Here is a 144,179-nt window from a genome sequence, read left to right as displayed (position 1 = left end):
GGTGCCCAGAGCTCCTCCAGTGTGCTCCAGACCTCTGCCATCTTGGAAACAGAGGTGCTGCTGGCACACTGGACTGCTCTGAGTGGCCAGGGCCAGCAGGTGACGTCAGAGACTCCTTCTGATAGGCTCCTTCAGGTGTTGCTAGCCTATCCTCTCTCCTAAGTAGCCAAACCCTCTTTTCTGGCTATTTAGGGTCTCTGCTTTGGGGATTTCCTTAGATAAGGAATGCAAGAGCTCATCAGAGTTCCTCTGCATCTCTCTCTTCACCTTCTGCCAAGGAATCGACCGCTGACCGCGCTGGAAGCCTGCAAAACTGCAACAAAGTAGCAAAGACGACTACTGCGACACTGTAACGCTGATCCAGCCGCCTTCTCTACTGTTTTCCTGGTGGTGCATGCTGTGGGGGTAGTCTGCCTCCTCTCTGCACTAGAAGCTCCGAAGAAATCTCCCGTGGGTCGACGGAATCTTCCCCCTGCTACCGCAGGCACCAAAGAACTGCATCACCGGTCCTCTGGGTCTCCTCTCAGCACGACGAGCGAGGTCCCTTGAATCCAGCAACTCTGTCCAAGTGACTCCCACAGTCCAGTGACTCTTCAGTCCAAGTTTGGTGGAGGTAAGTCCTTGCCTCCCCACGCCAGACTGCATTGCTGGGAACCGCGTCTTTTGCAGCTACTCCGGCTCCTGTGCACTTTTCCAGGATTTCCTTTGTGTACAGCCAAGCCTGGGTCCACGGCACTCTAACCTGCATTGCACGACCTCCTGAGTTGTCCTCCGGCGGCGTGGGACTCTCTTGTGCAACTTCGGGTGAGCACTGTTTCACTCCTCTTCGTAGTGCCTGTTACGGCACTTCTGCGGGTGCTGCCTGCTTCTGAGAGGGCTCCTTCTCTTGCTGGGTGCCCCCTCTGTCCCCTGACGCAATTGGTGACATCCTGGTCCCTCCTGGGCCACAGCAGCATCCAAAAGCCCTAAACCGCGAGCTTGCAGCTAGCAAGGCTTGTTTGCGGTCTTTCGGCGGGAAAACACTTCTGCACGACTCTTCACGACGTGGGACATCCATCCTCCAAAGGGGAAGTTTCTAGCCCTTGTCGTTCCTGCAGAATCCTCAGCTTCTACTGCCTAGTAGCAGCTTCTTTGCACCCACAGCTGGCATTTCCTGGGCATCTGCCCACTCTCGACTTGATCGTGACTTTTGGACTTGGTCCCCTTGTTCCACAGGTACTCTAGTCTGGAAATCCATTGTTGTTGCATTGCTGGTGTTGGTCTTTCCTGCAGAATTCCCCTATCACGACTTCTGTGCTCTTTGGGGAACTTTAGTGCACTTTGCACTCACTTTTCAGGGTCTTGGGGTGGGCTATTTTTCTAACCCTCACTGTTTTCTTACAGTCCCAGTGACCCTCTACAAGGTCACATAGGTTTGGGGTCCATTCGTGGTTCGCATTCCACTTTTGGAGTATATGGTTTGTGTTGCCCCTATCCCTATGTGCCCCCATTGCATCCTATTGTAACTATACATTGTTTGCACTGTTTTCTAAGACTATACTGCAGATTTTTGGTATTGTGTATATATATCTTGTGTATATTTCCTATCCTCTCACTGAGGGTACACTCTAAGATACTTTGGCATATTGTCATAAAAATAAAGTACCTTTATTTTTAGTATAACTGTGTATTGTGTTTTCTTATGATATTGTGCATATGACACTAAGTGGTACTGTAGTAGCTTCACACGTCTCCTAGTTCAGCCTAAGCTGCTCTGCTAAGCTACCATTATCTATCAGCCTAAGCTGCTAGACACCCTATACACTAATAAGGGATAACTGGGCCTGGTGCAAGGTGCAAGTACCCCTTGGTACTCACTACAAGCCAGTCCAGCCTCCTACATTGGTTGTGCAGTGGTGGGATAAGTGCTTGAGACTACTTACCACTCTTGTCATTTTACTTTTCATAAGAGAAAAATATACAAAACAAGGTCAGTGTATATACACATAGCCAAAAAGTTTTGCATTTCCTCTTTTCACTCTTTTCTAAGTGCTGAAAAGTACTTCTAAACTTTCAAAAAGTTCTTAAAAGTTTAAAAAGTTTTTTTCTGTCTTTCCAAAAAGTTCTGAAAACTTTTTTTTTTCTTTTTCTATCACTTTAACTCTCTCTAAAAAATGTCTGGCACAGGAAAAAATGTTGAACTGTCCAAACTTGCATATGATCACCTTAGCTGGAAAGGAGCAAGGAGTCTCTGCATAGAGAGAGGTTTGAGTGTAGGGAAGAATCCTTCCTTAGAACTGTTAATTAATATGCTTAGAGTACAGGATAAGGCCATGAGTGCCAAATCTGGTGAAAAAGTAGCTAATGGTTCTCAATCTGATCCAGGGACTCCCCCAGGAAAAGGTTCAGGAAAGAAACTTCTCAGCCTGCCCATTACTAGACAGTCTAGCATAGTTGGTACAGAGGTTGAATCACACCATACTGATGGTGTGCTCTCACATTATACTGGTAGCCAAGCTGTTAGGGTGCCCTCTGTAAGGGACAGGTCTCCTTCTGTTCATTCCCATCATACCTCTGTATCTAGAAATGTCCCTCCCACCCACCCTGATGACAGATTGTTAGAAAGGGAGCTCAATAGATTGAGAGTGGAACAAACCAGACTGAAGCTCAAGAAGCAACAGCTGGATTTGGATAGACAGTTTTTAGAGATAGAGAGGGAAAGACAGAAGTTGGGTTTAGATACCCATGGTGGCAGCAGCAGTATTCCCCATAGTCATCCTGCAAAAGAGCATGATTCCAGGAATCTGCACAAGATAGTTCCCCCTTATAAGGAGGGGGATGACATTAACAAGTGGTTTGCTGCACTTGAGAGGGCCTGTGCTGTACAGGATGTCCCTCAAAAGCAGTGGGCTGCTATCCTATGGCTATCATTTAGTGGAAAAGGTAGGGATAGGCTCCTTACTGTGAAAGAAAATGATGCCAATAATTTTACAGTTCTTAAGAATGCACTCCTGGATGGTTATGGCTTAACCACTGAACAGTACAGGATAAAGTTCAGAGAGACCAAAAAGGAGTCTTCACAAGACTGGGTTGATTTCATTGACCAGGCAGTGAAGGCCTTGGAGGGGTGGTTACATGGCAGTAAAGTTACTGATTATGAAAGCCTGTATAACACAATCCTGAGAGAGCATATACTTAATAATTGTGTGTCTGATTTGTTGCACCAGTACCTGGTAGACTCTGATCTGACCTCTCCCCAAGAATTGGGAAAGAAGGCAGACAAATGGGTCAGAACAAGGGTGAACAGAAAAGTTCATACAGGGGGTGACAAAGATGGCAATAAGAAGAAAGATGGTGAAAAATCTCAAGATAAGCATGGGGATAAGGGTAAAACCAAAGATCCCACTTCAAATCTTAAACACTCTTCAGAGGGTGGGGATAAAACAAATTCTTCCTCTTCTTCCCAACCTGCACACATTAAAAAGCCTTGGTGCTTTGTGTGTAAAAACAGAGGCCATAGGCCAGGGGATAAGTCCTGTCCAGGTAAACCCCCTGAGCCTACCACCACTAATACATCAAGCTCTAGTGCCCCTAGCAGTAGTGGTACTAGTGGTGGGACTGCTGGCAACAGTCAAGCAAAGGGTGTAGTTGGGTTCACTTATGGGTCCATAGTGGAAACTGATGTAATCAGTCCCAAAACAGTTTCTGTCACACCTAGTGGCACTGGCCTTGCCACACTGGCTGCTTGTCCCCTTACAATGGATAAGTACAGGCAGACAGTTTCAATAAATGGTGTTGAGGCCTTGGCCTACAGGGACACAGGTGCCAGTTTCACTTTGGTGACTGAAAACCTAGTGCCTCCTGAACAACACATCATTGGACAACAGTATAAGATTATTGATGTCCATAACTCCACTAAGTTTCTTCCCTTAGCTATAATTCAGTTTAGTTGGGGTGGAGTTACTGGCCCTAAGCAGGTGGTGGTATCACCTAGCTTACCTGTAGACTGTCTCTTAGGTAATGACCTAGAGGCCTCAGGTTGGGCTGATGTAGAGTTTTATGCCCATGCAGCCATGCTGGGCATCCCTGAGGAATTGTTCCCTCTCATTTCAAGTGAAATGAAAAAGCAAAGGAGAGAAGGCCTGAAAACTCAGGATCCCTCTCCATCAACAGGTAAAAAGGGTATCACAGTATCCCCTAACCACCCTACCATTCAGGATACTATTCCTGTGGTGGGAGAAACCTCTCCTGGGGTGGCACCTGTTCCAAGGGAATCATCAGCTGGCAAAGCTGGACTCCCTGAGGTAGAAGTACCTCTCTGTGGGATAACTAACATTGGTGAGAAAAAGAGCACCATTTTAGTTAACATGGAGCATCCCTCCAACCCTCCCAGAGAAACTTTAGTGCAGAAACTCTGCACTGCCTCACAACACTTAGGACAGCATCCCTGCCCTAGTGTGGAGCTGATAGGACAGCATCCCTGCCCTGCTCCAACTCAAGAGAAACAGCATCCCTGTTCTCTCTTCCAGCCAGATGGACAAAGTTTTTGCCCAGCTATGGCTTTTCTGAGACAGCATCCCTGTCTGGCATTTCCATCACTACAAATAGGTTCAGTGGACAATTCCCACTGCTCTAAACTAAAACTTACTGATAGAAACTCTGAAAATACATCTTCACATTGTTGCTTAGCTAAAAAACTTCAAACAGGGTGGTTTACATCCCCACAGGGAAGTAACCATATAGTGGATGATAAAGGGAGTAACCAGTCTATTGCAGAGCTACTCTCTACTTATCACCACTTAGACAATAAAGTCTCAACTGGCCAAGGTTAGCCTTATTGTCCTTCGTTTGGGGGGGGGTTGTGTGAGAAGGTAGCCTCTTTCTAGCCTTGTTACCCCCACTTTTGGCCTGTTTGTGAGTGTATGTCAGGGTGTTTGTCACTGTTTTCACTGTCTCACTGGGATCCTGATAGCCAGGCCTCAGTGCTCATAGTGAAAACACTATGTTTTCAGTATGTTTGTTATGTGTCACTGGGATCCTGCTGGTCAGGACCCCAGTGCTCATAGGTTTGTGGCCTATATGTATGTGTCACTGGGACCCTGTCACACAGGGCCCCAGTGCTCATAGGTGTGCATGTATATGTTCCCTGTGTGGTGCCTAACTGTCTCACTGAGGCTCTGCTAACCAGAACCTCAGTGGTTATGCTCTCTCATTACTTTCAAATTGTCACTAACAGGCTAGTGACCAATTTTACCAATTTACATTGGCTTACTGGAACACCCTTATAATTCCCTAGTATATGGTACTGAGGTACCCAGGGTATTGGGGTTCCAGGAGATCCCTATGGGCTGCAGCATTTCTTTTGCCACCCATAGGGAGCTCTGACAATTCTTACACAGGCCTGCCACTGCAGCCTGAGTGAAATAACGTCCACGTTATTTCACAGCCATTTTACACTGCACTTAAGTAACTTATAAGTCACCTATATGTCTAACCTTTACCTGGTAAAGGTTAGGTGCAAAGTTACTTAGTGTGAGGGCACCCTGGCACTAGCCAAGGTGCCCCCACATTGTTCAGAGCCAATTCCCTGAACTTTGTGAGTGCGGGGACACCATTACACGCGTGCACTACATATAGGTCACTACCTATATGTAGCTTCACCATGGTAACTCCGAATATGGCCATGTAACTTGTCTATGATCATGGAATTGCCCCCTCTATGCCATCCTGGCATTGTTGGTACAATTCCATGATCCCAGTGGTCTGTAGCACAGACCCTGGTACTGCCAGACTGCCCTTCCTGGGGTTTCACTGCAGCTGCTGCTGCTGCCAACCCCTCAGACAGGCAGCTGCCCTCCTGGGGTCCAGCCAGGCCTGGCCCAGGATGGCAGAACAAAGAACTTCCTCTGAGAGAAGGTGTGACACCCTCTCCCTTTGGAAAATGGTGTGAAGGCAGGGGAGGAGTAGCCTCCCCCAGCCTCTGGAAATGCTTTCTTGGGCACAGATGTGCCCAATTCTGCATAAGCCAGTCTACACCGGTTCAGGGACCCCTTAGCCCCTGCTCTGGCGCGAAACTGGACAAAGGAAAGGGGAGTGACCACTCCCCTGACCTGCACCTCCCCTGGGAGGTGTCCAGAGCTCATCCAGTGTGCTCCAGACCTCTGCCATCTTGGAAACAGAGGTGCTGCTGGCACACTGGACTGCTCTGAGTGGCCAGTGACACCAGGTGACGTCAGAGACTCCTGCTGATAGGCTCCTTCAGGTGTTAGTAGCCTATCCTCTCTCCTAGGTAGCCAAACCCTCTTTTCTGGCTATTTAGGGTCTCTGTCTCTGGGGAAACTTCAGATAACGAATGCATGAGCTCAGCCGAGTTCCTCTGCATCTCCCTCTTCACCTTCTGATAAGGAATCGACCGCTGACCGCGCTGGAAGCCTGCAAACCTGCAACATAGTAGCAAAGACGACTACTGCAACTCTGTAACGCTGATCCTGCCGCCTTCTCGACTGTTTTCCTGCTTGTGCATGCTGTGGGGGTAGTCTGCCTCCTCTCTGCACCAGAAGCTCCGAAGAAATCTCCCGTGGGTCGACGGAATCTTCCCCCTGCAACCGCAGGCACCAAAAAGCTGCATTACCGGTCCCTTGGGTCTCCTCTCAGCACGACGAGCGAGGTCCCTCGAATCCAGCGACACCGTCCAAGTGACCCCCACAGTCCAGTGACTCTTCAGCCCAAGTTTGGTGGAGGTAAGTCCTTGCCTCACCTCGCTGGGCTGCATTGCTGGGAACCACGACTTTGCAAGCTACTCCGGCCCCTGTGCACTTCCGGCGGAAATCCTTCGTGCACAGCCAAGCCTGGGTCCACGGCACTCTAACCTGCATTGCACGACTTTCTAAGTTGGTCTCCGGCGACGTGGGACTCCTTTGTGCAACTTCGGCGAGCACCGTTTCACGCATCCTCGTAGTGCCTGTTTCTGGCACTTCTCCGGGTGCTACCTGCTTCAGTGAGGGCTCTTTGTCTTGCTCGACGTCCCCTCTCTCTGCAGGTCCAATTTGCGACCTCCTGGTCCCTCCTGGGCCCCAGCAGCGTCCAAAAACGCCAAACGCACGATTTGCGTGTAGCAAGGCTTGTTGGCGTCCATCCGGCGGGAAAACACTTCTGCACGACTTTCCAAGGCGTGGGGGATCCATCCTCCAACGGGGAAGTCTCTAGCCCTTGTCGTTCCTGCAGTATTCACAGTTCTTCAGCCTAGTAAGAGCTTCTTTGCACCAACCGCTGGCATTTCTTGGGCATCTGCCCATCTCCGAGTTGCTTGTGACTTTTGGACTTGGTCCCCTTGTTCCACAGGTACCCTCAGTCAGGAATCCATCGTTGTTGCATTGCTGATTTGTGTTTTCCTTGCATTTTCCCTCTAACACGACTATTTTGTCCTTAGGGGAACTTTAGTGCACTTTGCACTCACTTTCCAGGGTCTTGGGGAGGGTTATTTTGCTAACTCTCACTATTTTCTAATAGTCCCAGCGACCCTCTACAAGGTCACATAGGTTTGGGGTCCATTCGTGGTTCACATTCCACTTTTGGAGAATATGGTTTGTGTTGCCCCTAACCCTATGTTTCCCCATTGCATCCTATTGTAACTATACATTGTTTGCACTGTTTTCTAAGACTATACTGCAGATTTTTGCTATTGTGTATATATATCTTGTGTATATTTCCTATCCTCTCACTGAGGGTACACTCTAAGATACTTTGGCATATTGTCATAAAAATAAAGTACCTTTATTTTTAGTATAACTGTGTATTGTGTTTTCTTATGATATTGTGCATATGACACTAAGTGGTACTGTAGTAGCTTCACACGTCTCCTAGTTCAGCCTAAGCTGCTCTGCTAAGCTACCATTATCTATCAGCCTAAGCTGCTAGACACCCTATACACTAATAAGGGATAACTGGGCCTGGTGCAAGGTGCAAGTACCCCTTGGTACTCACTACAAGCCAGTCCAGCCTCCTACAGGCTGCAGTGGCAGGCCTGTGTAAGAATTGTCAGAGCTCCCTATGGGTGGCAAAAGAAATGCTGCAGCCCATAGGGATCTCCTGGAACCCCAATACCCTGGGTACCTCAGTACCATATACTAGGGAATTATAAGGGTGTTCCAGTAAGCCAATGTAAATTGGTAAAAATGGTCACTAGCCTGTCAGTGACAATTTGGAAAGAAATGAGAGAGCATAACCACTGAGGTTCTGGTTAGCAGAGCCTCAGTGAGACAGTTAGGCACCACACAGGGAACACATACATGCACACCTATGAGCACTGGGGCCCTGTGTGACAGGGTCCCAGTGACACATACATATAGGCCACAACCTTATGAGCACTGGGGTCCTGACCAGCAGGGTCCCAGTGACACATAACAACCATACTGAAAACATAGTGTTTTCACTATGAGCACTGAGGCCTGGCTATCAGGATCCCAGTGAGACAGTGAAAACAGTGACAAATACCCTGACATACACTCACAAACAGGCCAAAAGTGGGGGTAACAAGGCTAGAAAGAGGCTACCTTCTCACACAACCCCCCCCCAAACGAAGGACAATAAGGCTAACCTTGGCCAGTTGAGACTTTATTGTCTAAGTGGTGATAAGTAGAGAGTAGCTCTGCAATAGACTGGTTACTCCCTTTATCATCCACTATATGGTTACTTCCCTGTGGGGATGTAAACCACCCTGTTTGAAGTTTTTTAGCTAAGCAACAATGTGAAGATGTATTTTCAGAGTTTCTATCAGTAAGTTTTAGTTTAGAGCAGTGGGAATTGTCCACTGAACCTATTTGTAGTGATGGAAATGCCAGAAAGGGATGCTGTCTCAGAAAAGCCATAGCTGGGCAAAAACTTTGTCCATATGGCTGGAAGAGAGAACAGGGATGCTGTTTCTCTTGGGTTGGAGCAGGGCAGGGATGCTGTCCTATCAGCTCCACACTAGGGCAGGGATGCTGTCCTAAGTGTTGTGAGGCAGTGCAGAGTTTCTGCACTAAAGTTTCTCTGGGAGGGTTGGAGGGATGCTCCATGTTAACTAAAATGGTGCTCTTTTTCTCACCAATGTTAGTTATCCCACAGAGAGGTACTTCCACCTCAGGGAGTCCAGCTTTGCCAGCTGATGATTCCCTTGGAACAGGTGCCACCCCAGGAGAGGTTTCTCCCACCACAGGAATAGTATCCTGAATGGTAGGGTGTTTAGGGGATACTGTGATACCCTTTTTACCTGTTGATGGAGAGGGATCCTGAGTTTTCAGGCCTTCTCTCCTTTGCTTTTTCATTTCACTTGAAATGAGAGGGAACAATTCCTCAGGGATGCCCAGCATGGCTGCATGGGCATAAAACTCTACATCAGCCCAACCAGAGGTCTCTAGGTCATTACCTAAGAGACAGTCTACAGGTAAGCTAGGTGATACCACCACCTGCTTAGGGCCAGTAACTCCACCCCAACTAAACTGAATTATAGCTAAGGGAAGAAACTTAGTGGAGTTATGGACATCAATAATCTTATACTGTTGTCCAATGATGTGTTGTTCAGGAGCCACAAGGTTTTCAGTCACCAAAGTGAAACTGGCACCTGTGTCCCTGTAGGCCAAGGCCTCAACACCATTTATTGAAACTGTCTGCCTGTACTTATCCATTGTAAGGGGACAAGCAGCCAGTGTGGCAAGGCCAGTGCCACTAGGTGTGACAGAAACTGTCTTGGGACTGACTACCCCAGTTTCTACTATGGACCCATAAGTGAACCCAACTACACCCTTTGCTTGACTGTTGCCAGCAGTCCCACCACTAGTACCACTACTGCTAGGGGCACTAGAGCTTGATGTATTAGTGGTGGTAGGCTCAGGGGGTTTACCTGGACAGGACTTATCCCCTGGCCTATGGCCTCTGTTTTTACACACAAAGCACCAAGGCTTTTTAATGTGTGCAGGTTGGGAAGAAGAGGAAGAATTTGTTTTATCCCCAACCTCTGAAGAGTGTTTAAGATTTGAAGTGGGATCTTTGGTTTTACCCTTATCCCCATGCTTATCTTGAGATTTTTCACCATCTTTCTTCTTATTGCCATCTTTGTCACCCCCTGTATGAACTTTTCTGTTCACCCTTGTTCTGACCCATTTGTCTGCCTTCTTTCCCAATTCTTGGGGAGAGGTCAGATCAGAGTCTACCAGGTACTGGTGCAACAAATCAGACACACAATTATTAAGTATATGCTCTCTCAGGATTGTGTTATACAGGCTTTCATAATCAGTAACTTTACTGCCATGTAACCACCCCTCCAAGGCCTTCACTGAATGGTCAATGAAATCAACCCAGTCTTGTGAAGACTCCTTTTTGGTCTCTCTGAACTTTATCCTGTACTGTTCAGTGGTTAAGCCATAACCATCCAGGAGTGCATTCTTAAGAACTGTAAGATTATTGGCATCATTTTCTTTCACAGTAAGGAGCCTATCCCTACCTTTTCCACTAAATGATAGCCATAGGATAGCAGCCCACTGCCTTTGAGGGACATCCTGTACAACACAGGCCCTCTCAAGTGCAGCAAACCACTTGTTAATGTCATCCCCCTCCTTATAAGGGGGAACTATTTTGTGCAGATTCCTGGAATCATGCTCTTTTGCAGGATGACTATGGGGAATACTGCTGCTGCCACCATGGGTATCTAAACCCAACTTCTGTCTTTCCTTCTCTAATTCAAAAGACTGTCTATCCAAATCCAGCTGTTGCTTTTTAAGCTTCAGTCTGGTTTGTTCCACCCTCAACTTATTGAGTTCCCTCTCTAACATTCTGTCATCAGGGTTGGTGGGAGGGACATTTCTAGAAACAGAGCTATGATGGGAATGAACAGAAGGAGACCTGTCCCTTACAGAAGCCAACTTAACAGCTTGGTTTACAGAAACATTACTACCAGTATGGTGAGAATAAATGCTTTTGCTATGATGTGAGACAACACTATTTATTTGGTGTGGCTCATCATCATTACCATCTATGCTAGATTGTCTAGTAATGGGCAGGCTAGGAAGTTTCTTTCCTGAATCTTTTCCTGGGGGAGTCCCTGAATCATATTGAGAACTATTAGGTACTTTTTCAACAGATGGGGCACCTATGGCCTTATCCTGTTCTCTAAGCATGTTAAGTAACAGTTCCAAGGAAGGATTCTTCCCTACACTCAAACCTCTCTCTATACAGAGACTCCTTGCTCTTTTCCAGCTAAGGTTGTCATATGCAAGTTTGGACAGATCAACACTTTGGCCTGTGCCAGACATTTTTTAGAGAGAGTTAAAGTGATAGAAAAAGAGAAAAAAGTTTTCAGAACTTTTTGGAAAGACAGAAAAAAACTTTTTAAACTTTTAAGAACTTTTTGAAAGTTTAGGAGTACTTTTCAGCACTTAGAAAAGAGTGAAAAAGAGGAAATGCAAAACTTTTTGGCTATGTGTATATACACTGACCTTGTTTTGTATATTTTTCTCTTATGAAAAGTACAATGACAAGAGTGGTAAGTAGTCTCAAGCACTTATCCCACCACTGCACAACCAATGTAGGAGGCTGGACTGGCTTGTAGTGAGTACCAAGGGGTACTTGCACCTTGCACCAGGCCCAGTTATCCCTTATTAGTGTATAGGGTGTCTAGCAGCTTAGGCTGATAGATAATGGTAGCTTAGCAGAGCAGCTTAGGCTGAACTAGGAGACGTGTGAAGCTACTACAGTACCACTTAGTGTCATATGCACAATATCATAAGAAAACACAATACACAGTTATACTAAAAATAAAGGTACTTTATTTTTATGACAATATGCCAAAGTATCTTAGAGTGTACCCTCAGTGAGAGGATAGGAAATATACACAAGATATATATACACAATAGCAAAAATCTGCAGTATAGTCTTAGAAAACAGTGCAAACAATGTATAGTTACAATAGGATGCAATGGGGAAACATAGGGTTAGGGGCAACACAAACCATATACTCCAAAAGTGGAATGTGAACCACGAATGGACCCCAAACCTATGTGACCTTGTAGAGGGTCGCTGGGACTATTAGAAAATAGTGAGAGTTAGCAAAATAACCCTCCCCAAGACCCTGGAAAGTGAGTGCAAAGTGCACTAAAGTTCCCCTAAGGACAAAATAGTCGTGTTAGAGGGAAAATGCAAGGAAAACACAAATCAGCAATGCAACAACGATGGATTCCTGACTGAGGGTACCTGTGGAACAAGGGGACCAAGTCCAAAAGTCACAAGCAAGTCGGAGATGGGCAGATGCCCAGGAAATGCCAGCTGCGGGTGCAAAGAAGCTTCGACTGGACAGAAGAAGCTGAGGTTTCTGCAGGAACGAAAAGGGCTAGAGACTTCCCCTTTGGTGGACGGATCCCTCTCGCCTTGGAGAGTCGTGCAGAAGTGTTTTCCCGCCGGAAGGACGCCAACAAGCCTTGCTAGTCGCAAATCTTGCGTTTGGCGTTTTTGGACGCTGCCGGGGCCCAGGAGGGACCAGGAGGTCGCAAATTGGACCTGAAGAGAGAGGGGACGTCGAGCAAGACAAAAAGCCATCACTGAAGCAGGTAGCACCCGGAGAAGTGCCAGAAACAGGCACTACGAGGATGCGTGAAACGGTGCTCGCCGAAGTTGCACAAAGGAGTCCCACGTCGCCGGAGACCAACTTAGAAAGTCGTGCAATGCAGGTTAGAGTGCAGTGGACCCAGGCTTGGCTGTGCACAAAGGATTTCCACCGGAAGTGCACAGGGGCCGGAGTAGCTGCAAAGTCACGGTTCCCAGCAATGCAGCCCAGCGAGGTGAGGCAAGGACTTACCTCCACCAAACTTGGGCTGAAGAGTCACTGGACTGTGGGGGTCACTTGGACAGAGTCGCTGGATTCGAGGGACCTCGCTTGTCATGCTGAGAGGAGACCCAAGGGACCGGTGATGCAGCTTTTTGGTGCCTGCGGTTGCAGGGGGAAGATTCCGTCGACCCACGGGAGATTTCTTCGGAGCTTCTGGTGCAGAGAGGAGGCAGGCTACCCCCACAGCATGCACAAGCAGGAAAACAGTCGAGAAGGCGGGAGGATCAGCGTTACAGAGTTGCAGTAGTCGTCTTTGCTACTATGTTGCAGGTTTGCAGGCTTCCAGCGCGGTCAGTGGTCATTTCCTTATCAGAAGGTGAAGAGGGAGATGCAGAGGAACTCGGATGAGCTCTTGCATTCGTTATCTAAAGTTTCCCCAGAGACAGAGACCCTAAATAGCCAGAAAAGAGGGTTTGGCTACCTAGGAGAGAGGATAGGCTACTAACACCTGAAGGAGCCTATCAGCAGGAGTCTCTGACGTCACCTGGTGGCACTGGCCACTCAGAGCAGTCCAGTGTGCCAGCAGCACCTCCGTTTCCAAGATGGCAGAGGTCTGGAGCACACTGGAGGAGCTCTGGACACCTCCCAGGGGAGGTGCAGGTCAGGGGAGTGGTCACTCCCCTTTCCTTTGTCCAGTTTCGTGCCAGAGCAGGGGCTAAGGGGTCCCTGAACCGGTGTAGACTGGCTTATGCAGAATTGGGCACCTCTGTGCCCAACAAAGCATTTCCAGAGGCTGGGGGAGGCTACTCCTCCCCTGCCTTCACACCATTTTCCAAAGGGAGAGGGTGTCACACCCTCTCTCAGAGGAAGTTCTTTGTTCTGCCATCCTGGGCCAGGCCTGGCTGGACCCCAGGAGGGCAGATGCCTGTCTGAGGGGTTGGCAGCAGCAGCAGCTGCAGTGAAACCCCAGGAAGGGCAGTTTGGCAGTACCAGGGTCTGTGCTACAGACCACTGGGATCATGGAATTGTACCAACAATGCCAGGATGGCATAGAGGGGGCAATTCCATGATCATAGACATGTTACATGGCCATATTCGGAGTTACCATGGTGAAGCTACATATAGGTAGTGACCTATATGTAGTGCACGTGTGTGATGGTGTCCCCGCACTCACAAAGTTCAGGGAATTGGCTCTGAACAATGTGGGGGCACCTTGGCTAGTGCCAGGGTGCCCTCACACTAAGTAACTTTGCACCTAACCTTTACCAGGTAAAGGTTAGACATATAGGTGACTTATAAGTTACTTAAGTGTAGTGTAAAATGGCTGTGAAATAACGTGGACGTTATTTCACTCAGGCTGCAGTGGCAGGCCTGTGTAAGAATTGTCAGAGCTCCCTATGGGTGGCAAAAGAAATGCTGCAGCCCATAGGGATCTCCTGGAACCCCAATACCCTGGGTACCTCAGTACCATATACTAGGGAATTATAAGGGTGTTCCAGTAAGCCAATGTAAATTGGTAAAAATGGTCACTAGCCTGTTAGTGACAATTTGGAAAGAAATGAGAGAGCATAACCACTGAGGTTCTGATTAGCAGAGCCTCAGTGAGACAGTTAGTCACTACACAGGTAACACATTCAGGCACACTTATGAGCACTGGGGCCCTGGGTTACCAGGGTCCCAGTGACACATACAACTAAAACAACATATATACAGTGAAAAATGGGGGTAACATGCCAGGCAAGATGGTACTTTCCTACACAACCCCCCCCCAAACGAAGGACAATAAGACTAGCCATGACCTGATGAGTCTTCATTGTCTAAGTGGAAATATCTGGAGAGTCCATCTGCATTGGAGTGGCTACTCCCAGGTCTATGTTCCACTGTATAGTCCATTCCCTATAGGGATATGGACCACCTCAACAATTTTGGATTTTCACCTTTCATTTGTTTTAGCCAAAGTAGAGGTTTGTGGTCTGTCTGAACAATGAAGTGAGTGCCAAACAGGTATGGCCTCAACTTCTTCAGAGCCCAGACCACAGCAAAGGCCTCCCTCTCAATGGCAGACCAACGCTTTTCTCTAGGGGTCAACCTTCTACTAATAAAAGCAACAGGTTGATCCTGGCCCTCAGAATTAAGTTGTGATAGGACTGCCCCTACTCCTAATTCAGATGCATCAGTTTGGACATAGAATTTTTTAGAGTAACAAGGGCTTTTCAGGACAGGTGCAGAGCACATGGCCTGCTTCAGCTCCTCAAAAGCTTTCTAACAGTTTGCTGTCCATAATACCTTTTTAGGCATTTTCTTGGATGTGAGGTCATTAAGAGGGGCTGCAATGGAGCCATAGTTCTTAATGAACCTCCTGTAATACCCAGTGAGGCCTAGGAAGGCTCTCACCTGAGTCTGTGTGGTAGGGGGAACCCAATCAATAATAGTTTGGATTTTCCTCTGAAGTGGTGCAATCTGTTCCCCACCAACAAGGTGTCCCAGATAAACCACCTTACCCTGCCCTATCTGGCACTTTGAAGCCTTGATAGTGAGGCCTGCCTTTTGCAGATCCTCCAAAACTTTCCATAGGTGGACCAGGTGATCATCCCAGCTGGAGCTAAAGACAGCTATATCGTCCAAATATGCTGCACTGAAAGCTTCCAGCCCTTGCAGGACTGTGTTCACCAACCTCTGAAAAGTGGCAGGTGCATTTTTCAAACCAAAAGGCATTACAGTAAACTGGTAATGTCCTCCAATGGTAGAAAATGCAGTCTTAGGTTTAGCATCTTCTGACAATTTGATCTGCCAATACCCTGCAGTCAAATCAAAAGTGCTTAGATACTTGGCAGATGCCAGTGTATCTATAAGCTCATCTGCCCTGGGTATAGGGTGAGCATCAGTTTTGGTTACCAAGTTGAGACCTCTATAGTCTACACAAAACCTAATTTCCTTCTTTCCATCTTTAGAATTGGGTTTTGGTACCAGTACCACAAGAGAAGCCCATGGACTGTCAGAGTGCTCAACCACTCCTAGTTCCAACATTTTCTGAACTTCTTGCTTTATGCAGTCCCTGACATGGTCAGGCTGCCTATAGATCTTACTTTTGACAGGTAAACTGTCTCCAGTATCTATAGTGTGCTCACACCAAGAAGTGGTGCCTGGCACAGTAGAGAAGAGTTCTGAAAATTGTCCTAGGAGATTTATGCAATTATCTTTCTGCTCAGCAGTAAGACAATCAGCCAAAACTACACCTTTCACAAGAGCATCTTGTTCTGTGGAAGAGAAGAGATCAGGTAGAGGATCACTGTCTTCTTCCTGTCCCTCATCAGTTGCCATGAGCAGGGTGAGATCAGCCCTGTCATAGTAGGGTTTCAGGCGGTTGACATGGAGCACCCTAAGGGGACTCCTGGCAGTGCCTAAGTCAACTAAATAGGTGACTTCTCCCTTCTTTTCAACAATTGTGTGGGGACCACTCCATTTATCTTGGAGTGCTCTTGGGGCCACAGGCTCCAAGACCCACACTTTCTGCCCTGGTTGGTACTGAACAAAAACAGCCTTCTGATCATGCCATTGCTTCTGGAGCTCTTGGCTGGCCTGAAGGTTTTTACTGGCCTTTTTCATGTACTCAGCCATCCTTGATCTGAGGCCAAGTACATAGTCCACAATATCCTGCTTAGGAGCTTTTAAAGGTTGTTCCCAACCCTCCTTTACAAGTGTGAGTGGACCCCTAACAGGGTGTCCAAAAAGAAGTTCAAAGGGGCTGAAGCCCACTCCTTTCTGGGGTACCTCCCTGTAGGCAAAAAGGAGGCATGGTAGAAGGATATCCCATCTCCTGCGGAGTTTTTCAGGGAGACCCATAATCATGCCTTTGAGAGTTTTATTAAATCTCTCTACCAGTCCATTTGTTTGTGGATGATAGGGTGTTGTGAACTTGTACGTTACACCACACTCCTTCCACATGGCCTTTAAGTATGCAGACATGAAATTGCTTCCTCTGTCTGATACTACTTCCTTTGGGAAGCCCACCCTGGAAAATATTCCCAGGAGGGCCTTTGCCACTGCAGGAGCTGTAGTGGTCCTTAAAGGAATAGCTTCAGGATATCTTGTGGCATGGTCCACTACCACCAAGATAAACCTATTGCCTGAAGCAGTAGGAGGGTCAAGGGGGCCAACTATGTCAACCCCTACCCTTTCAAAGGGAACCCCAACCACAGGCAGTGGGATAAGGGGTGCCTTTGGGGTGCCACCTGTCTTGCCACTGGCTTGACAGGTTTCACAGGACTTACAAAATTCCTTTGTGTCCTCAGACATCCTAGGCCAATGAAACAGGGGAACAAGCCTGTCCCAAGTTTTCATTTGTCCTAGATGCCCAGCTAAGGGAATGTCATGTGCCAGTGTTAGGAGGAACTTTCTGTACTCCTGAGGAATCACTAATCTCCTGGCAGCTCCAGGTTTAGGATCCCTATGCTCAGTGTACAAGAGGTTGTCCTCCCAGTAAACTCTGAGAGAGTCACTGACATCCCCATTAGCCTGTTTGACAGCTTGCTGTCTGAGACCCTCTAATGTGGGACAGGTTTGCTGTGCCACACTCAGCTCCTCTCTGGCAGGCCCCCCTTCACCCAAAAGCTCAGCAGTGTCTGCTTCCAGCTCCTCTGGTGTAGGTTCTGCACAGGGAGGGAATTCTTCTTCCTCAGAAGTTGAATCCACTGTAGAGGGAGGGATAGTAGGAAGTGGTTTGCTTCTACTAGCCCTAGCTTTAGGGAGCACTTGGTCCATTGTTCCAGGATCCAAGCTTCCCTGTCCTTTTTGCTTTTTGGCCTGAGCCCTTGTCAAAGCAAAAATATGCCCTGGGATGCCCAGCATTGCTGCATGGGCCTCCAACTCCACATCTGACCAAGCTGATGTCTCCAAATCATTCCCTAATAGACAGTCTACAGGTAAATCTGAAGCTACCACAACTTTCTTTGGACCAGTTACCCCCCCCCCAGTTGAGATTTACAACAGCCATGGGGTGGCTTTGTGTTATGTTGTGAGCATCGGTTACTTGGTACTGGTGTCCAAGTATGTGTTGTTCAGGGTGCACCAGTTTCTCAATCACCATTGTGACACTGGCACCTGTGTCCCTGTAGGCCTGGACCTCAACACCATTTATTAGGGTTAGTTGCTTGTACTTCTCCAAGTTATGGGGACAAGCAACCAAAGTGGCTAAATCAATAGCCCCTTCAGAGACTAAAGTAGCCTCTGTGGTCTCCCTAATCAGACCAACCCCAACTAAGTTACCAAAAGTGAGCCCAGCTACTCCCTTGGATTGGCTATTAGTAGGTTTGCTCCCACCACCACTGCTATTAGTAGGGACACTAGGTGTAGCAGTAGGGGTTGTAGTGGTAGGAGCTGTGGTGCCTTTCTTTGGACAACTGGGATCTGTTGTCCAATGGCCTTTTATGTTACATAAATAGCACCATGGTTTCTTTTCCTTGTTCTGATTAAAGGAGGATTTGGACCCACCACCCCCACCAGAGTGTTTTTGTGGGCCTGATGAAGACTCATTTTTAGATTTGTCCCCACCCTTGTCAGAAGACTTACCCTCCTTCTTTTTTTTGCCATCTTTGTCACCCCCTGTATGAACTTTTCTGTTCACTCTTGTTCTGACCCATTTGTCTGCCTTCTTTCCCAATTCTTGGGGAGAGGTCAGATCAGAGTCCACCAAGTACTGGTGCAACAAATCAGACACACAATTATTAAGAATATGCTCTCTCAGGATCAAGTTATACAGGCTGTCATAATCAGTAACTTTACTGCCATGTAACCACCCCTCCAAGGCCTTCACTGAATGGTCAATAAAATCAACCCAGTCTTGTGAAGACTCCTTTTTGGTCTCTCTGAACTTTATCCTGTACTGTTCAGTGGTTAAGCCATAACCATCCAGGAGTGCATTCTTAAGAACTTGGAAATTATTAGCATCATTTTCTTTCACAGTAAGGAGCCTATCCCTACCTTTTCCACTAAATGATAGCCATAGGATAGCAGCCCACTGCCTTTGAGGGACATCCTGTACAACACAGGCCCTCTCAAGTGCAGCAAACCACTTGTTAATGTCATCCCCCTCCTTATAAGGGGGAACTATCTTGTGCAGATTCCTGGAATCATGCTCTTTTGCAGGATGACTATGGGGAATACTGCTGCTGCCACCATGGGTATCTAAACCCAACTTCTGTCTTTCCTTCTCTAATTCAAAAGACTGTCTATCCAAATCCAGCTGTTGCTTTTTAAGCTTCAGTCTGGTTTGTTCCACCCTCAACTTATTGAGTTCCCTCTCTAACATTCTGTCATCAGGGTTGGTGGGAGGGACATTTCTAGAAACAGAGCTATGATGGGAATGAACAGAAGGAGACCTGTCCCTTACAGAAGCCAACTTAACAGCTTGGTTTACAGAAACATTACTACCAGTATGGTGAGAATAAATGTTTTTGCTATGATGTGAGACAACACTATTTGGTGTGGCTCATCATCATTACCATCTATGCTAGATTGTCTAGTAATGGGCAGGCTAGGAAGTTTCTTTCCTGAATCTTTTCCTGGGGGAGTCCCTGAATCAGATTGGGAACTATTAGGTACTTTTTCAACAGATGGGGCACCTATGGCCTTATCCTGTTCTCTAAGCATGTTTAGTAACAGTTCCAAGGAAGGATTCTTCCCTACACTCAAACCTCTCTCTATACAGAGACTCCTTGCTCTTTTCCAGCTAAGGTTGTCATATGCAAGTTTGGACAGATCAACACTTTGGCCTGTGCCAGACATTTTTTAGAGAGAGTTAAAGTGATAGAGAAAGAGAAAAAAGTTTTCAGAACTTTTTGGAAAGACAGAAAAAAACTTTTTAAACTTTTAAGAACTTTTTGAAAGTTTAGGAGTACTTTTCAGCACTTAGAAAAGAGTGAAAAGAGGAAATGCAAAACTTTTTGGCTATGTGTATATACACTGACCTTGTTTTGTATATTTTTCTCTTATGAAAAGTACAATGACAAGAGTGGTAAGTAGTCTCAAGCACTTATCCCACCACTGCACAACCAATGTAGGAGGCTGGACTGGCTTGTAGTGAGTACCAAGGGGTACTTGCACCTTGCACCAGGCCCAGTTATCCCTTATTAGTGTATAGGGTGTCTAGCAGCTTAGGCTGATAGATAATGGTAGCTTAGCAGAGCAGCTTAGGCTGAACTAGGAGACGTGTGAAGCTACTACAGTACCACTTAGTGTCATATGCACAATATCATAAGAAAACACAATACACAGTTATACTAAAAATAAAGGTACTTTATTTTTATGACAATATGCCAAAGTATCTTAGAGTGTACCCTCAGTGAGAGGATAGGAAATATACACAAGATATATATACACAATAGCAAAAATATGCAGTATAGTCTTAGAAAACAGTGCAAACAATGTATAGTTACAATAGGATGCAATGGGGAAACATAGGGATAGGGGCAACACAAACCATATACTCCAAAAGTGGAATGCGAACCACGAATGGACCCCAAACCTATGTGACCTTGTAGAGGGTCGCTGGGACTATTAGAAAATAGTGAGAGTTAGAAAAATAACCCTCCCCAAGACCCTGAAAAGTGAGTGCAAGGTGCACTAAAGTTCCCCTAAGGACAAAGTAGTTGTGTTAGAGGAATAATGCAGGAAAGACACAAACCAGCAATGCAACAACTGTGGATTTCCAATCTAGGGTACCTGTGGAACAAGGGGACCAAGTCCAAAAGTCACAAGCAAGTCGGAGATGGGCAGATGCCCAGGAAATGCCAGCTGCGGGTGCAAAGAAGCTTCGACTGGACAGAAGAAGCTGAGGTTTCTGCAGGAACGAAAAGGGCTAGAGACTTCCCCTTTGGTGGACGGATCCCTCTCGCCTTGTAGAGTCGTGCAGAAGTGTTATCCCGCCGGAAGGACGCCAACAAGCCTTGCTAGTCGCAAATCGTGCGTTTTGCGTTTTTGGATGCTGCGGGGCCCATGAGGGACCAGGAGGTCGCAAATTGGACCTGAAGAGAGAGGGGACGTCGAGCAAGACAAAGAGCCCTCACTGAAGCAGGTAGCACCCGGAGAAGTGCCAGAAACAGGCACTACGAGGATGCGTGAAACGGTGCTCGCCGAAGTTGCACAAAGGAGTCCCACGTCGCCGGAGACCAACTTAGAAAGTCGTGCAATGCAGGTTAGAGTGCCGTGGACCCAGGCTTGGCTGTGCACAAAGGATTTCCGCCGGAAGTGCACAGGGGCCGGAGTAGCTGCAAAGTCGCGGTTCCCATCAATGCAGCCCAGCGAGGTGAGGCAAGGACTTACCTCCACCAAACTTGGGCTGAAGAGTCACTGGACTGTGGGGGTCACTTGGACAGAGTCGCTGGATTCGAGGGACCTCGCTCGTCGTGCTGAGAGGAGACCCAAGGGACCGGTGATGCAGCTTTTTGGTGCCTGCGGTTGCAGGGGGAAGATTCCGTCGACCCACGGGAGATTTCTTCGGAGCTTCTGGTGCAGAGAGGAGGCAGGCTACCCCCACAGCATGCACAAGCAGGAAAACAGTCGAGAAGGCGGCAGGATCAGCGTTACAGAGTTGCAGTAGTCGTCTTTGCTACTATGTTGCAGGTTTGCAGGCTTCCAGCGCGGTCAGCGGTCGTTTCCTTATCAGAAGGTGAAGAGGGAGATGCAGAGGAACTCGGATGAGCTCTTGCATTCGTTATCTAAAGTTTCCCCAGAGACAGAGACCCTAAATAGCCAGAAAAGAGGGTTTGGCTACCTAGGAGAGAGGATAGGCTACTAACACCTGAAGGAGCCTATCAGCAGGAGTCTCTGACGTCACCTGGTGGCACTGGCCACTCAGAGCAGTCCAGTGTGCCAGCAGCACCTCTGTTTCCAAGATGGCAGAGGTCTGGAGCACACTGGAGGAGCTCTGGACACCTCCCAGGGGAGGTGCAGGTCAGGGGAGTGGTCACTCCCCTTTCCTTTGTCCAGTTTCGCGCCAGAGCAGGGGCTAAGGGGTCCCTGAACCGGTGTAGACTGGCTTATGCAGAATTGGGCACCTCTGTGCCCAACAAAGCATTTCCAGAGGCTGGGGGAGGCTACTCCTCCCCTGCCTTCACACCATTTTCCAAAGGGAGAGGGTGTCACACCCTCTCTCAGAGGAAGTTCTTTGTTCTGCCATCCTGGGCCAGGCCTGGCTGGACCCCAGGAGGGCAGATGCCTGTCTGAGGGGTTGGCAGCAGCAGCAGCTGCAGTGAAACCCCAGGAAGGGCAGTTTGGCAGTACCAGGGTCTGTGCTACAGACCACTGGGATCATGGAATTGTACCAACAATGCCAGGATGGCATAGAGGGGGCAATTCCATGATCATAGACATGTTACATGGCCATATTCGGAGTTACCATGGTGAAGCTACATATAGGTAGTGACCTATATGTAGTGCACGCGTGTAATGGTGTCCCCGCACTCACAAAGTTCAGGGAATTGGCTCTGAACAATGTGGGGGCACCTTGGCTAGTGCCAGGGTGCCCTCACACTAAGTAACTTTGCACCTAACCTTTACCAGGTAAAGGTTAGACATATAGGTGACTTATAAGTTACTTAAGTGCAGTGTAAAATGGCTGTGAAATAACGTGGACGTTATTTCACTCAGGCTGCAGTGGCAGGCCTGTGTAAGAATTGTCAGAGCTCCCTATGGGTGGCAAAAGAAATGCTGCAGCCCATAGGGATCTCCTGGAACCCCAATACCCTGGGTACCTCAGTACCATATACTAGGGAATTATAAGGGTGTTCCAGTAAGCCAATGTAAATTGGTAAAAATGGTCACTAGCCTGTTAGTGACAATTTGGAAAGAAATGAGATAGCATAACCACTGAGGTTCTGATTAGCAGAGCCTCAGTGAGACAGTTAGTCACTACACAGGTAACACATTCAGGCACACTTATGAGCACTGGGGCCCTGGGTTACCAGGGTCCCAGTGACACATACAACTAAAACAACATATATACAGTGAAAAATGGGGGTAACATGCCAGGCAAGATGGTACTTTCCTACAGTAGGCCTCACTATCAAGGCTTCAAAGTGCCAGATAGGGCAGGGAAAGGTGGTTTATCTGGGACACCTGGTAGGTGGAGAACAGATTGCACAACTACAGGGGAAAATCCAGACAATCATGGATTGGGTTCCCCCTACAACTCCGACCCAGGTGAGAGCCTTCTTAGGCCTCACTGGGTATTACAGGAGATTCATGAAAAACTATGGCTCCATAGCAGCCCCTCTTAATGATCTCACTAGAAAGAAGATGCCTAAAAAGGTATTGTTGACAGCTACCTGTCAAAAAGCTTTTGAGGAGCTCAAACAGGCCATGTGCTCTGCACCTTTCCTAAAAAGTCCATGTTACTCCAAGAAATTCATTGTTCAAACTGATGCATCTGAATTAGGGGTAGGGGCAGTCTTATCACAACTGAATTCTGAGGGCCAGGATCAACCAGTTGCTTTTATCAGCAGAAGGTTGACCCGTAGAGAAAAGTGTTGGTCTGCCATTGAGAGGGAGGCCTTTGCTGTGGTCTGGGCACTGAAAAAGTTGAGGCCATACCTGTTTGGTACTCACTTTATTGTTCAGACAGACCACAAACCTCTACTTTGGCTAAAACAAATAAAAGGTGAAAACCCTAAATTGTTGCGGTGGTCCATATCTCTACAGGGAATGGACTACACAGTGGAACATAGACCTGGGAGTACCCACACCAATGCAGATGGACTCTCCAGATATTTCCACTTAGACAATGAAGACTCATCAGGTCATGGCTAGTCTTATTGTCCTTCGTTTGGGGGGGGGGTTGTGTAGGAAAGTACCATCTTCCCTGGCACGTTACCCTCATATTTCACTGTATATATGTTGTTTTAGTCTGTGTCACTGGGACCCTGCCAGGCAGGGCCCCAGTGCTCATAAGTATGTGCCCTGTATGTGTTCCCTGTGTGATGCCTAACTGTCTCACTGAGGCTCTGCTAACCAGAACCTCAGTGGTTATGCTCTCTCTGCTTGCCAAATTGTTCACTAACAGGCTAGTGACTAAATTTACCAATTCACATTGGCATAGTGGTACACCCATATAATTCCCTAGTATATAGTACTGAGGTACCCAGGTTATTGGGGTTCCAGGAGATCCCTATGGGCTGCAGCATTTCTTTTGCCACCCATAGGGAGCTCTGACAATTCTTACAAAGGCCTGCCACTGCAGCCTGTGTGAAAAAACTTCCACAATATTTCAGCCATTTACCACTGCACTTAAGTAACTTATAAGTCACGTATATGTCTAACCTTCACCTGGTGAAGGTTGGGTGCAAAGTTACTTAGTGTGTGGGCACCCTGGCACTAGCAAAGGTGCCCCCACATCGTTCAGGGTAAATTCCCTGGACTTTGTGAGTGCGGGGACACCATTACAGGCGTGCACTGTACATACGTCACTACCTATGTACAGCATCACAATGGTAACTCCGAACATGGCCATGTAACATGTCTAAGATCATGGAATTGTCTCCCCAATGGGGGGACAATTCCATGATCCCCCGGGTCTCTAGCACAGAACCCGGGTACTGGCAAACTGGCCTTTCCGGGGGCTCCACTGCAGCTGCTGCTGCTGCCAACCCCTTAGACAAGTTTCTGCCCTCCTGGGGTCCAGGCAGCCCTGGCTGAGGAAGGCAGAACAAAGGACTTCCTCTGAGAGAGGGTGTAACACCCTCTCCCTTTGGAAATAGATGTGAAGGCTGGGGAGGAGTATCCTCCCCCAGCCTCTGGAAATGCTTTGATGAGCACAGATGGTGCCCATCTCTGCATAAGCCAGTCTACACCAGTTCAGGGATCCCCCAGCCCTGTTCTGGCGTGAAACTGGACAAAGGAAAGGGGAGTGTCCACTCCCCTGCCCTGCACCTCCCAAGGGAGGTGCCCAGAGCTCCTCCAGTGTGTCCCAGACCTCTGCCATCTTGGAAATAGAGGTGTCTGTGGCACACTGGACTGCTCTGAGTGGCCAGTGCCAGTAGGTGACGTCAGAGGCTCCTTCTGATAGGCTCTTACCTCTCTTTGTAGCCAATCCTCCTTCCTAGGTAGCCAAACCTCCTTTTCTGGCTATTTAGGGTCTCTGCTTTGGGGATCTCACAGATAACGAATGCAAGAGCTCACCAGAGTTCCTCTGCATCTCCCTCTTCACCTTCTGCCAAAGGATCGACCGCTGACTGCTCAGGACGCATGCAAAACCGCAACAAAGTAGCCAAACGACTACTAGCAACCTTCTATCGCTTCATCCTGCCGGCTTTCTCGACTGTTTTCCAGGTGGTGCATGCTCTGGTGGTAGCCTGCCTCCTCTCTGCACCAGGAGCTCTGAAGAAATCTCCCGTAGGTCGATGGAATCTCCCCCCTGCAACCGCTGGCACCAAAAGACTGCATCACTGGTCCTATGGGTCCCCTCTCAGCACGACGAGCGTGGTCCCTGGAACTCAGCAACTCTGTCCAAGTGACTCCCACAGCCCAGTGTCTCTTCAGTCCAAGTTTGGTGGAGGTAAGTCCTTGCCTCCCCACGCTAGACTGCATTGCTGGGTACCGCGTGATTTGCAGCTGCTCCGGCTCCTGTGCACTCTTCCAGGATTTCCTTCGTGCACAGCCAGGCCTGGGTCCCTGCCACTCCTTCCTGCAGTGCACAATCTTCTGAGTTGTCCTCCGACGTCGTAGGACTCCCTTTTGTGACTTCGCATGGACTCTGGTTCACTTTCCTTCCAAGTGCCTGTTCAGGTTCTTCTGCGGGTGCTGCCTGCTTCTGTGAGGGCTCTCTGAGTTGCTGGGCGCCCCCTCTGTCTCCTCCTCCAAGTGGCGACATCCTGGTCCCTCCTGGGCCACAGCAGCACCCAAAGACCTCTACCGCAACCCTTGCAGCTAGCAAGGCCTGTTTGCGGTCTTTCTGTGTGAGAACACCTCTGCAAGCTTCATCGTGACGTGGGACTTCCATCCTCCAAAGGAGAAGTTCCTAGTCCTCTTCTTTCTTGCAGAACTCCAAGCTTCTTCCAAAAGGTGGCAGCTTCCTTGCACCCTCAGCTGGCATTTCCTGGGCTCCTGCCCACTCTCGACACTGTTGCGACTCTTGGACTTGGTCCCCTTGTCTTACAGGTACTCAGGTCTGGAAATCCACTGTTGTTGCATTGCTGGTGTTTGTTCTTCCTGCAGAATACCCCTATCACGACTTCTGTGCTCTCTGGGGGTAGTAGGTGCACTTTACACCTACCTTTCAGGGTCTTGGGGTGGGCTATTTTTCTAACCCTCACTGTTTTCTTTCAGTCCCAGCGACCCTCTACAAGCTCACATAGGTTTGGGGTCCGTTCGTGGTTCGCATTCCACTTTTGGAGTATATGGTTTGTGTTGCTCCTGTACCTATGTGCTCCTATTGCAATCTACCGTAATTCTACACTGCTTGCATTACTTTTCTTGCTATTACCTGCATAATTTTGGTTTGTGTACATATATCTTGTGTATATTTCGAATCCTCATACTGAGGGTACTCACTGAGATACTTTTGGCATATTGTCATAAAAATAAAGTACCTTTATTTTTGTACTTCTGTGTATTGTGTTTTCTTATGATATTGTGCATATGACACCAGTGGTATAGTAGGAGCTTTACATGTCTCCTAGTTCAGCCTTAGCTGCTTTGCCATAGCTACCTTCTATCAGCCTAAGCTGCTAATAACACCTCTTCTACACTAATAAGGGATAACTGGACCTGGCACAAGGTGTAAGTACCTCTGGTACCCACTACAAGCCAGGCCAGCCTCCTAAACGTGGTGTCCTTGGCAACTCTTCAATGCCCGCCAAGCATAGGTGGGCTGGGGGCTCCTGACTTCGAGCTTTATTTCATTGCTGCTCAACTTCAGTGACTGGAGGGCACCCACCAAGAGGAGCTTGGCCGAATCGGGCTGGGGCCCAACCCAGGGACACTCCTGGCCAGGTTGCTTAAGCCAGGCATGAAGACCCCGAGACTGGGTACCCTGCTTGCTGCTCCACTGCATTGTTGGAGCTGCTGTGACTGCAGAACTGGGATGAAACCACTATATCCCCTATCGCTGCCACCTATCGGCTTCCCACACTGCAAACCATCATCTCACTGTACAGCGTCACAGATCAGTGAATAGTCTACAATTGGGCTGCTGACAGTGGAAAACTGCTTTCATATGGGTGTCATGATGTCTTTGGAGAAGCTGACAGTGCAGCATGCGCTGCCTCAGGATCAGTTCCTGATATAAAAGCCCTAGAATGGGCATTTTGGGATCTAGGAGATAGAGGGAATGATGAACCTCCAACTCATGCGGTGCTCCAACTGGCCCTTCATCTGGCTCCACAGGGCACTGAATGGGATGGTGATTTAACCACTGGGCATGCTTAAGGTAAAATAGTAAACAGTGGTGAGAATCCACGGAGTCGGAGTGGAATAGAATGCTAGAATATCCCCATAAGGTGGGAGTATGATGCCACCACATGGGCAAGGGCGGGGGAGAGGGCATACCTGAGGGAAAAGGCAAGAGGTGTAAATATGCGATCCATAGCCAGCCTGTGGGCAGAGGTGCTGGATGGCTGGGAGTGCCCCCACAATGATAAGGAGCCAGTAGTTGATGTACCTATTGACCCAGACATGATGGGTGGAATCCTTGGCTAGGGGTTGATAGGTAGGTATTTGGCAGAGTGACTCAGGGGAATGCACATACCCTTGCCGGGGGCCTCTGCTCCACCCCCCTTCACCAGATAGCCCCTGAGCTAGCAGCCCCTACTCAAGGGACTGTTCACTTGACTGCCACTAGCCACGGTTATTGAATGCCTTGGGTTACCTCTCCCACATACACCAATCTATGGCTGCGTGTTGCGATTCCCTATTGGGATGGACTGGTTTGCATAATTTAATCCTGCCCTGCACTACGTGAGGTACACAGCTTACACCCTCTGCGGAAGCAGGGAGACAGGAGTTCCAGGTGAAGCTAAACCCAGAGGTCCCACCTGATAACATTGTAGCGGGCTTTATTGCATCAAACCAATCTCTATACACAAAAGGATATAGTACACACACTCAACCCCTAATTAATGCTTATTTGAATGTATTCTGTGGAATATCTTTTGTTACTAATGTTAGACCTGACAGCCTTATGGTAGCCATCCCCCAACTTTTTGCCTGCCTCCCTCCACTTTGCTGACACTGCTTTTGCTGGTTTTAGGACTTTGCGCACTTTGCTACTGCTAACCAGTGCTAAAGTGCCTATGGTTCATTCCCAATTGGCATATTTGATTTACTTGTAAGTCCCTTGTAAAGTGCACTATATGTGCTCAGGGCCTGTAGATTGAATGCTACTAGTGGGCCTGCAGCACTAGTTCTGCCACCCACATAAGTAGCCACTTAACCATGACTCAGGCCTGCCATTGCAAGGCCTGTATGTGCAGTTTCACTGCCACTTCGACTTGCCATTTTAAAGTACTTGTCAAGCCTTAAACTCCCCTTTTTCTACATATAAGTCACCCCTAAAGTAGGCCCTAGGTAACCCATAGGGCAGGGTGCTATGTAGGTAAAAGGCAGGACATGTACATGTGTGTTTTATATGTCTTGGTAGTGGAAAACTCCTAAATTCGTTTTCCACTACTGTGAGGCCTGCTCCATTCATAGGATGGCATTAGGACTACCCTTATATAGTGTTTTAGTGGTAGATTCTGATCAGAAAGGGGTAACCAGGTCATATTTAGTATGGCCAGAATAGAACACACATAGAAGTACCAAATCGTCATTTTTGAAAGATTGTTTCTGTGCAGGAAGGGATTCCTTCCTGCACATAAACAATCATTAATGGCCTTTTGCTCTTTCTATGAGGGCTGCAGAATGCAGCACACATGGAAAAAGCAAATAACGAGGAGGAATAAAAGTATTTCTCCTCGTTGTGCATGCTAACGCCACCCTTGGGTGGCATTAGTTTCTGGCGCTGACACAGATTTTTGCCTTCTTGTAAATCTGGGGCAGTGTCAAAAGCAATAAGTGTTGCAGTGGAACACCCACTGCAACACCCATTGCACGTCCCTCTGATTTAGAAAACTGCATAAGAAGGGTCCATATTTACAAGAAGGCATAAAGCCATTAAAAGTGTTGTTATACCTCCTTGTAACTATGGAGAAGTCGTTAGCGTCACCGGAGCATCATAAAAAGTGACCCTCAGGTGGCGTTGGGTCCTTGCAAATCTGGCCCCATGTTTCATAACCTCTATGTTAAGGCAGCTTGATGACATTGGTGTCATAGGCACAGTTTATAACTGGTTTTTTTTCATTGTTGGCCAAATGCATGCGGGCAGAGAGTTTGGTAATATTTTTGGTCTCCATTTAGATCTATTAAAACAGGGGTTCCACATGGTTCAGCCTTAGCCCTACATTATGCAATTTTTCAGTTTTTCCCCTGGGTGGATCTCATTAAATCTTTTGGGCTATGGTTCTTTGCATATGCTAGCAACACCCATATCACCCTCAGATTAGATGATTGTATGGGATCATTACAGAAACAATTTAAAACTTACATTGGTAAAGGTTTCAACTGGATGAAAGCCAATAATTTGAAGCTTGATTTAGATATTGGCAGATGAGTAACTCTGTCACAACTTTGACGGATATCCTGTCCGCTGAAATCTAAATACAATGGGATATAATGGAATTTAGATTTCGGCAGATGGGAAATCCATCACCGTTGTGATGGAGAAACTCATCCGCCCATATCTAAATCCGGCCCTTTATTTTGAATGCTGACAAGAAGGAGGTCCTAATAGTTCGGAATCCCTCATTGTGGACTTGCAAATGGTGGCCTGATTTTTACAGTCATCTTCCCATGTCTAATTAACAATCTTGAAATTTGGACATGATTATTGACAACCCGGTATTTGTGAAGCCCACATTAACAATCTGGCTTGTACCTGTTTTCGCATGCTGAACAGCATTAGAAAGATCATGCCCAATTCCTCTAGGAGAATGGTGGTGCACAATCTAATAACTTATATACTATGGACAAGATGTATGAAGCTTGCATTTTGTGATTCCCTATCTGCAAAAAATTGTGATAAGCAATTAGAGAATCGCAAAATGGGATGCATCATGGCCGGGCCCCTCAATTTTGCAAATTGTAATTCGTTTGCAAGGTTTGTGACTAGTGGCCACATGTACGAAGCTAAAAAATTGCTAGTCGGAAATAGCAACTGTAGGAAAGTACCATCTTGCCTGGCATGTTACCCCCATTTTTCACTGTATATATGTTGTTTTAGTTGTATGTGTCTCTGGGACCCTGCCAGCCAGGGCCCCAGTGCTCATAAGTGTGCCTGAATGTGTTACCTGTGTTATGACTAACTGTCTCACTGAGGCTCTGCTATCCAGAACCTCAGTGGTTATGCTCTCTCATTTCTTTCCAAATTGTCACTAACAGGCTAGTGACCAATTTCACCAATTCACATTGGCATACTGGAACACCCTTATAATTCCCTAGTATATGGTACTGAGGTACCCAGGGTATTGGGGTTCCAGGAGATCCCTATGGGCTGCAGCATTTCTTTTGCCACCCATAGGGAGCTCTGACAAATACTACACAGGCCTGCCACTGCAGCCTGAGTGAAATAACGTCCACGTTATTTCACAGCCATTTACCACTGCACTTAAGTAACTTATAAGTTACCTATATGTCTAACCTTTACCTGGTAAAGGTTAGGTGCAAAGTTACTTAGTGTGAGGGCACCCTGGCACTAGCCAAGGTGCCCCCACATTGTTCAGGGCAAATTCCCCGGACTTTGTGAGTGCGGGGACACCATTACACGCGTGCACTACACATAGGTCACTACCTATGTGTAGCTTCACAATGGTAACTCCAAATATGGCCATGTAACATGTCTATGATCATGGAATTGCCCCCTCTATGCCATCCTGACATAGTTGGCACAATCCCATGATCCCAGTGGTCTGTAGCACAGACCCTGGTACTGCCAAACTGCCTTTTCAGGGGTTTCACTGCAGCTGCTGCTGCTGCCAACCCCTCAGACAGGTTTCTGCCCTCCTGGGGTCCAGCCAAGCCTGGCCCAGGATGGCAGAACAAAGGACTTCCTCAGAGAGAGGGTGTTACACCCTCTCCCTTTGGAAAATGGTGTGAAGGCAGGGGAGGAGTAGCCTCCCCCAGCCTCTGGAAATGCTTTCATGGGCACAGATGGTGCCCATTTCTGCATAAGCCAGTCTACACCGGTTCAGGGACCCCTCAGCCCTGCTCTGGCGCAAAACTGGACAAAGGAAAGGGGAGTGACCACTCCCCTGACCTGCACCTCCCCTGGGAGGTGCCCAGAGCTCCTCCAGTGTGCTCCAGACCTCTGCCATCTTGGAAACAGAGGTGCTGCTGGCACACTGGACTGCTCTGAGTGGCCAGGGCCAGCAGGTGACGTCAGAGACTCCTTCTGATAGGCTCCTTCAGGTGTTGTTAGCCTATCCTCTCTCCTAAGTAGCCAAACCCTCTTTTCTGGCTATTTAGGGTCTCTGCTTTGGGGATTTCCTTAGATAACGAATGCAAGAGCTCATCGAGTTCCTCTGCATCTCTCTCTTCACCTTCTGCCAAGGAATCGACTGCTGACCGCGCTGGAAGCCTGCAAAACTGCAACAAAGTAGCAAAGACGACTACTGCAACTCTGTAACGCTGATCCTGCCGGCTTCTCAACTGTTTTCCTGGTGGTGCATGCTGTGGGGGTAGACTGCCTCCTCTCTGCACTAGAAGCTCCAAAGAAATCTCCCGTAGGTCGACGGAATCGTCCCCCTGCAACCGCAGGCACCAAAGAACTGCATCACCGGTCCCCTGGGTCTCCTCTCAGCACGACGAGCGAGGTCCCTTGAATCCAGCAACTGTGACCAAGTGACTCCCACAGTCCAGTGACTCTTCAGTCCAAGTTTGGTGGAGGTAAGTCCTTGCCTCCCCACGCCAGACTGCATTGCTGGGAACCGTGACTTTTGCAGCTACTCCGGCCTCTGTGCACTTCCAGCAGAAATCCTTTGTGCACAGCCAAGCCTGGGTCCACGGCACTCTAACCTGCATTTCACGACTTTCTAAGTTGTCCTCCGGCGGCGTGGGACTCCTTTGTGCAACTTCGGGTGAGCACCGTTTCACTCTTCTTCGTAGTGCCTGTTCCGGCACTTCTGCAGGTGCTGCCTGCGTCTGAGAGGGCTCCTTGTCTTGCTCGACGCCCCCTCTGTCCCCAGACGCAATTGGCGACATCCTGGTCCCTCCTGGGCCACAGCAGCATCCAAAAACCCTAACCGCACGATTTGCAGCTAGCAAGGCTTGTTGGCGGTCTTTCGGCGGGAAAGCACTTCTGCATGACTTTCCACGGCATGTGGGATCCATCCTCCAAAGGGTAAGTCTCTAGCCCTTGTCGTTCCTGCAGAATCCTCAGCTTCTACTGTCCAGTAGCAGCTTCTTTGCACCCATAGCTGGCATTTCCTGGGCATCTGCCCATCTCCGACTTGCTTGTGACTTTTGGACTTGGTCCCCTTGTTCCACAGGTACCCTCGACTGGAAATCCATCGTTGTTGCATTGCTGGTTTGTGTCTTTCCTGCAGAATTTCCTATCACGACTTCTTTGTCCTTTGGGGAACTTTAGTGCACTTTGCACTCACTTTTCAGGGTCTCGGGTGGGCTATTTTTCTAACCCTTACTATTTTCTAATAGTCCCAGCGACCCTCTACAAGGTCACATAGGTTTGGGGTCCATTCGTGTTTCGCATTCCACTTTTGGAGTATATGGTTTGTGTTGCCCCTATCCCTATGTGTCCCCATTGCATCCTATTGTAACTATACATTGTTTGCACTTTTTTCTAAGACTATACTGCATATTTGTGGTATTGTGTACATATATCTTGTGTATATTGGCTATCCTCATACTGAGGGTACACTCTGAGATACTTTGGCATATTGTCATAAAAATAAAGTACCTTTATTTTTAGTATATCTGTGTATTGTGTTTTCTTATGATATTGTGCAAGTGACACTAGTGGTACTGTAGGAGCTTCACTCATCTCCTAGTTCAGCCTAAGCTGCTCTGCTAAGCTACCATTATCTATCAGCCTAAGCTGCTAGACACCCTATACACTAATAAGGGATACCTGGGCCTGGTGCAAGGTGTAAGTACCCCTTGGTACTCACTACAAGCCAGTCCAGCCTCCTACATTGGTTGTGCAGCGGTGGGATAAGTGCTTTGAGACTACTTACCACTCTTGTCATTGTACTTTTCATTAGAGAAAAATATACAAAACAAGGTCAGTGTATGTACACCTAACCAAAAAGTTTTGCATTTCCTCTTTTCACTCTTTTCTAAGTGCTGAAAAGTACCTCTAAACTTTCTAAAAGTTCTTAAAAAGTTTTAAAAGTTTTTTTTCTGTCTTTCTAAAAGTTCTGAAAAACTTTTTTCTCTCTTTTTCTGTCACTTAAACTCTTTCTAAAATGTCTGGCACAGGCCAAACTGTTGATCTGTCCAAACTTGCATATGATCACCTTAGCTGGAAAGGAGCAAGGAGTCTCTGCATAGAGAGAGGTTTGAGTGTAGGGAAGAATCCTTCTTTGGAATTATTGCTTAACATGCTTAAAGAACAAGATAAGGCCAGAAGGGCCCCATCTGTTGAAAAAGTAGCTAATGGTTCCCAATCTGATCCAGGGACTCCCCTAGAAAAAGATTTAGGAAAGAATCTTCCTAGCCTGCCCATTACTAGACAGGCTAGCATAGTTGGTACTGATGTAGAGTCACACCATACAGATAGTGTTGTCTCACATCATAGCAAGAGTATTCCTTCTCACCACAGTAGAAGTGATGTTTCTGTTAACCAAGCTGTTAGGATGCCTTCTATAAGGGATAGGTCTCCTTCTGTTAATTCTCACCATACCTCTGTTTCAAGGCATGTCCCTCCCACCCACCCTGATGACAGATTGTTAGAAAGGGAGCTCAATAGATTGAGAGTGGAACAAAGCAGACTGAAGCTCAAGAAGCAACAGCTGGATTTGGATAGACAGTGCTTAGAAGTGGAGAGAGAAAGACATAAATTGGGTTTAGAAACCCATGGTGGCAGCAGCAGTATTCCCAATAGTCATCCTGCAAAAGAGCATGATTCTAGGAATCTGCACAAGATAGTTCCCACTTATAAGGAGGGGGATGACATTAACAAGTGGTTTGCTGCACTTGAGAGGGCCTGTGTTGTACAGGATGTTCCTCAAAGGCAGTGGGCTGCTATCCTATGGCTATCATTTAGTGGAAAGGGTAGGGATAGGCTCCTTACTGTGAATGAAAGTGATGCCAATAATTTTACAGTTCTTAAGAATGCATTCTTGGATGGTTATGGCTTAACCACTGAACAGTACAGGATGAAGTTCAGAGAGACCAACAAGGAGTCTTCACAAGACTGGGTTGATTTTGTTGACCATTCAGTGAAGGCCTTGGAGGGGTGGTTACATGGCAGTAAAGTTACTGATTATGAAAGCCTGTATAACTTGATCCTGGGAGAGCATATTCTTAATAATTGTGTGTCTGATTTGTTGCACCAGTACTTGGTGGACTCTGATCTGACCTCTCCCCAAGAATTGGGAAAGAAGGCAGACAAATGGGTCAGAACAAGGGTGAACAGAAAATTTCATACAGGGGGTGACAAAGATGGCAATAAGAAGAAGGATGGTAAGTCTTCTGACAAGGGTGGGGACAAATCTAAAAATTAGTCTTCATTAGGTCCACAAAAACACTCTCCAAATCCTCTTCCAATCAAAACAAAGAAAAGAAACCATGGTGCTATTTATGTAAAATAAAAGGCCATTGGACAACAGATCCCAGTTGTCCAAAGAAAAGCACCAAGCCTCCTACCACTACAACCCCTACTGCTACACCTAGTGTCCCTACTAATAGCACTGGTGGAGGGAGCAAACCTACTAATAGCCAATCTAAGGGAGTAGCTGGGCTCACCTTTGGTAACTTAGTTGGGGTTGGTCTGATTAGGGAGACCACAGAGGCTGTGTTAGTCTCTGAGGGGGCTATTGATTTAGCCACCTTGGTTGCTTGTCCCCTTAACATGGATAAGTACAAGCAACTACCCCTAATAAATGGTGTTGAGGTTCAGGCCTACAGGGACACAGGTGCCAGTGTCACAATGGTGATAGAGAAACTGGTCCACCCTGAACAACACCTACTTGGTCACCAGTACCAAGTAACCGATGCTCACAACAACACACTTAGCCACCCCATGGCTGTTGTAAATCTCAACTGGGGGGGGTTACTGGCCCAAAGAAAGTTGTGGTTGCCTCAGATTTACCTGTAGACTGTCTATTAGGGAATGATTTAGAGACATCAGCTTGGGCAGAAGTGGAGTTGGAGGCTCATGCAGCAATGCTGGACATTCCAGGGCATATTTTTGCTTTAACCAGGGCTCAGGCCAAAAAGCAAAAAGGACAGGGTGACTTGGATCCTGGAACAATGGACCAAGTGCTCCCTAAAGCTAGGGCTAGTAGAAGTAAAGCACTACCTACTATCCCTCCCTCTACAGTGGATTCTTGTTCTGAGGAAGAAGAATTTCCACCCTGTGCAGAACCTACACCAGAGGAGCTGGAAGCAGACACTGCTGAGCTTTTGGGTGAAGGGGGGCCTGCCAGGGAGGAGCTGAGTGTGGCACAGCAGACCTGTCCCACACTAGAGGGTCTAAGGCAGCAAGCTGTCAAACAAGCAGATGGGGATGTCAGTGACTCTCACAGAGTTTACTGGGAGGACAACCTCTTGTACACTGAAGCAAGGGATCCAAAACCTGGAGCTGCCAGGAGATTGGTGATTCCTCAGGAGTACAGAAAGTTCCTCCTAACTCTTGCTCACAACATTCCCCTTACTGGACATTTGGGGCAAATGAAAACTTGGGACAGGCTTGTTCCCTTGTTTCATTGGCCTAAAATGTCTGAGGACACAAAAGATTTTTGTAAGTCCTGTGAAACCTGTCAAGCCAGTGGCAAAACAGGTGGCACCCCAAAGGTACCCCTTATTCCACTGCCTGTGGTTGGGGTTCCCTTTGAAAGGGTAGGGGTTGACATAGTTGGCCCCCTTGACCCTCCTACTGCTTCAGGCAATAGGTTTATCTTTGTGGTAGTGGACCATGCCACCAGATATCCTGAAGCAATTCCTCTAAGGACCACTACAGCTCCTGTAGTGGCAAAGGCCCTCCTGGAAATCTCTTCCAGGGTGGGCTTCCCAAAAGAGGTAGTTTCAGACAGAGGAAGCAATTTCATGTCTGCTTACTTGAAGGCCATGTGGAAGGAGTGTGGGGTGACATACAAGTTCACCACACCCTAGCATCCACAAACAAATGGACTGGTGGAGAGATTTAACAAAACTCTCAAAGGCATGATTATGGGTCTCCCTGAAAAACTCTGCAGGAGATAGGATATCCTTTTACCATGCCTCCTTTTTGCCTACAGGGAGGTACCCCAGAAAGGAGTGGGCTTCAGCCCCTTTGACCTCCTCTTTGGACACCCTGTTAGGGGTCCACTAACACTTGTCAAGGAGGGTTGGGAACAACCTTTAAAAGCTCCAAAACAAGATATAGTGGATTATGTACTTGGCCTCAGATCAAGGGTGGCTGAGTACATGAAAAAGGCCAGTAAAAACCTTCAGGCCAGCCAAGAGCTCCAGAAGCAATGGCATGACCAGAAGGCTGTTTTGGTTCAGTACCAACCAGGGCAGCAAGTGTGGGTCTTGGAGCCTGTGGCCCCAAGAGCACTCCAAGATAAATGGAGTGGACTCCACACAATTGTTGAGAAAAAGGGTGAAGTCACCTACTTAGTTGACTTAGGCACTGCCAGGAGTCCCCTTAGGGTGCTCCATGTCAATCGCCTTAAACCCTACTATGACAGGGCTGATCTCACCCTGCTCATGGCAACTGATGAGGAACAGGAAGAAGACACTGATCCTCTTACTGATCTCTTCTCTTCCACAGAACAAGATGCTCTGGTGGAAGGTGTTGTACTGGCAGATTGTCTTACTGCTGAGCAGAAAGACCACTGCATAAATCTCCTGGGTCAGTTTTCTGAACTCTTCTCTACTGTGTCAGGTACCACTTCTTGGTGTGAGCACACTATAGATACTGGAGACAGCTTGCCTGTCATAAGTAAGATCTATAGGCAGCCTGACCATGTCAGAGACTGCATAAAGCAAGAGGTGCAGAAAATGTTAGAACTAGGAGTGGTTGAGCACTCTGAAAGTCCATGGGCTTCTCCTGTGGTACTTGTACCAAAACCTCATTCCAAAGATGGAAAGAAGGAAATGCGGTTTTATGTAGATTACAGAGGTCTCAACCAGGTAACCAAAACTGACGCTCACCCTATACCCAGGGCAGATGAGCTCATAGATACATTGGCATCTGCCAAGTATCTAAGCACTTTTGATTTGACTGCAGGGTATTGGCAGATCAAATTATCAGAAGATGCTAAAGCTAAAACTGCATTTTCAACCATTGGAGGACATTACCAATTCACAGTAATGCCTTTTGGATTGAAAAATGCACCTGCCACTTTTCAGAGGTTGGTGAACACAGTCCTGCAAGGGCTGGAAGCTCTGAGATACTTTGGCACAGCGACTCAATGCGAATTGCTCTTTCCGACTCGCAAAACAGGATGTAAGAAAATAACACAATTCCATTTTGTGATTCAGTGCCGAGTCGCATCATCCTAAATTGCACATGGGTGTGTCACAGAGTCGCAAATTGCAACTTTGTCGCAATTAATGAACCGGTTGCAATAGAAAAGAGAAAACACAACCAGGAAGTACCCCCCATGGAAGTGGGAGGAGTCTAGCCAGCACATACAGCAGAGGCACACCCAGCTGAGAGGAATAACTGCATCCATGGAATCTCAAACTAAGGAGGCAACCACTGCAGGGAGGAAGAGAAAGCTGAAATTCCCTGATAAAGAGTTGGAGGTCCTGATTGAGGGGTGCTGCCTGCACCATGAGGTCCTGTTTGGCAAGGCAGCAATGAATGTCCCTGACACACAAAAAAAGAAGATTTGGCTGGACATACAGAGCAAGATTAATGCCATAGGAGTCAGCCATTGCACCACCGAGGAGGTTCGCAAAAGATGGTACGACCTCAGGTCCAGAACCAAGGAAAGGGTGGCAGAGCGGTTGAGGGAGACACACAGAACAGGTGGAGGACCATCCACAGTACCACTTCCTACAGCTATGGAGAGCATCAGGCTGTCGTAGGGATTAGGGACCTGGACAGTTCAGCACCTGGAACCTCCAAAAGTAAGTAGCAAATCTCACATATTTACACCATTCAAAGCACCATGCACACAACCCCAGTCCACAAAAGCATGCATCATCCAAATTTGTTCCATGCCAATATGCCAACCTCAAGGACAGTGCATTATGGGCAATGTAGTACAGTAGTCCAACTGTTTAGGAATATTTATTTTGATATGCCACACATCAGAGAGGCACTGACTGTGTATCCCCTGTGTCCCACAGGTCTCCCGCAAGTATCCACCGATGACCCTAGTTTGGAGGTAGATGACGATGCCACAATGACAGTAAACAAGGCATTGATGAACCAGAACCTGCACAGAATGCAACAGACCCTCACACAGAGATTTGCCAATGTTGAATCTCAATTTCCCAACATGAACACTAACATGGTAAACCTCACCACCTCCATCAATGACCTGTGTAGGGAAATGGTTGCGGATCGGGTCTATGCAAGGTGCAGAGAGAGCAACACAGCTGACATTTGGACCAGCTCAGTCTCTCCATTGGCCGCCTAGCCACCACAACTACCTGCCTGTCAAGGCGCACTGTCACGCTACAAGTGGAACTAGGCCATTTTGCCAGAGATGTGGCAAGGGGACTATGGTGCATTACTGCTGCAGTTGACCTCATACATACCTCCCAGGCAGCAAGAGGTATTGGTGACACCCCTCAGGACAGTGAGGACATATTAAGCGTAAGCAGCGTTTCTGCCTCAGATGCCCGCATCCTGCGTAGTAGCAGTGCCCGCCAGACATCAGGGGACCAACCAGGCACAGGTCATGGTGGACATAGCCGTAGGAGGGTGTGATGTCTCCCTGGGTTTAGCCTGAGGCACATGATATTAATGTGTCTGACTTTATTACATAATAATTCTTTACTGCTAGCTAAACGCCAACATTTCAATAATACACTCCTGACATTAAAGGAAAGGTTTTTTTTTTCACAACCTGGCTATGTGTGTCTTACATTTGTGAGTGCTGTAACGGTTGCCATGTACCTGCCAAAGTAGTGAGTTGCAATGTGGTCCTGTCTCAGTCTGCCCGCCATTGTGATGCTACCATCCTCAGGCTGTCGTTGTGGTGACTCTTGCTCCTCATCCTCTGAATCTGTGTCATCTAGGATGAGATGTAGTCCACGTCTGGTTGCTATGTTGTGTAGGATGGCACATGTCACCACAATCTTGCATGCAGTCTCTGGGGCATACTGGAGTGTACCTCCACTTTTGTGCAGGCATCGAAAACGTGACCTTAACATGCCAAAGGTCCTCTCAATGGCGGTTCTGGTTCGGCGATGTCCAATGTTGTAGCGCCTCTCATTCTGATTGCTAGATGTTAGATATGGGGTGAGTATCCATGGCCTCAGAGCATATGCACTGTCACCTGTGGAACAAAACAGCAGATATGGGCATGGCCTCACATGGTTATTCAGTGACACATATTTATGACATTGGTGTGTACTATACAGTACCTAAAAAATATCCTTCATCAAACTCCCCACGTTCTAGGTGTTGGTGTATCCCACTGTGCCTGAATATGTACTCATCATGTGTGCTCCCTGGAAATGTTGCCGCTATATCAGTTATGACATTATGGGCATTACATACCACCTGGATGTTGAGTGAGTGAGTACATTTCCTATTGCGGAACACATATTCCAGATTTGCAGGTATATATGCCCCATCCACACACCCTATTACATGGGGAAAGTTTGCAGTTCTGTAAAAATCCAATTTGGTTTTGTGTATTTTCTCCTCATTCCTGGGTAGGTATATGTATCCGGACATGTGTGTGAGTATGGCATCTAAGAACCGTCTAAAAAATTGTGCCAGGGCACTTTGGGACACCCCACCAGCTACCCGAGGCCAAGAGGTGCAGTGAGCAGAGCACTTGCACATGTGTGGGGAATGGAGCAGCTGCGCAAGGTCTGGCGTTCTAGCTGAGGTTTCAGCAGTTCAATAATTGCTATGATAACTGTGCTTGCTGCTCAGTCTGTATTTGGCATATATTTCCTCCTCAGTTTGTTGAAATATGGTCTGCCTGGTTCTGTATATCCTCTCCTGTCTCTGCCTCCTCCTCCTCTGCTGGGCAGCCTGGACTCGCCTCCTCCATGCAATCACGTAGAGTGCAGCCATTTTGAAAAACCCTGATGCCTTCAGGGTCTGCTTTTATACTTTGGTTCTGGTTACCACCTGTTTGGAATCAGTGCTAATATGGGTGTACAAAATTGACTTTTTGCGACTATTTGCAATTTGCGACTGCCTTGTACATTCGGTTTGCGGCTCGCAAATTGCAATTTGTTTATTGCGAGTCGCAATCTTGAGTTGCAATTTATTGCGATTCGGTAGTCGCATTGCTATTTGGGACTCCGAAATGGCATTGGGACGTACCATTTTGCTTTTTGGAAAGTCGCAAATAGCGCTGCGACCGATTTGCGAGTCACAAAACATACGTACATGTAGCCCTAGGTTTCTTACATACTGTAAGGTCCGTTTTGGAGTCGCCAACCCATTTGTGACCAATTTGCAAGTCGCAAATCGGTCATACATCTGGCTTTAGGTTATTGCAAATCTCGGTTTGTTGGCCTCCCCTCATTACTGACTCAAAGACTACCGTGCAGAATGCTTCCGCTCATTTGGTGCTGCGTCTTAACAAACATTCTTAAATTATTGTCGTTTGATTCAGTTTTATTGGCTGCCAGTTTCCGAACATTGAGCATTCAAAGTGATGTGTCTCTGCCACAAAGCCATAAATGATCTCCCTACTAGTAACTACGTCATCTCTTTTTTCTCTGTATATCGTGCATCTCTTACGTTTCAGCTCTATTTATTTTGTCTAATTTCCGGCGTTTAGAGAAGAAAGGCTGTGCGGTCTTTCTTTGGCCATTGTCACAGCTAAGGCTTGGATTGCCCTGCCCTCCAAACTTCAAGCAGAAACTAGATTTAATTAGCTCTTAAACACACGCTTCTTCCTGCTAATGACCGTACAGTGTTCCAAATTCCAGGGGTTTGGGGAAATCGAGCGCTTTATAACATTTATAATCAATAATTGGTTTTGTCGATCGGTGCCTCTGATCACTGGTCTGCGTTGCTGTATATTCTTGAGGGCTGAGCTGAGCTCAGTGACCAAGCGTTTTCACTACAATTTTATGTGGAAGTTTAAAACTTTTTTCAACTCACATAGCCTATTATGGCACAGCCACTACTATACCCTGCATGGATTGCACTCTGTAAAACTCAGGCCCAGATATAATAGGGCCTAGCACCAATTTAGCCCCGCCTTAGCATCATTTTTTTTACGCTAAGACGGCGCTAAGGTAGCCTTTCCCCTGCACCATATTTACAAAGTGGTGCAATGCATGCATTGCGCCACTTTGTAACTCTTTGCGCTACATTGTGCCTGTGACAGGCATAGTGTATGAAAAGGGAGCGTTCACAGGTTAGTGAGGCCAAAAAATGGCACAAAGAAATCTAAGAGTTTTCTCTGCGTCATTTTTTTCTGGCACTTTCAAAACCTGCTCAGCGAAGTCATTAAATGGGGGCACACCATTGTTAACTATGGGCCCCCATGTACTGTTCAGGGTTAGCGCCAAAATTTTGTCCCTAACAGTACATCAATAGCGTCAAAACTTTTGATGCTATTGCCCCCTACCCTGCGCCATAGGGTGCCGTATCTTAGATCCGGCGTGCCCATGGCAGCGGTAGGGGGGCGCTAAGGGGTGCAAGGAAAGTGACGCTGCATTGGGTGCAGTGCCACTTTCCTTAAATCTGCCCCTCAGTATTATGTTCTCTTTGGTCTGACAATGGTTTCGAGAATAAGAAGGGTGAATATTTTCAAATAGTACAGGCAGATTAAATGCCATAACATAAACTCATATTTAACATTAATGCATTCAAGCATCGAATGTTCACTTTTATAGTTTTTATATGATTAGTTGGATACTGCATTCAAGTCTGTGAAATCAAAACCTAGAACAGCATACCCAGTCATAAAATGGAATATTTGTCTAGAATCTTTACAGCTTCGGTCTAGAATTATACCTGGTGAAAAGTCTTGATCCGGCATGGCATGTTTAGCACAAGTGTATTCCTTTGGTTCATCTTGGGTTAACTATGCTTGTTTCACTCTCAAATAACACCTGAAGTAACCTCGAAATTTTCAATAGGGAGAAGGAGGTTCAGGGAAGCAAGATACGTTACTGATCTAGAAGAAAAACAACAATGCCAGGAATGAACGCAAAGAGGGCAGAGTCTTCATTCTTCCAAGGGCTACTCCCTAGCACAACAGGTACTGCCTGTTTCTTCTGCCTGCACATGTTTGAGCCACTTGCTCAATAACATCGTACGTTATGTATTTGTTCAAATAGAGATATTTCTCCTCATTACACCTCGCCTGGGAAGGTGTATGGTTTTGACGCATTAGTAAGTTGCAGAGCCTTGTAAATCTGGAAATGCACCAAAACCCATTGGTGTTGGGTGGGAAAACCCACAGCAACACCAATAGAATGCCCCCCGGATGCACAGTAGGGCAACACAGCTACTTGCACTGCGTTGCCTTACTCCATATCTGCGAGGCCATGAAAAACCACGCAAAGTGGCTTTGCGTAGCCTCGTAGATATGGGTGTGCACTCTGCACCCCAGGAGCATCAAAAAGGTCCCACGGACGTTATAGTTAGGCTCAGATTTTACAAACACAAAACCATAGAAATTCAGCAGTTATAGTTATCTGAGCTAACTATAACTTATACCCCTGCAATACACCACGTATGACCTCATATATTACACCACTCATGACATATTCAATGACGTCACATATGACATCACTGATGACATCATCCATTGAGTGTAAGTATTTTGTAAAGGTTTCTGAGACTTAAAGATATATGCTAAGCTACTGCATACGTTAAATTACTATTCCGTATGTTCTTTTATTGAGTGATAATATTTGTACCATATGTCATCTGATGTATAATAATGTTTTTAAAGCATTTGGACTATTTATCAGTGAAATAGCCTCTACACTGACACATGTCTCCTGATGATGTATGTGTATGGTAGTGATTTGCGACAGTTTAAGCTGGTCAATAAGACTTCACTTCACAGTGATGTCTGAGTATTGTTCTGTTTCATGACATACTGACCAGTTTCCTTAGACCTCTCTCCTTTGTGGTGAATGAATGTACTGGTAGATTGCAATACATGCATCTGTTCACTAAGACCTTTCTCTAGGGTGATGGCTCAGTATAGTAGACATTTACAGCAGACTGACCTCTCTGCTCACACCTCTCTCCAGGATGAAGAATAATTTTACTAGTGGTTTGTGACATAGTGATCTGTCTGCTAAGACATCTCTACAGGTCATATGTTGTAGTGGTTTGTGTAAATCTGACATTTGAGCTAAAACCTTATTTCAGGTTCCAGGGGCGGCTCCTCCATTAGGGCGGAGGAGCGTTGCCCCTCAGTCAGAAGCGGCAGCTGCTAAATCTTTACCAGAAAATGATAATAAACTGAGTTTCTTATCGTTTTCTGGTAAAGGGGTGGGGCAACAGGGGTAACAAGCAGCAAGGGGGAGTGCTCAGCACTCCCCCTCACTGCGCATGTATGTTTGGCTGGCCGTCTCAGGCCGGCCAAACACACATGCTCATTAGGGTCTTTCCAGCCCAGCAACCCAGTTTCAGAGCTGGAGAAAGCCTGCACAGGCTCCCAGTCTGCCTGGGGTTGCCCTGGATAGGCGCTCCCAGCCAATCTTGACGCTGCTCTGTGCAGCATCAGGATTGGTCGCAGGGCAGGCTGGGAGCCTGTGCCCGCTTGCAATGACAGAGGAGAAGGGCAGTGTGGTGGCGAGGGAAGGTAAGTGGTTTTCTTTTTTTATTTAATTTAAATTAATGTTTACTCCCTCCTCCCCCCTCCTTTGCCACCCTGCCCCTTCCGAACTGCAAGCCGCTACTGGCAGGTTCAGAAATGGTGTTGTTGTGGTTTGCAATCGATGAGCCTACATGGCTAGACATTTTACTTTGCTCATTAGTGTTTAGAATGGCGGATCAAAAGAGACAGAACTATCCACTGAGAACTGTCTCTTAGGTGATACGTTAGTGTAGTGGTTATTAAGCTTACAGTGAGTTCTGTGCTGTACTTCTCTCACCTACGTCTTATTTTTAAAATATTTAAATAGTATTTTACGAACTATATTGAAGTTTACTTTGCTGGATGATGTCATCAGTGATGTCATTTGCGATGTCATTCACCATTTCATAAGTGATGTAACGTGAGGTCATAAGCAGTGAATTGGGGGAGTAAGATGTAGCTAGCTCAGATAACTTTAACTGATGAATTTCTATGGTTTTGTGTTTGAAAAATATGAGTCTAACTACAACATCCCTGTAGCCTTTGTTCCTTTCAGTGTATTTCTAAGGTTGTTTTTTTATTCTATTTTCTAACTATAACATCCCTGTAACCTTGTTTTTTGCACTGAATTTCTAAGACTTTTTCAAATTATTTCCCCCAACTATAACAGCCCTGTAACCTTTGGTTTTTTTAAGTGAATTTCTATTGTTTTAAAAAAAGTTCTGTTCCCTATCTATAATGTCCCTGTAACCTCTGGTTATTTCAATGCATTTCTAAGGTTTTTTTAAATTCTTTTTCCTAACTATAACGTTGCTATTACCTTTGTTTTTTTAACATAAAATGCACTACAATTTCACCCATATATTCAATTCAGTAATATATATTTTCGCAACTTTATGAAATATTTTATTAACACACTTGTTCTTATTAAATATTTTAAAAGTAACAATTAACAAAACAACATAATGTAACTTATGTAAACTTTATATAAATACAATACAGCAAGTCTTTATCTTTTTTGTAATGATTTTATGGATCCATGGCTCCGCTGCGATGCCACCACAAATCTACCTCAATTCCTGGAACACACCCAAACATCAACTTCTCATTGAATACACTAAGGGCCGGATTACGAGTTTGGCATTAAGGTCACCACAGCGGAAACGGTGTGGTTATTCCTGACTACCAAGTCGGTGGTTCACCCGCCCGATTACGAGTTAAGCGGGTGCATATATGAAAGACAGCCGCAGCACCGCTGTCACTGCCATGAAACTCAGTCCGTGGTGGTCGAGGTAAATGCATATGTTTGAGGGCGGACCACCAGTTCCACTGTCACTCCAATCACGATGCACCTTCCTGTCTAGGTGAAAAGGAAGAAAAGGCGGGATAAAAGGCAGAAACTCACCTCCACTCACCTGCACACTTCATCTGCCATCATGGAGCTGATCGTACATGCTATGCTGCTGCTTGATAACCACCAAAACCTACACTGTCGTGGATGCAACCAATGGTAACCCCTCATCTCACCTGTTTCTGTTACTTTTCGATTAACAGATACACAAACAGGTGCAGTATAAGCTTCAGGGGGCCCTGAGACAAAACTATTTTGTGGGTCCTTGTCCAGAACAGCTAATAATGTTTCCCAAGTCACCCCTCTGATGCCCTCTTTGGCCAGTCCACAGACACTGCACAGTGATACTTTTTCAAAATTTAAATGGGTGCCCCAAAAATTGACAGGGATAGTGAAGTGTGTCCACAATACAGTAATACAACAGCAGGTCTACTCGAACATCACAGCAAATAATCACAATGACACCCTCCAACGTTTCACAGGCTAGGTCCAGTATTGATAGTCATGATACTTAATTAGGGAATTTGCACGAAACTGAAACACACCTTCTATGCTACATTACTGAAATATACACTCACACTTTAGTCAATGAAACAATCCCATTTGTAAAATGCTGTTCTGAACAATACACCTAAGAAGTAATGCAAGCCCACCATGGAAAACCCCTCTGCAGAACAAGTGTCATCTCAGTCAGGGGGGCCCCTGAAAATCTAGGTCCCTGAGCCACAGTCTACTTTGCTCATGCCCGAAAATATCTCTTTGCCCAGGCCAGTTATCAAAAAAAGGATGGTGGCACAATCTACCATAGACTTTGTTGCCTATATTACGTCAAAAACCCTCAAATCTCAGATTGGGGATTGACAGGAATGCATCCCACTTGTAGGTGGTACAAATTTGGAACTTGGACGAAGTCCTGTGCTTCCCTCGTCCACGTCATTAATAATGGGACGTTCCAGGAAAATGACTTTCAATCTGATCTTCCGCAGAAATTCTACTATTTCCACTTTCAATTGAAAAATGTCAAATTAAGGGGTAGAGTCAAAACCCAGGCCTTTATTAAGTGCTGATGCTTCCACTTCGTCAAGTTTCCGTGTGCTGAGATTAATTACAATGTCTTTTGGGGTGTTTAGGCTCTGTTGGTGCTTGGTGATGGTTCTCTTTCTAAAGTTGTTTTGTGTTGGGTGTCTCTGTTCTGCCAGATGACCCCCTTCTTTTTTCCTCATCCCCATCTATGGCCCCTGTCTGAAAAGGAGTTATTTGGGTGGAACCATGGTGGTGTTTGTGGGGGGAAGAAGGCTGCTGGTCTGAACTGTCGGGGTATATCAAAATGTGCTGTCCATCCCCAAGTCTGCTCATTTTGGGGGAAAAGGTCCAACTGTCGGTGGTGGATTCTGATGCCTCTGTTGATACCTCCCTCCCTCCTCTGACGAGGCCCTGAGCAGGAGACATTTTGCAAACAAAGGCTGAGCTACTTTCAGAAGAAATATCTGAGGACAAATTTGGTTTTGGAACATAGTCCTCTTTAGAATACAGGTACACTTTTTCATGTGAGAATCTTTTCAGGTCTTTCTGAAATTTGGGTAATTTTTTTGTGTGTTAAATATTCCTTGAAATCTGCTTTGATCTTGTTTGATTCCTCTATTTTTTTCTTAAAAGCAGTTGTGGACAGTACTGATTTTAGAATGTTTTCACTCATCTTTATCCGTACCACAAGGGATTCTGATAGCCTCTTAGATGTTTTAATAATAAGGACCAGCCAGTCCTGCATGAACTTCCACGCAATGAGAGGCCAGTCCTTCCTAAACTCCTTATCCTAGTGCGTGGAAAATGCATGTTTCATTTGTTACAACAAAGTAATTCCCTCACAAATATTTATTCATAACTACCCTGTGGAGTATTGTCTTGATCTCACCTCTTTTCAGTTCCACTAAGGTGTCCCAGTTGCCAAGTTGTGACATAGTTTGGGCTAGTGTGGTATCACCTAGAAAAGAGGGTGCAAATAAGATTGCTGACACTTCCTCATTGCCAAATGATATGCCTTCTGCCATAGTGATGGGGCAAACCCAACCCGAAGTGGGAACAATCAAAAAGACCTATTATTCTAACAGAATAGGAATGTGTTTATTCCAGTCTCTCACAGCAAATCAGCTGTACATAAATCTCTTAACCCAAAAAGGAGAGGTTCCCAGCCACCGGGTGTCCTCCCAATTTCCAAATCAATTATCACAAAAAGAATAGTGGCACAATGTGCCATAGAGCTTGTTGCTTATATTAGGTCAATAACCCTCAAGTCCCAGATTAGGGATTGGCAGGTATTATCGTTGCTGCATACAGGAAGATATTTCTTATGGAAGAGGAGGTCTCACACAATCTATTGTGTCATGCTTCATCATTGGCCTCCTCTCCCTACCCTGGTAGGAGCATGCCACCAAGGCAGACTCGACCTCTTGGTAATACTAAACAAGAGGGAGTTCTTAGATAAAAGACTACTGACAGTAGATGTGATCCAGATATGTTAAAAATACCTTGAGGACTACCGAAAATTTTACCTTTATTGATTGTGTCTACAGATATGGCTAAAAACATAAAGACGGTGCTACTGAGAGTAATGTCTCTGAGCGTCTTACAATGCTGACATATTTCTGCCCTTACAATGAGCCTATCCTTGTCTGGGGCATTCCTCAGGGCTGCTGATCCCTAATTAGTGTGGTGTACTAACACTGTAAATTAGCTCTAACAAAATACAACACCTTAGTCCTGCCTGAGTAAAGGAGTTGTAGTCAAAGCCTATTTGGAGAAAGATTGAACATTTTTTTATAAATATAAATATGATTAGAATAAAGAGAGAGCATATTTATAACCCTCTTCCCTAATTAATAATTATTAGGTCCATTAAAGGCTAAGGCTAGATACATCACAGTGTTAATTGACCCAATACTAAGAAATCCCTTGCCCTAAGATATAGAGGATACATGCTCCTGGCAAGGACGATGCCCTTAGTAGTTGCACACTAAGAATCAATGAGAAACAAAAAGGATCAGAGATTACCGTTCCAGAAATTCATACTAAGATGCAACAAAAACATGCCTAGAAGTAATTTTTTAATTGGCAAATAATCAAGCAGTGAATTGCTAAGACCTGATGGTGATGTAATAAATCACAAGACCTCAAAGTCAACATGAGAGCCAAAATTCCATGTACCTGTTTCAGGCAGGCACTTTTGAGAAGGTGGCAGTAGTTCAAAGATTTTGCTTGTGTCTTTTTTCAAAGGTACCATGAGTCCCACTCCACATCTCAATCAACACAATGCATCGTAATAGTGGCATTAATTCCCCGTATGCGTGCTGCTCCTCAAGCCATGTGTGTAAAATCGCAATAGCCCAAAAAATCGAGGGACACATAAAATTTATCTAATTTTTTGAAGGATTAGTAGTGGCTAAATATTAGTAGTTTTTACTCAAACCCCCATAATAACAATATCACCAAGCATGCCCATTATTATTCTGCCCAATATTTGACTGGAACAGGTCAACAGTAAAGTAAAACAGGAAGAACGGGGAAGGAAGCTCATGCCAACGATACTCATGTCATCAAAAGGTACATCGTACTAAGGCACCTACTGAATCCTGCCTGCAGCTGTTCACACGATCGCAATGAAACTACAAGGCACCCACAATGTCGGAGAACTAACAACGCTGACGCAGCATCATGGTGCTCATAGCGCGCCATCTGCTATGTCATCCACTGAGCACAGGCCTCCTGTCATAAAGTATAGCATGGACAACTAATACCATCACCAAGTGCCATGCATATGTGTCCAATGTGAAAGTGCAAAATCGTTGACCAAACACATCAGTGACTGCATTCTTCACATACAACTAAAGTAGGTGTAAGCTACACAGAAAACTATGGTCAGGTCACAAAAAAGAAGACAAAAAGCCATGTCAACCAACCACTCTCCAGGTGTGAATAAAAAAATACTAACTTGCACACAATCAACTCATACCCAACATCCGTCATGGGGAGAAGTGTAAGACAAATGAGGTTGACAATGCACAAGACTAGCGGAATGCCTTACCTTTTGAAATCCCACACAAAACAATGTTGGGCACAATTTGGAGACATCTTACATATACATATACATACATACAAGCCCCTAACACATGTAATTCCTGTACTGGCCACAAAATGAAAATATGCACACCTAGTCACATTGGCCAACATTAAGGGGGTCATTCTGACCCTGGCGGCCGGTGGCCACCGACCACGGGAGCACCGCCAACAGGCTGGCGGTGCTCCCACGAGCATTCTGACCGCGCTGGTTCAGCCGCGGTCAGAAGCGGAGACCGCCGACTTTCCGCTGCTCGGGGGAATCCTCCATGGCGGCGGAGCGCGCTCTGCCACCATGGGGATTCAGACACCCCCTACCGCCATCCTGTTCATGGCGGGAAACCCGCCATGAACAGGATGGCGGTAGGGGGTGCCGTGGGGCCCCCGTAAGAGGGCCCCGCAAAGTATTTCAGTGTCTGCCTTGCAGACACTGAAATACGCGACGGGTGCAACTGCACCCGTCGCACCCCTGCAACTACGCCGGCTCAATTCTGAGCCGGCGTCCTCGTTGCAGGGGCATTTCCTCTGGGCCGGCGGGCGCTCTTTTGGAGAGCGCCCGCCGGCCCAGAGGAAATGTCTGAATGGCCGCCGCGGTCTTCTGACCGCGGTGCGGTCATTTGGCGGCTCCCTCCAGGCGGGCGGCTCCCGCCGCCCGCCGGGCTCAGAATGAGCCCCTAAGTGTGAAAAAACACACCTGCAGTCCCACATCCCAATGTTACAAGGCACAGAAATTAAGTAGGTCACATGCTCAGCACCATGATGAATGGCTACCCATAAAAGCCTATCACCAACACATACCAGTACAATCTGTGCATGTCCATAACAAAGTACACCATAAAAATAAGTGGAGTACAACCTGCCATAATGTGTAGACACAATGGCATTGTGTCACAATCAAACATTGGTATGTTCCTAAATGTTGCTAGGGAAAATTAAAACAAGGGCACATGTGTTCCAGATTTTTTTTTTTTTTTTTATATTTTAACAAGAAAAAAAATGCCTGTAATGCAAAGGCCAATGGCCATTCCAACCACAACTGTGGTGTTCACAGTGCTGTGCCTCCAAGCTTGCCTCATCAGACGCTGCCAGGATGACCTGCTCACAAAGGGATCATCCATTGGGCAGGGCAGGCACCTCAAAGATTTCATTTTGGAAGAGGACGTTTGGGTTTGGGAGGGATGGGCTTGGTATTCGAAGTGGTCGGTTGGCAAGATAAAGGGGTGGATCTACATTTAGGAAGGGGGTCTGGGAAGTAGAAGGGGTTGACAAACGTTTGGAAGGGGTAACCTGGGACCTGGAAGGAGCAGATGGGTAGATCCCAGGGGTGAGTTTGGAGGTGGGAGAGTTGCTCTTGGGTGTGGGAGGGGAAGACAAGTTTTTGGGAGTAGGGGTTTAAGGTCTGGGAGGGTCCAGGGCCAGGGAAAAGGAAGGGTCTTCAATAGGGAACTGTTAAAGGGGTTTGGGAAGGGGTGGGCTCCTTGAGGGAGAGGGAGAGACTGGGTCTGATGTGCTTTGGTCTGTTGTAGGTGCAGGTACATGTGTGTCTGCGATGCAAGCATGGATGTGTCTACTAAAAGTGGTGTCTGTTGAGTGCTTGCATGTGTGTGCCAGTGTTTCTTTGGAGTGTATTAAGTCAATGTTGTGTCACTGGTGGTTGCTGTTGTAGAAGTAGTGGGTGTGGGTGTTGAGGATGTTGGTGGGATGGTGGATGTGAGTGTGGTTGTGCGTGATGTGTGAATGGATGTGATGAAGGGGGTGCATGTGGTTGAGGTATTGTCTATACTAGCTGTGGATGTGGTGGTAGGGGTATGTTGTGTGCATGTGTGTGTAGTGTCATCTGTGCTGTGTTTGGATGTCATAGGGGAGTGGTGTGAGTAAGTGGATGTGATGTTGTCAGTGGTGGGTGTGGTGGTATTGCAAGTGACGGAATCTGTGATGGTGGTGGTATGTATAGTGCTTGCGTGTTTGGATGAATGCCCGTTTTGTTTCTTGAGGATTTGCTTATGTGTGGATGTGATGCTTGGGTCTGTATGGGTGTGTGAGTTTAAATGTGTGTGTGTGTGCTTTGGACAGGTAGGGGAATAGGGTACTGGTATGGCGAAAGGACAGTTAGAGGGACAATAGGTTAGGGGATGAGAGGCTGCACAGAGGAAGAAGGTTAGACCCTGAAAATATCTCTGTAGGCCAGACATTGCACTATGAATGCCTTCCAGGTAGACCAACATCTTCTGCAGATGGCTGCCTTGTCCCTGGATGACATTCAGAATGGCAGTATGACCCGCAGAGATAGTCCTCAGGAGGTGTGTAGCCTCTTCGCTCTGCGTGGGACAGGGGCTGGGGCTTAGGTGCGTGGAGCAAAGGATACGACTCCACTCTTAGAAGGTGGGCCTGGCCGACAAGGTGGGGAGCAACAGGGAGGGTGCTGATGGAACTGGGGGTGGTAGACATGGATGAAGCTGGTAGTGATCCCATGGGGTCTGCCACCACTCAGGAGTGTCCACTGGAGTAGGACTCGGAAGATGAAGAGCTTGAGCTAGCATCCTACATGGAACCCCCTGCACCCTCACTGCCACTGGGTCCCTCGGTGTCCTGCAACTCGTAGTCAGAACCACTGTAGCCAGTTGCTTCCCCAGCAATCTTGACACTGTCCCCTTCACTTGTCCTGGGTGAACCTGAAATGACACATTAAAAAAGGCTCCATCTTTATAATCATTGCATCTGCATGAACACACTTGTCATCAGATTCAATCACAAAAGATTACAGAAGGAAACAAACCTCTGCAGCTGCACAGCTCACTACATGGCTTTCAACATTAGCAGGAGCATGTGTATGCATGCATGCTGGATCATCAAAAAATAGTGGTCATAGACCCCCAAAAACCTATACCATTAAATCACTTATGAACACTCCCTCCTCGTGTATATAGTCAGACAGTTGAGCACCTTGTATACTTTGGGCCTTGTATAATAGCATTCTGAACTGATGGCCCACGATATGATGCCTAACAATAGGACATCTCTGTAGTGTCCGCACAAGCCTCTGATTCTCCATAATGGTCATTTCCCTGAAACAACATCATGATGTGATGATGAGCAAGTCACTCAGCAAGTTAGATGCAGTAACTGCTGTGGCAATAATCATGTCTCATGGAAAGGCTAATTTCACACTGATTACATTTTTCTGGTGATACTTCATCATATGTCCAGTTTCAAGATATTAAATTGAAAGCTGTACTGAGGTAGCTCGACTACCTATCACATACGGCATAGAAAAATAGGACTGTGAAAATCATGGCCAAGACATTGTGAGATACGTACTACAAATATGCACATCATAATGGTACAGATGGCACTATGAACATCCCCAATCAGACTTGGTACTGGTGACAACCCCATTCTCAGATTGCATTCCTAGAAGCCCATACACCTATAATGTTTGTTATATGTCCGTGAATAACAAGGACATGAAGAAATGGACACAATTCAGCCTTGATGGGATGGTGCAACACTGCACCATTTAGTAGATGAAACACCAATGGCTCTGTAAAACTGAGTTCAGGCACTCACATATTATCCCAACATTGTCACATATCACTCCCTAATGCATGCCACCAGTCAGTGAATGTAATCTGATGCAGTATTGCAGATGCAGCAACAACACGGAAAGGTACACTGGTAACACATAGGCACTAATGCTGATGCAACCAGTGAGCTTTGCATACTCATGTCACTGTAAAATGGAAATTACCAATGGGAACTACAGTTCAGTCACTTCAGCAAAAGTGCACTAAATGCTATGTCACATGTACTAAGGCTCCCACTACATGCGACACAGTAGTGAAGGAGCATCACTCCTGACACAATGAAGACAAGTGATCTGTCTGGTACAAACTTCTCAAATGACATGAGGTGATCATGGCCTTACTCAGCGATGTGTCTAGTCTAAACAGACAATTGGCAGTGGACTGTACTCTGCTAGCCTTTTGGTCATAAGCACATTAGGCAAAGAACATCATCATGCAACTACTATCAGACCTACACAATCCAGAACTCATCATGTGCGTTGGACATGGTACACCCACAGTGTTTCTGGGTAAATGGCTACCTGAAAATATAATATAGTCTGTAAGGTAAATGGATAATTCTGGTCAGGACTCATCCCTTTGAAGGAGCTGTTGGGCCCTCGACTGCCCACCAAGCTCAGGATAGGCCACTACCAGATTGGGGCCATTAGGGGAGTCAGATGCCAGCACCACCCTGTCCCACTTGGGAGGACTTCCCCAGCTGGAACTCAGTGATCTTCTTGGTTCAGCACCTAAGGTCCTCCCACCGCTTCCTGCAATGGATACTGTACCGACGATAGCCTCCCAGGGTCTGCACCTTCTGGGCAATGGCTTTCCATATGGTATGCCTCTGATGGGCATTGACCTGTACGGACATAAAAGAGGAAAGAACCTTGTGTTACTGCAATTATTTGGTGTAGAACGCTGGATTGATTTGTAGTGGGTACCAAAGGTACGTACACCTTATACCAGATTCAGTTATCCCATTTTAGTGAAATGTAGTCAGTGTCTATAAGCCATGCTGCTTAGAGGTAGCTGTTAGCAGAGCAGTCAAGGCTGAACTAGGCGACATGCAAAGCTCTTGCAATACCACTGTAGTCACACAGTACTCACACACATGAAAGACAATACTCAGTGTTACAAAAATAAAGGTATTTTATTTTAGTGACACAATGCCAAAAATACTTTGGAGACTATACTCCCTTAGGAGATAAGTAAAATACAAAATATATTCACTAGTAATCAAAAACAGGTAAGTACACAGTAGGTAAGCAGTGCAAACAGTGACAATCAAGATAGGTTGCAATGGGCCTCAGGGGAACACAAACCATATACTAAAATAGTGGAATGCAAAAGTTGGTTTCACACCTAGGCAAGTGTAGTGTGTAGAGGAGCACTGGGAGTGTAAGAAAATACCAAAGGTAAGTAATGTACCTGTGAGAAGCGGGCCTGGTTTGTAGTGGGCACCAGAGGTACTTACACCTTGTACTAGGTCCAGTGATCCACCTTAGTGAAATGTAGGCAGTGTTTCTAGCAGCTTAGGCTGTCTAGAGGTAGCTGTAGCAGAGCAGCTTAGACTGAACTAGGTGACATGCAAACCTCCTGCAATACCACTATAGTTACACAGTACTTATACACAATAAAAGACAATACTCATTGTTACCAAAAATAAAGGTACTTTATTTTAGTGACACAAGGCCAAAAATATCTTAGAGGCAATACTCCTACTGGAGGTAAGTATTACTAATCACAATATATACACTAGTAACCAAAATCAGGTAAGTAAACAGTCATAGACTAGTGCAAACAGTAGAAAATACAATAGATTGCAAAGGGCCTAGGGGCAACACAAACCATATACTAAGAAAGTAGAATGCGAAATCGGATTCCCCTCTAGGCAAGTGTAGTGTGTAGAGGGGCGTTTGGAGTGTAAGAAACGCCAAAGGTAAGTAAAGTACCCCTACCCAGAGCCCAGGAAAGCAGGAGTAAAACACAGTAAGTTTCTTAAAACCCACTAAAAGTTGAGATAGAAGATAATGCAAGAACCAGAAGAGACTGCAAGACACCAACTATGGATTCCTGGACCTGAAGGCATGTGGAAGAAGAGGACCAAGTCCAAGATGCACTGAAGAGTCCATGGAGAACAGGAGCCCCTGCTAACCTGGATGAAGACGCACTACCTGAATCGCAGCACTACAAAGGAAGGTACTAAGCCCCCAGAGAACAACTCAGCAAGTTGAGCATTGCAGGATAGAGTGCTGGGGACCTGGGCTATGCTGTGCATGAAGGATTCTTGGAAGAAGTGCACAGTAGCCCAAGGAGCTGCAGAAGACGTGGTGCACAGGGGTACTGTCGCAGCATGGGGAGGCAAGCTCTTACCGCCTCCAAATTTGGATAACTGGACCTTTGGACAGTCTGGGTCACTTTGGTCCACCAACTGTGTTCCAGGGAGCATACTCGTTGTCAGGAGAGGAGTTCCAGAGTACCGGTCGTCCTCGTGAAAGGTGCCTGCTGTGGCAGAGAAGTGACTGTCACTCCACAGGAGATTCCATTGGTTCCTCTAGTGCAGAGTGAAGACAGGCAGTCCTCAGAGCGTTCACACTTTGGAAACTGTTGCAAATGATGGCTCTAGCTGAAGTTCCAGGTCACAGGAGTCGTCCTGAATACTTTGTTGCAGTTACAGCGGTTCCTCGAGCAGTCTGCGGTTGTCGGAAAGTACCATCTTTCTTGGTATGTTACCCCCAATTTTACATGTATGTCAGTATGTTTTGCCTGTCTCACTGTGGGATCCTGCTAGCCAGGACCCCACTGCTCATAGCTTGTGGCCTAAATGTGTATGCCTGTGAAGTGCCTAACTGTGTCACTGAGGCTCTGCTAATCAGAACCTCAGTGCTCATGCTCTCACTGCCTTTAAATTTGTCACTATAGGCTAGTGACCACTTTTACCAATTTCAATTGGCATACTGTGTAGGAGGCTGGCCTGGCTTGTAGTTGGTACCAAGGGGTACTTACACTCTGTACCAGGTCCAGTTATCCCTTATTAGTGTAGAAGAGGTGTTTCTAGCAGCTTAGGCTGATAGAAGGTAGCTATAGCAGAGCAGCTTAGGCTGACATGCAAAGCTCCCACTATACCACTGGTGTCTTATGCACAATATCATAAGAAAACACAATACACAGCTTTACTAAAAATAAAGGTACTTTATTTTTATGACAATATGCCAAAAGTATCTCAGTGAGTACCCTCAGTATGAGGATGCCAAATATACACAAGATATATGTACACAATACCAAAAATATGCAGTAATAGCAAAAGGGAGTAATGCAAGCAGTGTAAAGTTACAGTAGATTGCAATAGGAGCACATAGGTATAGGGGCAACACAAACCATATACTCCAAAAGTGGAATGCGAATCACAAATGGACCCCAAACCTATGTGAGCTTGTAGAGGGTCGCTGGGACTGTAAGAAAACAGTGAGGGTTAGAAAAATAGCCCACCCCAAGACCCAGAAAAGTAGGTGTAAAGTGCACCTATATTCCCCAGAGAACACAGAAGTCGTGATAGGGGAATTCTGCAAGGAAGACCAACACCAGCAATACAACCAAAGTGGATCTCCGGACGAGAGTACCTGTGGAACAAGGGGACCAAGTCCAAGAGTTGCGACAAAGTCGCGAGTGGGCAGATGCCCAGGAAATGCCAGCTGAGGGTGCAAAGAAGCTGCCACCGGATGGTAGAAGCTGTGGATTCTGCAAGAACGAAGAGGACTAGAAACTTCCCCTTTGCAGGATGGATGTCCCACGTTGTGAAGAAGCTTGCAGAGGTGTTTCCACACAGAAAGACCGCAAACAAGCCTTGCCAGCTGCAAGGGTCGCGGTTAGGGTTTTTGGATGCTGCTGTGGCCCAGGAGGGACCAGGATGTCACCACTTGGATGAGGAGACATAGGGGGTGTACAGCAACTCAGGGAGCCCTCACAGAAGCAGGCAGCACCCGCAGAAGTACCGGAACAGGCACTTGGAAGAGGAGTGAACCGGAGTCCACCCGAAGTCAGAAAAGGGGGTCCCACGATGCCGGAGGACAACTCAGAAGGTTGTGCACTGCAGGAAGGAGTGTTGGGGACCCAGGCTTGGCTGTGGACGAAGGAAATCCTGGAAGAGTGCACAGGAGCCGGAGCAGCTGCAAATCACGCGGTACCCAGCATTGCAGTCTAGCGTGGGGAGGCAAGGACATACCTCCACCAAACTTGGACTGAAGAGTCACTGGACTGTGGGAGTCACTTGGACTGAGTTGCTGAGTTCCAGGGACCACGCTCGTCGTGCTGAGAGGGGACCCAGAGGACCGGTGATGCAGTCTTTTGTTGCCTGCGGTTGCAGGGAGAAGATTCCGTCGACCCACGGGAGATTTCTCCAGAGCTCCTGGTGCAAGAAGAAGGCAGGCTACCCCCAGAGCATGCACCACCAGGAAACAGTTGAGAAAGCCGGCAGCATGAAGCGATACAAGGTTGCAGTAGTCGTCTTTGCTACTTTGTTGCAATTTTGCAGGCGTCCTGAGCAGTCAGCGGTCGATCCTTTGGCAGAAGGTGAAGAGGGAGATGCAGAGGAACTCTGGTGAGCTCTTGCATTCGGTATCTGAAGAATTCCCCAAAGTAAGAAAGGTAAGAGCCTATCAGAAGGAGTCTCTGACGTCACCTGATGGCACTGGCTACTCAGGGCAGTCCAGTGTGCCAGCAACACCTCTGTTTCCAACATGGCAGAGGTCTGGGGCACGCTGGAGGAGCTCTGGGCACCTCCCCTGGGAGGTGCAGGTCAGGGGAGTGGTCCCTCCCCTTTCCTTTGTCCAGTTTCGCGCCAGAGCAGGGCTGGGGGATCCCTAAACCGGTGTAGACTGGCTTATGCAGAGATGGGCAGCATCTGTGCCCATCAAAGCATTTCCAGAGGCTGGGGGGAGGCTACTCCTCCCCAGCCTTCACACCTATTTCCAAAGGGAGAGGGTGTTACACCCTATCTCAGAGGAAATCCTTTGTTCTACCTTCTTGGGCCAGGGCTGCCTGGACCCCAGGAGGGCAGAAACATGTTTGAGGGGTTGGCAGCAGCTGCAGTGGAGACCCCGGAAAGGCAGTTTGGCAGTACCCGGGTTCTGTGCTAGAGACCCGGGAGATCATGGAATTGTCTCCCCAATACCAGAATGGCATTGGGGTGACAATTCCATGATTTTAGACATGTTATATGGCCATGTTCGGAGTTACCATTGTGATGCTATACATCGGTAGTGACCTAAGTATACTGCACGCGTGAAATGGTGTCCCCGCACTCACAAAGTCCGGGGAATTTGCCCTGAACAATGTGGGGGCACCTTGGCTAGTGCCAGGGTGCCCACACACTAAGTTACTTTGCACCCAACCTTCAACCGGGTGAAGGTTAGACATATAGGTGACTTATAAGTTACTTAAGTGCAGTGGTAAATGGCTGTGAAATAACGTGGACGTTATTTCACTCAGGCTGCACTGGCAGGCCTGTGTAAGAATAGTTAGATCTCCCTATGGGTGGCAAAAGAAATGCTGCTGCCCATAGGGATCTCCTGGAACCCCAATACCTTGGGTATCTCTGTGCCATATACTAGGGAATTATAAGGGTGTTCCAGTATGCCAATCTGAATTGGTAAAATTGGTCACTAGCCTGTTAGTGACAATTTGGAAAGCAAAGAGAGAGCATAACCACTGAGGTTCTGGTTAGCAGAGCCTCAGTGAGACAGTTAGGCATCACACAGGGAACACATACATATAGGCCACATACTTATGAGCACTGGGGTCCTGGCTAGCAGGGTCCCAGTGACACATAACAAACATACTGACAACATACGGTTTTCACTATGAGCACTGGGCCCTAGCTAGCAGGATCCCAGTGAGACAGTGAAAACACGCTGACATATACTCACAAACAGGCCAAAAGTAGGGGTAACAAGGCTAGAAAGAGGCTACTTTCTCACAGGGGTTGGCAGCAGCAGTAGCTGCAGTGGAAACCCCGGAAAGGCAGTTTGGCAGTACCCGGGTTCTGTGCTAGAGACCCGGGGGATCATGGAATTGTCCCCCAATACCAGAATGCTATTGGTGTGACAATTCCATGATCTTAGACATGTTACATGGCCATTTCGGAGTTACCATTGTGACGCTATACATAGGTAGTGAACTATGTATAGTTCACACGTGTAATGGTGTCCCCGCACTCACAAAGTCTGGGGAATTTGCCCTGAACGATGTGGGGGCACCTGGGCTAGTGCCACTGTGCCCACACACTAAGTAACTTGGCACCCAACCTTCACTAAGTGAAGGTTAGACATTTAGGTGACTTATAAGTTGCTTATGTGCAGTGAAAAATTGCTGTGAAATAACGTGGACGTTATTTCACTCAGTCTGCTGTGGCAGGCCTGTGTAAGAATTGTTTGAGCACCCTATGGGTGACAAAAGAAATGCTGCAGCCCATAGGGATCTCCTGGAACCCCAATACCCTGGGTACCTCAGTACCATATACAAGGGAATTAAAAGGGTGTACCAGTGTGCCAATGAGAATTGGTAAATTTAGTCACTAGCCTGCAGTGACAAATTTAGAAAGCAGAGAGAGCATAAACACTGAGGTTCTGGTTAGCAGAGCCTCAGTGATACAGTTAGGCACCACACAGGGAACACATACAGGGCACATACTATGAGCACTGGGGTCCTGCCTGGCAGGATCCCAGTGACACAAAGGCTAATACAACATACATACAGTGAAATATGGGGGTAACATGCCAGACAAGATGGTACTTTAGTACACAACCAACCCCCCCCCCCCAAACGAAGGACAATACGACTAGCCATGACCTGATGAGTCTTCATTGTCTAAGTGGAAATATCTGGAGAGTCCATCTGCATTGGAGTGGCTACTCCCAGGTCTATGTTCCACTGTATAGTCCATTCCCTGTAGGGATATGGACCACCTCAACAATTTAGGATTTTCACCTTTCATTTGTTTTAGCCAAAGTAGAGGTTTGTGGTCTGTCTGAACAATGAAGTGAGTGCCAAACAGGTATGGCCTCAACTTCTTCAGTGCCCAGACCACAGCAAAGGCCTCCCTCTCAATGGCACACCAACGCTTTTCTCTAGGGGTCAACCTCCTACTAATAAAAGCAACAGGTTGATCCTGGCCCTCAGAATTAAGTTGTGATAGGACTGCCCCTACTCCTAATTCAGATGCATCAGTCTGGACATAGAATTTTTTAGAGTAACAAGGGCTTTTCAGGACAGGTGCAGAGCACATGGCCTGCTTCAGCTCCTCAAAAGCTTTCTGACAGTTTGCTGTCCATAATACCTTTCTAGGCATCTTTTTGGAAGTGAGGTCATTAAGAGGGGCTGCAATGGAGCCATAGTTCTTAATGAACCTCCTGTAATACCCAGTGAGGCCTAGGAAGGCTCTCACCTGAGTCTGAGTGGTAGGGGGAACCCAATCAATAATTGTTTGGATTTTCCCCTGAAGTGGTGCAATCTGTTCCCCACCAACAAGGTGTCCCAGATAAACCACCTTACCCTGCCCTATCTGGCACTTTGAAGCCTTGATAGTGAGGCCTGTCTTTTGCAGGGCCTCCAGAACTTTCCATAGGTGGACCAGGTGATCATCCCAGCTGGAGCTAAAGACAGCTATATCGTCCAAATATGCTGCACTGAAAGCTTCCAGCCCTTGCAGGACTGTGTTCACCAACCTCTGAAAAGTGGCAGGTGCATTTTTCAAACCAAAAGGCATTACAGTAAGCTGGTAATGTCCTCCAATGGTTGAAAATGCAGTCTTAGGTTTAGCATCTTCTGACAATTTGATCTGCCAATACCCTGCAGTCAAGTCAAAAGTGCTTAGATACTTGGCAGATGCCAGTGTATCTATGAGCTCATCTGCCCTGGGTATAGGGTGAGCATCAGTTTTGGTTACCAAGTTGAGACCTCTATAGTCTACACAAAACCGCATTTCCTTCTTTCCATCTTTGGAATGGGGTTTTGGTACCAGTACCACAGGAGAAGCCCATGGACTGTCAGAGTGCTCAACCACTCCTAGTTCTAACATTTTCTGGACCGCTTGCTTTATGCAGTCCCTGACATGGTCAGGCTGCCTATAGATCTTACTTTTGACAGGCAAGCTGTCTCCAGTATCTATAGTGTGCTCACACCAAGAAGTGGTACCTGGCACAGTAGAGAAGAGTTCAGAGAATTGATCTAGGAGGTTTATGCAATTGTCTTTCTGCACAGCAGTAAGACAATCAGCCAAAACTACACCTTCCACCAGAGCATCTTGTTCTGTGGAAGAGAAGAGATCAGGTAGAGGATCACTGTCTTCTTCCTGTCCCTCATCTGTTGCCATGAGCAGGGTGAGATCAGCCCTGTCATAGTAGGGTTTCAGGCGGTTGACATGGAGCACCCTAAGGGGACTCCTGGCAGTGCCTAAGTCAACTAAATAGGTGACTTCTCCCTTCTTTTCAACAATTGTGTGGGGTCCACTCCATTTATCTTGGAGTGCTCTTGGGGCCACAGGCTCCAAGACCCACACTTTCTGCCCTGGTTGGTACTGAACCAAAACAGCCTTCTGATCATGCCATTGCTTCTGGAGCTCTTGGCTGGCCTGAAGGTTTTTACTGGCCTTTTTCATGTACTCAGCCATCCTTGATCTGAGGCCAAGTACATAATCCATAATATCCTGCTTAGGAGCTTTTAAAGGTTGTTCCCAACCCTCCTTTACAAGTGTGAGTGGACCCCTAACAGGGTGTCCAAAAAGAAGTTCAAAGGGGCTGAAGCCCACTCCTTTCTGGGGTACCTCCCTGTAGGCAAAAAGGAGGCATGGTAGAAGGATATCCCATCTCCTGCTGAGTTTTTCAGGGAGACCCATAATCATGCCTTTGAGAGTTTTATTAAATCTCTCCACCAGTCCATTTGTTTGTGGATGATAGGGTGTTGTGAACTTGTACGTTACACCACACTCCTTCCACATGGCCTTTAAGTATGCAGACATGAAATTGCTTCCCCTGTCTGATACTACTTCCTTTGGGAAGCCCACCCTGGAAAATATTCCCAGGAGGGCCTTTGCCACTGCAGGTGCTGTAGTGGTCCTTAAAGGAATAGCTTCAGGATATCTTGTGGCATGGTCCACTACCACTAAGATGAATCTATTGCCTGAAGCAGTAGGAGGGTCAAGGGGGCCAACTATGTCAACCCCTACCCTTTCAAAGGGAACCCCAACCATAGGCAGTGGAATAAGGGGTGCCTTTGGGGTGCCACCTGTCTTGCCACTGGCTTGACAGGTTTCACAGGACTTACAAAATTCCTTTGTGTCCTCAGACATTCTAGGCCAATGAAACAGGGGAACAAGCCTGTCCCAAGTTTTCATTTGTCCTAGATGCCCAGCTAGGGGAATGTCATGTGCCAGGGTTAGGAGGAACTTTCTGTACTCCTGAGGAATCACTAATCTCCTGGCAGCTCCAGATTTAGGATCCCTATGCTCTGTGTACAAGAGGTTGTCCTCCCAGTAAACTCTGTTGGAGTCACTGACATCCCCATTAGCTTGTTTGACAGCTTGCTGTCTGAGACCCTGTAATGTGGGACAGGTTTGCTGTGCCACACTCAGCTCCTCTCTAGCAGGCCCCCCTTCACCCAAAAGCTCAGCAGTGTCTGCTTCCAGCTCCTCTGGTGTAGGTTCTGCACAGGGAGGGAATTCTTCTTCCTCAGAAGTTGAATCCACTGTAGAGGGAGGGATAGTAGGAAGTGGTTTGCTTCTACTAGCCCTAGCTTTAGGGAGCACTTGGTCCATTGTTCCAGGATCCAAGCTTCCCTGTCCTTTTTGCTTTTTGGCCTGAGCCCTTGTCAAAGCAAAAATATGCCCTGGGATGCCCAGCATTGCTGCATGGGCCTCCAACTCCACATCTGACCAAGCTGATGTCTCCAAATCATTTCCTAGTAGACAGTCTACAGGTAAATCTGTGGCTACCACAACTTTCTTTGGACCAGTAACTCCCCCCCAGTTGAGATTAACAACAGCCATGGGGTGGCTAAGTGTGTTGTTGTGAGCATCGGTTACTTGGTACTGGTGACCAAGTAGGTGTTGTTCAGGGTGGACCAGTTTCTCTATGACCATAGTCACACTGGCACCAGTGTCCCTGTAGGCCTGAACCTCAACACCATTTATTAGGGGTAGCTGCTTGTACTTATCCATATTAAGGGGACAAGCAACTAAGGTGGCTAAATCAATAGCCCCCTCAGAGACTAACACAGCCTCTGTGGCCTCCCTAACAAGGCCAACCCCAACTAAGTTACCAATAGTGAGCCCAGCTACTCCCTTGGATTGGCTATTAGTAGGTTTGCTCCCACCACCACTGCTATTAGTAGGGACACTAGGTGTAGCAGTAGGGGTTGTAGTGGTAGGAGGCTTGGTGCCTTTCTTTGGACAACTGGGATCTGTTGTCCAATGGCCTTTTATTTTACATAAATAGCACTATGGTTTCTTTTCCTTGTTTTGATTAGAAGAGGATTTGGGCCCACCACCCCACCAGAGTGTTTTTGTGGGCCTGATGAAGACTCATTTTTAGATTTTTCCCCACCCTTGTCAGAAGACTTACCATCCTTCTTCTTGTTGCCATCTTTGTCACCCCCTGTATGAACTTTTCTGTTCACCCTTGTTCTGACCCATTTGTCTGCCTTCTTTCCCAATTCTTGGGGAGAGGTCAGATCAGAGTCCACCAAGTACTGGTGCAACAAATCAGACACACAATTATTAAGAATATGCTCTCCCAGGATCAAGTTATACAGGCTGTCATAATCAGTAACTTTACTGCCATGTAACCACCCCTCCAAGGCCTTCACTGAATGGTCAATGAAATCAACCCAGTCTTGTGAAGACTCCTTTTTGGTCTCTCTGAACTTTATCCTGTATTGTTCAGTGGTTAAGCCATAACCATCCAGGAGTGCATTCTTAAGAACTTGGAAATTATTAGCATCATTTTCTTTCACAGTAAGGAGCCTATCCCTACCTTTTCCACTAAATGATAGCCATAGGATAGCAGCCCACTGCCTTTGAGGGACATCCTGTACAACACAGGCCCTCTCAAGTGCAGCAAACCACTTGTTAATGTCATCCCCCTCCTTGTAAGGGGGAACTATCTTGTGCAGATTCCTGGAATCATGCTCTTTTGCAGGATGACTATGGGGAATATTGCTGCTGCCACCATGGGTTTCTAAACCCAACTTCTGTCTTTCCTTCTCTAGTTCAAAAGACTGTCTATCCAAATCCAGCTGTTGCTTTTTAAGCTTCAGTCTGGTTCGTTCCACCCTCAACTTATTGAGTTCCCTCTCTAACATTCTGTCATCAGGGTTGGTGGGAGGGACATTCCTAGATACAGAGGTATGATGGGATTGAACAGAAGGAGACCTGTCCCTTACAGAAGTCACCCTAACAGCTTGGCTATCAGAAACATCACTACCAGTATGGTGAGAATAAATGCTTTTGCTATGATGTGAGACAACACTATTTGTATGGTGTGGCTCATCATCATTACCAACTATGCTAGACTGTCTAGTAATGGGCAGGCTAGGAAGTTTCTTTCCAGAATCTTTTCCTGGGGGAGTCCCTGGATCAGATTGAGAACCATTAGCTACTTTTTCAACAGATGGGGCACTTTTAGCCTTATCCTGTTCTCTAAGCATGTTAATTAACAGTTCTAAGGAAGGATTCTTCCCTACACTCAAACCTCTCTTTATGCAGAGACTCCTTGCTCCTTTCCAGCTAAGGTGATCATATGCAAGTTTGGACAGATCAACATTTTGGCCTGTGCCAGACATTTTTAGAGAGAGTTAAAAGTGATAGAAAAAGAGAAAAACGTTTTCAGAACTTTTTAGAAAGACAGAAAAAAAACTTTTTAAACTTTTAAGAACTTTTTGAAAGTTTAGAAGTACTTTTCAGCACTTAGAAAAGAGTGAAAAGAGGAAATGCAAAACTTTTTGGCTATGTGTATATACACTGACCTTGTTTTGTATATTTTTCTCTTATGAAAAGTACAATGACAAGAGTGGTAAGTAGTCTCAAAGCACTTATCCCACCACTGCACAACCAATGTAGGAGGCTGGACTGGCTTGTAGTGAGTACCAAGGGGTACTTGCACCTTGCACCAGGCCCAGTTATCCCTTATTAGTGTATAGGGTGTCTAGCAGCTTAGGCTGATAGATAATGGTAGCTTAGCAGAGCAGCTTAGGCTGAACTAGGAGACGTGTGAAGCTACTACAGTACCACTTAGTGTCATATGCACAATATCATAAGAAAACACAATACACAGTTATACTAAAAATAAAGGTACTTTATTTTTATGACAATATGCCAAAGTATCTTAGAGTGTACCCTCAGTGAGAGGATAGGAAATATACACAAGATATATATACACAATAGCAAAAATATGCAGTATAATCTTAGAAAACAGTGCAAACAATGTATAGTTACAATAGGATGCAATGGGGAAACATAGGGATAGGGGCAACACAAACCATATACTCCAAAAGTGGAATGCGAACCACGAATGGACCCCAAACCTATGTGACCTTGTAGAGGGTCGCTGGGACTATTAGAAAATAGTGAGAGTTAGAAAAATAACCCTCCCCAAGACCCTGAAAAGTGAGTGCAAAGTGAACTAAAGTTCCCCTAAGGACAAAGAAGTGCACAGGGGCCGGAGTAGCTGCAAAAGTCGCGGTTCCCAGCAATGCAACCCAGCGAGGTGAGGCAAGGACTTACCTCCACCAAACTTGGACTGAAGAGTCACTGGACTGTGGGGGCCACTTGGACAGAGTTGCTGGATTCGAGGGACCTCGCTCGTCGTGCTGAGAGGAGACCCAAGGGACCGGTAATGCAGCTTTTTGGTGCCTGCGGTTGCAGGGGGAAGATTCCGTCGACCCACGGGAGATTTCTTCGGAGCTTCTGGTGCAGAGAGGAGGCAGACTACCCCCACAGCATGCACAAGCAGGAAAACAGTCGAGAAGGCGGCAGGATCAGCGTTACAGAGTTGCAGTAGTCGTCTTAGCTACTTTGTTGCAGTTTTGCAGGCTTCCAGCGCGGTCAGCAGTCGATTCCTTATCAGAAGGTGAAGAGAGAGATGCAGAGGAACTCGGCTGAGCTCTTGCATTCGTTATCTAAAGTTTCCCCAGAGACAGAGACCCTAAATAGCCAGAAAAGAGGGTTTGGCTACTTAGGAGAGAGGATAGGCTAGCAACACCTGAAGGAGCCTATCACAAGGAGTCTCTGACGTCACCTGGTGGCACTGGCCACTCAGAGCAGTCCAGTGTGCCAGCAGCACCTCTGTTTCCAAGATGGCAGAGGTCTGGAGCACACTGGAGGAGCTCTGGACACCTCCCAGGGGAGGTGCAGGTCAGGGGAGTGGTCACTCCCCTTTCCTTTGTCCAGTTTCGTGCCAGAGCAGGGCTAAGGGGTCCCCTGAACCGGTGTAGACTGGCTTATGCAGAATTGGGCACATCTGTGCCCAAGAAAGCATTTCCAGAGGCTGGGGGAGGCTACTCCTCCCCTGCCTTCACACCATTTTCCAAAGGGAGAGGGTGTCACACCCTCTCTCAGAGGAAGTTCTTTGTTCTGCCATCCTGGGCCAGGCCTGGCTGGACCCCAGGAGGGAAGATGCCTGTCTGAGGGGTTGGCAGCAGCAGCAGCTGCAGTGAAACCCCAGGAAGGGCAGTTTGGCAGTACCAGGGTCTGTGCTACAGACCACTAGGATCATGGGATTGTGCCAACTATTCCAGGATGGCATAGAGGGGGCAATTCCATGATCATAGACATGTTACATGGCCATATTCGGAGTTACCATTGTGAAGCTACATATAGGTAGTGACCTATATGTAGTGCACGAGTGTAATGGTGTCCCCGCACTCACAAAGTTCAGGGAATTGGCTCTGAACAATGTGGGGGCACCTTGGCTAGTGCCAGGGTACCCTCACACTAAGTAACTTTGCACCTAACCTTTACCAGGTAAAGGTTAGACATACAGGGAGTGCAGAATTATTAGGCAAATGAGTATTTTGACCACATTATCCTCTTTATGCATGTTGTCTTACTCCAAGCTGTATAGGCTCGAAAGCCTACTACCAATTAAGCATATTAGGTGATGTGCATCTCTGTAATGAGAAGGGATGTGGTCTAATGACATCAACACCCTATATCAGGTGTGCATAATTATTAGGCAACTTCCTTTCCTTTGGCAAAATGGGTCAAAAGAAGGACTTGACAGGCTCAGAAAAGTCAAAAATAGTGAGATATCTTGCAGAGGGATGCAGCACTCTTAAAATTGCAAAGCTTCTGAAGCGTGATCATCGAACAATCAAGCGTTTCATTCAAAATAGTCAACAGGGTCGCAAGAAGCGTGTGGAAAAACCAAGGCGCAAAATAACTGCCCATGAACTGAGAAAAGTCAAGCGTGCAGCTGCCACGATGCCACTTGCCACCAGTTTGGCCATATTTCAGAGCTGCAACATCACTGGAGTGCCCAAAAGCACAAGGTGTGCAATACTCAGAGACATGGCCAAGGTAAGAAAGGCTGAAAGACGACCACCACTGAACAAGACACACAAGCTGAAACTTCAAGACTGGGCCAAGAAATATCTCAAGACTGATTTTTCTAAGGTTTTATGGACTGATGAAATGAGAGTGAGTCTTGATGGGCCAGATGGATGGGCCCGTGGCTGGATTGGTAAAGGGCAGAGAGCTCCAGTCCGACTCAGACACCAGCAAGGTGGAGGTGGAGTACTGGTTTGGGCTGGTATCATCAAATTGTGGGGCCTTTTCGGGTTGAGGATGGAGTCAAGCTCAACTCCCAGTCCTACTGCCAGTTCCTGGAAGACACCTTCTTCAAGCAGTGGTACAGGAAGAAGTCTGCATCCTTCAAGAAAAACATGATTTTCATGCAGGACAATGCTCCATCACACGCGTCCAAGTACTCCACAGCGTGGCTGGCAAGAAAGGGTACAAAAGAAGGAAATCTAATGACATGGCCTCCTTGTTCACCTGATCTGAACCCCATTGAGAACCTGTGGTCCATCATCAAATGTGAGATTTACAAGGAGGGAAAACAGTACACCTCTCTGAACAGTGTCTGGGAGGCTGTGGTTGCTGCTGCACGCAATGTTGATGGTGAACAGATCAAAACACTGACAGAATCCATGGATGGCAGGCTTTTGAGTGTCCTTGCAAAGAAAGGTGGCTATATTGGTCACTGATTTGTTTTTGTTTTGTTTTTGAATGTCAGAAATGTATATTTGTGAATGTTGAGATGTTATATTGGTTTCACTGGTAATAATAAATAATTGAAATGGGTATATATATTTTTTTTGTTAAGTTGCCTAATAATTATGCACAGTAATAGTCACCTGCACACACAGATATCCCCCTAACATAGCTAAAACTAAAAACAAACTAAAAACTACTTCCAAAAATATTCAGCTTTGATATTAATGAGTTTTTTGGGTTCATTGAGAACATGGTTGTTGTTCAATAATAAAATTAATCCTCAAAAATACAACTTGCCTAATAATTCTGCACTCCCTGTATAGGTGACTTATAAGTTACTTAAGTGCAGTGTAAAATGGCTGTGAAATAACGTGGACGTTATTTCACTCAGGCTGCAGTGGCAGGCCTGTGTAAGAATTGTCAGAGCTCCCTATGTGTGGCAAAAGAAATGCTGCAGCCCATAGGGATCTCCTGGAACCCCAATACCCTGTGTATCTCAGTACCATATACTAGGGAATTATAAGGGTGTTCCAGTAAGCCAATGTAAATTGGTAAAATTGGTCACTAGCCTGTTAGTGACAATTTGGAAAGAAATGAGATAGCATAACCACTGAGGTTCTGGTTAGCAGAGCCTCAGTGAGACAGTTAAGCACCACACAGGGAACACATACATATAGGCCACAAACTTATGAGCACTGGGGTCCTGACTAGCAGGGTCCCAGTGACACATAACAAACATACTGAAAACATAGGGTTTTCACTATGAGCACTGGGCCCTGGCTAGCAGGATCCCAGGGAGGCAGTGAAAACACCCTGACATACACTCACAAACAGGCCAAAAGTGGGGGTATCAAGGCTAGAAAGAGGCTACTTTCTCACAATCCTCTCCTGTACTGGAGGCATCTTTGGTCCACTCCAGAGTTAGTTCACCACCTGAGAGCTCCCAAGGCTGTGGTAAAAGTTGACAGTTTTACTAGAGTAACCTAGTTCAGGTCTGTAAAAAATGCAGGGCCTGATTTAAGATGCCCTAGCGCCACCTTAGCGCCTCCATGGCACAATTTTTTTTATGCTAAGGCGGCGCTAAAGTGGATTTTTATGCACACCATATTTACAGAGATGCATAATGCATGTATTGCACCACTTTGCAAACCCTTACGCCACTTTATGCCTGTGCCAGTCATAATGTATGCAAGGAGGGGAATCCCCTGTTAGGGGGGGAAACAATGGCACAAAGAAATCTAAGAGATGGGCCTCAATGGGCTTTGCAGGATTAGCATCAAGATTTTGTATGCTAATCCTGCAAAACTCCGAATTAGCATCAAAAAGGGTTAAAGCTAGTTTCCCTAAGTACAGCCATGGTGCACTGTATCTTAAATACGGCGCACACATAGTGGTGTTAGGGGGTGTCGTAATGAATACTGGTACACCATGAGAAGAATGTTGCTTCTTCATTTAACCCTGGTACATACACCAAGTCTACAACGGAAGAATGGTCTGTTTGTGCTCCTCCTCTCCTTCATATGAACACCTTCCTCCCACTCATTCCATTCCCCCATTCCATGATGGAACATGAAACAAACCTTCCATATTCCATCATCACACACCTTTGCCTTTTATAGAAAAACAAAACATAAAGTATCCAAATACCAACATATTTTGAAATACATTAAATACACTTGTTGCATGTTATTCTATAATAGAATACAATTAAAATCTAAACATCAAATCTATTGTGAAATTAATGAAATAAATAAATTAAATAAATGAAGTATAACTTCTTTGCATATTTGCCTATTTACATCAAGAACAAATGTAATTGTTATAATTTTTAGGTTTGCAAATTTTTGGGGGAGTTTTTCTGTATGATTTCTTAAATCCAACCTTCTTTGTGACAAACTGTCATTAGTGATGCCTGTTTCACTTTCCACATTCTCATTAACAGCATTTCCCTGCACAATATCCTTTTCCACTACTTCCTCCATCCAGTCATACCTTTGCCGAGTTCTCTGATTTTCTGAATTTAGGTTATAAATACATTCTTGAGCAGCATATAAACATTTCGTCAATCTGCTTAAATGCCAGACCTTTCCATCACTAAGTAAAGATGAATTGTGAAATACTTTACTCACTTTGAGAGGTGTAGAATATTTACTGATCCCTTTTTGAACTTTTTTTTTATCCCTTTTCACTTTCACCCAATCTCCCACTACAATTGGTACAAGTTTGAAATTTTTCTTTTTATAATGGTAATCTTTAATATTTGTTTTAGACTCATACATTTTTTTAACAATACTCTCAGGAGACCAAAGTGCCAATTTGGTTGTTTGCATCCATGCAACTTCTTTACTTAATGGCTCACGTCCCCTCATAAGGACAAAAGGACTTTTCCCTGGACTTGAACAAGGAGTAATACGATATGCCCATAACATTTTAAACACTTCAGATTCCCATTTCAAAGTGTTACTCATCGAAATCTGTAAAGACCTCTTAATCACTCTATTGAAGCGTTCAACCAGGTCATTTCCTGGAGGAAATCCCATTACTTTAAAAAAATTCACTAAATAACTCAGAAGTAAATTGTGGACCATTATAGGAAATTATTTGTTTGGGCAAACCTTCTTTCAAAAATATCTTAGTCAAAAAATTTACCACATGTTCAGTATCCGCTCTTTTGACTATATCAATGTCTGGCCATTTTGAAAAATGATCCACCACTACAATAATAAATTTCTTTTGTGCTTCACCACTTTCTATTGGACCCCTTACATTAATCCCTATCTTTTCCCAGGGCATGCTGGGACACGATACTGGAATCAATGGTGGACAAAATGTTTTCAAAGCTTTATCAGAACAATTACATTTCACACATTCTCTGACTATTCTCTCAATGTCACTATCAGAGCTGGGCCACCAATAATTCAGTTTGACTCTTTGTTTTGTTTTAGAAATACCTAAATGTCCCTTGTGATGTACATCTAAAATTCTTGCACGTATTCCAAATGGTGGTATAAACCTTCTGCACCAAAGTAGTATTCCATCCTCCACGCTAAGTTCATTTCAGACTTCCCGAAATGCTTTTCAATCAATTTTAATGCTTTTCTTTTCTGGCCAGCCTTCATTAATGAATATTATAATTTGTTTGCATCGTACCATCCTTTAGCATGTGACTTTTCCACTCATCCTAATTAATTCCTGTAGGAGGCTGGACTGGCTTGTAGTGAGTACCAAGGGGTACTTGCACCTTGCACCAGGCCCAGTTATCCCTTATTAGTGTATAGGGTGTCTAGCAGCATAGGCTGATAGATAATGGTAGCTTAGCAGAGCAGCTTAGGCTGAACTAGGAGACGAGTGAAGCTCCTACAGTAACACTTAGTGTCATATGCACAATATCATAAGAAAACACAATACACAGTTATACTAAAAATAAAGGTACTTTATTTTTATAACAATATGCCAAAGTATCTCAGAGTGTACCCTCAGTGAGAGGATAGGAAATATACACAAGATATATATACACAATACCAACAATATGCAGTATAGTCTTAGAAAACAGTGCAAACAATGTATAGTTACAATAGGATGCAATGGGGACACATAGGCATAGGGGCAACACAAACCATATACTCCAAAAGTGGAATGCGAACCACGAATGGACCCCAAACCTATGTGACCTTGTAGAGGGTTGCTGGGACTATTAGAAAATAGTAAGGGTTAAAAAAATAGCCCACCCCAAGACCCTGAAAAGTGAGTGCAAAGTGCACTAAAGTTCCCCAAAGGACATAGAAGTCGTGATAGGGGAATTCTGCAGGAAAGACACAAACCAGCAATGCAACAACAATGGATTTCCAGTCGAGGGTACCTAGTCCAAAAGTCACAAGCAAGTCGGAGATGGGCAGATGCCCAGGAAATGCCAGCTGTGGGTGCAAAGAAGCTGCTACTGGACTGTAGAAGCTTAGGTTTCTGCAGGAACGACAAGGGCTAGAGACTTCCCCTTTGGAGGACGGATCCCTCACGCCGTGGAGAGTCGAGAAGAAGTGTTTTCCCGCCGAAAGACCGCCAACAAGCCTTGCTAGCTGCAAATCGTGCGGTAAGGGTTTTTGGACCTGCTGTGGCCCAGGAGGGACCAGGATGTCGCAAATTGCATCAGGAGACAGAGGGGACGTCGAGCAAGACAAGGAGCCCTCTCAGCAGCAGGTAGCACCCGAAGAAGTGCCAGAAACAGGCACTACGAGGATGCGTGAAACGGTGCTCACCCGAAGTCTCACAAAGGAGTCCCACGTCGCCGGAAAACAACTTAGGAGGTCGTGCAATGCAGGTTAGAGTGCCGTGGACCCAGGCTGGACTGTGCACAAAGGATTTCCGCCGGAAGTGCACGGAGGCCGGAGTAGCTGCAAAAGTCGCGGTTCCCAGCAATGCAGTCTGGCGTGGGGAGGCAAGGACTTACCTCCACCAAACTTGGACTGAAGAGTCACTGGACTGTGGGAGTCACTTGGACAGAGTTGCTGGATTCAAGGGACCTCGCTCGTCGTGCTGAGAGGAGACCCAGGGTACCGGTGATGCAGTTCTTTGGTGCCTGCGGTTGCAGGGGGACGATTCCGTCGACCCACAGGAGATTTCTTCGGAGCTTCTAGGGCAGAGAGGAGGCAGACTACCCCCACAGCATGCACCACCAGGAAAACAGTCGAGAAGGCGGCAGGATCAGCGTTACAGAGTTGCAGTAGTCGTCTTTGCTACTATGTTGCAGTTTTGCAGGCTTCCAGCGCGGTCAGCAGTCGATTCCTTGGCAGAAGGTGAAGAGAGAGATGTAGAGGAACTCGGATGAGCTCTTGCATTCGTTATCTAAAGTTTCCCCAGAGACAGAGACCCTAAATAGCCAGAAAAGAGGGTTTGGCTACCTAGGAGAGAGGATAGGCTAGCAACACCTGAAGGAGCCTATCACAAGGAGTCTCTGACGTCACCTGGTGGCACTGGCCACTCAGAGCAGTCCAGTGTGCCAGCAGCACCTCTGTTTCCAAGATGGCAGAGGTCTGGAGCACACTGGAGGAGCACTCCAGTGGACGACCAGTGGACGACCAGTTTCGCGCCAGAGCAGGGCTAAGGGGTCCCCTGAACCAGTGTAGACTGGCTTATGCAGAATTGGGCACATCTGTGCCCAAGAAAGCATTTCCAGAGGCTGGGGGAGGCTACTCCTCCCCTGCCTTCACACCATTTTCCAAAGGGAGAGGGTGTCACACCCTCTCTCAGAGGAAGTTCTTTGTTCTGCCATCCTGGGCCAGGCCTGGCTGGACCCCAGGAGGGCAGATGCCTGTCTGAGGGGTTGGCAGCAGCAGCAGCTGCAGTGAAACCTCAGGAAGGGCAGTTTGGCAGTACCAGGGTCTGTGCTACAGACCACTGGGATCATGGGATTGTGCCAACTATGCCAGGATGGTATAGAGGGGGCAATTCCATGATCATAGACATGTTACATGGCCATATTCGGAGTTACCATTGTGAAGCTACATATAGGTAGTGACCTATATGTAGTGCACGCGTGTAATGGTGTCCCCGCACTCACAAAGTCTGGGGAATTGGCCCTGAACAATGTGGGGGCACCTTGGCTAGTGCCAGGGTGCCCTCACACTAAGTAACTTTGCACCTAACCTTTACCAGGTAAAGGTTAGACATATAGGTGACTTATAAGTTACTTAAGTGCAGTGTAAAATGGCTGTGAAATAACGTGGACGTTATTTCACTCAGGCTGCAGTGGCAGGCCTGTGTAAGAATTGTCAGAGCTCCCTATGGGTGGCAAAAGAAATGCTGCAGCCCATAGGGATCTCCTGGAACCGTAATACCCTGGGTATCTCAGTACCATATACTAGGGAATTATAAGGGTGTTCCAGTAAGCCAATGTAAATTGGTAAAATTGGTCACTAGCCTGTTAGTGACAATTTGAAAGAAATGAGAGAGCATAACCACTGAGGTTCTGATTAGCAGAGCCTCAGTGAGACAGTTAGTCACTACACAGGTAACACATTCAGGCACACTTATGAGCACTGGGGCCCTGGGTTACCAGGGTCCCAGTGACACATACAACTAAAACAACATATATACAGTGAAAAATGGGGGTAACATGCCAGGCAAGATGGTACTTTCCTACACAACCCCCCCCAAACGAAGGACAATAAGACTAGCCATGACCTGATGAGTCTTCATTGTCTAAGTGGAAATATCTGGAGAGTCCATCTGCATTGGAGTGGCTACTCCCAGGTCTATGTTCCACTGTATAGTCCATTCCCTGTAGGGATATGGACCACCTCAACAATTTAGGATTTTCACCTTTCATTTGTTTTAGCCAAAGTAGAGGTTTGTGGTCTGTCTGAACAATGAAGTAAGTGCCAAACAGGTATGGCCTCAACTTCTTCAGTGCCCAGACCACAGCAAAGGCCTCCCTCTCAATGGCAGACCAACGCTTTTCTCTAGGGGTCAACCTCCTACTAATAAAAGCAACAGGTTGATCCTGGCCCTCAGAATTAAGTTGTGATAGGACTGCCCCTACTCCTAATTCAGATGCATCAGTCTGGACATAGAATTTTTTAGAGTAACAAGGGCTTTTCAGGACAGGTGCAGAGCACATGGCCTGCTTCAGCTCCTCAAAAGCTTTCTGACAGTTTGCTGTCCATAATATCTTTTTAGGCATTTTTTTGGATGTGAGGTCATTAAGAGGGGCTGCAATGGAGCCATAGTTCTTAATGAACCTCCTGTAATACCCAGTGAGGCCCAGGAAGGCTCTCACCTGAGTCTGAGTAGTAGGGGGAACCCAATCAATTGTTTGGATTTTCCCCTGAAGTGGTGCAATCTGTTCCCCACCAACAAGGTGTCCCAGATAAACCACCTTACCCTGCCCTATCTGGCACTTTGAAGCCTTGATAGTGAGGCCTGCCTTTTGCAGGGCCTCCAAAACTTTCCATAGGTGGACCAGGTGATCATCCCAGCTGGAGCTAAAGACAGCTATATCGTCCAAATATGCTGCACTGAAAGCTTCCAGCCCTTGCAGGACTGTGTTCACCAACCTCTGAAAAGTGACAGGTGCATTTTTCAAACCAAAAGGCATTACAGTAAACTGGTAATGTCCTCCAATGGTTGAAAATGCAGTCTTAGGTTTAGCATCTTCTGACAATTTGATCTGCCAATACCCTGCAGTCAAGTCAAAAGTGCTTAGATACTTGGCAGATGCCAGTGTATCTATGAGCTCATCTGCCCTGGGTATAGGGTGAGCATCAGTTTTGGTTACCAAGTTGAGACCTCTATAGTCTACACAAAACCGCATTTCCTTCTTTCCATCTTTGGAATGTGGTTTTGGTACAAGTACCACAGGAGAAGCCCATGGACTGTCAGAGTGCTCAACCACTCCTAGTTCTAACATTTTCTGGACTTCTTGCTTTATGCAGTCCCTGACATGGTCAGGCTGCCTATAGATCTTACTTTTGACAGGCAAGCTGTCTCCAGTATCTATAGTGTGCTCACACCAAGAAGTGGTACCTGGCACAGTAGAGAAGAGTTCAGAGAATTGATCTAGGAGGTTTATGCAATTGTCTTTCTGCTCAGCAGTAAGACAATCAGCCAAAACTACACCTTCCACCAGAGCATCTTGTTCTGTGGAAGAGAAGAGATCAGGTAGAGGATCACTGTCTTCTTCCTGTCCCTCATCTGTTGCCATGAGCAGGGTGAGATCAGCCCTGTCATAGTAGGGTTTCAGGCGGTTTACATGGAGTACCCGAAGGGGACTCCTTGCAGTGCCTAAGTCAACTAAATAGGTGACTTCTCCCTTTTTCTCAACAATTGTGTGGGGTCCACTCCATTTATCTTGGAGTGCTCTTGGGGCCACAGGCTCCAAGACCCACACTTTCTGCCCTGGTTGGTACTGAACCAAAACAGCCTTCTGATCATGCCATTGCTTCTGGAGCTCTTGGCTGGCCTGAAGGTTTTTACTGGCCTTTTTCATGTACTCAGCCATTCTTGATCTGAGGCCAAGTACATAATCCACAATATCCTGCTTAGGAGCTTTTAAAGGTTGTTCCCAACCCTCCTTTACAAGTGTGAGTGGACCCCTAACAGGGTGTCCAAAAAGAAGTTCAAAGGGGCTGAAGCCCACTCCTTTCTGGGGTACCTCCCTGTAGGCAAAAAGGAGGCATGGTAGAAGGATATCCCATCTCCTGCGGAGTTTTTCAGGGAGACCCATAATCATGCCTTTGAGAGTTTTATTAAATCTCTCCACCAGTCCATTTGTTTGTGGATGATAGGGTGTTGTGAACTTGTACGTTACACCACACTCCTTCCACATGGCCTTTAAGTATGCAGACATGAAATTGCTTCCCCTGTCTGATACCACTTGCTTTGGAAAGCCCACTCTGGAAAATTTTCCCAGGAGGGCCTTTGCCACTGCAGGTGCTGTAGTGGTCCTTAAAGGAATAGCTTCAGGGTGTCTTGTGGCATGGTCCACTACCACCAAGATGAATCTATTGCCTGAAGCAGTAGGAGGGTCAAGGGGGCCAACTATGTCAACCCCTACCCTTTCAAAGGGACCCCCAACCACAGGCAGTGGAATAAGGGGTGCCTTTGGGGTGCCACCTGTCTTGCCACTGGCTTGACAGGTTTCACAGGACTTACAAAATTCCTTTGTGTCCTCAGACATTCTAGGCCAATGAAACAGGGGAACAAGCCTGTCCCAAGTTTTCATTTGTCCTAGATGCCCAGCTAGGGGAATGTCATGTGCCAGGGTTAGGAGGAACTTTCTGTACTCCTGAGGAATCACTAATCTCCTGGCTGCTCCAGGTTTAGGATCCCTATGCTCAGTGTACAAGAGGTTGTCCTCCCAGTAAACTCTGTGAGAGTCACTGACATCCCCATTAGCCTGTTTGACAGCTTGCTGTCTGAGACCCTCTAATGTGGGACAGGTTTGCTGTGCCACACTCAGCTCCTCTCTGGCAGGCCCCCCTTCACCCAAAAGCTCAGCGGTGTCTGCTTCCAGCTCCTCTGGTGTAGGTTCTGCACAGGGAGGGAATTCTTCTTCCTCAGAAGATGAATCCACTGTAGAGGGAGGGATAGTAGGAAGTGGTTTGCTTCTACTAGCCCTAGCTTTAGGGAGCACTTGGTCCATTGTTCCAGGATCCAAGCTTCCCTGTCCTTTTTGCTTTTTGGCCTGAGCCCTTGTCAAAGCAAAAATATGCCCTGGGATGCCCAGCATTGCTGCATGGGCCTCCAACTCCACATCTGACCAAGCTGATGTCTCCAAATCATTTCCTAGTAGACAGTCTACAGGTAAATCTGTGGCTACCACAACTTTCTTTGGACCAGTAACCCCCCCCCAGTTGAGATTAACAACAGCCATGGGGTGGTTAAGTGTGTTGTTGTGAGCATCGGTTACTTGGTACTGGTGACCAAGTAGGTGTTGTTCAGGGTGGACCAGTTTCTCTATGACCATAGTCACACTGGCTCCAGTGTCCCTGTAGGCCTGAACCTCAACACCATTTATTAGGGGTAGCTGCTTGTACTTATCCATATTAAGGGGACAAGCAACTAAGGTGGCTAAATCAATAGCCCCCTCAGAGACTAACACAGCCTCTGTGGCCTCCCTAACAAGGCCAACCCCAACTAAGTTACCAATAGTGAGCCCAGCTACTCCCTTGGATTGGCTATTAGTAGGTTTGCTCCCACCACCACTGCTATTAGTAGGGACACTAGGGGTAGCAGTAGGGGTTGTAGTGGTAGGAGCATTGGTGCTTTTCTTTGGACAACTGGGATCTGTTGTCCAATGGCCTTTTATTTTACATAAATAGCACCATGGTTTCTTTTCCTTGTTCTGATTAAAAGAGGATTTGGGCCCACCACCCCCACCAGAGTGTTTTTGTGGGCCTGATGAAGACTCATTTTTAGATTTGTCCCCACCCTTGTCAGAAGACTTACCATCCTTCTTTTTGTTGCCATCTTTGTCACCCCGTGTATGAACTTTTCTGTTCACCCTTGTTCTGACGCATTTGTCTGCCTTCTTTCCCAATTCTTGGGGAGAGGTCAGATCAGAGTCCACCAAGTACTGGTGCAACAAATCAGACACACAATTATTAAGAATATGCTCTCTCAGGATTAAGTTATACAGGCTGTCATAATCAGTAACTTTACTGCCATGTAACCACCCCTCCAAGGCCTTCACTGAATGGTCAATGAAATCAACCCAGTCTTGTGAAGACTCCTTTTTGGTCTCTCTGAACTTTATCCTGTATTGTTCAGTGGTTAAGCCATAACCATCCAGGAGTGCATTCTTAAGAACTTGAAAATTATTAGCATCATTTTCTTTCACAGTAAGGAGCCTATCCCTACCTTTTCCACTAAATGATAGCCATAGGATAGCAGCCCACTGCCTTTGAGGGACATCCTGTACAACACAGGCCCTCTCAAGTGCAGCAAACCACTTGTTAATGTCATCCCCCTCCTTATAAGGGGGAACTATCTTGTGCAGATTCCTGGAATCATGCTCTTTTGCAGGATGACTATGGGGAATACTGCTGCTGCCACCATGGGTTTCTAAACCCAACTTCTGTCTTTCCTTCTCTAGTTCAAAAGACTGCCTATCCAAATCCAGCTGTTGCTTTTTAAGCTTCAGTCTGGTTTGTTCCACCCTCAACTTATTGAGTTCCCTCTCTAACATTCTGTCATCAGGGTTGGTGGGAGGGACATTCCTAGATACAGAGGTATGATGGGAATGAACAGAAGGAGACCTGTCCCTTACAGAAGCCACCCTAACAGCTTGGCTAACAGAAACATCACTACCAGTATGGTGAGAATAAATGCTTTTGCTATGATGTGAGACAACACTATTTGTATGGTGTGGCTCTCCATCATTACCAACTATGCTAGACTGTCTAGTAATGGGCAGGCTAGGAATTTTCTTTCCTGAATCTTTTCCTGGGGGAGTCCCTGGATCAGATTGAGAACCATTAGCTACTTTTTCAACAGATGGGGCACTTTTAGCCTTATCATGTTCTCTAAGCATGTTAAGTAACAGTTCCAAGGAAGGATTCTTCCCTACACTCAAACCTCTCTCTATGCAGAGACTCCTTGCTCCTTTCCAGCTAAGGTGATCATATGCAAGTTTGGACAGGTCAGCATTTTGGCCTGTGCCAGACATTTTTAGAGAGTTAAAGTGATAGAAAAAGAGAAAAAAGTTTTCAGAATTTTTTAGAAAGACAGAAAAAAACCTTTTTAAACTTTTAAGAACTTTTTGAAAGTTTAGAAGTACTTTTCAGCACTTAGAAAAGAGTGAAAAGAGAAAATGAAAAACTTTTTGGCTATGTGTATATACACTGACCTTGTTTTGTATATTTTTCTCTTATGAAAAGTACAATGACAAGAGTGGTAAGTAGTCTCAAAGCACTTATCCCACCACTGCACAACCAATGTAGGAGGCTGGACTGGCTTGTAGTGAGTACCAAGGGGTACTTGCACCTTGCACCAGGCCCAGTTATCCCTTATTAGTGTATAGGGTGTCTAGCAGCTTAGGCTGATAGATAATGGTAGCTTAGCAGAGCAGCTTAGGCTGAACTAGGAAACGGGTGAAGCTACTACAGAACCACTTAGTGTCTTATGCACAATATCATAAGAAAACACAATACACAGTTATACTAAAAATAAAGGTACTTTATTTTTATGACAATTTGCCAAAGTATCTTAGAGTGTACCCTCAGTGAGAGGATAGCAAATATACACAAGATATATATACACAATAGCAAAAATATGCAGTATAGTCTTAGAAAACAGTGCAAACAATGTATAGTTACAATAGGATGCAATGGGGAAACATAGGGATAGGGGCAACACAAACCATATACTCCAAAAGTGGAATGCGAACCACGAATGGACCCCAAACCTATGTGACCTTGTAGAGGGTCGCTGGGACTATTAGAAAATAGTGAGAGTTAGAAAAATAACCCTCCCCAAGACCCTGAAAAGTGAGTGCAAAGTGAACTAAAGTTCCCCTGAGGACAAAGAAGTCGTGTTAGAGGAATAATGCAGGAAAGACACAAACCAACCATGCAACAACTGTGGATTTCCAATCTAGGTTACCTGTGGAACAAGGGGACCGAGTCCAAAAGTCACAAGCAAGTCAGAGATGGGCATATGCCCAGGAAATGCCAGCTGCGGGTGCAAAGAAGCTTCTACTGGACAGAAGAAGCTGCGGTTTCTGCAGGAACGAAAAGGGCTAGAGACTTCCCCTTTGGTGGACGGATCCCTCTCGCCGTGGAGAGTCGTGCAGAAGTGTTTTCCTGCCGAAAGAACGCCAACAAGCCTTGCTAGCTGCAAATCGTGCGGTTAGCGTTTGTGGACGCTGCTGTGGCCCAGGAGGGACCAGGAGGTCGCAAATTGGACCAGGAGAGAGAGGGGACGTCGAGCAAGACAAGGAGCCCTCTCAGCAGCAGGTAGCACCCGGAGAAGTGCCAGAAACAGGCACTACGAGGATGCGTGAAATGGTGCTCACCCGAAGTCGCACAAAGAAGTCCCACGTCGCCGGAGACCAACTTAGAAAGTCGTGCAATGCAGGTTAGAGTGCCGTGGATCCAGGCTTGGCTGTGCACAAAGGATTTCCGCCGGAAGTGCACAGGGGCCGGAGTAGCTGCAAAAGTTGCGGTTCCCAGCAATGCAGCCCAGCGAGGTGAGGCAAGGACTTATCTCCACCAAACTTGGACTGAAGAGTCACTGGACTGTGGGGGTCACTTGGACAGAGTCGCTGGATTCGAGGGACCTCGCTCGTCGTGCTGAGAGGAGACCCAAGGGACCGGTAATGCAGCTTTTTGGTGCCTGCGGTTGTAGGGGGAAGATTCCGTCGACCCACGGGAGATTTCTTCGGAGCTTCTGGTGCAGAGAGGAGGCAGACTACCCCCACAGCATGCACCACCAGGAAAACAGTCGAGAAGGCGGCAGGATCAGCGTTACAGAGTTGCAGTAGTCGTCTTTGCTACTTTGTTGCAGTGTTGCAGGCTTCCAGCGCGGTCAGCAGTCGATTCCTTGGCAGAAGGTGAAGAGAGAGATGCAGAGGAACTCGGATGAGCTCTTGCATTCGTTATCTAAAGTTTCCCCAGAGACAGAGACCCTAAATAGCCAGAAAAGAGGGTTTGGCTACCTAGGAGAGAGGATAGGCTAGCAACACCTGAAGGAGCCTATCACAATGAGTCTCTGACGTCACCTGGTGGCACTGGCCACTCAGAGCAGTCCAGTGTGCCAGCAGCACCTCTGTTTCCAAGATGGCAGAGGTCTGGAGCACACTGGAGGAGCTCTGGACACCTCCCAGGGGAGGTGCAGGTCAGGGGAGTGGTCACTCCCCTTTCCTTTGTCCAGTTTCGCGCCAGAGCAGGGCTAAGGGGTCCCCTGAACCGGTGTAGACTGGCTTATGCAGAATTGGGCACATCTGTGCCCAAGAAAGCATTTCCAGAGGCTGGGGGAGGCTACTCCTCCCCTGCCTTCACACCATTTTCCAAAGGGAGAGGGTGTCACACCCTCTCTCAGAGGAAGTTCTTTGTTCTGCCATCCTGGGCCAGGCCTGGCTGGACCCCAGGAGGGCAGATGCCTGTCTGAGGGGTTGGCAGCAGCTGCAGTGAAACCCCAGGAAGGGTAGTTTGGCAGTACCAGGGTCTGTGCTACAGACCACTGGGATCATGGAATTGTGCCAACTATGCCAGGATGGTATAGAGGGGGCAATTCCATGATCATAGACATGTTACATGGCCATATTCGGAGTTACCATTGTGAAGCTACATATAGGTAGTGACCTATATGTAGTGCACGCGTGTAATGGTGTCCCCGCACTCTCAAAGTCCGGGGAATTGGCCCTGAACAATGTGGGGGCACCTTGGCTAGTGCCAGGGTGCCCTCACACTAAGTAACTTTGCACCTAACCTTTACCAGGTAAAGGTTAGACATATAGGTGACTTATAAGTTACTTAAGTGCAGTGTAAAATGGCTGTGAAATAACGTGGACGTTATTTCACTCAGGCTGCAGTGGCAGGCCTGTGTAAGAATTGTCAGAGCTCCCTATGGGTGGCAAAAGAAATGCTGCAGCCCATAGGGATCTCCTGGAACCCCAATACCCTGGGTACCTCAGTACCATATACTAGGGAATTATAAGGGTGTTCCAGTAAGCCAATGTAAATTGGTAAAATTGGTCACTAGCCTGTTAGTGACAATTTGAAAGAAATGAGAGAGCATAACCACTGAGGTTCTGATTAGCAGAGCCTCAGTGAGACAGTTAGTCACTACACAGGTAACACATTCAGGCACACTTATGAGCACTGGGGCCCTGGGTTACCAGGGTCCCAGTGACACATACAACTAAAACAACATATATACAGTGAAAAATGGGGGTAACATGCCAGGCAAGATGGTACTTTCCTACAGTAACCAAAACTGATGCTCACCCTATACCCAGGGCAGATGAGCTCATAGATACACTGGCATCTGCCAAGTATCTAAGCACTTTTGATTTGACTGCAGGGTATTGGCAGATCAAATTGTCAGAAGATGCTAAACCTAAAAGTGCATTTTCAACCATTGAAGGACATTACTAGTTTACTGTAATGCCTTTTGGTTTGAAAAATGCACCTGCTACTTTTCAAAGGTTGGTGAACACAGTCCTGCAAGGGCTGGAAGCTTTCAGTGCAGCATATTTGGACGATATAGCTGTCTTTAGCTCCAGCTGGGATGATCACCTGGTCCACCTATGGAAAGTTTTGGAGGCCCTGCAAAAGGCAGGCCTCACTATCAAGGCTTCAAAGTGCCAGATAGGGCAGGGGAAGGTGGTTTATCTGGGACACCTTGTTGGTGGGGAACAGATTGCACCACTTCAGGGGAAAATCCAAACAATTATTGATTGGGTTCCCCCTACCACTCAGACTCAGGTGAGAGCCTTCCTAGGCCTCACTGGGTATTACAGGAGGTTCATTAAGAACTATGGCTCCATTGCAGCCCCTCTTAATGACCTCACATCCAAGAAAATGCCTAAAAAGGTATTATGGACAGCAAACTGTCAGAAAGCTTTTGAGGAGCTGAAGCAGGCCATGTGCTCTGCACCTGTCCTGAAAAGCCCTTGTTACTCTAAAAAATTCTATGTCCAAACTGATGCATCTGAATTAGGAGTAGGGGCAGTCCTATCACAACTTAATTCTGAGGGCCAGGATCAACCTGTTGCTTTTATTAGTAGGAGGTTGACCCCTAGAGAAAAGCGTTGGTCTGCCATAGAGAGGGAGGCCTTTGCTGTGGTCTGGGCTCTGAAGAAGTTGAGGCCATACCTGTTTGGCACTCACTTCATTGTTCAGACAGACCACAAACCTCTACTTTGGCTAAAACAAATGAAAGGTGAAAATCCTAAATTGTTGGGGTGGTCCATATCCCTACAGGGAATGGACTATACAGTGGAACATAGACCTGGGAGTAGCCACTCCAATGCAGATGGACTCTCCAGATATTTCCGCTTAGACAATGAAGACTCATCAGGTCATGGCTAGTCTTATTGTCCTTCGTTTGGGGGGGGGGGGGGGGGGGGGGGGTTGTGTAGGAAAGTACCATCTTGCCTGGCATGTTACCCCCATTTTTCACTGTATATATGTTGTTTTAGTTGTATGTGTCACTGGGACCCTGGTAACCCAGGGCCCCAGTGCTCATAAGTGTGCCTGAATGTGTTACCTGTGTAGTGACTAACTGTCTCACTGAGGCTCTGCTAATCAGAACCTCAGTGGTTATGCTCTCTCATTTCTTTCCAAATTGTCACTAACAGGCTAGTGACCAATTTTACCAATTTACATTGGCTTACTGGAACACCCTTATAATTCCCTAGTATATGGTACTGAGGTACCCAGGGTATTGGGGTTCCAGGAGATCCCTATGGGCTGCAGCATTTCTTTTGCCACCCATAGGGAGCTCTGACAATTCTTACACAGGCCTGCCACTGCAGCCTGAGTGAAATAACGTCCACGTTATTTCACAGCCATTTTACACTGCACTTAAGTAACTTATAAGTCACCTATATGTCTAACCTTTACCTGGTAAAGGTTAGGTGCAAAGTTACTTAGTGTGAGGGCACCCTGGCACTAGCCAAGGTGCCCCCACATTGTTCAGGGCCAATTTCCCTGACTTTGTGAGTGCGGGGACACCATTACACGCGTGCACTACATATAGGTCACTACCTATATGTAGCTTCACAATGGTAACTCCGAATATGGCCATGTAACATGTCTATGATCATGGAATTGCCCCCTCTATACCATCCTGGCATAGTTGGCACAATCCCATGATCCCAGTGGTCTGTAGCACAGACCCTGGTACTGCCAAACTACCCTTCCTGGGGTTTCACTGCAGCTGCTGCTGCTGCCAACCCCTCAGACAGGCATCTGCCCTCCTGGGGTCCAGCCAGGCCTGGCCCAGGATGGCAGAACAAAGAACTTCCTCTGAGAGAGGGTGTGACACCCTCTCCCTTTGGAAAATGGTGTGAAGGCAGGGGAGGAGTAGCCTCCCCCAGCCTCTGGAAATGCTTTCTTGGGCACAGATGTGCCCAATTCTGCATAAGCCAGTCTACACCGGTTCAGGGGACCCCTTAGCCCTGCTCTGGCGCGAAACTGGACAAAGGAAAGGGGAATGACCACTCCCCTGACCTGCACCTCCCCTGGGAGGTGTCCAGAGCTCCTCCAGTGTGCTCCAGACCTCTGCCATCTTGGAAACAGAGGTGCTGCTGGCACACTGGACTGCTCTGAGTGGCCAGTGCCACCAGGTGACGTCAGAGACTCCTTCTGATAGGCTCCTTCAGGTGTTAGTAGCCTATCCTCTCTCCTAGGTAGCCAAACCCTCTTTTCTGGCTATTTAGGGTCTCTGTCTCTGGGGAAACTTTAGATAACGAATGCAAGAGCTCATCCGAGTTCCTCTGCATCTCTCTCTTCACCTTCTGCCAAGGAATCGACTGCTGACCGCGCTGGAAGCCTGCAAAACTGCAACATAGTAGCAAAGACGACTACTGCAACTCTGTAACGCTGATCCTGCCGCCTTCTCAACTGTTTTCCTGGTGGTGCATGCTGTGGGGGTAGTCTGCCTCCTCTCTGCATTAGAAGCTCCGAAGAAATCTCCCGTGGGTCGACGGAATCTTCCCCCTGCAACCGCAGGCACCAAAAAGCTGCATTACCGGTCCCTTGGGTCTCCTCTCAGCACGACGAGCGAGGTCCCTCGAATCCAGAAACTCTGTCCAAGTGGCCCCCACAGTCCAGTGACTCTTCAGTCCAAGTTTGGTGGAAGTAAGTCCTTGCCTCACCTCGCTAGACTGCATTGCTGGGAACCGCGACTTTTGCAGCTACTCCGGCCTCCGTGCACTTCCGGCGGAAATCCTTTGTGCACAGTCTAGCCTGGGTCCACGGCACTCTAACCTGCATTGCACGACCTCCTAAGTTGTTCTCCGGCGACGTGGGACTTCTTTGTGCGACTTCGGGTGAGCACCGTTTCACGCATCCTCGTAGTGCCTGTTTCTGGCACTTCACTGCTACCTGCTGCTAAGAGGGCTCCTTGTCTTGCTCGACGTCCCCTCTACCTCCTGGTCCAATTTGCGACCTCCTGGTCCCTCCTGGGCCACAGCAGCGTCCAAAAACGCTAACCGCACGATTTGCAGCTAGCAAGGCTTGTTGGCGTTCTTTCGGCGGGAAAACACTTCTGCACGACTCTACAAGGCGAGAGGGATCCGTCCACCAAAGGGGAAGTCTCTAGCCCTTTTCGTTTCTGCAGAAACCTCAGCTTCTTCTGTCCAGTAGAAGCATCTTTGCACCCGCAGCTGGCATTTCCTCGGCATCTGCCCATCTCCGACTTGCTTGTGACTTTTGGACTTGGTCCCCTTGTTCCACAGGTACCCAAGATTGGAAATCCATCGTTGTTGCATTGTTGGTTTGTGTCTTTCCTGCATTATTCCTCTAACACAACTTCTTTGTCCTTAGGGGAACTTTAGTGCACTTTGCACTCACTTTTCAGGGTCTTGGGGAGGGTTATTTTTCTAACTCTCACTATTTTCTAATAGTCCCAGCGACCCTCTACAAGGTCACATAGGTTTGGGGTCCATTCGTGGTTCGCATTCCACTTTTGGAGTATATGGTTTGTGTTGCCCCTATCCCTATGTGTCCCCATTGCATCCTATTGTAACTATACATTGTTTGCACTGTTTTCTAAGACTATACTGCATATTTTTGCTATTGTGTATATATATCTTTGGTATATTTCCTATCCTCTCACTGAGGGTACACTCTAAGATACTTTGGCATATTGTCATAAAAATAAAGTACCTTTATTTTTAGTATAACGGTGTATTGTGTTTTTTTATGATATTGTGCATATGACACTAAGTGGTACTGTAGTAGCTTCACACGTCTCCTAGTTCAGCCTAAGCTGCTCTGCTAAGCTACCATTATCTATCAGCCTAAGCTGCTAGACACCCTATACACTAATAAGGGATAATTGGGCCTGGTGCAAGGTGCAAGTACCCCTTGGTACTCACTACAAGCCAGTCCAGCCTCCTACACAGGGCTGGGGAGGAGTAGCCTCCCCCAGCCTCTGGAAATGCTTTGATGGGCACAGATGCTGCCCATCTCTGCATAAGCCAGTCTACACCGGTTTAGGGATCCCCCATCCCTGCTCTGGCGCGAAACTGGACAAAGGAAAGGGGAGTGACCACTCCCCTGACCTGCAGCTCCCAGGGGAGGTGCCCAGAGCTCCTCCAGTGTGCCCCAGACATCTGCCATCTTGGAAACAGAGGTGTTGCTGGCACACTGGACTGCTCTGAGTGGCCAGTGCCATCCGGTGATGTCAGAGACTCCTTCTGATAGGCTCTTACCTTTCTTACTAGCCTATCCTCCTTCCTAGGTAGCCAAACCTCCTTTTCTGGCTATTTAGGGTCTCAGCTTTGGGAAATTCTTCAGATACCGAATGCAAGAGCTCACCAGAGTTCCTCTGCATCTCCCTCTTCACCTTCTGCCAAAGGATCGACCGCTGACTGCTCAGGACGCCTCCAAAACCGCAACAAAGTACAAAGACGACTACTGCAACCTTGTATCGCTTCATCCTGCCGGCTTTCTCGCCTGTTTCCTGGTGGTGCATACTCTGGGGGTAGCCTGCCTCCTTCTTGCATCAGGAGCTCTGAAGAAATCTCCCGTGGGTCGACAGAATCTTCCCCCTGCAACTGCAGGCAACAAAAGACTGCATCACCGGTCCTCTGGGTCCCCTCTCAGCACGACGAGCGTGGTCCCTGGAACTCAGCAACTCTGTCCAAGTGACTCCCACAGTCCAGTGACTCTTCAGTCCAAGTTTGGTGGAAGTAAGTCCTTGCCTCCCCACGCTAGACTGCATTACTGGGTACTGCATCATTTGCAGCTGCTCCAGCTCCTGTGCACTCTTCCAGGATTTCCATCGTGCACAGCCAAGCCTGGATCCCTGATACTCTAACCTGCAGTGCTCAACCTTCTGAGTTGTCCTCCGGCGTCGTGGGACTCCCTTTTGTGACTTCGGCTGGACTCCGGTTCACTCCTCTTCTAAGTGCCTGTTCCGGTACTTCTGCGGGTGCTGCCTGCTTCTGTGAGGGCTCCCTGACTTGCTGGGCACCCCCTCTGTCTCCTCATCCAAGTGGCAACATCCTGGTTCCTCCTGGGCCACAGCAGCATCCAAAAACCCTAACCGCGACACTTGCAGCTAAGAAGGCTTGTTTGTGGTCTTTCTGCGTGGGAACACCTCTGCAAGCTTCTTCACAACGTGGGACATCCATCCTCCAAAGGGGAAGTTCCTAGTCCTCTTCCTTCTTGCAGAACACAAAGCTTCTTCCATCCGGTGGCAGCTTCCTTGCACCCTAAGCTGGCATTTCCTGGGCATCTGCCTACTCTCGACACTGTCGCGACTCTTGGACTTGGTCCCCTTGTCTTACAGGTACTCAGGTCCGGAAATCCACTGTTGTTGCATTGCTGGTGTTGGTTTTCCTTGCAGAATCCCCCTATCACGACTTCTGTGCTCTCTGGGGGTTGTAGGTGCACTTTACACCTACCTTACAGGGTCTTGGGGTGGGCTATTTTTCTAACCCTCACTGTCTTCTTATAGTCCCAGCGACCCTCTACAAGCTCACATAGGTTTGGTGTCCATTCGTGGTTCGCATTCCACTTTTGGAGTATATGGTTTGTGTTGCCCCTATACCTATGTGCTCCTATTGCAATCTATTGTAACTTTACACTGATTGCATTACTTCCTTTTGCTATTACTGCATATTTTTGGTATTGTGTACATATACCTTGTGTATATTTGGCATCCTCATACGGAAGGTACTCACTGAGATACTTTTGGCATATTGTCATAAAAATAAAGTACCTTTATTTTTAGTATATCTGTGTATTGTGTTTTCTTATGATATTGTGCATATGACACCAGTGGTATAGTAGGAGCTTTGCATGTCTCCTAGTTCAGCCTAAGATGCTCTGCTATGGATACCTTCTATCAGCCTAAGCTGCAAGAAACACCTCTTCTACACTAATAAGGAATAACTGGACCTGGTACAGCGTGTAAGTACCCCTTGGTACCCACTACAAGCCAAGCCAGCCTCCTACAGATGCCATTGCTGCTATTGATACTGCACGTCGCCTTGACGCTGACCTAGTCTTCGTATCCCTACGGAGTCTGAGGAAGAGATCTCGTTGTAGGAGGCTGGCCTGGTTTGTAGTGGGTACCCTAGGTACTAACACCTTATACCAGGTCCAGTTATCCCTTATTAGTGAAATGTAGTCAGTGTTCTAGCAGCTGAGGCTGTCTAGAGGTAGCTGTAGCAGAGCAGCTTAAGATGAACTAGGAGACATGCAAAGCTCCTACAATACCACTATAGTTACACAGTACTTATGCACAATAACAGACAATACTCAGAGTTACCAAAAATAAAGGTACTTTATTTTAGTAACATAAGGCCAAAAATATCTTAGAGAATACTCGTTCTGGAGGTAAGTATTATACACAATATATACACTAGAGACCAAAAGCAGGTAAGTAAATAGTCACAAAATAGTGCAAACAGTAGAAAATTCATTAGAATGCAATAGGCCTAGGGGCAATACAAACCATATACTAAGAAAGTGGAATGCAATCACAAATTCCCCCCTAGGCAAGTGTAGTGTGTAGAGGGGCGCTGGGAGTGTAAGAAAACACCAAAGGTAAGTAAAGTATCCCACCCAGAGCCCAGGAAAGTAGGAGTAAAGTACTGCAAGTTTCCACAGGACACACTACAAATCGTGGTTAGAGTTACTGCAAGAACCAAGCAAGACTTCAAGCAACAAACATTGGATTCCTTGACCTGAAGACCTGTAAAGAGAGGAGACCAAGTCCTGAAGTCGCAGAAGCTTCCAGGAAGGACAGGAGCACCTGCCAACCTAGAAGATGGTGCAAAAAAGGATTCCCTGGATGGAAGAAGTCAGCAGAAGAGCACCAAAGAAGATGGCTGCGGGTTCCTGCATGATGCAGGAGATGTTCCACGTCATGAAGTTGGATACAGGAAGTTTACGTCGCTGGAATCGTCCAACACGCCTTGGTTCCGGCAAGGTTGTGGTTTGCGTCAAATGGCGCTGCCTGGACCCAGGAGGGACCTGGGGACCTCAACCCAGACTGAGGAGGCAGAGGGGCTCCAAACACTGGAGACAGCCCACAGATGACCAGGCAGTACCTGCAGGAGTCCCAGGACACGGGGACAAAGAGGATGCAAAATGTGGTTGGTGCAGCAAAACAAAAGAAGGTCCCACACCGCTGGAGAACAGCTCAGCGAGTTGAGTATCACAGGCTGGAGTGCTGGATACCTGGGCCACGCTGTGCATGAAGGATTCTTGCAAATAGTGCACAGAGGCCTCAGGAGCTATAGATGACGCAGTGCCCATGGGTACTGTCGCAAACCGGGAAGGCAAGCTCTTACCTCTGCCAAATTTGGACAGCTGGACCTTAAGACAGTCTGGGTCAAAGGGGTCCACCACCTGTGTTCCAGGGAGCATGCTCGTCGTCAGGAGTTGAGTCCCAGAGAACCAGTCATCATCCTGGAATGTGCCTGCTGGAGCAGGGAAATGGCTCCATCACACCACTGGAGATTTCTTTGGTCCTTCTGGTGCAGGGTGAAGACATGGAGTCCTCGGAGCGTGCACACCTTGGAAACTGTTGCATTTGATGGCTGGAGCTGAAGTTGCAGAGTCACAGTAGCCTTCTTGGATACTTTGTTACAGTTACAGCGGTTCCTGGAGCAGTCTGCGGTTGATACGTGGGTCAGAGGATGAAGTAGGAGTTGCAGAGGTTTCCTGGTGGAAACTTTCAAGCCAAATCTGAAGAGGAACCCACAGGAGAGACCCTAAATAGGCCTGAGAGGGGGATTGGCTACCTAGCCAGGTATGCACCTATCAGGAGGGGTCTCTGGCATCACCTGCTGGTACTGGCCACTCAGAGGTTCCCACACCTTGGAAATCAAGATGGCTAATGCCTGGGACATACTGGAGGAGCTCTGGGTACCACCCCTGGGGTGGTGATGGACAGGGGAGTGGTCACTCCCCTTTCCATTGTCTAGTTTCGCGCCAAAGCAGGGACTGGGGTCCCTGAACCGGTGTAGACTGGCTTATGCCAGGAGGGCACCATCTCTGCCCTTCAAAGCATTTCCAGAGGTTCTGGGAGGCTTCCCCTCCCAAGCCTGTAACACCTATTGCCAAATGGAGAGGGTGTAACACCCTCCTCCCAAAGGAAATGCTTTGTTCCGCCTTCCTGGGACTGAGCTGCTCAGACCCCAGGAGGGCAGAACCCTGTCTGTGAGGTGGCAGGAGCAGTAGCTTCAGTGGAAGCCTCAGAGAGCTAGTTTGGCAGTACTGGGGGCCCATGGTGGAGCCCCCAGGATGCATGGGATTGCCCCCCACAATACCAGATTTGGAATTGGGGGACAATTCCATGATCTTAGACACCTTCAATGGCCATATTCGGAGTTACCATTGTGAAGCTACATATAGCTATTGACCTATATGTAGTACACACATGTAATAGCGTCCCCGCACTCACTAAGTCCGGGGAATTGGCCCTGGCCAGCGTGGGGGCACCTTTGCTAGTGCAAGGGTGCCCTCACACTTAGTAACTTTGCACCTAGCCTTCAGTAAATGAAGGTTAGACATATAGGTGACTTATAAGTTAAAATGGTTGTGAAATAGTGTGTACACTATTTCACGCAGGCTGCAGTGGCAGTCCTGTGAAAGGGTTTGTCTGAGCTCCTTATGGGTGGCAAAATAAATGCTGCAGCCCATTAGGATCTCCAGGAACCCCAATGCCCTTGGTACTTAGGTACCATTTACTAGGGACTTATTAGGGGGGTCCAGTGTGCCAATTGGAATTGGTAAATGAAGTCACTAAACTATAGTGACTACTTTGGAAGCAGAGAGGGCATAAGCACTAGGGGTTCTGGTTAGCAGAACTCCAGTGACACAGTTAGGTACTACTGACAACACACACATAGGCCACAAACTATGAACACTGGGGTCCTGGCTAGGAGAATCCCAGTGCGACAGGCAAAACACACTGATAAAATAGGGTTACAAACTATGAGCACTGGGGACCTGGGTAGCATGATCCCAGTGAGGCAGTACATACATACTGACAAACACTCAAAAACAGGCCAAAAGTTGGGGTAACCATGCTAGAAAGAGGCGACTTTCTCACACTGATTCCAAGATAACGAGCGTTGGGGGCTCTTCTCATGGACATGGCATTGCTAGATTAGGTTTAACACGACTACCTCTCTACTAGGTTAGAGATTAGGTATAACATATTAGGGTATTAGGACATATTTCACACATCATGTCTTTTCATGATATTGCAAGATGGTGGGGGTCTTTGTATTAATGACTCTTGTCTTTACCATTCTGTTCCTTGCACTGTTCATTATCCTAATCATTGCAGCCCATGCAACTTATCGAAGATTGCAGTTTTGCTTAATAAAACCTATTGAAACTTTACTGCATTGCTTTCATTGCCTGTGTTTGTTCGAGACATGTTGTTCATGTGAGAAAGGGGTAATCTCCATTTAACCACAACACTCCCTGAAATGTCACACTCTTGAGTCCATGCGTAAAGGCTGCCACAAATCACCTTTTACTGTTTGAGTTTTTAGTGAGGTGCTGCTAGTGAGCCAGGAGGGTTGGGATGACAGTTGCCACTTGTTGTATGATTGGCATAGTCGCCTAGAAACATAAGTACTGTCATCCTAAAACCAGCAGTCTTGTCCAGAGCAAGAGACCAACTACGACATGGCAACACCAATGATGGTGTTTAGGCACCAATTTACGGATACCCTGATTATCACTGTCTGTAGGAGTCTGGCCTGGTTTGTAGTGGGTACCTTGGGTACTTACACCAGGTCCAGTTATCCCTTATTAGTGAAATGTAGTAGTGTTCTACCAGCTTAGGCTGATAGAGGTAGCTATAGCAGAGCAGCTTAGGCTAAACTAGGAGACATGCAAAGCTCCTGCAATACCACTTATAATTATACAGTACTTATACACAAGTAAATACAATACTCAGTGTTACCAAAAATAAACGTGGTTTATTTGGGTGACACAAGGCCAAAAATATCTTACCTTCTGGAGTATACACAATATATACACTAGATACCAAAATAAGGTAAGTTATTAGACATAGGATAGTGCAAACAATAGGAAATGCTATTGAATGCAATAGGAGAAAATCGGTCTAGGGACAACACAAAACATATACTAAGAAAGTGGAATACGAACCACGGATTCCCCCCTAGACAAGTGTAGTGTGTAGAGAATCGCTGGAAGAGTAAGAATACAGTAAAGGTAAGTAAATTACCCCACCCCAGAGTCCAGGAAAGTAGAAGTAAAGGACTGCAAGTTTCCTAAGGACACACTACATGTCGTGATTAGAGTTATTGCAAGATCCAAACAAGACTGCAAACAACAAATGGTGGATTCCTGGACCTGAAGACATGCAAAGGAAGGAAACCAAGTCCAGAAGTCGGAAGAAGTTCCAGGAAGGACAGGAGCCCCTACCAACCCAGAAGAGCGTGCAAAAGAAGAGTCCCTGCTTGGACGAAGACTGAAGAAATGCACCCAAGGAAGATGTCAGCGGGTTCCTGCATGATGCACTGGATGTCCCACGTCATGAAGTTGGATGCGGGTGAGCTTTGGCGCTGGATTCGCCCAACAAGCCTTGGTTCAGCAAAGTCGTGTTTTGCGTCAAAATGGAGCTTTCTGGGCCCAGGAGGGACCTGGGGGCCTCAATGCTGTGTGAGGAGGAAGAGGGGGCTCCCAGCACTTTAGAGTACACTCAGTAGACTAAAGAGCACCCCAGGGAGTCCCAGGACAGGGGGACAAAGGAGGTGCAAAATGCGGTTGGTGCAGCACTACAAAGGTCCCACGCCGCCGGAGGTCAACTCAGCAAGCTGAGGGTCACAGGATAGAGTGCTGGGGACCTGGGCCAGGCTGTGCAGGAAGGAAGTTTGTAAATAGTGCACAGAGGCCTCAGGAGGTGAAGAAGACGCGGTGCACAGGGGTACTGTCGTACTCCAAATTGGGACAGCAGGACCTCAGGACAGTCTGTGTTGAAGGAGTCCACCACCTGTGTTCCAAGGAGCACGCTCGTCACCAGGAGAGGAGTCCAAGAGTATGAGTCATCGACTTAGAAGGTGCCTGCTTGAGCAGGGAAGTGACTCTGTCACTCCACTGGAGATTTTGTCGGTCCTTCTGGTGCAGGGTGAAGGCAGGGAGTCCCCAGAGCGTGCACACCATGGAAACTGTTACAGTTGCTGGTTGGAACTGAAGTTGCAGAGGAAAAGTAGCCCTTCTGGATACTTTGTTGCTGTTACAGTGGTTGCTGGAGCAGTCTGCAGTCGATCCGGGGTCAGAGCATGAAGTTGTAGTTGCAGAGGATGTCCCACTTCGTGAAGTTGGATCCAGGTGAGTTTTGGCGCTGCATTCCTCCAACAAGCCTTTGTCCCTGCAAAGTCGCGTTTTGCATCAACTAGGCACTATCTGGACCCAGGAAGGACCTGGGGGCCTCAACTCTCTATGAGGAGGAGGAGGGGGCTCTCAGCACTTAATAGAGCCCTCAGAGCACAAGATAGCACCCACAGGTGTCCCAGGACATGGGGTCAAATGAGGTGCAAAATGCACTTGGTGCAGGACTACAAAAGAAGGTCCCACGCCGCCAGAGATCAACTCAGTGAGTTGAGCGTCGCAGGATAGAGTGCTGGGCCAGGCTGTGCACAAAGGAATTTTGCAAATAGTGCACGGAGGCCTAAGGAAGTGAAGAAGACGTGGTGCACAGGGGTTCTGTTGTTCTCGGGGAAGGCAAGGTCTTACCTCCTCAAAATTGCGACTGCAGGACCTCAGGACAGTCTGTCTCTAAGGGGTCCACCCTCTGTGTTCCAAGTAGCGCGCTCGTCGCTGTGAGAGGAGTCAAAGAGAACCAGTCATCAACTTAGAAAGTGCCGTCACTCCATTGGAGATTTATCCGGCCCTTCTGGTGCAGGAAAAAGACAGGGAGTCCTCAGAGCATGCACACCATGGAAACTGTTGCAGTTGCTGACTGGAGCTGAAGTTGCTGAAGAAAAGTATCCCTTGTGGATAATTTGTTGCTGTTACAGCTGTTCCTGGAGCAGGCTGCGGTTGATCCGAGGTCAGAGGATGAAGTAGTAGTTGAAGAGGATTCCTGCTGGAAACTTGCAAGTAGAATCTGAAGAGAACCCACAGGAGAGACCGTAAAAAGCCCTGAGATGGGGATTTGTTACCTTATCAGGTATGGACCTATCAGGAGGGGTCTCTGACGTCGTCTGATGACACTGGCCACTCAGAGCCCTCCAGAGTGTCCCCCCACCTTGCAAAGCAAGATGGCTGAAGTCTGGGACACCCTATGAATTAGAGTACACTGTTCCAAACTACTCTGACTTCCTGGGGGACCTGGGATCTCAGGAGCAAGAGCCCTCAAGCATCACAATGGATGACTGGCATCATCATCAGGAAATGCTCCTCACCAGGCCGGCACTGCAATGCCTGGCGGGCTCACCGAAGGGGGCTCTTATGCCGTGCTGTTCTACTTAAGTAAGCGTGATAACCTACAACATGAGTAGACTAGGGTTGGAGAGAACAGAAGAAAGTGTTAAAATTGCTTATTCATCGCACCAAAACATCAAGACTTTAATCAGTGTGAGGTGGATGAAGACCAAGATTAAAAAAGAGGGGTGAGGGTCACACAGGAGTTAAATGCTCAGGTGACTCTCAAAACAACAAAACTTTAGGATTGAAAAAACTTACATTGAAGTCAACTGGTAAAGTCAGGTCGTCCTAAAAGACAAAAATACATATACATAGGCCAGAGAAAACCAAAATATGGTAATACAGTAATTAAAACGTAAAAATATAATCAAAACTGTGATGGGTCAAACGTGAAATGTGAGACACACACGGGGTAATAAGGCTTACCATCCCCAAATTGAGAACAGGCTCCTTAGGACGCACATTCTATGGACTCAAATGACCACTGTTAATAATCAATAAACAAAATTATCAACAAGGTATACATGATATTCAGCAATTGATCATATATATCTGAATGTAAGCCAATGTTCTGTGTAAATAAAAGTAGCTGTCGATATAGAGTAACCACTAAAACATTGAGGTGTAATGCAGTAATGAATAAAGGAGTTAAAAAACTCCCATCCGCCAATTCACTGTGTGGTCTATATGTCAGAAATCATTGAAATACGGGATTTTAATGGAAACAATAGGTGAATTTACCCGATTACAAAGAGACACGAGGTTTGCTGCGTGCTTGTAAACGCGAGGGGTAATTCACGATGTTATACAATAAAAACAAGGAAATAGCGGCAGACTTACAGTTTTGTCACTGGTCCTGCGTAGTGGACCTACCCTCGAGACGGCACCCCGCATTCATGTTATGCGGGCGCTGTCCGAGTCTTTAAGAAGACGCCGCTAAGAACCGGGAGGGAATTCCTTCCGGCTCGCGCGCGTCTGAAAATTAGAAAGAAACAAAGAATGTGCGTCTGAGGCTGGCCATCAAAATAGAAAAGGGACTGAGAGCCAACAGTGTATATGCTCTGGAGCCGAGAGATTACTCGGGTTCAAAAATGTTATAAAAATAAAAAATTAGAAAGAAGAAACGTCTCGTCTGGAGATACCAAAAAGATATTGTCTTGAATATTATTGAGCTGTACAGAAACAAGGGATTATCAAAAATGAAGTAATTGGCTTATTTAGCCAAAAATACAAATAAACAATTGTTAGTGAATAGGGACACACTGGAGGAGCTCTGGGCACCACCCCTAGAGTGGTGATGGACAGGGGAGTGGTCACTCCCCTTTCCTTTGTCCAGTTTCGTGCCAGAGCAGGGGGACAATGGGTCCTTGAACCTGGCTTATGCAAGGAGGGCACCATCTGTGCCCTTCAAAGCATTTACAGAGGCTGGGGGAGGCTACCCCTCCCCAGCCTGTAATACCTATTTCCAAAGGGATTGGGTGTGACACCCTGCTCGCAAAGGAAATGCTTTGCTCTCCCTTCCTGGGACTGAGCTGCTCAGACCCCAGGAGGTCAGAACCCTGTCTGTGAGATGGCAGCAGCTGTAGCTGCATTGCAAGCCCAACAGAGCTATTTTTGCAGTACTGGGGGTCCATGGTGGAGCCCCCATGATGCATGGAATTGGCTCCCCAATACCAGATTTGGAATGGGGGGACAATTCCATGTTATTACACACCTTACATGGCCATATTCGGGGTTACCATTGTGAAGCTGCATATGGGTATTGACTTAAATGTAGTGCACGCGTTTAATGGCGTCCCACACTCAGAAAGTCCGGTGAATTGACTCTGAACTATGTAGGGGCACCTTTGCTAGTGCAATGGTGCCCTCACACTTAGTAACTTTGCACATAGCCTTCATTAAATGAACTTTAGACATATAGGTGACTTATAAGTTACTTAAGTGCAGTGAATATGGCTGTGAAATAATGTGTGCACTATTTCACTTAGGCTGCAGAGTCAGTCCTGTGAAAGGGTTTGTATGGGAGAGACAAGAATGATTTTTCAGTGTCTTCCAGATGTAGTTCCATCAGCTTGTGTATATTTGTAAATTGTTGCATAGTATTGAGAAGTGTGTCTGTAAAAAATATACTTTTTTCTTTTACAAAAGTGAATCTATAGACTGGACAATTCGCCGTAGGGCTATCATAGCATTGGGTCACAGTGTTTAGCCTGCAATGCTGGTAAAGAATTATTTAACTATGTGGCTTGGACAGGGTCCTAGGTCTGACTTTTCAGCCAGTGAATGGGTAACAATATTCTACTCTTGTTACATTACTACTATTGCTAGCTGTAATGTGTTCTTTCTATTGTATTTGTTCTGTGTGTGTGCCATTGTAATATTAATCTGTTAGTTACACTAAGCCGTGAGATTTGCCTCTTGTTATATTGTGTACATGTTTTTAATGATTGGAACGTGCTTAAGCTATGTGCCCTTCGAATACAATTACTGCCCTCCATTTGCTTTGCCTGTATGACCTTGAAGGTAGCAGGTCCCCTTTGACAAAGCATGTTATTTGAATTACTATGAAATTGTATTAATGCACAATGCGATCTCAGCATTTTAGATTTTGGGTCGGATTACCTGCTCTTATTCTGATGATGGTATTAATTGGGAAAAACAGAGTTTATATTTATTCTCCTCGAATTGCTGTTTTTTAAAATATTTGTTTTAAGTTTGTGGCGCCGACTTTTCAGGTACTTTGGCACCCAAATGTAAAATCATGTTTTTGTGTTTTTTTTTTTAGATTGTTTCACAGATCTGAACTTATGGAAATTGACTTATAAAGCTTGCAGCTTACAGGGGAAATTGAAGCAGTTTGCTGATATCTCATTTTGTTGGTATTGTACAGATGGTTTTATAATAATCTGTAACCAGAGTGTTTTTATTTTTATTTTAATCTCCGGTCATACCAAATCTTTACTATTAACTTTGCATCAATTGCCTTATTGACAATGGTGGACTACTGCAGGCGCTGGCCTATGATTGGTCTTTAAACTTCCAGTAACTATGGCATCAGGGAGTTATCTCTATTTTACGTAAATTGTATTTTGAATAAGTGTGGTGCTTTGTAAAACACAATGATAGTGAATGCACTTTTTTCTTATTGTTTTATGTGTGAACTTTTAGGACCTAAGGTCGAAATAAAGTATGATTTGATTTGATTTGACTGGACGATCATTTAATGAGTGGCATTGTTGTGTACTTGTGAATGGTGAGTTCTCCATCTCCCTAGAGCAGGTTTTGGACTGCTCTGCTTCTCTACCCTGTCAGAGTCAAGCGCTACAATGGGGTTTTTGGTTCCCAGTGGAGGACAAAGGTGGACCCATGACTTGTACAGGCCACATAACTAATGACCCGTTTTCTAATAGGAAACCTAGAAAACTTGCACATTTTCGAAAACTAGACACATGGAAGTTTCCAGCTTGGGGTGACTTGTGTGGCTCTCACTAGGTTTTTTACCCAGAACAACAAGCAAACCTTACACTTTGACTAAAACCACATTTTTCTCATGTAAGAAATTGGATTTCTGGTTGGTTAGGGTTTGCATCTCAGCCAAGCAGAAACCACCACACTAGTCAGGGTGAGTCAGTTACACACCAAAGACAAACTGTGCTCCCCCTTGGTGGCTTGGCACAGGGCATTCAGGCTTATCCTCAGAGGTCATGTGTAAATTGTTTGTGCAACACACTCAGACCAGTGACACAATAAGTATACTATGGAGCAATTATTGTGAGGTGCCTCTGTACCCTGATAACGCTAGAATCTATGCAATGAGTACCATAGGATCAGTGCCACTTAGGCCTTGGAGTGCATCAGTAATGCACCTGCACACCTATTCCAGGAAGTACGGTAAAATTATTGGAGAGGATTCCCCGGCTCCTTCTGGATGTCCCTACAACAATGTCTTGTTTTCCTACAAGTAATGTCCCTGGGTCCATCCCAAGGTGAGGAAGGATGGGAGGGGGGGACCCATGCCCCATAGTGTATCACAGGAGCCCCACCTTGGGCCCCCACCTGCTGATTCAGTGTTGGAGCAGCTACCCGCGAACTCGCAGTGCAGCCACGAAAAGCAGCGTACTTTATTTGGTGCACCACGGGGCATCTGTTGAGGGGTGCAGGAATACTGATGTTGCCTTCATGATAGTCCCGTCGTACCTGCAGGGTGGAGGCAGTCTCTGTGACCCCTCCGGTTCAGTGGCAATGTCCCCTGCACGTCCTGGCATACAGGACTATTCTGAACAAGGAAGTCGGTCCGGCGATTCTCAGTTTCCTGACTCGTGCCGACCTTCCCTGCAGTATCGCAACAGCCTCCAGTTTGGGATCCCCAGGCGGGGCCAGCTGTCGCCACGGCAACAAGGGCTGCCGCTGTGGAAAGGCAGGCAGGAGAAATCCTATCACAAAGGCAGCATGAAGCACTGCCCTATGAGCAAAATAAACTACATTTTCTGTCCCCAGGCCGTTCGGTAGGCTCATGTGGGTAGGAGGAAGGGGAAGCGCTCCACACAGCAGTTGAGACTCTCTCCCTACACCGGGTGTCTAGAAGAGGTGGAAAATAAAGCGTTCCCCCTGGACGCTGGCCAGCTGGGCTCTTATTGCAGGACTTGATGCAGGGGACTCTGGGCAAGCGTTCTCCAGGCACTACATTTGGAGAGTGCAAGGACATTGCTAAGCGCTTACCACACGCACCTCACATGCTCAGGAATTTGAAGGAAAGTGTTCTTAACGCACTAGGTTGAATAAGCCAAGGAGCAGGAAACAGCGCCCCCCATGTGATGGGCTCCATGGGAGTCACTTGGAAGGGGCACAACAGGGACAGCAGGCCAGTGGCAGTGGTGATTCCTCCTGGCAGTCTTTGCAGTCCCAAGGCAGTCAGAGTCAGGGGGCAGCAGGCCAACACAACAGAGCAGTAGCAATGTGGCAGTACCTCCTACAGTCCAGCATACAGCAGCAGGTCAATACAGCAATGCAGTGCAGAGGGACAGTTCCTCCTGGCAGCACTACGGTCCTCCATATGTCAGGGTGCAGTTGTCCAAAAAGTGCTCTAAAATCATGATGCAAGAGCCCCTGTACTTATACTGCAGGTGCAAATGTTCTAGAAGGAGGGAGACAAGTTTCTTGAAGCTGGGATCTGACCAGTTCCAAGAATTTTCCATCTCCCCTATTCTGGCACCAGATATCAGTAGGGGGGTAAAAAAAAACCTTTGTGTCACAGCAGGACACAACCTATTCAAGTGTAAAGTATGCCCCATCTCCCTCTCTCCAAGCCCAGGAAAACCATCAGTATGTAGATAAATGCAGATGTAACCCTGTCACACCTAACCCTCCCTGATGGATGGCTGTCTGGAGAGTATGCACAAAGTGGAGCTGTTACTCTGGCCCAGATGTGGATTGAAGTCAGGTTGCAAAGCACCAAAGTTATAAGCACAGAGAAATGCCCACTTTCTAAAAGTGGCATTTTTAAAATAGTAGTGAAAAATCCCCCAGCGCCAGTAAGCAAGATTTCTCCCTACCATTCCAAACATATTAAACATGCCCACACTACTCCTCACATATCAGAAGTTACCACTTAGACATATATGGGAATTCCCAATGCAAACCTATGAGAAGAGAAGCACTCACAGTAGTAAAAACAAAATAGGCTGTTTGTCACTACTAGGACATATAACACATAAAAATATACACCCTACCTTTTTACACACACAACACCCTTAGGGGTGAATTAGTTATAATAAAAAGGTAATTCATGATTACGCAAGTAGTTTGACTTGCCAAGTCGGTGTGGCAGTAAACTGCACGTGCAGGCCCTGCAGTGGCAGGCCTGATACAAGTTGATGTGTGGTGCAATCAACGCTGCAGGCCCACTAATAGCACTTAATTCACAGGCACTGGGTATCTGTTATACCACTTTACAAGGGCCTTACAGGTAACTTAAATACGCAAAATAGATGTAAGCCAATTATCCCAAGTTTTAGAGGAGAGAGCACATGCACTTTAGCACTGATTAGCAGTGGCAAAGCTCCCAGACTCCTAAAGCCAACATAAGAGGGTCAGAAAAATAGAAGGAGAAAGGCAAAAAGTTTGGAGAGCCCTGCAGAAAGGGCCATTTCCAACACCTCATACTTCTGTAATGGAAAGGTCTGGAATCTTTTGAAAACCAAACTTCCATCCACCTAGCATCTTTCCAAGTCTCCCAATAAAAATGGTACCTCACTTTTGTGGAAAGGCCTAGTGCCCGTGAAAGGAAATTGCTCAAAGCACAATATCGACACACCACATTTTATTACTGAAAACTGATCTTTTTTACCAATGTGGTTAGTGGTAGATTTTGAATCCTAGCTCACCCTGCACCTAGGAAAACTAGTAAACCTGTACAGTTTTTTAAAACGAGACACCTAGGGCTATCCAGGATGGGGTGACTTGAGCTGATCTCACCAGATTTTTAAACTCAGAATCCTATGCAAACCTCAAACTTTGACTAAAAGACACATTTTCCTCATAACTATATGATGGAAAGTTCTGCAATCTGCAATGAGACACAAATGTCCTTCTACCCAGCACTCTCCCGAATATTTTGATAAAAATGCTACCTCACTTGTGTGGGCAGGCCTAGTGCCCGCAACTGGAAATGGATCAAAACACAACATGGACACATCACATTTTTCCTCTGAAAATGAACCCTTTTTTCCCAATGTGGGTAACTAGATTTTGCACCTTTGCTCAGCCAGCACTAAGCAAGCCTGAACATTTTTGTAAACTAAACAAGCAGGAGAGTCCAGGGGTGTGTGAATTCCAAGACTAACTATGTAATTTTACCCAGAAGCCTTTGCAAACGCCAAGCTTTGGTAAAAAGCACACGTTTTCCTCACAGTTCTATGAAAGAAAGTTCTGGAATCTTCAGGGAGCCACATATTTCCTACTGCCCTAAGTTTCCACCCATTGTTTAATAATAAACGTACTCTACTTGTGTGGGTGAGCCAAGAGGCCATGACACAAAAGGCCCTAAAGCACTATGTGGAGAGGTAAGGAATAGAGATAGCTGTTGTATTTGGGGCCATGCTGTTGCACCACCCATGCAAACCTTTGAACCACAGGCATTTTCGAAAACTAGACAACCACTGGAGTCCAGTGTAATACTGCTTAGAGGGATCCCACAAGATTTTCTTACCCACAATGCTCTTCAAATCTCAGATTTTGCCTGAAACAACGTCTTTTCCATACATTTTGGGATTGAAACTTTCAGAAACAACAAAATTCCAACCACCCACCTTTACTCCACTTGTGCCGATAAAAATCGTCCCTTCTTGTGTGGCTAGGCCTAGTGCCAGGACAGAGACAAATCAAACAGGGTTAATGGGAGTCTACTGGTGAGAGCTCCTCTTGACCCTGCTTGAGCCTTTGCAGGTTTGCCAAGGTGCTTTCTGAGCTAGGACCTAAAATCCACATCTACGCAAATTGCACAGAAAAAAAAGAGGAATTCTTATTAAGGACCATATTTATATTTTGTCTGACAAAAAAGATTCTGTCGCCCCGGCTGAGAACTTTACATCTGACATGCTGAGTCTACTCCACCCGCCAAATTTAGAAATGACTAACAAGTTGTTGGTCAGTTTAAAGACATTGACAGAAGCCGTCGTCACAGTGGTTCGTGTCAATGCCTTTTTACATTTAACCTACTACTCCATCTACATGACGGAGCCGTCATCCTTTTTTTTTATAATTTTCAAAAAGAAACCCTGACTAAAAAATGGCGCTAAGAAATGTTCTGGATTTCAATGGCCCAAGGAAATCTAAGAGATGGGCCTCAATGGACTTTGCAGGATTAGCATCATGATTTTTGATGTATCCTGCAAAGCTCCAAACTAGCATCAAAAATGTTGATGCTATTTGTAGGAGGCTGGCCTGGCTTGTAGTGGGTACCAGAGGTACTTACACCTTGTGCCAGGTCCAGTTATCCCTTATTAGTGTAGAAGAGGTGTTTCTAGCAGCTTAGGCTGATAGAAGGTAGCTATGGCAAAGCAGAGTAGGCTGAACTAAGAGACATGTAAAGCTCCTACTAGACTACTGGTGTCATATGCACAATATCATAAGAAAACACAATACACAGATATACTAAAATTAAAGGTACTTTATTTTTATGACAATATGCCAAAAGTATCTCAGTGAGTACCCTCAGTATGAGGATAAGTTATATACACAAGATATATGTACACAAACCAAAATTATGCAGGTAATAGCAAGAAAAGTAATGCAAGCAGTGTAAAATTACAATAGATTGCAATAGGAGCATATAGGTATAGGGGCAACACAAACCATATACTCCAAAAGTGGAATGCGAACCACGAATGGACCCCAAACCTATGTGAGCTTGTAGAGGGTCGCTGGGACTGTAAGAAAACAGTGAGGGTTAGAAAAATAGCCCACCCCAAGACCCTGAAAGGTAGGTGTAAAGTGCACCTACTACCCCCAGAGAGCACAGAAGTCTTGATAGGGGGATTCTGCAGGAAGAACAAACACCAGCAATGCAACAACAGTGGATTTCCAGACCTGAGTACCTGTAAGACAAGGGGACCAAGTCTAATAGTCGCGACAGTGTCGAGAGTGGGCAGGAGCCCAGGAAATGCCAGCTGAGGGTGCAAGGAAGCTGCCACCTGTTGGAAGAAGCTTGGAGTTCTGCAAGAAAGAAGAGGACTAGGAACTTCTCCTTTGGAGGATGGATGTCGCACGTCGCGATGAAGCTTGCAGAGGTGTTCCCACGCAGAACGACCGCAAACAAGCCTTGGTAGCTGCAAGGGTCGCTGTAGAGGTTTTTGGGGGCTGCTGTGGCCCATGAGGGACCAGGATGTCGCCACTTGGAGGAGGGGACAGAGGGGGCGCCCAGCAAGTCAGGGAGCCCTCACAGAAGCAGGCAGCACCCGCAGAAGTATCTGAACAGGCACTTGGAAGAAGAGTGAACCAGAGTCCACGCGAAGTCACAAAAGGGAGTCCCACGATGCCGTGGGACAACTCAGAAGGTTGTGCACTGCAGGTTAGAGTGTCGGGGACCCAGGCTTGACTGTTGTAGGAGGCTGGACTGGCTTGTAGTGAGTACAAAGGGGTACTTGCACCTTGCACCAGGCCCAGTTATCCCTTATTAGTGTATAGGTGTAGGAGGCTGGACTGGCTGGTAGTGAGTACCAAGGGGTACTTGCACCTTGTACCAGGCTCAGTTATCCCTTATTAGTGTATAGGGTGTCTAGCAGCTTAGGCTGATAGATAATGGTAGCTTAGCAGAGCAGCTTAGGCTGAACTAGGAGACGTGTGAAGCTACTACAGTACCACTTAGTGTCATATGCACAATATCATAAAAAAACACAATACACAGTTATACTAAAAATAAAGGTACTTTATTTTTATGACAATATGCCAAAGTATCTTAGAGTGTACCCTCAGTGAGAGGATAGGAAATATACACAAGATATATATACACAATACCAAAAATATGCAGTATAGTCTTAGAAAACAGTGCAAACAATGTATAGTTACAATAGGATGCAATGGGGACACATAGGGATAGGGGCAACACAAACCATATACTCCAAAAGTGGAATGCGAACCACGAATGGACCCCAAACCTATGTGACCTTGTTGAGGGTCGCTGGGACTATTAGAAAATAGTGAGAGTTAGAAAAATAACCCTCCCCAAGACCCTGAAAAGTGAGTGCAAAGTGCACTAAAGTTCCACTAAGGACAAAGAAGTCGTGTTAGAGGAATAATGCAGGAAAGACACAAACCAACAATGCAACAACGATGGATTTCCAGTCGAGGGTACCTGTGGAACAAGGGGACCAAGTCCAAAAGTCACAAGCAAGTCGGAGATGGGCAGATGCCCAGGAAATGCCAGCTGCGGGTGCAAAGAAGCTTCTACTGTATAGAAGAAGCTGAGGTTTCTGCAGGAACGAAAAGGGCTAGAGACTTCCCCTTTGGTGGGCGGATCCCTCTCGCCTTGTAGAGTCGTGCAGAAGTGTTTTCCCGCCGAAAGACCGCCAACAAGCCTTGCTAGCTGCAAATCGTGCGGTTAGCGTTTTTGGATGCTGCTGTGGCCCAGGAGGGACCAGGAGGTCGCAAATTGGACCAAGAGGTAGAGGGGACGTCGAGCAAGACAAGGAGCCCTCTTAGCAGCAGGTAGCGCCCGGAGAAGTGCCAGAAACAGGCACTACGAGGATGCGTGAAACGGTGCTCACCCGAAGTTACACAAAGGAGTCCCACGTCGCCGGAGACCAACTTAGAAAGTCGTGCAATGCAGGTTAGAGTGCCGTGGACGCAGGCTTGGCTGTGCACAAAGGATTTCCGCCGGAAGTGCACAGGGGCCGGAGTAGCTGCAAAAGTCGCGGTTCCCAGCAATGCAGTCTAGCGAGGTGAGGCAAGGACTTACCTCCACCAAACTTGGACTGAAGAGTCACTGGACTGTGGGGGTCACTTGGACAGAGTTGCTGGATTCAAGGGACCTCGCTCGTCGTGCTGAGAGGAGACCCAAGGGACCTGTAATGCAGCTTTTTGGTGCCTGTGGTTGCAGGGGGACGATTCCGTCGACCCACAGGAGATTTCTTCGGAGCTTCTAGTGCAGAGAGGAGGCAGACTACCCCCACAGCATGCACCACCAGGAAAACAGTCGAGAAGGCGGCAGGATCAGCGTTACAGAGTTGCAGTAGTCGTCTTAGCTACTATGTTGCAGTTTTGCAGGCTTCCAGCGCGGTCAGCAGTCGATTCCTTGGCAGAAGGTGAAGAGAGAGATGCAGAGGAACTCGGATGAGCTCTTGCATTCGTTATCTAAAGTTTCCCCAGAGACAGAGACCCTAAATAGCCAGAAAAGAGGGTTTGGCTACCTAGGAGAGAGGATAGGCTAGCAACACCTGAAGGAGCCTATCAGAAGGAGTCTCTGACGTCACCTGGTGGCACTGGCCACTCAGAGCAGTCCAGTGTGCCAGCAGCACCTCTGTTTCCAAGATGGCAGAGGTCTGGAGCACACTGGAGGAGCTCTGGACACCTCCCAGGGGAGGTGCAGGTCAGGGGAGTGGTCACTCCCCTTTCCTTTGTCCAGTTTCGCGCCAGAGCAGGGCTAAGGGGTCCCCTGAACCGGTGTAGACTGGCTTATGGAGAATTGGGCACATCTGTGCCCAAGAAAGCATTTCCAGAGGCTGGGGGAGGCTACTCCTCCCCTGCCTTCACACCATTTTCCAAAGGGAGAGGGTGTAACACCCTCTCTCAGAGGAAGTCCTTTGTTCTGCCATCCTGGGCCAGGCCTGGCTGGACCCCAGGAGGGCAGATGCCTGTCTGAGGGGTTGGCAGCAGCAGCAGCTGCAGTGAAACCCAGGAAAGGCAGTTTGGCAGTACCAGGGTCTGTGCTACAGACCACTGGGATCATGGGATTGTGCCAACTATGCCAGGATGGTATAGAGGGGGAAATTCCATAATCATAGACATGTTACATGGCCATATTCGGAGTTACCATTGTGAAGCTACATATAGGTAGTGACCTATATGTAGTGCACGCGTGTAATGGTGTCCCCGCACTCACAAAGTCCGGGGAATTGGCCCTGAACAATGTGGGGGCACCTTGGCTAGTGCCAGGGTGCCCTCACACTAAGTAACTTTGCACCTAACCTTTACCAGGTAAAGGTTAGACATATAGGTGACTTATAAGTTACTTAAGTGCAGTGTAAAATGGCTGTGAAATAACGTGGACGTTATTTCACTCAGGCTGCAGTGGCAGGCCTGTGTAAGAATTGTCAGAGCTCCCTATGGGTGGCAAAAGAAATGCTGCAGCCCACAGGGATCTCCTGGAACCCCAATACCCTGGGTACCTCAGTACCATATACTAGGGAATTATAAGGGTGTTCCAGTAAGCCAATGTAAATTGGTAAAATTGGTCACTAGCCTGTCAGTGACAATTTGAAAGAAATGAGAGAGCATAACCACTGAGGTTCTGATTAGCAGAGCCTCAGTGAGACAGTTAGGAGGTTATTCTAACTTTGGAGGAGGTGTTAATCCGTCCCAAAAGTGACGGAAAAGTGACGGATTTACCACCAGCCGTATTACGAGTCCATTATATCCTATGGAACTCGTAATACGGCTGGTGGTATATCCGTCACTTTACCGTCACTTTTGGGACGGATTAACACTCCTCCAAAGTTAGAATAACCCCCTTAGTCACTACACAGGTAACACATTCAGGCACACTTATGAGCACTGTGGGCCTGGAGAACAGGGTCCCAGTGACACATACAACTAAAACAACATATATACAGTGAAAAATGGGGGTAACATGCCAGGCAAGATGGTACTTACCTACACTAGAGTGTCTAGCAGCATAGGCTGATAGATAATGGTAGCTTAGCAGAGCAGCTTAGGCTGAACTAGGAGACGAGTTAAGCTCCTACAGTACCACTAGTATCACTTGCACAATATCATAAGAAAACACAATACACAGATATACTAAAAATAAAGGTACTTTATTTTTATGACAATATGCCAAAGTATCTCAGAGTGTACCCTCAGTATGAGGATAGCAAATATACACAAGATATATGTACACAATACCAAAATATGCATTAATAGTATTAGAAAACAGTGCAAACAATGTATAGTTACAATAGGATGCAATGGGGACACATAGGGATAGGGGCAACACAAACCATATACTCCAAAAGTGGAATGCGAACCACGAATGGACCCCAAACCTATGTGACCTTGTAGAGGGTCGCTGGGACTATTAGAAAATAGTAAGGGTTAGAAAAATAGCCCACACCAAGACCCTGAAAAGTGAGTGCAAAGTGCCCTAAAGTTCCCCAAAGGAAATAGAAGTTGTGATAGGGGAATTCTGCAGGAAAGACACAAACCAGCAATGCAACAACAATGGATTTCCAGTCGAGGGTACCTGTGGATCAAGGGGACCAAGTCCAAAAGTCACAAGCAAGTCGGAGATGGGCAGATGCCCAGGAAATGCCAGCTGTGGGTGCAAAGAAGCTGCTACTGGACAGTAGAAGCTGAGGATTCTGCAGGAACGACAAGGGGTAGAGACTTCCCCTTTGGAGGATGGATCCCACACGCCGTGGAGAGTCTTGCAGAAGTGTTTTCCTGAAGAAAGACTGCCAACAAGCCTTGCTAGCTGCAAATCGTGCTGTTAGGGTTTTTGTATGCTGCTGTGGCCCAGGAAGGACCAGGATGTCGCCAATTGCGTCTGGGGACAGAGGGGGTGTCGAGCAAGACAAGGAGCCCTCTCAGAAACAGGCAGCACCCGCAGAAGTGCCGGAACAGGCACTACGAAGATGCGTGACACGGTGCTCACCCGAAGTTGCACAAAGGAGTCCCACGTCGCCAGAGGACAACTTAGGAAGTCGTGCAATGCAGGTTAGAGTGCCGTGGACCCAGGCTGGACTGTGTACAAAGGATTTCCGCCGGAAGTGCACGGAGGCCGGAGTAGCTGCAAAATTCTCAGTTCCCAGCAATGCAGTCTGGCGTGGGGAGGCAAGGACTTTCCTCCACCAAACTTGGACTGAAGAGTCACTGGACTGTGGGAGTCACTTGGACAGAGTTGCTGGATTCAAGGGACCTCGCTCGTCGTGCTGAGAGGAGACCCAGGGTACCGGTAATGCAGTTCTTTGGTGCCTGCGGTTGCAGGGGGACGATTCCGTCGGCCCACGGGAGATTTCTTCTGAGCTTCTAGAGCAGAGAGGAGGCAGACTACCCCCACAGCATGCACCACCAGGAAAACAGTTGAGAAGGCGGCAGGATCAGCGTTACAGAGTTGCAGTAGTCGTCTTAGTTACTTTGTTGCAGTTTTGCAGGCTTCCAGCACGGTCAGCAGTCGATTCCTTGGCAGAAGGTGAAGAGAGAGATGCAGAGGAACTCTGATGAGCTCTTGCATTCGTTATCTAAGGAATTCCCCAAAGCAGAGACCCTAAATAGCCAGAAAAGAGGGTTTGGCTACCTAGGAGAGAGGATAGGCTAGCAACACCTGAAGGAGCCTATCAGAAGGAGTCTCTGACGTCTCCTGGTGGCACTGGCCACTCAGAGCAGTGCAGTGTGCCAGCAGCACCTCTGTTTCCAAGATGGCAGTGGTCTGGAGCACACTGGAGGAGCTCTGGACACCTCCCAGCGGAGGTGCAGGTCATGGGAGTGGTCACTCCCCTTTCCTTTGTCCAGTTTCACGCCAGAGCAGGGCTAAGGGGTCCCTGAACCGGTGTAGACTGGCTTATGCAGAAATGGGCACCATGTGTGCCCATGAAAGCATTTCCAGAGGCTGGGGGAGGCCAATCCTCCCCTGCCTTCACACCATTTTCCAAAGGGAGAGGGTGTAACACCCTCTCTCAGAGGAAGTCCTTTGTTCTGCCATCCTGGGACAAGCCTGGCTGGACCCCAGGAGGGCAGCTGCCTGTCTGAGGGGTTGGCAGCAGCAGCAGCTGAAGTGAAACCCCTGAAAAGGCAGTTTGGCAGTACCAGGGTCTGTGCTACAGACCACTGGGATCATGGGATTGTGCCAACTATGCCAGGATGGCATAGAGGGGGCAATTCCATGATCATAGACATGTTACATGGCCATATTCGGAGTTACCATTGTGAAGCTACACAAGGGTCGCGGTTAGGGTTTTTGGATGCTGCTGTGGTCCAGGAGGGACCAGGTTGTCGCCACTTGCGTGAGGAGACAGAGGGGGCGCCCAGCAAGATAGGGAGCCCTCAGAGAAGCAGGCAGCACCCGCAGAAGTGCCGAAACAGGCACTACGAAGAGGAGTGAACTGGAGCTCACCCGAAGTCACAAAAGGAGACCACACGACGCCGGAGGACAACTCAGGAGGTTGTGCACTGCAGGTTAGAGTGTCGGGGACCCAGGCTTGGCTGTGCACAAAGGAAATCCTGGAAGAGTGCACAGGAGCCGGAGCAGCTGCAAATCACGCTGTACCCAGCAATGCAGTCTGGCGTGGGGAGGCAAGGACTTACCTCCACCAAACATGGACTGAAGAGTCACTGGACTGTGGGAGTCACTTGGACAGAGTTGCTGAGTTCCAGGGACCACGCTCGTCGTGCTGAGAGGGGACCCAGAGGACTGGTGATGCAGTTCTTTTGGTGCCTGCGGTTGCAGGGGGAGGATTCCGTTGTCCCACGGGAGATATCTTCAGAGCTTCTAGTGCAGAGACGATGCAGACTACCCCCACAGCATGCACCACCAGGAAAACAGTCGAGAAGGCGGCAGGATCAGCGATACAAGGTTGCAGTAGTCGTCTTTGCTACTTCGTTGCGGTTTTGCAGGCTTCCTGGGCAGTCAGCTGTCGATTCCTTGGCAGAAGGTGAAGAGAGAGATGCAGAGGAACTCTGATGAGCTCTTGTATTCGTTATCTAAAGAATTCCCCAAAGCAGAGACCCTAAATAGCCAGAAAGGGAGGTTTGGCTACCTAGGAAGGAGGATAGGCTAGCAACACAGGTAAGAGCCTATCAGAAGGAGTCTCTGACGTCACCTGCTGGCACTGGCCACTCAGAGCAGTCCAGTGTGCCAGCAGCACCTCTGTTTCCAAGATGGCAGAGGTCTGGAGCACACTGGAGGAGCTCTGGGCACCTCCCCTGGGAGGTGCAGGTCAGGGGAGTGGTCACTCCCCTTTCCTTTGTCCAGTTTCGCGCCAGAGCAGGGCTGGGGGATCCCGGACACCTTTTTCCAAAGGGAGAGGGTGTAACACCCTCTCTCTGAGGAAGTCCTTTGTTCTGCCTTCCTTGGCCAAGCCTGGCTGGACCCCAGGAGGGCAGAAACCTGTGTTAGGGGTTGGCAGCAGCGGCAGCTGCAGTGAAACCCCGGGAAAGGCAGTTTGGCAGTACCCGGGTCTGTGCTTGAGACTCGGGGGATCATGGAATTGTCTCCCCAATGCCAGAATGACATTGGGGTGACAATTCCATGATCTTAGACATGTTACATGGCCATGTTCGGAGTTACCATTGTGACACTATACATAGGTAGTGACCTATGTATAGTGCACGCGTGTAATGGTGTCCCCGCACTCACAAAGTCCGGGGAATTTGCCCTGAAAGATGTGGGGGCACCTTGGCTAGTGCCAGGGTGCCCACACAGTAAGTAACTTAGCACCCAACCTTTACCAGGTAAAGGTTAGACATATAGGTGACTTATAAGTTACTTAAGTGCAGTGTTAAATGGCTGTGAAATAACGTGGATGTTATTTCACTCAGGCTGCAATGGCAGGCCTGTGTAAGAATTGTCAGAGCTCCCTATGGGTGGCAAAAGAAATGCTGCAGCCCATAGGGATCTCCTGTAACCCCAATACCCTGGGTACCCCAGTACCATATACTAGGGAATTATAAGGGTGTTCCAGTATGCCAATGTGAATTGGTGAAATTGGTCACTAGGCTGTGAGTGACAATTTAGAAAGTAAAGAGAGAGCATAACCACTGAGGTTCTGGTTAGCAGAGCCTCAGTGAGACAGTTAGTCATCAAACAGGGAACACATACAGGGCACACTTATGAGCACTGGGGCCCTGGCTGGCAGGGTCCCAGTGACACATACAACTAAAACAACATATATACAGTGAAATATGGGGGTAACATGCCAGGCAAGATGGTACTTTCCTACACAACCCTCTCCCCCCCCCCCAAACGAAGGACAATAAGACTAGCCATGACCTGATGAGTCTTCATTGTCTAAGTGGAAATATCTGGAGAGTCCATCTGCATTGGAGTGGGTACTCCCAGGTCTATGTTCCACTGTATAGTCCATTCCCTGTAGACATATGGACCACCTCAACAATTTAGGGTTTTCACCTTTCATTTGTTTTAGCCAAAGTAGAGGTTTGTGGTCTGTCTGAACAATGAAGTGAGTGCCAAACAGGTATGGCCTCAACTTCTTCAGTGCCCAGACCACAGCAAAGGCCTCCCTCTCTATGGCAGACCAACGCTTTTCTCTAGGGGTCAACCTCCTGCTGATAAAAGCAACAGGTTGATCCTGGCCCTCAGAATTGAGTTGTGATAAGACTGCCCCTACCCCTAATTCAGATGCATCAGTTTGGATAATTAATTTTTTGGAGTAACATGGGCTTTTTAGGACAGGTGCAGAGCACATGGCCTGTTTCAGCTCCTCAAAAGCTTTCTGACAGTTAGCTTTCGACAATACCTTTTTAGGCATTTTCTTTGAAGTGAGGTCATTAAGAGGGGCTGCAATGGAGCCATAGTTCTTTATGAACCTCCTGTAGTACCCAGTGAGGCCTAAAAAGGCTCTCACCTGAGTCTGAGTTGTAGGGGGAACCCAATCTTTAATAGTTTGGATTTTCCCCTGAAGTGGTGCAATCTGTTCCCTACCTACAAGGTGCCCCAGATAAACCACTTTCCCCTGCCCTATCTGGCACTTTGAAGCCTTGATAGTGAGGCCTGCCTTTTGCAGGTCCTCCAAAACTTTCCACAAGTGGACCAGGTGATCATCCCAGGTGGAGCTAAAGACGGCTATATCATCTAGATATGCTGCACTAAAAGCCTCCAACCCTTGCAGGACTGTATTCACCAACCTCTGAAAAGTGGCAGGTGCATTTTTCAAACCAAAGAGCATTACTGTGAATTGGTAGTGCCCTCCAATAGTAGAAAATGCAGTTTTTGCTTTAGCATCCTCTGATAATTTGATTTGCCAATACCCTGCAGTCAAATCAAAGGTGCTTAGATACTTGGCAGATGCGAGTGTATCTATTAGCTCATCTGCCCTGGGTATAGGGTGAGCATCAGTTTTAGTTACCTGGTTGAGACCTCTGTAGTCTACACAAAATCTAATTTCCCTTTTCACATCTTTGGAATGAGGCTTTGGTACAAGTACCACAGGAGAGGCCCATGGACTTTCAGAGTGCTCAACCACTCCCAGTTCAAGCATTTTCTGAACCTCTTGTTTTATGCAGTCTCTGACATGGTCAGGCTGCCTATAGATCTTACTTTTGACAGGCATGCTGTCTCCAGTATCTATAGTGTACTCACACCAAGAAGTGGTGCCTGGCACAGTAGAAAAGAGTTCAGAAAACTGACCCAGGAGATTTATGCAGTGGTCTTTCTGCTCAGCAGTAAGACAATCTCCCAGAACTACAGCTTCCACTAGAGCATCTTGTTCTGTGGAAGAGAAGAGATCAGGGAGAGGGTCACTCTCTTCTTCCTGTCCTTCATCTGTTGCCTTGAGCAGGGTGAGATCAGCCCTGTCATAGTAGGGTTTTAGGCGATTGACATGGAGCACCCTAAGGGGACTCCTGGCAGTGCCCAAGTCAACCAAGTAGGTGACTTCTCCCTTCTTTTCAACAATAATGTGGGGACCACTCCATTTGTCTTGAAGTGCTCTTGGGGCCACAGAGTCCAAGACCCACACTTTCTGTCCCGTTGGTACTGAATCAGAACAGCCTTCTGGTCATGCCATTGCTTTTGGAGCTCTTGGCTGGCCTGAAGGTTTTTGCTGGCCTTTTTCATATACTCAGCCATTCTGGATCTTAGGCCAAGTTCATAGTCCACTATGTCTTGCTTAGGAGCTTTTAAAGGTTGTTCCCAACCCTCTTTTACAAGTGTTACAGGACCTCTTACAGGGTGCCCAAATAGGAGTTCAAAGGGACTGAAGCCCACTCCTTTCTGGGGTACCTCTGTAGGAGCCTGGACTGGCTTGTAGTGAGTACCAAGGGGTACTTGCACCTTGCACCAGGCCCAGTTATCCCTTATTAGTGTATAGGGTGTCTAGCAGCTTAGGCTGATAGATAATGGTAGCTTAGCAGAGCAGCTTAGGCTGAACTAGGAGACGTGTGAAGCTACTACAGTACCACTTAGTGTCATATGCACAATATCATAAGAAAACACAATACACAGTTATACTAAAAATAAAGGTACTTTATTTTTATGACAATATGCCAAAGTATCTTAGAGTGTACCCTCAGTGAGAGGATAGGAAATATACACAAGATATATATACACAATACCAAAAATATGCAGTATAGTCTTAGAAAACAGTGCAAACAATGTATAGTTACAATAGGATGCAATGGGGACACATAGGGATAGGGGCAACACAAACCATATACTCCAAAAGTGGAATGCGAACCACGAATGGACCCCAAACCTATGTGACCTTGTAGAGGGTCGCTGGGACTATTAGAAAATAGTGAGAGTTAGAAAAATAACCCTCCCCAAGACCCTGAAAAGTGAGTGCAAAGTGCACTAAAGTTCCCCTAAGGACAAAGAAGTCGTGTTAGAGGAATAATGCAGGAAAGACACAAACCAACAATGCAACAACGATGGATTTCCAATCTTGGGTACCTGTGGAACAAGGGGACCAAGTCCAAAAGTCACAAGCAAGTCGGAGATGGGCAGATGCCCAGGAAATGCCAGCTGTGGGTGCAAAGAAGCTTCTACTGGACAGAAGAAGCTGAGGTTTCTGCAGGAAGGAAAAGGGCTAGAGACTTCCCCTTTGGTGGACGGATCCCTCTCGCCTTGGAGAGTCGTGCAGAAGTGTTTTCCCGCCGAAAGAACGCCAACAAGCCTTGCTAGCTGCAAATCGCGCGGTTAGCATTTTTGGACGCTGCTGTGGCCCAGGAAGGACCAGGATGTCGCAAATTGCGTCAGGAGAGAGAAGGGACGTCGAGCAAGACAAGGAGCCCTCTCAGCAGTAGGTAGCACCCGGAGAAGTGCCAGAAACAGGCACTACGAGGATGCGTGAAACGGTGCTCACCCGAAGTTACACAAAGGAGTCCCACGTCGCCGGAGACCAACTTAGAAAGTCGTGCAATGCAGGTTCGAGTGCCGTGGACCCACGCTTGGCTGTGCACAAAGGATTTCCGCCGGAAGTGCACAGGGGCCGGAGTAGCTGCAAAAGTCCCGGTTCCCAGCAATGCAGTCTAGCGAGGTGAGGCAAGGACTTACCTCCACCAAACTTGGGCTGAAGAGTCACTGGACTGTTGGGGTCACTTGGACAGAGTCGCTGGATTCGAGGGACCTCGCTCGTCGGGCTGAGAGGATACCCAAGGGACTGGTAATGCAGCTTTTTGGTTCCTGCGGTTGCAGGGGGAAGATTCCGTCGACCCACGGGAGATTTCTTCTGAGCTTCTGGTGCAGAGAGGAGGCAGGCTACCCCCACAGCATGCACAAGCAGGAAAACAGTCGAGAAGGCGGCAGGATCAGCGTTACAGAGTTGCAGTAGTCGTCTTTGCTACTATGTTGCAGGTTTGCAGTCTTCCAGCGCGGTCAGCAGTCGTTTCCTTATCAGAAGGTGAAAAGAGAGATGCAGAGGAACTCGGATGAGCTCTTGCATTCGTTATCTAAAGTTTCCCCAGAGACAGAGACCCTAAATAGCCAGAAAAGAGGGTTTGGCTACCTAGGAGAGAGGATAGGCTACTAACACCTGAAGGAGCCTATCAGCAGGAGTCTCTGACGTCACCTGGTGGCACTGGCCACTCAGAGCAGTCCAGTGTGCCAGCAGCACCTCTGTTTCCAAGATGGCAGAGGTCTGGAGCACACTGGAGGAGCTCTGGACACCTCCCAGGGGAGGCGCAGGTCAGGGGAGTGGTCACTCCCCTTTCCTTTGTCCAGTTTCGCGCCAGAGCAGGGGCTAAGGGGTCCCTGAACCGGTGTAGACTGGCTTATGCAGAATTGGGCACATCTGTGCCCAAGAAAGCATTTCCAGAGGCTGGGGGAGGCTACTCCTCCCCTGCCTTCACACCATTTTCCAAAGGGAGAGGGTGTCACACCCTCTCTCAGAGGAAGTTCTTTGTTCTGCCATCCTGGGCCAGGCCTGGCTGGACCCCAGGAGGGCAGCTGCCTGTCTGAGGGGTTGGCAGCAGCAGCAGCTGCAGTGAAACCCCAGGAAGGGCAGTTTGGCAGTACCAGGGTCTGTGCTACAGACCACTGGGATCATGGGATTGTGCCAACTATGCCAGGATGGCATAGAGGGGGCAATTCCATGATCATAGACATGTTACATGGCCATATTCGGAGTTACCATTGTGAAGCTACATATAGGTAGTGACCTATATGTAGTGCACACGTGTAATGGTGTCCCCGCACTCACAAAGTTCAGGGAATTGGCTCTGAACAATGTGGGGGCACCTTGGCTAGTGCCAGGGTGCCCTCACACTAAGTAACTTTGCACCTAACCTTTACCAGGTAAAGGTTAGACATATAGGTGACTTATAAGTTACTTAAGTGCAGTGTAAAATGGCTGTGAAATAACGTGGACGTTATTTCACTCAGGCTGCAGTGGCAGGCCTGTGTAAGAATTGTCAGAGCTCCCTATGGGTGGCAAAAGAAATGCTGCAGCCCATAGGGATCTCCTGGAACCCCAATACCCTGGGTACCTCAGTACCATATACTAGGGAATTATAAGGGTGTTCCAGTAAGCCAATGTAAATTGGTAAAATTGGTCACTAGCCTGTTAGTGACAATTTGAAAGTAATGAGAGAGCATAACCACTGAGGTTCTGGTTAGCAGAGCCTCAGTGAGACAGTTAGGCACCACACAGGGAACATATACATGCACACCTATGAGCACTGGGGCCCTGTGTGACAGGGTCCCAGTGACACATACATATAGGCCACAAACCTATGAGCACTGGGGTCCTGACCAGCAGGATCCCAGTGACACATAACAAACATACTGAAAACATAGTGTTTTCACTATGAGCACTGAGGCCTGGCTATCAGGATCTCAGTGAGACAGTGAAAACAGTGACAAACACCCTGACATACACTCACAAACAGGCCAAAAGTGGGGGTAAGAAGGCTAGAAAGAGGCTACCTTCTCACAGTAAGTAGTTACAAGTACTTATCCCACCGCTGCACAACCAATGTAGGAGGCTGGCCTGGCTTGTAGTGGGTACCAAGGGGTACTTACACTCTGTACCAGGACCAGTTATCCCCTATTAGTGTAGAAGAGGTGTTTCTAACAGCTTAGGCTGATAGAAGGTAGCTATGGAGAGCAGCTTAGGCTGAACTAGGAGACATGCAAAGCTCCTTCTATACCACTGGTGTCATATGCACAATATCATAAGAAAACACAATACACAGATATACTAAAAATAAAGGTACTTTATTTTTATGACAATATGCCAAAAGTATCTCAGTGAGTATCCTCAGTATGAGGATGCCAAATATACACAAGATATATGTACACAATACCAAAAATATGCAGTAATAGCAAAAGGAAGTAATGCAAGCAATGTAGAATTACAGTAGATTGCAATAGGAGCGCATAGGTATAGGGGCAACACAAACCATATACTCTAGAAGTGGAATGCGAACCACGAATGCACCCCAGACCTATGTGAGCTTGTAGAGGGTCGCTGGGACTGTAAGAAAACAGTGAGGGTTAGAAAAATAGCCCACCCCAAGACCCTGAAAAGTAGGTGTAAAGTGCACCTATACTCCCCAGAGAGCACATGAGTCGTGATAGGGGAATTCTGCAAGGAAGACCACCACCAGCAATGCAACAACAATGGATTTCCGGACGAGAGTACCTGTGGAACAAGGGGACCAAGTCCAAGAGTCGCGACAAAGTAGAGATTGGGCAGATGCCCAGGAAATGGCAGCTGAGGGTGCCAAGAAGCTGCCACCGGATGGTAGAAGCTGTGGATTCTGCAAGAACGAAGAAGACTAGTAACTTCCCCTTTGGAGGATGGATGTCCCACATCGTGAAGAAGCTTGCAGAGGTGTTCCCACGAAGAAAGACCGCAAACAAGCCTTGCTAGCTGCAAGGGTCGCGGTTAGGGTTTTTGGATGTTGCTGTGGCCCAGGAGGGACCAGGTTGTCGCCACTTGCGTGAGGAGACAGAGGGGGCGCCCAGCAAGATAGGGAGCCCTCAGAGAAGCAGGCAGCACCTGCAGAAGTGCCAAAACGGGCACTACGAAGAGGAGTGAAATGGAGCTCACCCGAAGTCACAAAAGGAGATCCCACGACGCTGGAGGACAACTCAGGAGGTTGTGCACTGCAGGTTAGAGTGTCAGGAACCCAGTCTTCGTTGTGCACAAAGGAAATCCTGGAAGAGTGCACAGGAGCTGGAGCAGCTGCAAATCACGCGGTACCCAGCAATGCAGTCTAGCGTGGGGAGGCAAGGACTTACCTCCACCAAACTTGGACTGAAGAGTCACTGGACTGTGGGAGTCACTTGGACAGAGTTGCTGAGTTCCAGGGACCATGCTCGTCGTGCTGAGAGGGGACCCAGAGGACCAGTGATGCAGTTCTTTTGGAGCCTGCGGTTGCAGGGGGAGGATTCCGTTGTCCCACGGGAGATTTCTTCAGAGCTTCTAGTGCAGAGAGGAGTCAGACTACCTCCACAGCATGCACCAGCAGGAAAACAGTCGAGAAGGCGGCAGGATCAGCGATACAAGGTTGCAGTAGTCGTCTTTGCTACTTTGTTGCGGTTTTGCAGGCTTCCTGAGCAGTCAGCGGTGGATTCCTTGGCAGAAGGTGAAGAGAGAGATGCAGAGGAACTCTGATGAGCTCTTGCATTCGTTATCTAAAGCATTCCCCAAAGCAGAGACCCTAAATAGCCAGAAAAGGAGGTTTGGCTACCTAGGAAGGAGGATAGGCTAGCAACACAGGTAAGAGCCTATCAGAAGAAGTCTCTGACATCAGCTGCTGGCACTGGCCACTCAGAGCAGTCCAGTGTGCCAGCAGCACCTCTGTTTCCAAGATGGCAGAACTCTGGAGCACACTGGAGGAGCTTTGAGCACCTCCCCTGGGAGGTGCAAGTCAGGGGAGTGGTCACTCCCCTTTCCTTTGTCCAGTTTCGCGCCAGAGCAGGGCTGGGGGATCCCTGAACCGGTGTAGACTGGCTTATGCAGAGATGGGCACCATCTGTGCCCATCAAAGCATTTCCAGAGGCTGGGGGAGGCTACTCCTCCCCAGCCCTGACACCTTTTTCCAAAGGGAGAGGGTGTAATACCCTCTCTCTGAGGAAGTCCTTTGTTCTGCCTTCCTGGGCCAAGCCTGGCTGGACCCCAGGAGGGCAGAAACCTGTCTGAGGGGTTGGCAGCAGCTGCAGTGAAACCCCGGGAAAGGCAGTTTGGAAGTACCCGCGTCTGTGCTAGAGCCTTGGGGGATCATGGGATTGTCTCCCCAATGCCAAAATGGCATTGGGTTGACAATTCCATGATCTTAGACATGTTACATGGCCATGTTCAGAGTTAGCATTGTGACGCTATACATAGGTAGTGACCTATGTATAGTGCACGCGTGTAATGGTGTCCCCGCACTCACAAAGTCCGGGGAATTTTCACTGAACGATGTGGGGGCACCTTGGCTAGTGCCAGGGTGCCCACACACTAAGTAACTTACCACCCAACCTTTACCAGGCAAAGGTTAGACATATAGGTGACTTATACGTTACTTAAGTGCAGTGGTAAATGGCTGTGAAATAACGTGGACGTTATTTCACTCAGGCTGCAGTGGCAGGTGTAGGAAAGTACCATCTTGCCTAGCATGTTACCCCCATTTTTCACTGTATATATGTTGTTTTAGTTGTATGTGTCACTGGGACCCTGGTAACCCAGGGCCCCAGTGCTCATAAGTGTGCCTGAATGTGTTACCTGTGTAGTGACTAACTGTCTCACTGAGGCTCTGCTAATCAGAACCTCAGTGGTTATGCTCTATCATTTCTTTCCAAATTGTCACTAACAGGCTAGTGACCAACTTTACCAATTTACACTGGCTTACTGGAACACCCTTATAATTCCCTAGTATTTGGTACTGAGGTACCCAGGGTATTGGGTTTCCAGGAGATCCCTATGGGCTGCAGCATTTCTTTTGCCACCCATCAGGAGCTCTGACAATTCTTACACAGGCCTGCCACTGCAGCCTGAGTGAAATAACGTCCACGTTATTTCACAGCCATTTTACACTGCACTTAAGTAACTTATAAGTCACCTACATGTCTAACCTTTACCTGGTAAAGGTTAGGTGCAAAGTTACTTAGTGTGAGGGCACCCTGGCACTAGCCAAGGTGCCCCCACATTGTTCAGAGCCAATTCCCTGAACTTTGTGAGTGCGGGGACACCATTACACGCGTGCACTACATATAGGTCACTACCTATATGTAGCTTCACAATGGTAACTCCGAATATGGCCATGTAACATGTCTAAGATCATGGAATTGCCCCCTCTATGCCATCCTGGCATAGTTGGCACAATCCCATGATCCCAGTGGTCTGTAGCACAGACCCTGGTACTGCCAAACTGCCCTTCCTGGGGTTTCACTGCAGCTGCTGCTGCTGCCAACCCCTCAGACAGGCATCTGCCCTCCTGGGGTCCAGCCAGGCCTGGCCCAGGATGGCAGAACAAAGAACTTCCTCTGAGAGAGGGTGTGACACCCTCTCCCTTTGGAAAATGGTGTGAAGGCAGGGGAGGAGTAGCCTCCCCCAGCCTCTGGAAATGCTTTCTTGGGCACAGATGTGCCCAATTCTGCATAAGCCAGTCTACACCGGTTCAGGGGACCCCTTAGCCCTGCTCTGGCGCGAAACTGGACAAAGGAAAGGGGAGTGACCACTCCCCTGACCTGCACCTCCCCTGGGAGGTGTCCAGAGCTCCTCCAGTGTGCTCCAGACCTCTGCCATCTTGGAAACAGAGGTGCTGCTGGCACACTGGACTGCTCTGAGTGGCCAGTGCCACCAGGTGACGTCAGAGACTCCTTCTGATAGGCTCCTTCAGGTGTTAGTAGCCTATCCTTTCTCCTAAGTAGCCAAACCCTCTTTTCTGGCTATTTAGGGTCTCTGTCTCTGGGGAAACTTTAGATAACGAATGCAAGAGCTCATCCGAGTTCCTCTGCATCTCTCTCTTCACCTTCTGCAAAGGAATCGACTGCTGACCACGCTGGAAGCCTGCAACACTGCAACAAAGTAGCAAAGACGACTACTGCAACTCTGTAACGCTGATCCTGCCGCCTTCTCGACTGTTTTACTGGTGGTGCATGCTGTGGGGGTAGTCTGCCTCCTCTCTGCACTAGAAGCTCCGAAGAAATCTCCCGTGGGTCGACGGAATCTTCCCCCTGCAACCGCAGGCACCAAAAAGCTGCATTACCGGTCCCCTGGGTCTCCTCTCAGCACGGCGAGCGAGGTCCCTCGAATCCAGCAACTCTGTCCAAGTGACCCCCACAGTCCAGTGACTCTTCAGTCCAAGTTTGGTGGAGGTAAGTCCTTGCCTCACCTCGCTAGACTGCATTGCTGGGAACCGCGACTTTTGCAGCTACTCCGGCCTCCGTGCACTTCCGGCGGAAATCCTTTGTGCACAGTCCAGCCTGGGTCCACAGCACTCTAACCTGCATTGCACGACCTCCTAAGTTGTTCTCCGACGACGTGGGACTTCTTTGTGCGACTTCGGGTGAGCACCGTTTCACGCATCCTCGTAGTGCCTGTTTCTGGCACTTCTCCGGGTGCTACCTGCTGCTAAGAGGGCTCCTTGTCTTGCTTGACGTCCCCTCTACCTCCTGGTCCAATTTGCTACCTCCTGGTCCCTCCTGGGCCACAGCAGCATCCAAAAACGCTAACTGCACGATTTGCAGCTAGCAAGGCTTGTTGGCGTTCTTTCGGCGGGAAAACACTTCTGCACGACTCTACAAGGCGAGAGGGATCCGTCCTCCAAAGGGGAAGTCTCTAGCCCTTTGCGTTCCTGCAGAAACCGCAGCTTCTTCTGTCCAGTAGAAGCTTCTTTGCACCCGCAGCTGGCATTTCCTGGGCATCTGCCCATCTCCGACTTGCTTGTGACTTTTGGACTTGGTCCCCTTGTTCCACAGGTACCCCAGATTGGAAATCCAGCGTGGTTGCATTGTTGGTTTGTGTCTTTCGTGCATTATTCCTCTAACACGACTTCTTTATCCTTAGGGGAACTTTAGTGCACTTTGCACTCACTTTTCAGGGTCTTGGGGAGGGTTATTTTTCTAACTCTCACTATTTTCTAATAGTCCCAGCGACCCTCTACAAGGTCACATAGGTTTGGGGTCCATTCGTGGTTTGCATTCCACTTTTGGAGTATATGGTTTGTGTTGCCCCTATCCCTATGTGTCCCCATTGCATCCTATTGTAACTATACATTGTTTGCACTGTTTTCTAAGACTATACTGCATATTTTTGCTATTGTGTATATATATCTTGTGTATATTTCCTATCCTCTCACTGAGGGTACACTCTAAGATACTTTGGCATATTGTCATAAAAATAAAGTACCTTTATTTTTAGTATAACTGTGTATTGTGTTTTCTTATGATATCGTGCATATGACACTAAGTGGTACTGTAGTAGCTTCACACGTCTCCTAGTTCAGCCTAAGCTGCTCTGCTAAGCTACCATTATCTATCAGCCTAAGCTGCTAGACACCCTATACACTAATAAGGGATAACTGGGCCTGGTGCAAGGTGCAAGTACCCCTTGGTACTCACTACAAGCCAGTCCAGCCTCCTACATTGGTTGTGCAGCGGTGGGATAAGTGCTTTGAGACTCCTTACCACTCTTGTCATTGTACTTTTCATAAGAGAAAAATATACAAAACAAGGTCAGTGTATATACACATAGCTAAAAAGTTTTGCATTTCCTCTTTTCACTCTTTTCTAAGTTCTGAAAAGTACTTCTAAACTTTCTAAAAAGTTTTTAAAGTTTTTTTTCTCTGTCTTTCTAAAAGCTCTGACAAACTTTTTTCTCTTTTGCTATCACTTTAACTCTCTCTAGAAATGTCTGGCACAGGCCAAAATGTTGATCTGTCTAAACTTGCATATGATCACCTTAGCTGGAAAGGAGCAAGGAGTCTCTGCATAGAGAGAGGTTTGAGTGTAGGGAAGAATCCTTCCTTGGAATTGTTACTTAACATGCTTAGAGAACAGGATAAGGCTAGAAGTGCCCCATCTGTTGAAAAAGTAGCTAATGGTTCCCAATCTGATCCAGGGACTCCCCCAGGAAAAGATTCAGGAAAGAAACTTCCTAGCCTGCCCATTACTAGACAGTCTAGCATAGTTGGTAATGATGAAGAGCCACACCATACAAATAGTGTTGTCTCACATCATAGCAAAAGCATTTATTCACACCACAGTGGTACTGATGTTTCTGTTAGCCAAGCTGTTAGGGTGCCCTCTGTAAGGGACAGGTCTCCTTCTGTTCATTCCCATCATATCTCTGTATCTAGAAATGTCCCTCCCACCAACCCTGATGACAGATTGTTAGAAAGGGAACTCAATATGTTGAGGGTGGAACAAACCAGACTGAAGCTTAAAAAGCAATAGCTGGATTTGGATAGACAGTAGACAGTCTTTAGAATTAGAGAAGGAAAGACAGAAGTTGGGTTTAGATACCCATGGTGGCAGCAGCAGTATTCCCCATAGTCATCCTGCAAAAGAGCATGATTCCAGGAATCTGCACAAGATAGTTCCCCCTTATAAGGAGGGGGGTGACATTAACAAGTGGTTTGCTGCACTTGAGAGGGCCTGTGTTGTACAGGATGTCCCTCAAAGGCAGTGGGCTGCTATCCTATGGCTATCATTTAGTGGAAAAGGTAGGGATAGGCTCCTTACAGTGAAAGAAAGTGATGCCAATAATTTTACAGTACTTAAGAATGTACTCCTGGATGGTTATGGCTTAACCACTGAACAATACAGGATAAAGTTCAGAGAGACCAAAAAGGAGTCTTCACAAGACTGGGTTGATTTCATTGACCATTCAGTGAAGGCCTTGGAGGGGTGGTTACATGGCAGTAAAGTTACTGATTATGACAGCCTGCATAACTTGATCCTGAGAGAGCATATTCTTAATAATTGTGTCTGATTTGTTGCACCAGTACTTGGTGGACTCTGATCTGACCTCTCCCCAAGAATTGGGAAAGAAGGCAGACAAATGGGTCAGAACAAGGGTGAACAGAAAAGTTCATACAGGGGGTGACAAAGATGGTAACAAAAAGAAGGATGGTAAGTCTTCTGACAAGGGTGGGGACAAATTTAAAAATGAGTCTTCATCAGGCCCACAAAAACACTCTGGTGGGGGGGGTGGGCCCAAATCCTCCTTTAATCAAAACAAAGAAAAGAAACCATGGTGCTATTTATATAAAGTAAAAGGCCATTGGACAACAGATCCCAGTTGTCCAAAGAAAAGCACCAAGCGTCCTACCACTACAACCCCTACTGCTACCCCTAGTGTCCCTACTAATAGCAGTGGTGGTGGGAGCAAACCTACTAATAGCCAATCCAAGGGAGTATCTGGGCTCACTATTGGTAACTTAGTTGGGGTTGGCCTTGTTAGGGAGGCCACAGAGGCTGTGTTAGTCTCTGAGGGGGCTATTGATTTAGCCATCTTAGTTGCTTGTCCCCTTAATATGGATAAGTACAAGCAGCTACCCCTAATAAATGGTGTTGAGGTTCAGGCCTACAGGGACACTGGAGCCAGTGTGACTATGGTCATAGAGAAACTGGTCCACCCTGAACAACACCTACTTGGTCACCAGTACCAAGTAACCAATGCTCACAACAACACACTTAGCCACCCCATGGCTGTTGTTAATCTCAACTGGGGGGGGGTAACTGGTCCAAAGAAAGTTGTGGTAGCTTCAGATTTACCTGTAGACTGTCTATTAGGGAATGATTTGGAGACATCAGCTTGGTCAGATGTGGAGTTGGAGGCCCATGCAGCAATGCTGGGCATCCCAGGGCATATTTTTGCTTTGACAAGGGCTCAGGCCAGAAAGCAAAAAGGACAGGGAAGCTTGGATCCTGGAACAATGGACCAAGTGCTCCCTAAAGCTAGGGCTAGTAGAAGCAAACCACTTCCTACTATCCCTCCCTCTACAGTGGATTCAACTTCTGAGGAAGAAGAATTCCCTCCTTGTGCAGAACCTACACCAGAGGAGCTTCAAGCAGACACTGCTGAGCTTTTGGGTGAAGGGGGGCCTGCCAGGGAGGAGCTGAGTGTGGCACAGCAAACCTGTCCCACATTAGAGGGTCTCAGACAGCAAGCTGTCAAACAGGCTAATGGGGATGTCAGTGACTCTCACAGAGTTTACTGGGAGGACAACCTCTTGTACACTGAGCACAGGGATCCTAAACCTGGAGCTGCCAGGAGACTAGTGATTCCTCAGGAGTACAGAAAGTTCCTCCTAACTCTTGCCCACGACATTCCCCTAGCTGGGCACCTGGGTCAAATGAAAACTTGGGACAGACTGGTTCCATTGTTTCATTGGCCTAGGATGTCTGAGGACACAAGAGATTTTTGTAAGTCCTGTGAAACCTGTCAAGCCAGTGGCAAAACAGGTGGCACCCCAAAGGCACCCCTTATTCCACTGCCTGTGGTTGGGGTTCCCTTTGAAAGGGTAGGGGTTGACATAGTTGGCCCCCTTGACCCTCCTACTGCTTCAGGCAATATGTTTATCTTGGTGGTAGTGGACCATGCCACAAGATACCCTGAAGCAATTCCTTTAAGGACCACTACAGCACCTGCAGTGGCAAAGGCCCTCCTGGGAATATTTTCTATGGTGGGCTTCCCAAAGGAAGTAGTATCAGACAGGGGAAGCAATTTCATGTCTGCATACTTAAAGGCCATGTGGAAGGAGTGTGGTGTAACGTACAAGTTCACAACACCCTATCATCCACAAACAAATGGAATGGTGGAGAGATTTAATAAAACTCTCAAAGGCATGATTATGGGTCTCCCTGAAAAACTCCGCAGGAGATGGGATATCCTTCTACCATGCCTCCTTTTTGCCTACAGGGAGGTACCCCAGAAAGGAATGGGCTTCAGCCCCTTTGAACTTCTTTTTGGACACCCTGTTAGGGGTCCACTCACACTTGTAAAGGAGGGTTGGGAACAACCTTTAAAAGCTCCTAAGCAGGATATGGTGGATTATGTACTTGGCCTCAGATCAAGGATGGCTGAGTACATGAAAAAGGCCAGCAAAAACCTTCAGGCCAGCCAAGAGCTCCAGAAGCAATGGCATGACCAGAAGGCTGTTTTGGTTCAGTACCAACCAGGGCAGAAAGTGTGGGTCTTGGAGCCTGTGGCCCCAAGAGCACTCCAAGATAAATGGAGTGGACCCCACACAATTGTTGAAAAGAAGGGAAAAGTCACCTATTTAGTTGACTTAGGCACTGCCAGGAGTCCCCTTAGGGTGCTCCATGTCAACCGCCTGAAACCCTACTATGGCAGGGCTGATCTCACCCTGCTCATGGCAACTGATGAGGGACAGGAAGAAGACAGTGATCCTCTACCTGATCTCTTCTCTTCCACAGAACAAGATGCTCTTGTGGAAGGTGTAGTTTTGGCTGATTGTCTTACTGCTGAGCAGAAAGACCATTGCATAAATCTCCTAGATCAATTCTCTGAACTCTTCTCTACTGTGCCAGGTACCACTTCTTGGTGTGAGCACACTATAGATACTGGAGACAGTTTACCTGTCAAAAGTAAGATCTATAGGCAGCCTGACCATGTCAGGGACTGCATAAAGCAAGAGGTGCAGAAAATGTTAGAACTAGGAGTGGTTGAGCACTCTGAAAGTCCATGGGCTTCTCCTGTGGTACTTGTACCAAAACCCCATTCCAAAGATGGAAAGAAGGAAATGCGGTTTTGTGTAGACTATAGAGGTCTCAACTTGGTAACCAAAACTGATGCTCACCCTATACCCAGGGCAGATGAGCTCATAGATACACTGGCATCTGCCAAGTATCTAAGCACTTTTGATTTGACTGCAGGGTATTGGCAGATCAAATTGTCAGAAGATGCTAAACCTAAAACTGCATTTTCAACCATTGGAGGACATTACCAGTTTACTGTAATGCCTTTTGGTTTGAAAAATGCACCTGCCACTTTTCAAGGGTTGGTGAACACAGTCCTGCAAGGGCTGGAAGCTTTCAGTGCAGCATATTTGGACGATATAGCTGTCTTTACCTCCAGCTGGGATGATCACCTGGTCCACCTATGAAAAGTTTTGGAGGCCCTGCAGAAGGCAGGCCTCACTATCAAGGCTTCAAAGTGCCAGATAGGGCAGGGGAAGGTGGTTTATCTGGGACACCTTGTTGGTGGGGAACAGATTGCACCACTTCAGGGGAAAATCCAAACAATTATTGATTGGGTTCCCCCTACCACTCAGACTCAGGTGAGAGCCTTCCTAGGCCTCACTGGGTATTACAGGAGGTTCATTAAGAACTATGGCTCCATTGCAGCCCCTCTAAATGACCTCACATCCAAAAAGATGCCTAAAAAGGTATTGTGGACAGCTAGCTGTCAGAAAGCTTTTGAGGAGCTGAAGCAGGCCATGTGCTCTGCACCTGTCCTGAAAAGCCCTTGTTCACGATGTGGGACATCCATCCTCCAAAGGGGAAGTTCCTAATCCTCTTCGTTCTTTCAGAACACTAAGCTTCTTCCAACAGGTGGCAGCTTCCTTGCACCCTCAGCTGGCATTTCCTGGGCTCCTGCCCACTCTCGACACTGTCGCGACTCTTGGAATTGGTCCCCTTGTCTTACAGGTACTCAGGTCCGGAAATCCACTGTTGTTGCTTTGCTGGTGTTGGTCTTCCTTGCAGAATCCCCCAATCACGACTTCTGTGCTCTCTGGGGGTTGTAGGTGCACTTTACACCTACCTTACAGGGTCTTGGGGTGGGCTAGTTTTCTAACCCTCACTGTTTTCTTACAGTCCCAGCGACCCTCTACAAGCTCACATAGGTTTGGGGTCCATTCGTGGTTCGCATTCCACTTTTGAAGTATATGGTTTGTGTTGCCCCTATACCTATGTGCTCCTATTGAAATCTATTGTAACTTTACACTGCTTGCATTACTTCCTTTTGCTATTACTGCATATTTTTGGTATTGTGTAAATATATCTTGTGTATATTTGGCATCCTCATACTGAGGGTACTCACTGAGATACTTTTGGCATATTCTCATTAAATTAAAGTACCTTTATTTTTAGTATGTCTGTGTATTGTGTTTTCTTATGATGTTGTGCATATGACACCAGTGCTATAGTAGGAGCTTTGCATATCTCCTAGTTCAGCCTAAGCTGCTCTGCTATAGCTACCTTCTATCAGCCTAACCTGCTAGAAACACCTCTTCTACACTAATAAGGGATAACTGGACCTGGCACAAGGTGTAAGTACCTCTGGTACCCACTACAAGCCAGGCCAGCCTCCTACAGTCCCTCGTTTGGGGGCGGGGGGAAGTTGAGTAGGAAAGTACCATCTTCCTCGGCATGTTACCCCCATTTTTACCTGTATGTCAGTATGTTTTTGCCTGTCTCACGTTGATCCTGCTGGTCAGGACCCCAGTGCTCATAGTTTGTGGCCTAAAGTTTGTCTCTGTATAGTGCTTAACTGTGTCACTGAGGCTCTGCTAATCTGAACCTCAGTGCTTATGCTCTCTCTGCTTTTAAATTTCTCACTATTGGCATAGGCTAGTGACTTCATTTACCAATTTCAATTGGCACACTGGATCCCACTTATACGTCCCTAATATATGGTACCTAGGTACCCAGGGCATTGGGGTTCCAGGAGATCCATATGGGCTGCAGCATTTCTTTTGCCACCCATAGGGAGGTCAGGCAAACCCTTGCACAGGCCTGCCATTGCAGCCTGAGTGAAATAATGCACACATTATTTCACAGCCATTTTCACTCCACTTAAGTAACTTATAAGTCACCTATATGTCTAACCCTCACTTACTGAAGGTTAGGTCCAAAGTTACTAAGTGTGAGGGCACCCTTGCATTAGCAAAGGTGCCCCCACATAGTTCAGGGCCATTTCCCGGGACTTTGTGAGTGCGGGGACGCCATTACACATGTGCACTACATATAGGTCAATACCTATATGTAGCTTCATAATGGTAAGTCCGAATATGGTCATGTAACATGTTTAAGGTCATGGAATTGTCCCCCATTACAAATCTGGTATTGGGGAGCCAATTCCATGCATCCTGGGGGCTCCACCATGGACCCCCAGGACTGCCAAACTAGCCCTCTGAGGCTTGCACTGCAGCTGCAGCTGCTTCCACCTCACAGACAGGGTTCTGCCCTCCTGGGGACTGGGCAGCCCAGTCCCAGTCCCAGGAAGGCAGAACAACGCATTTCCTCTGAGAGCAGGGTGTTACACCCTCTCCCTTTGGGCATAGGTGTCACAGGCTGGGGAGGGGTAGCCTCCCCCAGCCTCTGGAAATGCTATGAAGGGCACAGCTGGTGCCCTCCTTGCATAAACCAGGCTACACCAGTTCAGGGACCCCTCATCCCCAGCTCTGGCGCGAAACTGTAGGAGGCTGGACTGGCTTGTAGTGAGTACCAAGGGGTACTTACACCTTGCACCAGGCCCAGGTATCCCTTATTAGTGTATAGAGTGTCTAGCAGCTTAGGCTGATAGATAATGGTAGCTTAGCAGAGCAGCTTAGGCTGAACTAGGAGACGAGTGAAGCTCCTACAGTACGACTAGTATCACTTGCACAATATCATAAGAAAACACAATACACAGATATACTAAAAATAAAGGTACTTTATTTTTATGACAATATGCCAAAGTATCTCAGAGTGTACCCTCAGTATGAGGATAGCAAATATACACAAGATATATGTACACAGTACCAAAAATATGTAGTATAGTCTTAGAAAACAGTGCAAACAATGTATAGTTACAATAGGATGCAATGGGGACACATAGGGATAGGGGCAACACAAACCATATACTCCAAAAGTGGAATGCGAACCACGAATGGACCCCAAACCTATGTGACCTTGTAGAAGGTCGCTGGGACTATTAGAAAATAGTAAGGGTTAGAAAAATAGCCCACCCCAAGACCCTGAAAAGTGAGTGCAAAGTGCACTAAAGTTCCCCAAAGGACATAGAAGTCGTGACAGGGGAATTATGCAGGAAAGACACAAACCAGCAATGCAACAACGATGGATTTCCTGTCGAGGGTACCTGTGGAACAAGGGGACCAAGTCCAAAAGTCACAAGCAAGTCGGAGATGGGCAGATGCCCAGGAAATGCCAGCTCTGGGTGCAAAGAAGCTGCTACTGGACAGTAGAAGCTGAGGATTCTGCAGGAACGACAAGGGCTAGAGTCTTCCCCTTTGGAGGATGGATCCCATACGCTGTGGAGAGTCGTGCAGAAGTGTTTTCCCGCCGAAAGACTTCCAACAAGCCTTGCTAGCTGCAAATCGTGTGGTTAGGGTTTTTGGATGCTGCTGTGGCCCAGGAGGGACCAGGATGTCGCCAATTGCGTCTTGGGACAGAGGGGGCGTCGAGCAAGACAAGGAGCCCTCTCAGAAGCAGGCAGCACCCGCAGAAGTGCCAGAACAGGCACTACGAAGAAGAGTGAAACTGTGCTCACCCGAAGTTGCACAAAGGAGTACCACGTCGCCGGAGACCAACTTAGAAAGTCGTGCAATGCAGGTTAGAGTGCCGTGGACCCAGGCTTGGCTGTGCACAAAGGATTTCCGCCGGAAGTGCCGGAGTAGCTGCAAAACTCGCAGTTCCCAGCAATGCAGTCTGGCGTGGTGAGGCAAGGACTTACATCCACCAAACTTGGACTGAAGAGTCACTGGACTGTGGGAGTCACTTGGACAGAGTTGCTGGAATCAAGGGACCTCGCTCGTCGTGCTGAGAGGAGACCCAGGGGACCGGTAATGCAGTTCTTTGGTGCCTGCGGTTGCAGGGGGACGATTCCGTCGGCCCACAGGAGATTTCTTCGGAGCTTCCAGTGCAGAGAGGAGGCAGACTACCCCCACAGCATGCACCACCAGGAAAACAGTCGAGAAGGCGGCAGGATCAGCGTTACAGAGTTGCAGTAGTCGTCTTCGCTACTTTGTTGCAGTTTTGCAGGCTTCCAGCGCGGTCAGCAGTCGATTCCTTGGCAGAAGGTGAAGAGAGAGATGCAGAGGAACTCTGATGAGCTCTTGCATTCGTTATCTAAGGAATTCCCCAAAGCAGAGACCCTAAATAGCGAGAAAAGAGGGTTTGGCTACTTAGGAGAGAGGATAGGCTAGCAACACCTGAAGGAGCCTATCAGAAGGAGTCTCTGACGTCACCTGCTGGCCCTGGCCAATCAGAGCAGTCCAGTGTACCAGCAGCACCTCTGTTTCCAAGATGGCAGAGGTCTGGAGCACACTGGAGGAGCTCTGGGCACCTCCCAGGGGAGGTGCAGGTCAGGGGAGTGGTCACTGCCCTTTCCTTTGTCCAGTTTCACGCCAGAGCAGGGCTAAGGGGTCCCTGAACCGGTGTAGACTGGCTTATGCAGAAATGGGCACCATCTGTGCCCATAAAAGCATTTCCAGAGGCTGGGGGAGGCTACTCCTCCCCTGCCTTAACACCTTTTTCCAAAGGGAGAGAGTGTAACACCCTCTCTCTGAGGAAGTCCTTTGTTCTGCCATCCTGGGCCAGGCCTGGCTGGACCCCAGGAGGGCAGAAACCTGTCTGAGGGGTTGGCAGCAGCAGCAGCTGCAGTGAAACCCCTGTAAAGGCAGTTTGGCAGTACCAGGGTCTGTGCTACAGACCACTGGGATCATGAGATTGTGCCAACTATGCCAGGATGGCATAGAGGAGGCAATTCCATGATCATAGACACGTTACATGGCCATATTCGGAGTTACCATTGTGAAGCTACACATAGGTAGTGACCTATGTGTAGTGCATGCGTGTAATGGTGTCCCCGCACTCACAAAGTCTGGGGAATTTGCCCTGAACAATGTGGGGGCACCTTGGCTAGTGCCAGGGTGCCCACACACTAAGTAACTTTGCACCTAACCTTTACCAGGTAAAGGTTAGACATATAGGTGACTTATAAGTTACTTAAGTGCAGTGGTAAATGGCTGTGAAATAACGTGGACGTTATTTCACTCAGGCTGCAGTGGCATGCCTGTGTAAGAATTGTCAGAGCTCCCTATGGGTGGCAAAAGAAATGCTGCAGCCCATAGGGATCTCCTGGAACCCCAATACCCTGGGTACCTCAGTACCATATACTAGGGAATTATAAGGGTGTTCCAGTAAGCCAATGTAAATTGGTAAAATTGGTCACTAGCCTGTTAGTGACACTTTGGGAAGAAATGAGAGAGCATAACCACTGAGGTTCTGGTTAGCAGAGCCTCAGTGAGACAGTTAGTCATAACACAGGTAACACTTTCAGGCACACTTATGAGCACTGGGGCCCTGGCTGGCAGGGTCCCAGTGACACATACAACTAAAACAACATATATACAGTGAAAAAATGGGGGTAACATGCCAGGCAAGATGGTACTTTCCTACAGAAACTGAACAAAGGAAAGGGGAGTGACCACTCCCCTGTCCATCACCACCCCAGGGGTGGTGCCCAGAGCTCCTCCAGTGTGTCCCGGACTTCAGCCATCTTGCTTTGCAAGGTGTGGGGGCACTCTGGAGGGCTCTGAGTGGCCAGTACCAGCAGGTGATGTCAGAGACCCCTCCTGATTGGTCCTTATCTGTTTAGGTAGCCAATCCCCCTCTCAGAGCTATTTAGGGTCTCTCCTGTGGGTTCTCTTCAGATTCTGCTTGCAAGTTTCCTTCAGGAAAATCTGCAACTACTACTTCATCCTCTGACCGCAGATTAACCGCAGTCTGCTCCAGGAACCGCTGTAACAGCAACAAAGTATCCACAAGGGATACTTTTCCTCTGCAACTCCAGCACCAGCCAGCAACTGCAACACTTTCCATGGTGTGCACACTCTGAGGACTCCCTGTCTTCATCCTGCATCCGAAGGAAGGAATAAATCTCCCGTGGGGTGACGAAATGCCTAAAAAGGTATTGTGGACAGCTAGTTGTCAGAAAGCTTTTGAGGATCTTAAGCAGGCAAGGTGCTCTGCACCTGTCTTAAAAAGCCCAAACTACTCCAAAATATTCATTGTTCAAACAGATGCTTCTGAGTTAGGGGTAGGGGCTGTGCTATCACAAATGAACTCAGAGGACCAGGATCAACCTGTTGCTTTCATTAGCAGGAGGTTGACCACAAAAGAAAAGCATTGGTCTGCAATAGAGAGGGAGGCCTTTCATGTTGTCTGGGCACTGAAGAAGCAGAGACCCTACTTGTTTGGGACTCAAATCATTGTCCAGACAGACCACAAACCTCTATTATGACTTAAACAAATGAAAGGTGAGAACCCTAAATTGTTGAGGTGGTCCATTTCCCTACAGGGGATGGACTGTACAGTGGTATATAGACCTGGGAGTACCCACTCCAATGCAGATGGACTCTCAGAATATTTCCACTTATACAATGAAGACTCATCTGGGCAAGGTTAGCCTTATTTTCCCTCATTTGGGGGGGGGGGGGGGTTGTGTAGGAAAGTACCATCTTCCTTGGCATGCTACCCCCATTTATACCTGTATGTCAGTATGTTTTTGCCTGTCTCATGGGGATCCTGCTGATCAGGACCCCAGTGCTCATAGTTTAGGCCTAAAGTGTGTGTCTGTATAGTGCTTAACTGTGTTGCTGAGGCTCTGCTAATCAGAACCTCAGTGCTTATGCTCCCTATGCGTTTTAATTTATCACTATAGGCTAGTGACTTCATTTACCAATTTCAATTGGCACACCGTACCCCCCTTATAAGTCCCTAGTATATGGTACCTAGGTACCCAGGGCATTGGGTTTCCAGGAGATCCATATGGGCTGCAGCATTTCTTTTGCCACCAATAGGGAGCTCGGACAAACCCTTGCACAGGCTTGCCATTGCAGCCTGAGTGAAATAACGCACACATTATTTCACAGTCATTTTCACTGCACTTAAGTCACTTATAAGTCACCTATATGTCTAGCCCTCACTTGCTGAAGGTTAGGTCCAAAGTTACTAAGTGTGAGGGCACCCTTGCACTAGCAAAGCTGCCCCTACATAGTTCAGGGCCATTTCCCAGGACTTTGTGAGTGTGGGGACACCATTACATGCGTGCACTACATATAGATCAATACCTATATGTACCTTCACAATGGTAACTCCAAATATGGTCATGTAACATGTTTAAGATCATGGAATTCTCCCCCCCATTCCAAATCTGGTATTGGAGAGCTAATTCCATGCATCCTGGGGGCTCAACTATGGACCCCCAGTACTGCCAAACCAGCCCTCTGAGGCTTGCACTGCAGCTGCTGCCACCTCACAGACAGGGTTCTGGCCTCCTGGGGTCTGGGCAGTCCAGTCCCAGGAGGGCAGAACAATGCATTTCCTCTGAGAGCAGGGTGTTACACCCTCCCCCTTTGGAAATAGGTGTTATAGGCTGGGGAGGGGTAGCCTCCCCCAACCTCTGGAAATGCTTTGAAGGGCACAGGTGGTGCCCTCCTTGCATAAACCAGTCTACACCAGTTCAGGGACCCCTTGTCCCCTGCTCTGGTGCGAAACTGGACAAAGGAAAAGGAAGTGACCACTCCCCTGTCCATCACCACCCCAGGGGTGGTGTCCAGAGCTCCTCCAGTGTGTCCCGGAATTCAGCCACCTTGATTTGCAAGGTGTGGGGGGACTCTGGAGGGCTCTGAGTGGCCAGTGCCAGCAGGTGACGTCAGAGAACCCCTCCTGATTGGTCCTTTCCTGTTTATGTAGCCAATCCCCCTCTAAGGGCTATTTAGGGTCCCTCCTGTAGGTTCTCTTCGGATTCTGCTTGCAAGTTTCCTTCAGTAATCCTCTGCAACTACTACTTCATCCTCTGACCTCGGATCAAACGCAGTCTGCTCCAGGAACTGCTGTAACAGCAACAAAGTATCCACAAAGGATACTTTTCCTCTGCAACTCCAGCTCCAGCCCACAACTGCAACAGTTTCCATGGTGTGCACACTCTGAGGACTCCCTGTCTTGATCCTGCACCAGAAGGACGGAAAAAATCTCCTGTGGGGTGACGGAGTCACTCCCCTCCTCACGCAGGCACCTTCCAAGACATCGACCGGTACCCTTGGACTCCTCTCACAGTGAAGAGCATGCTCCTAAGGACATAGGGGGTGGACCCCATCGACATAGACTGTCCTTGTAGGAGGCTGGACTGGCTTGTAGTGAGTACCAAGGGGTAATTGCACCTTGCACCAGGCCCAGTTATCCCTTATTAGTGTATAGGGTGTCTAGCAGCTTAGGCTGATAGATAATGGTAGCTTAGCAGAGCAGCTTAGGCTGAACTAGGAGACGTGTGAAGCTACTACAGTACCACTTAGTGTCATATGCACAATATCATAAGAAAACACAATACACAGTTATACTAAAAATAAAGGTACTTTATTTTTATGACAATATGCCAAAGTATCTTAGAGTGTACCCTCAGTGAGAGGATAGGAAATATACACAAGATATATATACACAATAGCAAAAATATGCAGTATAGTCTTAGAAAACAGTGCAAACAATGTATAGTTACAATAGGATGCAATGGGGACGCATAGGGATAGGGGCAACACAAACCATATACTCCAAAAGTTGAATGCGAACCACGAATGGACCCCAAACCTATGTGACCTTGTAGAGGGTCGCTGGGACTATTAGAAAATAGTGAGAGTTAGAAAAATAACCCTCCCCAAGACCCTGAAAAGTGAGTGCAAAGTGCACTAAAGTTCCCCTAAGGATAAAGAAGTCATGTTAGAGGAATAATGCAGGAAAAACACAAACCAACAATGCAACAACGATGGATTTCCAATCTAGGGTACCTGTGGAACAAGGGGACCAAGTCCAAAAGTCACAAGCAAGTCGGAGATGGGCATATGCCCAGGAAATGCCAGCTGTGGATGCAAAGAAGCTTCTACTGGACAGAAGAAGCTGAGGTTTCTGCAGGAACGAAAAGGGCTAGAGACTTCCCCTTTGGTGGACGGATCCCACTCGCCGTGGAGAGTCATGCAGAAGTGTTTTCCCGCCGAAAGAACGCCAACAAGCCTTGCTAGCTGCAAATCGTGCGGTTAGCGTTTTTGGACGCTGCTGTGGCCCAGGAGGGACCAGGAGGTCGCAAATTGGACCAGGAGGTAGAGGGGACGTCGAGCAAGACAAGGAGCCCTCTTAGCAGCAGGTAGCACCCGGAGAAGTGCCAGAAACAGGCACTACGAGGATGCATGAAACGGAGCTCACCCGAAGTTACACAAAGGAGTCCCACGTCACCGGAGACCAACTTAGAAAGTCGTGCAATGCAGGTTAGAGTGCCGTGGACCCAGGCTTGGCTGTGCACAAAGGATTTCCGCCGGAAGTGCACAGGGGCCGGAGTAGCTGCAAAAGTCGCGGTTCCCAGCAATGCAGTCTAGCAAGGTGAGGCAAGGACTTACCTCCACCAAACTTGGACTGAAGAGTCACTGGACTGTGGGGGTCACTTGGACAGAGTTGCTGGATTCGAGGGACCTCGCTCGTCGTGCTGAGAGGAGACCCAAGGGACCGGTAATGCAGCTTTTTGGTGCCTGCGGTTGCAGGGGGAAGATTCCGTCGACCCACGGGAGATTTCTTCGGAGCTTCTAGTGCAGAGAGGAGGCAGACTACCCCCTGTAGGAGGCTGGACTGGCTTGTAGTGAGTACCAAGGGGTACTTGCACCTTGCACCAGGCCCAGTTATCCCTTATTAGTGTATAGGGTGTCTAGCAGCTTAGGCTGATAGATAATGGTAGCTTAGCAGAGCAGCCTAGGCTGAACTAGGAGACGTGTGAAGCTACTACAGTACCACTTAGTGTCATATGCACAATATCATAAGAAAACACAATACACAGTTATACTAAAAATAAAGGTACTTTATTTTTATGACAATATGCCAAAGTATCTTAGAGTGTACCCTCAGTGAGAGGATAGGAAATATACACAAGATATATATACACAATAGCAAAAATATGCAGTATAGTCTTAGAAACCAGTGCAAACAATGTATAGTTACAATAGGATGCAATGGGGAAACATAGGGATAGGGGCAACACAAACCATATACTCCAAAAGTGGAATGTGAACCACGAATGGACCCCAAACCTATGTGACCTTGTAGAGGGTCGCTGGGACTATTAGAAAATAGTGAGAGTTAGAAAAATAACCCTCCCCAAGACCCTGAAAAGTGAGTGCAAAGTGCACTAAAGTTCCCCTAAGGACAAAAGAGTCGTGTTAGAGGAATAATGCAGGAAAGACACAAACAAGCAATGCAACAACGGTGGATTTCCAATCTAGGGTACCTGTGGAACAAGGGGACCAAGTCCAAAAGTCACAAGCAAGTCGGAGATGGGCAGATGCCCAGGAAATGCCAGCTGCGGGTGCAAAGAAGCTTCGACTGGACAGAAGAAGCTGAGGTTTCTGCAGGAACGAAAAGGGCTAGAGACTTCCCCTTTGGTGGACGGATCCCTCTCGCCTTGGAGAGTCGTGCAGAAGTGTTTTCCCGCCGGAAGGACGCCAACAAGCCTTGCTACACGCAAATCGTGCGTTTGGCGTTTTTGGACGCTGCTGGGGCCCAGGAGGGACCAGGAGGTCGCAAATTGGACCTGCAGAGAGAGGGGACGTCGAGCAAGACAAAGAGCCCTCACGGAAGCAGGTAGCACCCGGAGAAGTGCCAGAAACAGGCACTACGAGGAGGCGTGAAACGGTGCTCGCCGAAGTTGCACAAAGGAGTCCCACGTCGCCGGAGACCAACTTAGAAAGTCGTGCAATGCAGGTTAGAGTGCCGTGGATCCAGGCTTGGCTGTGCACAAAGGATTTCCGCCGGAAGTGCACAGGGGCCGGAGTAGCTGCAAAGTCGCGGTTCCCAGCAATGCAGCCCAGCGAGGTGAGGCAAGGACTTACCTCCACCAAACTTGGGCTGAAGAGTCACTGGACTGTGGGGGTCACTTGGACAGAGTCGCTGGATTCGAGGGACCTCGCTCGTCGTGCTGAGAGGAGACCCAAGGGACCGGTGATGCAGCTTTTTGGTGCCTGCGGTTGCAGGGGGAAGATTCCGTCGACCCACGGAAGATTTCTTCGGAGCTTCTGGTGCAGAGAGGAGGCAGACTACCCCCACAGCATGCACAAGCAGGAAAACAGTCGAGAAGGCGGCAGGATCAGCGTTACAGAGTTGCAGTAGTCGTCTTTGCTACTATGTTGCAGGTTTGCAGGCTTCCAGCGCGGTCAGCGGTCGATTCCTTATCAGAAGGTGAAGAGAGAGATGCAGAGGAACTCGGCTGAGCTCATGCATTCGTTATCTAAAGTTTCCCCAGAGACAGAGACCCTAAATAGCCAGAAAAGAGGGTTTGGCTACCTAGGAGAGAGGATAGGCTACTAACACCTGAAGGAGCCTATCAGCAGGAGTCTCTGACGTCACCTGGTGGCACTGGCCACTCAGAGCAATCCAGTGTGCCAGCAGCACCTCTGTTTCCAAGATGGCAGAGGTCTGGAGCACACTGGAGGAGCTCTGGACACCTCCCAGGGGAGGTGCAGGTCAGGGGAGTGGTCACTCCCCTTTCCTTTGTCCAGTTTCGCACCAGAGCAGGGGCTAAGGGGTCCCTGAACCGGTGTAGACTGGCTTATGCAGAATTGGGCACATCTGTGCCCAAGAAAGCATTTCCAGAGGCTGGGGGAGGCTACTCCTCCCCTGCCTTCACACCATTTTCCAAAGGGAGAGGGTGTAACACCCTCTCTCAGAGGAAGTCCTTTGTTCTGCCATCCTGGGCCAGGCCTGGCTGGACCCCAGGAGGGCAGCTGCCTGTCTGAGGGGTTGGCAGCAGCAGCAGCTGCAGTGAAACCCCAGGAAGGGCAGTTTGGCAGTACCAGGGTCTGTGCTACAGACCACTGGGATCATGGGATTGTGCCAACTATGCCAGGATGGTATAGAGGGGGAAATTCCATGATCATAGACATGTTACATGGCCATATTCAGAGTTACCATTGTGAAGCTACATATAGGTAGTGACCTATATGTAGTGCACGCGTGTAATGGTGTCCCCGCACTCACAATGTCCGGGGAATTGGCCCTGAACAATGTGGGGGCACCTTGGCTAGTGCCAGGGTGCTCTCACACTAAGTAACTTTGCACCTAACCTTTACCAGGTAAAGGTTAGACATATAGGTGACTTATAAGTTACTTAAGTGCAGTGTAAAATGGCTGTGAAATAACGTGGACGTTATTTCACTCAGGCTGCAGTGGCAGGCCTGTGTAAGAATTGTCAGAGCTCCCTATGGGTGGCAAAAGAAATGCTGCAGCCCATAGGGATCTCCTGGAACCCCAATACCCTGGGTACCTCAGTACCATATACTAGGGAATTATAAGGGTGTTCCAGTAAGCCAATGTAAATTGGTAAAATTGGTCACTAGCCTGTTAGTGACAATTTGGAAAGAAATGAGAGAGCATAACCACTGAGGTTCTGATTAGCAGAGCCTCAGTGAGACAGTTAGTCACTACACAGGTAACACATTCAGGCACACTTATGAGCACTGGGGCCCTGGGTTACCAGGGTCCCAGTGACACATACAACTAAAACAACATATATACAGTGAAAAAATGGGGGTAACATGCCAGGCAAGATGGTACTTTCCTACAGTCCTAAGGTCCTGCTGACAAATTTTGGAGGAGATAAGACCTTGCCTTCCCTGAAAGCGATGGTACCCCTGTGTACTGCATCTTTTTCACCTCCTGAAGCCTCTGTTCACTATTTGAAAACTTTATTAATGCCCAGTTCTCCAGCACTCCATCCTGTGATGCTCAACTCGCTGAGTTTTTCTCCGGCAGCGTGGGACCTTCCTTTGTTGTGCTGAACCAACCGCATTTTGCACCTCCTTTATCCTCATGTCCTGGGACTCCAGTGGGTGCTGCCTGGCATCCTGAGGGCTCTCTAAAGTGCTGAGAGCCCCCTCTTCCTCCTCATATAGAGTTGAGGCCTTCAGGTCCTTGCTGGATCCAGCCAGCGTCATTTTGACGCAAAACTCACTTTTGTCCTAACCAAGGCTTGTTGGCAAATTCCAACATGAAATCACATCTGCATCCATCTTCACATCGTGGGACATCCTTTGTGTCATGCAGGAACTCACTGGCATCTTCCTAGGGTGCATTACTTCATCGACTAACTCAGGACTCCCAATCACGAGGTGTAGTGTGTCTTAAGGAAACTTGCAGTACTTTACTCCTGCTTTTCTGGGCTCTGAGGTGGGGTAATTTACTTACCTTTAGCGTATTCTTACTCTCCCAGTGATTCTGCACACACTACACTTGGCTAGGGGGGAAATTGTGATTCGCATTCCACTTTCTTAGTATATGGTTTATGTTGCCCCTAGACCTATTGTAGAAAAGTAGCCTCTTTCTAGCCTTGTTACCCCCACTTTTGGCCTGTTTGTGAGTATATGTCAGGGTGTTAACTCTCATTCATGGTCTCACTGGGATCCTGCTAGCCAGGTGTAGGAAAGTACCATCTTGCCTGGCATGTTACCCCCATATTTCACTATATATATGTATATACCAGTCTACACCGGTTCAGGGACCCCTTAGCCCTGCTCTGGCGCGAAACTGGACAAAGGAAAGGGGAGTGACCACTCCCCTGACCTGTACCTCCCCTGGGAGGTGCCCAGAGCTCCTCCAGTGTGCTCCAGACCTCTGCCATCTTGGAAACAGAGGTGCTGCTGGCACACTGGACTGCTCTGAGTGGCCAGTGCCACCAGGTGACGTCAGAGACTCCTTGTGATAGGCTCCTTCAGGTGTTGCTAGCCTATCCTCTCTCCTAGGTAGCCAAACCCTCTTTTCTGGCTATTTAGGGTCTCTGTCTCTGGGGAAACTTTAGATAACGAATGCAAGAGCTCAGCCGAGTTCCTCTGCATCTCTCTCTTCACCTTCTGATAAGGAATCGACTGCTGACCGCGCTGGAAGCCTGCAAACCTGCAACAAAGTAGCTAAGACGACTACTGCAACTCTGTAACGCTGATCCTGACGCCTTCTCAACTGTTTTCCTGCTTGTGCATGCTGTGGGGGTAGTCTGCCTCCTCTCTGCACCAGAAGCTCCGAAGAAATCTCCTGTGGGTCGACGGAATCTTCCCCCTGCAACCGCAGGCACCAAAAAGCTGCATTACCGGTCCCTTGGGTCTCCTCTCAGCACGACGAGCGAGGTCCCTCGAATCCAGCGACTCTGTCCAAGTGACCCCCACAGTCCAGTGACTCTTCAGTCCAAGTTTGGTGGAGGCAAGTCCTTGCCTCACCTCGCTGGGCTGCATTGCTGGGAACCGCGACTTTTGCAGCTACTCCGGCCTCCGTGCACTTCCGGCGGAAATCCTTTGTGCACAGTCCAGCCTGGACCCACGGCACTCTAACCTGCATTGCACAACCTCCTAAGTTGTTCTCCGGCGACATGGGACTTCTTTGTGCGACTTCGGGTGAGCACCGTTTCACGCATCCTCGTAGTGCCTGTTTCTGGCACTTCTCCGGGTGCTACCTGCTTCAGTGAGGGCTCTTTGTCTTGCTCGACGTCCCCTCTCTCTTCAGGTCCAATTTGCGACCTCCTGGTCCCTCCTGGGCCCCAGCAGCGTCCAAAAACGCCAAACGCACAATTTGCAGCTAGCAAGGCTTGTTGGCGTTCTTTCAGCGGGAAAACACTTCTGCACGACTCTCCACGGCGAGAGGGATCCGTCCACCAAAGGGGAAGTCTCTAGCCCTTTTCGTTCCTGCAGAAACCTCAGCTTCTTCTGTCCAGTCGAAGCTTCTTTGCACCCGCAGCTGGCATTTCCTGGGCATCTGCCCATCTCCGACTTGCTTGTGACTTTTGGACTTGGTCCCCTTGTTCCACAGGTACCCTAGATTGGAAATCCACAGTTGTTGCATTGCTGGTTTGTGTCTTTCCTGCATTATTCCTCTAACACGACTACTTTGTCCTTAGGGGAACTTTAGTGCACTTTGCACTCACTTTTCAGGGTCTTGGGGAGGGTTATTTTTCTAACTCTCACTATTTTCTAATAGTCCCAGCGACCCTCTACAAGGTCACATAGGTTTGGGGTCCATTCGTGGTTCGCATTCCACTTTTGGAGTATATGGTTTGTGTTGCCCCTATCCCTATGTTTCCCCATTGCATCCTATTGTAACTATACATTGTTTGCACTGTTTTCTAAGACTATACTGCATATTTTTGCTATTGTGTATATATATCTTGTGTATATTTCCTATGCTCTCACTGAGGGTACACTCTAAGATACTTTGGCATATTGTCATAAAAATAAAGTACCTTTATTTTTAGTATAACTGTGTATTGTGTTTTCTTATGATATTGTGCATATGACACTAAGTGGTACTGTAGTAGCTTCACACGTCTCCTAGTTCAGCCTAAGCTGCTCTGCTAAGCTACCATTATCTATCAGCCTAAGCTGCTAGACACCCTATACACTAATAAGGGATAACTGGGCCTGGTGCAAGGTGCAAGTACCCCTTGGTACTCACTACAAGCCAGTCCAGCCTCCTACAGTGGATGATAAAGGGAGTAACCAGTCTATTGCAGAGCTACTCTCTACTTATCACCACTTAGACAATAAAGTCTCAACTGGCCAAGGTTAGCCTTATTGTCCTTCGTTTGGGGGGGGTTGTGTGAGAAAGTAGCCTCTTTCTAGCCTTGTTACCCCGACTTTTGGCCTGTTTGTGAGTGTATGTCAGGGTGTTTTCACTGTTTCACTGGGATCCTGCTAGCCAGGGCCCAGTGCTCATAGTGAAGACCCTATGTTTTCAGTATGTTTGTTATGTGTCACTGGGACCCTGCTAGCCAGGACCCCAGTGCTCATACGTTTGTGGCCTATATGTATGTGTTCCCTATGTGATGCCTAACTGTCTCACTGAGGCTCTGCTAACCAGAACCTCAGTGGTTATGCTCTCTCTTTACAAATTGTCACTAACAGGCTAGTGACCAATTTTACCAATTCACATTGGCATACTGGAACACCCTTATAATTCCGTAGTATATGATACTGAGGTACCCAGGGTATTGGGGTTCCAGGAGATCCCTATGGGCTGCAGCATTTCTTTTGCCACCCATAGGGAGATCTGACTATTCTTACACAGGCCTGCCAGTGCAGCCTGAGTGAAATAACGTCCACGTTATTTCACAGCCATTTTACACTGCACTTAAGTAACGTATAAGTCACCTATATGTCTAACCTTCACCTGGTGAAGGTTGGGTGCAAAGTTACTTAGTGTGTGGGCACCCTGGCACTAGCCAAGGTGCCCCCACATTGTTCAGGGCAAATTACCCGGACTTTGTGAGTGCGGGGACACCATTTCACGCGTGCACTATACATAGGTCACTACCTATGTATAGTGTCACAATGGTAACTCCGAACATGGCCATGTAACATGTCTAAGATCATGGAATTGTCACCCCAATGCCATTCTGGCATTGGGGAGACAATTCCATGATCCCCTGGTCTCTAGCACAGACCCCAGGTACTGCCAAACTGCCTTTCCCGGGGTGTCACTGCAGCTGCTGCTGCTGCCAACCCCTCAGACAGGTTTCTGCCCTCCTGGGGTCCAGCCAGGCCTGGCCCCGAAGGCAGAACAAAGAACTTCCTCAGAGAGAGGGTGTTACACCCTCTCCCTTTGAAAAAAGGTGTCAGGGCTGGGGAGGAGTAGCCTCCCCCAGCCTCTGGAAATGCTTTGATGGGCACAGATGGTGCCCATCTCTGTATAAGCCAGTCTACACCGGTTCAGGGATCCCCCAGCCCTGCTCTGGTGCGAAACTGGACAAAGGAAAGGGGAGTGACCACTCCCCTGACCTGCACCTCCCAGGGGAGGTGCACAGACCTCCTCCAGCGTGCCCCAGACCTCTGCCATCTTGGATTCAGAGGTGTGCTGGCACACTGGACTGCTCAGAGTGGCCAGGGCCAGCAGGTGACGTCAGAGACTCCTTCTGATAGGCTCTTACCTTTCTTACTAGCCTATCCTCCTACCTAGGTAGCCAAACCTCCTTTTCTGGCTATTTAGGGTCTCT

Source organism: Pleurodeles waltl, chromosome 4_2, assembly GCF_031143425.1.
Source record: "Pleurodeles waltl isolate 20211129_DDA chromosome 4_2, aPleWal1.hap1.20221129, whole genome shotgun sequence".
Taxonomy (NCBI): domain Eukaryota; kingdom Metazoa; phylum Chordata; class Amphibia; order Caudata; family Salamandridae; genus Pleurodeles; species Pleurodeles waltl.
Note: the sequence above shows the minus strand (reverse complement) of the source record.